The sequence below is a fragment of the Lampris incognitus genome, unplaced genomic scaffold (genome assembly GCF_029633865.1).
Source record: "Lampris incognitus isolate fLamInc1 unplaced genomic scaffold, fLamInc1.hap2 H_1, whole genome shotgun sequence".
Lineage (NCBI taxonomy): Eukaryota > Metazoa > Chordata > Actinopteri > Lampriformes > Lampridae > Lampris > Lampris incognitus.
Window position 1 is genome coordinate 1,403,731 of NW_026611076.1, and position 144,179 is coordinate 1,547,909.

Below are 144,179 nucleotides of genomic sequence, written 5' to 3' on the forward strand. Positions count from 1 at the left end.
TGTCGACATGCCAACCCCGGAAGACAAACAAAGTCTCCAACGTCTGCTGGGAATGACAAAATTCCTAGCGCAATACATACCAAACGAAGCCTCACTCAAGGCACCCCTCAGACAGCTGCTCAAGAAGGATGTAGCGTGGCAGTGGTGCCCGCACCACAGCTCAGCACTAAAGGCACTAAAGACCACCCTCACACAAGCCCCTGTGCTGAGATACTATGATCACAAGCAGCCTCTCACTCTACAAGCAGACTCCTCAAAGGATGGACTGGGAGCCTGTCTGATGCAGGACGACCGCCCAGTGTGCTATGCCTCACGAGCACTCACCGACACAGAAAAGAGGTACGCACAGATAGAGAAAGAGTTGCTCGCTATAGTGTTTGCTGCTAAGAGATTCCACCAGTATGTCTACGGCAGACCAGTAACTGTCCAGTCCGATCATAAGCCTCTGGAGGTCATCATGCGCAAGCCGCTGAGCAAAGCACCTGCGCGGCTGCAAGGTATGCTTTTACAACTGCAGAGGTATGATCTGAGTGTAACATACACACCAGGCAAGCACATGTACATTGCCGACATACTCTCACGCGCTACAGCTAGCAGAGAAGGTGACCATATTGATGAAAACCCTTGTGATGAGAGAGTTGTGTATGCCTTGGATGCCACAGATGCCTTGAGCGAGGAAACACTCAGCCAGTTAAAGAAAGCAACGGCAGCAGATAGCGTGCTGCAAGCTGTGTGTGAGAAACACAAGAAAGGCTGGCCCATGAAAAAGAAAAGTTTGGACAGAAAACTACACGCCTACTGGGCAGTAAAGGACATTATAAGCATGGAAGATGACATTGTCTTGGTCCGAGACAAAATCATCAGAGCACCCCAGAGCTTCAGGAGCACGATTTTGGAGAAGCTGCATCTTGCACACCAAGGAGTGCAGTACACAAAGGCCAGAGCAAGAAAGCCTCTCTACTGGCCTGGCATGGCACGAGATATAGAGGCAATGGTGGAAAAGTGCGTGCAATGCAGCAGCTACAGCCCAAACAGCAGGCTGAGCCACTTATGCCGCATCAGGTCCCAGAACTGCCATGGATGAAAGTCGGAGCTGACATCTTCGAGCTACACGGTCAGTCATACCTGTTGTTAGTTGATTACCTAACCAAATATCCTGAAGTGCTCAACATATCTGACAAAACAGCATACACAGTAATCCAGAAGATGAAGTCTGTGTTTGCCAGACACGGGATTCCTAGGGAGATAGTGAGTGACCATGTCCCATTTGCCAGCTATGAGATGAAGTCATTTGCAGCTTCATGGGAGTTCAAGCTCACACACTCCAGCCCAGGTTTTCCCTCTTCAAATGGCATGGCTGAGAGAGCCATAAAGACAGTGAAACATGCGCTGAAGAAGGCAATGCAGACCGGCACTGACCCACATCTGGTGCTGCTGTCACTGAGGAACACACCGGTGACAGGACTGGACGTATCACCTGCACAAATGTTGATGGGGAGAGTTCTACGAAGCACACTACCGTGCTCCAGTGCTGTGCTGACACAATCAGTCCCACAGCACATTCACAGCAAGATCCAGAACCTGCAGTTCCGCCAAAAACAACGTTACGACCAGTGTGCAAAGCCCCTGCCAGTGTTGACCCCAGGAGACACCGTACACATGCAAACGCGGCGCGGCTGGGAGCCTGCCGTTGTCATCCGACAGCGAGATGAACCACGGTCCTACACTGTGCAGACACCGGCTGGGAGGATGCAAAGAAGGAACAGGCGACATCTGAGGAAGATACATCTGAGCCTATTCAGAGACACGGACAGTGAGGAACATTTTGACCCAGAGGTACAACCCTCACCCTCACAAGCGCCTGTGCCAGTCGACTCACCACCACACGACCCTCCTCCGGTGACTACAGGCAGTACACCCACATGCTACACAAAGTGCCGCAGAGCAGTTAGGCGCCCTGCCAGATACAATGACTAACCTCAGGGTTCTTTTGTGTGATCATTCAAGTGTTTATTAAAAAAAAAAAGAAAAAAAGAAGGTGAAACAAAGAGTACAAGGTGTGTTTAACCTGAAATGTTGCAAGATTGCTGAATGTTCAAAATGTTTACATGCTAACCACCAGAATGTGAAAAGGAAATGGTTTATGTTGTTTAAGGAGAGTCATCTGTCATTTAAAAAACATGCTTTATTAATCATTTAAGTATGCAAGTAGAAAATACTTGTTCAGTGTTGATGCCATAGTGTTAATGGTTCGGTAAAGGGTCTACTGTTGAAGCAACTGATGAGTAGGCCACATCTCAGTTGGAAAAGAGGGGTGTGGTGTATTGGATCGAGCACTCGGTGCTCGATTGTGTTGGACTGTCACCACTACTGAGTTCTGTAATACACTGGTCGAGCCTAGTAGTGTGTGATGTCTCCGTCAGTAAAGTTCAGACTTGTGCCGCATCCTCGTCTCCGTGTACTTATATATATATATATTAGTGATTAAGTTAGTAACCCACGAATAGTAACACTACAATAGTGTACATAAGAGAAGTCACAACAGAGACTAAGTATGAGCTTTGGGAAACCACAATGATGGGACATTTCATTTATTAGGGCTAAAGGACACGGTCCTGGGAGAACCGAGAACTGAGGCCGAGATAGCGGCAGACGCAAAGAAAAATGCTGACGCATATGCCGAGTTGATTTTACTGTTAGATAACAAAAACCTCTCGTTAATTATGAGGGATGCAGCCAACAATGGAAGAAGAGCCCTGAAAATATTGAGAGAGTATTATGCCGGGAAGGGAAAACCCTGGATAATCAACTTGTACACCATGCTAACATCGCTTCAGAAGGCGAACGACGAAAGTGTAATGGACTACATCATCAGAGCAGAAACCGCCATCACAGCACTGCGGAACGCGGGCGAGACGTTAGGAGATGGCCTACTAGCAGCTATGGTCTTAAAGGGACTGCCTGAGGGGTTTAAGCCATTCGCAATACACGTGGCACCTATGGATGATAACATCACGTTTGCAGATTCAAGACTAAACTACGAAGTTTTGAAGAAATGGAGAAGATAAATGCAGCTGAGTCGAGCGACAGTGTGATGAAGACTCAAGGTAAAACCGGACGGCGGCCCTCCAAGACAAACGCACGTGACTGGAACAAAGAAGACACAGAGATGGTGTGCTTCAAGTGTGGCACCAAAGGCCACCGAGCAAAAAGATGTCGACAGAAGATGTGGTATAGTAATTGCAGGAGTGACACACACAAAGACGCCACCTGTAGGCGCAAGGATAGTAAGGACAAATAGGATGGCGCGAGTAAAGTCTCAGAAGACGGCGACGCTGACTTTGCCTTCAAGATGAGAGAGCAGTACCCAGCGGCAGCCGGCGCACAGCATCCAGGAGAGGGGCCTGATGGTGGACACGGGGGCCACCTTCCATATCATCACGGACATCACCAAGTTCAAGAACTTAGACAGCGCGTTCAGGCCAAAAAAGCACAGTGTGGAGTTGGCAGACGGCAGCCGGTGCAACGGGGTCGCCCAGCGAAGGGGAAATGCAGAGGTTTCCATGATCGACAGCAGAGGATAGCGACACAAAGCGACGCTGAGAGACACTTTATTCATACCGTCATACCCCCAGAACATTTTCTCAGTGAAGGAAGCGACTACCAGTGGGGCCACGGTCGTCTTCAAAGAGGGGAAAGACGGCATGATAACCAGAGACAGTACCAGATTTGACATTCATGTATATGGCAAGCTGTATTATTTGCATACTGAAGGTGAGTCTAATGACAAGTGTAACGCATGTCACGACATACAGATGTGGCATGAGATATTAGGCCACTGTAACTATGATGATCTAAAGTTGCAGAATGTGGTTGAGGGTATGCAGATCAAGGGCAAGACAGGTAGGCCCGAACAAGAGTGTGAGGTATGTATACAGGGAACGTTTGCCCAAACCAGAAGTAGAGACCCTGATACAAGAGCAAAGGCTCCCTTACAGATGGTACACACAGACCTTGCAGGTCCTGTAGCCACAGAGTCAATAGATGGTTACAAATATGTGCAGTCGTTCACTGATGAATACTCGAGAGCGGTGTTCATATATTTTCTGAAGAAGAAAAGTGACACAGTACAGGCTACGGAAAAGTTCCTAGCAGATATAGCCCCTTACGAGAAAGTGAGGTGCATCAGATCCGACAACGGAACAGAGTTTACGTGCAGTGATTTCCAAACACTGTTGAGGAAAAATAAGATCAGACATGAAATGTACAGAGAATGCTCAAGAGCCAAGTGTACGGAGTCGAAGTACACATAGTGATAGTCCAGGTGCAGTGACAAGGTCTAATGACAGAAACCAAACACAAGAGAGTGTGACAGGTGGTGAACTCGAGAGTAGGAGGTATCTAACTAGAGACAGGAGGAAACTGAGTCGCTTAGAGGACTTCGTAACTGAAGAAAGTGATAGTGATAGGGTTCATACCACGGTAGACTACTGCTACAGAGCGGTATGTGGCGTTCCACAGACGTTTGGGGAGGCTATGGGGTCAACTAACTCAAAAGTGTGGGTAAAAGCCATGGATGAGGAGATCCAGTCGTTAAACGAGAACAGAATGTTTACCCTGACAACCCTGCCAAAAGGCAAGAAAACAGTGGGGGTAGATGGGTTTACTCTACCAAGAGTGATGTAGATGGAAGAGACAAGTACAAAGCATGATTTGTGGCCAAGTGTTACAGCCAGAGAATGGGGATACACTATGGGGAAACTTTTTCACCCACGGTAAACCTGACGAGTGCATGCTCCGATAGATTATGAGATCTACATCAATCCACCAGAGGGTTATGAAGAGAAGGGTGATGGTCTAGTGTGTAAGCTAGAGAAATCGCTTTATGGTCTAAAACAATCCGGGCGAAATTGGAATAGGATTTTGCACGATTGTCTAACTGAGAATGGGTTCACACAAAACCCATCCGACCACTGTGTTTATGCCAAAGAGACAAAAGACGGAAAGGTGATAATAATCATATGGGTCGATGACTTGATCATTGCAGCCAGCAATGAGGAGAGACTGAAAGAGGTGAAAGGGATGCTCGCAGAAAAGTTTAAAATGAAAAATCTAGGTAGATTCAAACATTTTCTGGGTATCGATTTCAGTCAATCTGATGGATGTGTAAAGATGTCACAGGAAAAGTACACTAATAGGATACTAGAGCGTTTTAATATGCAAAACTGTAGAACCAGAGAAACGCCCTGTGATCTGAAGCTAGAATATACTGAAAATGCAGTGAAGATGGATGATGTCAGGCTGTACAGGGAGGCTGTAGGAAGCCTTATATACCTGACTACTTGTACCAGACCAGATTTAAGTTTTGTGGTAAGCAGGTTATCACAGTACTTTGCTGAGCCTACAGAGGAGCAGTGGGTCACTGTGAAACACGTACTAAGGTACCTCAAAGGCACTGCAGAGAAAGGGTTATGTTTCAGAAGAAACTGTTAGTTTCAAATACACTGCTCAAAAAAATAAAGGGAACACATAAGCAATGCAATGTAGCTCCAAGTCAATCATACTTTTGAGATATCAACCTGTCCAGTTGGGGAGCAACACTGATTTGTGAATCAATTTCACCTTTTGGTAAATTGTCTAATTTCCACCAGGTGGAAATTAGACAATTTGCAAGACAACCACTATAACAGGAATGGATTTGCAGGTGGTGGCCACAGACCATTTGCCTGTCCTCATCTTTTCTGGCCGATCTTTGGTTAGTTTTTCGTTTTGCTAGTGCCCACACCACTAGAGGTGGCATGAGGCGGTATCTGCAACCTACAGAAGTTGCTCAGGTAGTGCAGCTCATCCAGGATGGCACATCAATGCGTGCTGTGGCAAGAAGATTTGATGTGTCTCCCAGCACAGTGTCCAGAGCATGGAGGAGGTACCAGGAGACAGGCCAGTACACCAGGAGACGTGGAGGGGGCCGCAGGAGGACAACAACCCCGCAGCAGGACCGCTATCTGGTCCTTTGTGCAAGGAGGAACAGGAGGAGCACTGCCGGAGCCCTACAAAACGACCTTCAACAGGCCACTAATGTGCAGGTTTCTGCTCAAACAGTGAGAAACAGAATGCATGAGGATGGTATGAGGGCCCGACGTCCACAATTGGGGCCTGTGCTCACAGCCCAACACCGTGCAGCCCGATTGACCTTTGCCAGAGAACATCTTGGTTGGCAGATTCGCCATTGGCGCCCTGTGCTCTTCACAGATGAGAGCAGGTTCACACTGAACACATGTGACAGACGTGAGAGAGTCTGGAGACGCTGTGGAGAACGTTCTGCTGCCTGCAACATCCTCCAGCATGACCGGTTTGGCGGTGGGTCAGTGATGGTCTGGGGAGGCATATCCTTGGAGGGCCGCACAGACCTCTACGTGCTAGCCAGAGGTACCATGACTGACATTAGGTACCGGGATGAGATCCTCAGACCCCTTGTCAGACCATATGCTGGTGCAGTGGGCCCTGGGTTCCTGCTCATGCATGACAATGCTCGTCCTCATGTGGCCAGAGTGTGTCAGCAGTTCCTTTGTGTCGAGGGCATTGATGCTATGGACTGGCCTGCACGTTCCCCAGACCTGAATCCAATCGTGCACCTCTGGGACATCATGTCTCGTACCATCCGCCAACGCGATGTCGCACCACAGACTGTCCAGGAGTTGACCGATGCCCTGATCTAGGTCTGGGAGGAGATCCCTCAGGAGACCATCCGTCGTCTCATCAGGAGCATGCCCAGACGTTGTAGGGAGTGCATACAGGCACGTGGAGGCCACACACACTACTGAGCCTCATTTTGAATCGTCTTGAAGAATTTCCACAGAAGTTGGATCAGCCTATGTTCTCATTTTCCACTTTGATTTTGAGTATGATTCTGAATCCAGACCTTAATGGGCTAATGATTTTGATTTCCATTGATCATTCTTAGGTTATTTTGCTCTAAACACATTCTTCTGTCTAATAAAATATACAAATAAAAATATACAAATAATAAAATAGCTGAAATATTTCATTCATCGAGGTCTATATTGTGTTTTTAGGTGTTCCCTTTATTTTTTTGAGCAGTATAATACAACTGTACTTATTTAACTGAGTTTTATTTGCGCTCTAAACAGCAAGTGGCCACAGCCTACCGAACATTTCAACAAGTGCCTTTCACTAGCAGCGCGCCTTACAGGAGGGTTACCGTAAAGACTGCAGTAGAAGTGACTGATAAAACAGGCTACCGTATTAACTGTATTATATGCACCAACAAAAGTTAACTTAACAAACTTAACAATCGCCCCTCTTTTTAAAAAACAAAAACTGCAAGGATAATATTTCAGAAAAACAAAACAAATGCTCAGTTATCAACAGTCAGACTCAGTCATCTAGCTTCCATTGTCCATTATTCAGTGCCTTAAGTAATACCAGCGAAGTGGCTCCCTTTTTGGTCAGACAGTCTGCCAGCTGTTCCTTTGTAGCTGACCACAGAATACGATGAATCCTTTTGTTCCGGATAAGTTATTTGATGCCACTTATTCTAACATAGAGGTGACATGAGTAGTCTGAGGGACTCTGATGAGCATGTAGGCGAGTCCTTCTGTAGATCTTTAGTGTGTGTGTGTGTACATACACACAGGGTGTTGTGATGCGTCTAGTGCAGCAGTGTGTAGTTGGAGGGAAGGTGCATGTGTTCTTCCAACCCGCTTGTGTCCCTCCTGCCCTTAGCTTGCTGCCGCTGGCTAGCCTTTGTGGCGAATAGGGAAGCATCCTAGCGTGTAAGCCTTCCCTTGCCAGTACATAGCCTCTCCTTCACCAAGACTCCTGCCAGGCCTCCCCGTGGCCACACATGGTAACTGGGGTCTTGCGGCCCCAGGCTAACCTGGCAGGGGATCTCGGAGCAGCAGTGGGCCCCAGAGATATGGTGTGCAGGCCCACCCTGGTGGACACGCCCTGGCACCTATCAACCACTGCCCCGCTGCCTTGTGGGTGAGTCTGGAAGACATAAGGCTAAGGGAGCTTACCCCAACAGAAAAGGAAGCTGTGGCGGCACGCTTCGAGGCGGTTTCCGAAAAACTGGATTTCCGGCAGCCCCCTGCAGTTGTGTGGAGGTGCCGGTCGTCTAGGGATCCCCCTTGCCATCGGAACCATCTCCTCTACAATCAAGTGATGTGGCGTTGGGAGAAGCGCACCCCCCATGCCACTTTAAAAACCATCTCTTCGCTGGTATCTTCTGCTATCTGAGTCCCCGACCTCACAAAGTCTGGCGGCGATGGAGTATCCAATGACGGGAGCAGGTCTGAATGAGCTGGGAGCTCTTAGTTGGAACTCTGCACGCCAGCGGCACCGGGCAACGGTTGTTAGCTGGGATTGAGTGGCAGCTGTTTCCGGCAGACCCCTGTGCATCTGAGCAGCCCTATTTAGGGACCGCACTGCTCACCCCTTTCGGGGAATGGCCTAGAAAAGGTGGCCCAAAAATTGCCCAACCCAACACTGCGCCTGGGCAGGAAACCGCACCTGCTGGGCCATTCCACTATGCGGTCGAAAAACAAACATTATACCACTAAGATTTGCAGCATGGAACATAAGAACACTCCTGGACGTCAGCCATGGTACGGACAGACCTCAACGCAGAACAGCACTTATTGCCAGCGAGCTGAAGCGCTATTGTGTGGATGTGTCGGCACTCAGTGAGACCAGGCTCCTTGAAGAGGGCTCGCTCAACGAAGTCGGAGAGGGCTATACCTTCTTTTGGAAAGGATACCCCCTAGGAGGTCAACACATCCATGGAGTTGGTTTTGCAATCAAGAACAGTCTCTTACCCAAACTCGAAGAAACACCAGTGGGCATTAATGAGCGGCTTATGACTCTCCGTATACCCCTTGCAAAATGTCGATACATCACCTTGATAAGTGCCTATGCTCCAACTTTACCATATCATGATGAAGAGAAAGATCGCTTCTACCAGGCACTCGATGATATACTCATCAACATCCCAAGGAGCGACAAGGCATTTTGCGTGGTGATTTTAATGCCCAAGTTGGGAAGAATATGCAAAATTGGAATGGAGCGATTGGCGCCCACGGCATTGGAAAAGTCAACCCCAATGGCATAAGACTTCTTAGTCTGTGCTCGGAACATGACCTCACCATCACAAACACCATTTTCCAACAAAAGAATAAATACAAGGCATCCTGGATGCATCCCAGATCCAAACACTGGCACCTGCTTGATTATGCTATCATGAGGCGGGTTGATCTTAAAGACGTGCTCCTTACATGCGAGGAGCAGACTGCTGGACAGACCACCGTATGATCCTGACAAAAGTCAGAGTACATGTCCGACCCTTGAGACGCCAATCTGGGCCAAAAAAGAAACCACTCCACTGCGCCAGACTATCCAACAGCGACACCCGAAACACCTTCCGTCGTTCTCTAGCCGACAACTTAGTTGACATTGAACAGCTGATCAACTCAGAGTCTGGGATGGATGAAAAGTGGACCTCTCTGAGCACCACCCTCTTTGACAATGCAGCCCAATCCATTGGCTTCAAAACCAAGAAACATCAGGACTGGTTTGATGACAATGCCGGAACGATCTCCATCCTCCTGGACAACATGCATAAGGCACACAGAGCTGCCCTCAGCAACCCACTATCCCAACCTCTCAAGAAAAAATGTCAAGACCTCCGCTCTGAGGTCCAAGCAACTCTGCGGAAACTGCAAAATGAGTGGATTTTGAAAGCCAACGAAATCCAGGCTCATGCAGACAGGAACGACATGCATGGTTTCTATGATGCAGTTAAGGCCATCTATGGCCCCAGAAACTGCTCCCTGACACCCGTTAGGTCTGCTGATGGAACAACTCTCATCAAGGATCAGGCCCTGTTAGTGGAGCGGTGGGCCGAGCATTTTAACACCCTGCTCAACCAGCCCACCCCAGTGGACTCAACTGTACTGGCAGAACTCCCTGAACAGCCTACCTTGCAAGACCTAGACCTCCCATCATCTTTTAAAGAAATCCTACATGCAGTCAAGACCCTGAAAAACAACAAAACCCCTGGACCTGATAATATTCCAGCTGAAATCCTCAAGGAAGGAGGCTACCTCTGTACGAGGACACTGTATCTCTATATCCTTGAGGTGTGGAGTCACGAGTGTGTCCCCCAACAGTGGAAAGATGCCAACATTGTGGCCATTTATAAAAACAAAGGAGACAAATCCATCTGCTCCAACAGTAGGGGTATTTCACTGCTGGCCATTGCAGGAAAGGTTCTAGCCAAGATCATGCTCCGCAGACTAACACTCGCAGTAGCCGAACAGGTCATACCAGAGTCACAACGCGGCTTCCGAAAGGATAGAGGGACCGTTGACATGATCTTTGTGACACGCCAGCTCCAGGAGAAATGTAGAGAACAGCACAAGGATCTATACATAGCATTCATAGACCTCTCAAAGGCATTTGATACAGTTAACCGGGCCCTGCTGTGGCAAGTCCTGAAGAAATTTGGATGTCCACCCAAGTTTCTTACCATTCTTGGACAGTTTCACTCAGGAATGATGGCCCGAGTGGTAGTGGGGAACCGTAGTTCTGAGCCCTTTGGTGTGCAGACTGGAGTCAGACAAGGCTGTGTGCTAGCCCCAGTCCTGTTCAATATCTTCTTAGTCTCTGTTACAACACTGTTACGAAGGAGGCTGGAGAAGCAGGCTGGAGTGACCATTGACTTCAGGCTCGATGGAAACCTATTCAACATCAGGAGGTTTCAGGCAACCACCAAGTTGACCTCTGAGACCATTATTGAGCTACAGTATGCCGATGATTGTGCCCTGGTAGCTCACACACCAGAAGCTCTACAAAACACTCTGTCGGCAGTTGTAACTACATACAGGAGAATGGGACTGATTATTAACACTCAAAAGACAGAGGTAATCTGTCAGTTGACTGCCGGCCTCCCAAACCACCCAACAACTTTCACAGCAGAAGGGCAACAACTGGCTACTGTTCCTGCCTTCAAATATCTGGGAAGTATGCTATCCGACACCTGCAAAATAGACGATGAGATTCAGCACCGCCTCAAACAAGCCTCAACATCTTTTGGCCGTCTAAGGAGAAGGGTTTTCCAAAACAGCAACCTCAATCTCCACACTAAAGTGCTTGTTTACGGAGCAGTGTGCATCTCCATACTACTCTATGGATGTGAGGCATGGACCATCTACAGCCACCATCTCAGAAGCCAGGAGGCCTTCCATGTAAAATGTCTCCAGAGGATCCTCGGCATTACTTGGGAGGACAGAGTGCCACACACAGAGGTGTTGGAGCGGGCAGGCAGCTGCAGCGTGGAGTCTATCCTAAAACACCATCAACTCAGGTGGCTTGGGCATGTTATCCGCATGCCCAGCGAACGACTCCCACGAAAAGTCCTCTACAGCCAACTACGCCTTGGCCAACGCACTGCTGGTGGGCAGAAGAAGTGGTTCAAAGACCAAATGAAGACCACACTAAAAAGATGTCAGATCAACCCCTCTTCTTTGGAGGAACTTGCTTTCTGCCGCACAACCTGGCGCTCTCACATCTCAGAGGGAGTAAAGTACATGGAAAACCAGCGCACACAACACCGTGTAGCAAAGCATGCGAAGAGGCATGCTCACAAAGCTACCCCTACCCCCTCCAGCACCACTTTTACATTCCCGGTCTGCAACCGCAACTGTGCATCCAGGATCGGACTATTCAGCCACCAAAGGACCCACAAATAGAAGAAGATGGTCATCATCAGGCACGATGGACAACCAGCAAGCAAGCAAGATCTTTAGTGTTGAATTCTTCAAAACCCCTAGCCACAAGACGCGCTTTGGGTATTATACCATCAGGGGTTTCTTTCACAAGACACACTTTGGGTATTATACCATCAGGGGTTTCTTTCAGTGTACACACCCATCTAGTGGACACATACCTTTGACCCATATCTTTTACCTCCTCAAACACCCCATTATTTTTCCAGCTACTGATTTCATCTAGTTTAGCCTTATCAAATGAAACACCATCTGTGACTAATACATAATTTTCCTGCATATCAGAGCATACTTCTACACTACCCAGTGGATTAACCTGAAGATTGTCTACCTTAGTAAGATCAGCTGACCCCATAGTACCAGCGATGTCAGATGGTTCTAAGTACTGTAGGTTGTACCAGTTTCTGTTATTTCCTGTAGCCTTTCCTGTTCGTCCCATCACTTTAGCTCTGTGAGACGCACCTGTTACATTAGCCACAAAGCTGATTGTTTGACCTGTTTTCAGTCCTAGGGAGGCTCCTACCCTTATGCCTGTCTGTTGATTATCCTTATGATTGTTACCTTCAGTGACATCTGTATCATTGTCTGTAACACCCCCAGCCTCACCATCATTGTTCATATCAACACCTATGTCACAATCAGTACCAGGTATGTTCCCACTGTCATTGTTAACAACATCCACATCACTATCAGTAACAGGTACATTCATATTGCCCTCAGTAACATTCTCCCCAGGGTGCTCTAGACCCCCACTAGCACCTACTTCACTCTTATCAACCTTCCGCAGCCTAGAATGATGAACCCTGACATAGGTCCCACCATTGCGTACAAAGATCACCACCCCATCTTGTCCTATCACGACTCCAGGACCTTTCCACTCAACACAGTCTGTCCTTTTGTAGAACACCTTGTCCGCAGTTTCATACTTCTCATCTGTTGGACGAAGTTGCTTTCATAGAGCTCTTCTGATTTTCTCTGAGCACTCTGCCTCTGGGAAAGCTTTCCTTGCTGCATGTAATGCTGTTATGTGCTGTCCCACCCATGCACCCATAGTAGTTCCCTCCAAAGCAGGTGGCTGATCCACTAACAAAGAGGAAAGGTTCGGATTCCGTCCAAACACCAGCTGATGTGGGCTGAAGCCATGTACGTTCTGCATTGTGTTCTTTTCCATGAGTGCCCAATCCAGTGCAATTTTCCAGTCAACTCTGTTGTCAAGTTTTACCTTCAGCATTATCTCTGTGAGCGTTTGGTTATGGCGTTCCAGCAAGCCATTGCTCCATGGACTATAGCCAGCAGTCGTCTTTATCTCGATTTTGAAGTTCTCTGCCATGTCTCTTATTTCCTCATTATTGAACTCGCCGCCATTGTCGCTGAAGAGATGCTCCGGTGGACCATGGACACTGATCCAGGAATGTCCAAAGCATTTCACTATCACACTTGGTTTCTTTGAGGTCACAATGCCACCTGCACTGAAGCGTGTGAAGTGATCAATAATGTGCAGGTACCACACATTCGGTTCTAGCTCATGTTAATCTACTGCCACAGTCTCATTGTATTGGGAGGCCATGGGCAGACCAACAGCAGGCTTGGGCTTAGGCTTGCTGTACTTAAGACATATCTCACATTTCCCTACTATCTCTTCTATAATAGCAGTGCTCTCATCATCAGTGTTTCCAGCATTTATCAGCAGCTTCTTCAGTTTGTCAACTGATGCATGTCCGAATTGCTTGTGAAGTTTCAGGAAAGCTTTGTGTTTTTGTTCCTTAGTCATATTCTCTGTGATGGCCAGGATCACATTCTCATATGTATCACATGGGGACTCATTATCCATTATGTTCAGACAGTAGTGTCCTGAGGAGGTCATCTCCAGAGCTATCGGTTGCTGAAACATTATTGCTGTATCGTTCTCCAAGTTCAGCACAGGCTCCTGCTGTCTTTAGCGACGTTTTACTCAGCAGTAAAGGGATGTCAGATGGGACCACTTCTGTTTCTATACAGCATTTTGTTTCTCCTATCTTGGCTGGTATCTTGACCTTTTTTGTCGAATGTACAACTCGCCCATCCCCAAACTTGAAAGGCTTGCTACTCTCTGTGTTAACTATTTTCTGTACTTCTTTCTCATTTAGTCCCCCTACATAGTTATTCAGCCATTTTTCACCACAGACAGTCCTTGTGCACGCCGTGTCAATGACAGCTGATCCCAGAGCCTCAACCATTAATATTTCCGAATCCGATTCCTTAGAAAACAGCATTACATTACACTCATCAGGTTCTTCTGTGCATTTATTTTCTTCTGTCTTCATGTTCGTTCTTAATGTGGGCAATCTTTCACCCAGTGGAATGTGCTTTGACAAATCCCACACTTTGTTCGTCTTCCGTACTTATCAAGTGGATTTGTGCCTGCGAGTGGTCCACTAGCGGAGCGGCTCGGAGATCGTCGCAAACTGAGGTATAAACCTACTGCTGTAGCTCACTAAGCCTAGAAAACTACGCACCTCAGACACCGTCTCGGGCTCCCTGGCCTCTACTACAGCCCTGACTCTTTCAGCTGTTGGACCAATGCCCCTCTGGGGCAGCAGAATCCTCATGAATACCAGCTGGTCCATGTTAAACTGGCACTTCTCTGCGTTGAGAGTAAGACCACACCCCTGTAGCCTTTGGTGGACAGCATGCAGTCTCTCGTCATGAATCTCCTGGTTTGGGCCATGCACAATGATATCATCCGAGATATTCTCGACCCCCTCAATGCCTGACAAGGCTGTCGCAATCTCATGTTGATATTGCTCACTAGCGGAGGATACTCCGAAGATCAGTCTCTTGTACTGTAGGGGCCATTGTGGATAGCGAACGTGGTAATGTCTGTTGACTTCTGATCTAACTCCAGTTGGTGGTACCCCCATTTGAGGTCCAGTTTACTGTAGACCAGTGGCGGATCTAGAGATTTTTTCCTGGGGTGGCAAAGGGGTGGCATGAGGTTCAAGGAGGGGGGCAATGGACATTATTCTAAAAGTATTATTATTAAAACTCGGATTTCATCGAATGTATTTTGTTCTCTACATTACACGGCGTGGGAGGCAAGTCAGAGATGTAGCTGGCTTTTTGGATGGTATGGGTCTTAATTTGTGAATTGTGGACCCTTTCTCTGTGTAATCACTATCTAAAGTATGTGTAGTCTATACTTAAATTGCTTAAAAAGCAATTCTAGGGGGGGTTGGGTGTATGCTCCCCCAGAGAAAATTTTGAAAAAATTACCCCTCAGATGATGTCTTCTGGTGAGTTTTGAGGGAATATTTATAAATTTAGTCATACAAAATATGCCATCAATAGATTTAGGTTATCTGGATTGAAACAAGATTCTAATGCAGGATTGTTGCAATGATGACCATGACTGTGACTGTCAAAACATTTCCCTCTGATTCAATAAAGACTCAGTCAAGCACCTTCTTAGTCAAAACATTCTTTTTTGGATAATATTTATTGCAATACAACATTCAATTTAGCAACTCATCAAAAATTAAATTTTCTGAGGCAAGACCTCAAAATCCACAGGAACTATGGAATCCATATTAACGGTTGTATCAGCGAGCCTGGCGGATATTGCATGTGTTTTTGTTTGTGTTTATGTTCAAATTTCTTTGCAGACGTTTTTGCCCGATATAACTAATTTTATATTTTGTCTGAGGACCCAACAAGACACACACAAGAGATAACTCACCCTTACATTCAGTGTTCTTTTTTTTTTTAAATCCACGCAATGCTTTGTTATTATTGGTGGTGCTACCAACCCCAGAATGTTTGTCCGGTTTGTGGTGCCTGGGCTGCGTAAAAAGACCAGATTTTTTTTACCGCGCTTATAATGGCACGAGAGCTAGCCAACCATGAGGAAATATTAGCTGAAGATTATAAAAAGTGTTTTGTCGCTAAGCATCGCTGATACAACCTTTAACTATAGATAGTTCATCTTGGGCTGAAATGCCCATTTATGGATGCCAGGCATTTGTGAGGCTCCATACTGTACTGGTATGCAGAAAACATGAAAAACAACATTGGTTTAGTGAGATAAATTCAGGCTAGCCTTGTGCAATGTCTTCATTTTGAACAGTAAATCTTGATTTAGAAACGTACTGACACTGCTATTTCTCTGATAACACTAACTTCATAAAACTATATGAATGGTTTGATTGCATGGCAACATGGCTTGGTTTGATTGCATGGCAACATGGCTTCCAATTCTATCCAATAACTCTTTTGAGAGCTCTTCTTTTAATGGAATTCTCTTATTTGCAAGATGCTGCTATTTTATTGCACATGACTATACATTAAACTACAGTTAAATCAATTTCAGACCGTGGTTGCCATGACTTCTAGCAAAGTGTTGAATAAATTCATTCAAATCAACTGCGTTCGCACGGTCACTCTCAATACTGAGCACAGCTAAATGGCACAACCTCTCAGTTAACATAAAACAGCTGCAATCTTGCATAAACGATGCATCTCACACAACACCTCTTTAAAAGGGTCCAAATAACCTAGCAGTTCAATTAAAGATGAAGGACAATCTTTTCCATCTCTTTTACTCCTTCCAAGAAGCCTCTTAACCTGATTGAGTTCAGTTTTCAGATCCTCAATATATGAGCCATATGCCTCAGCAAACAACAAGACAACACCCTCTTTTAGGAAGTGATTGCTAACTGGGTTTAGCCCCTGTAAGCCTTTCATTATATTGCAACTGGACGTAGAAAAACGCTTCTGCATTTCCCCAATAAGGGAGTCCATTATGGGCAGGAATATGCACCTTCTAAAGGTATCCTTCCCATCAACTTGGCCTCCGTGACCAAGTGTGGATGTGACATAACTATAATTTAGTGCTTTGGGTGTGTGTCTGGCTAGTTTTAGTCTAACAGTGATGGGAATGTTGCAGATTTCACATGTGTGGATCACTGTGTTCCACAGCTCATTAAAGTCCTCATCATCATTGCGATGCTCTTCAAAGGTCTCCCTGAGGGTCTCAATTAAGTCTACAGCTCTGAGGAGATCCAAGTCTGGTGACTGTAGCAGCTCAGACAAAAATTTTGCGTCACCAAGCACCTGTCTAAATACGGCAAGTAGCCCAATGAAATTAAGGTCAATTTGACAGAGTAGCCCTCGGGCCTTCATAGATCTTTCAGGATCAACCTCATATGATATGTCATCTAACGCTTTGAGTACTGCAGGCAATCTATCAAAAAGGTTCCTACAGGCAATGCTGTGACAGGCCCATCTTGTGTCGCTGAGGATTTGAAGTTCTCTAGGGGGGGGCATTAAACATCTCCGCTTGTACTTCAATCCACTTTTGATGAACATAAGAGCCGGAAAGAAACACATACAATTGCTGGAGCAAAGAAAAAAACTCCCCAGCCTCAGGGACCTTTTTGACGCAATCAACAATGACCAAATTTAAGCAATGAGCATTGCAGTGGACGTAGAAAGCATATTTTGCCACCTGTTTAACTCTTGTCTGCACCCCTGAGCACCTGCTACTCATTACGGCAGCGCCGTCGTACCCTTGGCCCACTAAATTCTCCTTGTATTCAAGGCCATACTGCTCCAAACAAGAGATGATTTTGTTAGCTAAGGAGCAGGCATCCAAATGTTCCGCTTCCCAAAAGCCTAAGAAGCCCTCCCTTACGGCTCCATCATAGTAATACCTCAAGACTATGGACAATTGCTCCCTTTTGCTGAGATCTTTTGTTTCGTCATATGTAACAGAGAAGTACTGACTAGATTTCAATTCTTTTAGTATGTCCTCCTGGACCATCCCTGCCAGCGTTTGCAAAATTTCGTTTTGGATATTTTTGGAAGTATACATCGCATTGCGGGGACCTTCTGACAGTCTTTTTTGAATAAAAGAATCATGACCTCCTACTACGTGCAAAATCTCAAGAAAATTGCCTCTGTTCCTAGGCTCATCATTTTCATTATGTCCACGCTTAGCTATATTTTGTGTTGCAGTAAGACGCAATACTTCCCCTATAGTCTTTATGTAATGTTGATTTTCTCTTATCTGTTTGCGATTCTCGTCATTCATCATGCCTAATACAGACATGTTGCGTTTCATCCTCTTTTGATGCTCTTGCCCATGCGGTCATTGCATTCAAATGCGCCTCAGATTTGGAATGTACTCTAAAGCCACCTTCTTTGAAAGTGGCCTTGCGCCAGTTTTTGTATCCCTCAAAAGAGGTATAAACAGTTTTGCTAGATGAAAAATGGCGGCATGCAAAGCAATACGCAGCGTCCATGGTCACTGAATATTCCAACCAAGGATATTCCTCATACCACTGTCCGTGAAAGCTCCTCTTTGCCTCTCCCTGCATGGTTTTGGGAAATACCTTTAACACAGGTTGTGTCAGATCATCTGCCTTCAGCTTTGATATATCTGAGAAGAGAAAACAAAAAAAACACAATCACAGCACTGACAACATGTTACAATTTTTGTTGACTTTATATAAACAAGTTGTTTTAATTTTGCAGCCTAGAGTTGGAAAATGTCTTTATTACAGCAGTGATTCAGCGTAACATGAGGGCCAGCTTGACATTCGCTGCTCCTAGCTATCTCTCCAGCTTCACTTTCACACTCTTCACTGATTTGCCCTCTCTCTCGTCCTACATTTACCTCTTCTTCAGTGGGCTGCTCCAGCCCCGCGTGCTGCTCATGACCCTCGTATTGATCCTGCCCCTCATGCTGCTCATGACCCTCGGTCTGCTCCAGTCTCTCATGCCGCTCCTGCCCCTTGCACTGCTTCCTGCCCTTGGTCTGCTCCAGTCTCTCATGCCACTTCTGCCCCTCGCACAACTTCTGGCCCTCGATCTGCTCCAGTCTCTCATGCCGCTCCTGCCCCTCGGTTTGCTCCAGTCTCTCATGCCGCTCCTCCCCATCGGTTTGCTCCAGTCTCTCATGCCGCTCCTCCCCCTCGGTTTGCTCCAGTCTCTCATGCCGCTCCTGCCCCTCGGTTTGCTCCAGTCTCTCATGCCGCTCCTCCCCCTCTGTTTGCTCCAGTCTCTCATGCCGCTCCTGCCCCTCGGTTTGCTCCAGTCTCTCATGCCGCTCCTGCCCCTCGGTTTGCTCCAGTCTCTCATGCCGCTCCTGCCCCTTGGTTTGCTCCAGTCTCTCATGCCGCTCCTGCCCCTCGCACTGCTTCTCGCCCTCGGTCTGCTCCAGTCTCTTGTGCTGCTCCTGAACCTTGTGCCGCTTCTGGCCCTCGGTCTGCTTCTGGCCCTCGGTCTGCTCTAGTCTCTTGTGCTGCTCATCTTTGTCTAACTTGCCTGTCCTTTTCTCCTTCTGTTTCTCTAGCTTCTCTCCAGTCTCCTGGTTTCTCTCCCTGTCTTCTCCACCTGTGTCCAGTTCCCCCCTTTTTTTCTTTGGTTGGAAAAACTTAGCTATGCCAAACCTTTTCATTTCTCATCCTAATCTGACCTGCAGTTTGTCAAACATAAAAATAGCATGTTGGTTAAAATCATGTCATACAATTTTAATTCATCTATCGATGTCAATTGAATCTTAATCCTCAGTAAAATGTAAATACTTTGACTAGATAGATAGACTACCTATTGTGTATTCCCATGAGATGTTTTTTTAAACTAACAATGCTGCAGAGCCATTAACAGCTGTTATCAACAATGTTACTGTTTATGTTCTCTAGTTGATCATGACACATTAGATTGTGTGACACTCACAATTGTGTTGTCACAATTTAAGTTATTGCATTTGATATATTGTTAGTAGGAGCCAGATTTATTTCATTGTTATGTAGACTAAGTATTTCTAATGTATTGCAGCTGCAATATGTCTCCACGCCACAGGGGGCGCGCTGGTCTGGCAGAGTATTGCGTTTCTATGGGTGTGTTGCAGTGGGGTCGTGCCTTCAGACGTCACCAGCCTGCTCAACAAGTCAACCACGTCTGCTGTTTTATACTTTCTTTCTGTTTAAAACAGTTATGTACTGTCACCAAGCATGATTGAATGATATAGGAACCAAATGTATACATGTTTGACTTACAAACTACGAAGTTCTGGGTCTTTATGTCCAGTAAAAAGTTTATTTTGTCGACCTAGAAAAGTTCGCTAGCTACTTAGTTAGCCAGTTAGCTGCGTGCCGGTTTGTGTTGAGGAATAAGATGGGGATTCTTGGCATTATTGAGTGTTGTTTTGTTTAGTTTTTGGCTCCTGGGCTCATTTGGTTTCTTTTGTGGTTTAACTGAATGTAGAAACATGTAAAAACGTTATATTGTCTTTAATGAACGGTTTTATGAGCTACGGTGAAAACAAGCGTAGCCAGTTACCATGGTAACATGTGGTCAGTTCATGAGCCAGTTAAGGTGGCTTCTGTGTAATGTTAGTTGTACACAGGTTATTCTAAGTCTTATTTGTGTTTTTTATATAAAGATGTAATTTGTTTGTTGACATATAGGCTGATCTATCTTTTTGGAATATATGTAGAATACAGATAATCTGTAAAGCAGCAATGAAACTATTGAACTGTATCAGAAACAGTATTATTGTAACATCTAGTGTTACTAGGGGACCTATAGCATACTGTAGCTATTGTAGCTTCTATTGGTCAATTCAGTTAGTTGATTTATTGCATTAGTGCAAGTAGAATGTTTGTGTCACAATGTGTGTATATGTCAGATAATTGAGATATTGATGTAAGAGATTATTGTTGATATAAAAAAGAAAATAAATAAGATGAGATGAATAAAGAAAAGATTAGTTTATGATTTTATGAGTAAATAAAGACGTCACCAGCCTGCTCAACAAGTCAACCACGTCTCCTGTTTTATACTTTCTTTCTATTTAAAACAGACCCACTTCCCTGTTACTGGCCCCGCCCCCTTACCTGGGACCTGTAACAGTTACAGGTTAGCATCTCTATTGGCTATCTGTTGCATCTGTAGTTCATTCTTTTTCTCATTCTCTTATCCTATATTTAAATTCTCAACTTTCCTCATCATTGCCTGATCCTCCTCTATTGTCTTTCTTGCTCCAACACATTATAATGATGCAGCCTTTTACCGCTATACTATCTTTGCTCCGATGCAGTCATGTAAATTTACCGCTCTAAAAATAGACCCTCAAGGCCCAAACATACTCGGGCGGAACGTAAGTGGACTAAAACCGGACGTCCGCAAGCCCTGTGCGCGCAAAACTCAGATTTTACGACCGCGTGCGCGGCGCGGACTCATCGCGGTCGTAAAATCTGAGTTTTGCGCGCACAGGGCTTGCGGACGTCCGGTTTTAGTCCGGCGGAGTCCGCTCCGCGTACGTTCCGCCCGAGTATGTTTGGGCCTTTGGTCACGTCGCGACCGTGTTTACTGTCGGTTTAACGAATCAGATGGAGCTGCTGTGTCTCGTGAAACCACGTTGAAGCCATGATAATTAGGTCGGCTTTATGTCTTTGTTTGTATGCCTTTAAGTCTACATTTTCACTTGCTGACACTGAAGGGGAAAAAATGAAATGAAACTTGAGGAAAAAATACCGAGGACATGTCCTAATCAACGTTATGCTACGCACAAGCATGGTCCTTATCTGACCTGACCATCATCGAAAAATTCGATGAGACCAAGTTTTGCGGATGTAAATAACGTAACAATGAGGTCGTTGAAGGGTTAACTGTCTGATTATGGACTTTTTCGACGTGGTGGTCAAACTTACCTCCAAACTGCTCAGGAAAATCAGCCTCTCTTCTCCGAACCACTTTATTGTTGCATGCATAGTGCAGCCTGCTGCCAATGGTGAAATTTCGCGGGGTCGCTGCGCTGATGGTGATGGGTGAAACCATTGCGAGACGGAGGGGGATACTAAATTGGCAACTTCTGTTTGAGATGAGTTTGGTGCGGGTCTCATTGACCTTCACCATGCATGTACATAAAATATACTTTAAAAATATATTATCTGATTTATAAATGGGGTGGCAACAGGGGTGGCAAGACTGTGTCCCAGAGGTGGCAGCTGCCACCCGTTGCCACCCCGTAGATGCGCCCTTGCTGTAGACCACTGACCGGTTTAGTCCTTGCAGTAGCTCGTCGACTGTGGGGATTGTGTACCTACCCCGTATTATTACGGTGTTCGCTTGTCTCATGTCCAGGCAGAGCCTGATGTCGTTGTTCGCTTTTGGTACTATGACTACTGGGTTGACCCATGGTGTGGCACCGTCCACCCTCTCTATAATGTCCATGTCTAGAAGCTCCTTAATTTTCGCTTCCACTGGTGCTCTCAGATTGAACGGCACCCGTCTGAGGGGTTGGGCAATGGGCTTGACTGTCTCATCTACATATAAACTAACCTGCTTGGTATTTAGTTTACCTACTCCTTCAAACAGCCCTTTGTATTGCTGTTTCAGCATAACCTGCGTGTTCCTCACTGCTGCTATGTTTGCTCCTATTTTCAACACCCTTAGCTTCATTGCTGTCTCTTTCCCCAACAGCGGCTCACCTTGGCCCTTTATCACTATAAACTCAGCCTGCGTAGTACGCTCATCTATCCCCACCTAGCATGTAAAAATGCCCTTCACAGGTAATGGCTCACTGGATGAATAGGCATACAGTTTCCGTTCCGTCTGTGGTATTCTGGACTCACAGACTATCTTATTTGCCTTTAGCATTTCCCATGTTTTCTCATCTACAATGTTGCTAGATGCTCCTGAGTCTAAAAGCATGTTCAGATTTACATTACCTACAGAGAATGTAATTCTCTCTGTGCAACTGTCATTTCTTACTGTGAAAGCATAACCTTGCTGCTCTTCTACACAATTCACTGTCTTCTTTTGGTTACCCCCCTTGCTTTTACACATTTTAGTGTAATGATCTTTCCCTTCACATTTTCTACAGGTCTGACCTCGGGCCGGACAATTAGAATCTTTAGCAAAATGGTCACCATGTCCACATCTGTAACACACTTTGTCTGATTTGCCTTCTTTATCATCATTTCTGCTCTTCCGGCCCTGTTTTCTCCCTTTTTCTGAAACACGATGCACAATCCCCGCCTCCTTGTTGTCTGGCGCACTTGTTGCATTCATGGCGGACATTTGCAGCTCTATCCGTTCACATTTACTTGCTATTTCTTGCGGCTTCTGCAATGTGAGCACTTCACCCTCCTCTAGGAGTTTTCTTCGTACGTAATCGGACGTAAATTTACTGAGAATGACGTCTCTTATCTGATTGTCTTTGTCGTTGGCGAACGCACAGTCCTTACCCGCATGCCTCAATTTCGTGGCAAATTGCTGCGCTGTCTCGCCGGTGTTCTGCGTCAGCTTGTAGAATGTCTGCCTCGCAAATGCTGTGTTGACTTGTGGGACGAAGTAATCGTTAAGCACTTTCACCGCTGTGGCGTAGTCGGTAGCATCTCCCGTGTCGTTGAGCGTGCAGAAAATATCCTGGACATCTGTACCAGCGTGATGAAGTAGCATCGCTCTTCTCCGTTGTTTGTTGAAGTCTGTCGTATCTTCGTCTATAATCAAACCTTTCCCGTCCGCGAATAACTCGAACGCGGTCAGCCATCTTGACCATCGTGGACCTAGCGTCCCAGGGTCACTGTAGCAGTCAAACTTGGGAACCGAGGAATGGAAATTGTTCTCCATATCTCCGCGAATTCTCTAACTCACTCACAGATTTAACTAATTACTGTTGTCCTCGTCGCCATTGTTGAGTCTAAGGCTAATCATAAACATGTATTAGCACCTGAATTAAATCAGACTCCGAATTGAATCAATGATGAACTTTACTTGTCACCTTGCAGTTCCATACATGACAGGTTCTTCTACCCATAACTCCCGGTACATTCCAGTCTAGACAATTACGTCACAGCTCTTAAGGGAACAGTACATAAATCAAATACATAACAAAGTGGGGGTGTTAAGAGACATGTTAATGTGTCTTCAGTTGATATACAAGTAGGCTAATACTGTTTTATATGTTAAGTGAATATGTGCAGTATTATAATTGTGCCACTGTGAGGCGATAAGGCGCTGGGTATAGAGGACGCATGCTTGCGTCATTACGTTCCTTATATAGGAGGCGCGCCATGTGATGAATCAGTTCAGATGTCGTTGAGAGATAGCTGTCACCGCGAGACTGATGTGTGTACAGCTCGCTAATAAATACGCCAGGCTTGACAAAATGTTTCCTCATCTCCACCGTTCATCGTTTCTCCGAATGCAACGTTAGCTGCAACAGTATTATTGTAGTGGTTATGGGGCTACATAATTCCCCTTATTGAGCTAGTAGGAACGTTAGTTTACAGCTGCTGTTTCCTCAGTTCGGGTTTACAGTGACACACTTCCGCTGCGCGGGTTTTTTGTTGTTGTTGTAATGGTGGAAGGAATAAATGGTGCACGTCGTGTAGCCGAAAGAGAAAGTTGTCACGACTCCTGCTTGAGCTCCTCTACACTGGTGATCCCGACGTTTGTCTCTTGGTAGTTATCAGAGACAATCTTTCGAATGAACATGGTTGACGAAATCAACGCGGTTTCTCTCAAATTGCCAGAGTTCTGGGAGTCATCGGCAACGACATGGTTCGCCCAGGCGGAAGCGCAGTATGCTATCCGCAAAATAACGGATGATGCTACTAAATATTACTACGTGGTATTGGCGCTCGGATGTTCGACTGCAACTAGAGTGGTGAGTCTCCTTACAAATCCTCCGGCGGCAGACAAATACAAGGGGCTCAAAGACCACCTCATGAAGATTTTTGAACTTTCCGACGCCGAGAGGGCCCACCGTCTCTTTTCTCTGCAAGGCTTGGGTGACAGCAAGCCATCCGAGCTCATGGACAAAATGCTGAATCTGCTGGGACCGGCGCACACACCTGATTTCCTCTTTGTACAACTGTTTCTGCGACAACTGCCTGCTCAGGTGCGGACCGCTTTGGCTAACACCAACATTACCGATTGCCGCAAGCTAGCTGAAGAAGCTGACAAGTTCTTCTTGGCCAGCCAACAGCAGCACTGCGCGTCCGCGCTCACCCCTGCCCAGCCCCACACGCCACCACCTGGTGACTCCATGGTGGTCGCCGCGGCAACCCCCGGTCGGCGACACGAGCCCGGCATGTGCTTTTACCATGCAAAGTTCGGGGCCAAGGCGAAAAAGTGCACCTCCCCGTGCAATTTCAGCTCGTCGGGAAACGCCAAGGCCGGCGCTCACTAGTGGCTATGGGCGTCGGCGTGGAGGACAACAGGCTACTTTTCCTGCGAGACTCCATCTCGGGGCGGCGTTTCCTATGCGACACTGGGGTGCAGAGGAGTGTCGTACCTGCATCGAGTGTGGACGCCCTGTCGGGCGCTCACGGCCCTCCCATGGAAGCTGCTAACGGCAGCTCTATCCGTACGTACGGCACGAGGCACATTGACATGAGTTTTAACGGACAGCGGTTCAGCTGGGATTTTGTCACCGCCGACGTGGCATTTCCCCTCCTCGGTGCAGATTTTCTTTGTGCTCATGGGCTGCTGGTGGACGTCAGGAATCGACGCCTGATTGGCGCCGTCACCTTCGCTTCACACGCGTGTGCACTCAGCGATACAGGCTCCGTCAGGCTGTCCAGCATGCTCTCCAACGAGGACGTGTTTCTCCATCTTCTCTCCGAGTTTCCTGACCTCACTCAGCCCACATTCTGGTCATCTACGACCAAACATGGGGTTGAGCACCACATCGTCACCACCGGCCCGCCGGTGCACGCCCGAGCTCGGCGCCTCGACCCGACCAAGCTCTCTGTCGCCAAGGCGGAGTTTGAGAACATGGAGCGCCTCGGCATCATCCGTCGCTCCAGCAGCCCGTGGGCTTCACCCCTCCACATAGTGCCTAAGCCTGGCGGTGGGTGGCGTCCATGTGGTGACTACCGTCGGCTCAATGACGCAACAACACCGGACCGCTACCCGGTCCCTCACATCCAAGATTTCTCCGCCCACCTGGCTGGGAAAGTGATCTTTTCCAAGGTGGACCTCGTCCGTGGATACCACCAGGTGCCGTCCATCCCGCTGATGTCCCCAAAACGGCTGTGGCAACTCCGTTCGGACTGTTCGAGTTCCTGCGCATGCCATCTGGGCTTAAGAACGCCGCGCAGTCCTTCCAACGCCTCATGGACTCAGTGTTGCGGGACCTGCCTTTCCTCTTTGTGTACCTGGATGACATCCTGGTCGCTAGCACCTCCGTGTCCGAGCACTCGTCCCACCTCAGAGCCCTTTTCGAGAGACTCAGTCTGCACGGGTTGATAGTTAACCCGGCCAAATGCCAGTTTGGTCTGAGCACCATCGACTTCCTGGGCCACCGGTGTAACAATAGGAACTATTGTTAGGAACCATTGTTTAGTTCCTTGTTTACACAGGGGTCGTTTAGGTTGTTGCACCTGGAATAACAGACCGAGCATGATGCATAACCTTACGTGCCGAAGTTATTATTAAAGTTTATAGCCCAGTGGGGTTGAAACGAGTTGTAACGTCTCATTTGTAGAAAGAAACAACACACTTTAACATGGTGGCAGCGGCGGACGACTCGGTTTGAAGTTTGGTGCGGAAAAGTTTCTAGGAGCGGGAGAGCGGTTAGTGTTCCTAAGCAACGTTCAGTATATGTTAGCATTAGCTGCTAGCGTGAGACTGCCGTGTGACATGGATGGGCTAAAACCACCGCAAACGTTATGTCTGGACTCAAGCAACCTTTCGAAGACATGGAAGGCCTGGAGGGACGAGTTTGCTCTGTATGTGGATTTAGCCATGGCTGACGCCGATGACAAACAGAGGGTGAAACTGTTCAGCTATCTTGTCGGGGAGAGCGGTAGGGAACTTATGGACACGTTGCTGGGCGACACACCGAAGGATGCATGGAAGTTAGATGACGTTATCAAGAAGTTTGATGATCACTGCAACCCCAGCATTAACGAGACTGTGGAACGTTATCGTTTTTTTACAAGAAACCAGGGCACCAGTGAAAATATAGACCATTATGTCATGGAACTGAGAGTGTTGGCAAGAACATGCAACTTTGGGACAGTGAGAGACTCGCTCATTCGGGATCGGATTGTGTGTGGAGGTAACAACACAATCGTAAGAGAAAGACTGCTCCGAGAGAAAAACTTGACACTGGACACATGTTTGCAGCTGTGCAGAGCCGCTGAGCTCTCAAAGGACAATGTGAAAACCATCTCGGGATCGATGGTGGAAGAGGTACATGCAGTGCAAGGAGCACAGTATCGGAAACAGACGAGCAACACTGTGGAGTGCAGATATTGTGGAAAAACGCATGAGAAAAGTAAACAAAAGTGCCCAGCGTTTGGGAAGAAGTGCACAAAGTGTGGAAGAGAGAACCACTTTGCAGCAAAATGCAGAGTAAAACCGGAACTAAGGAAAAAGGAATGTGTGAGAGTTCAGCCTCTCGCACCCCACACTGGCTGGAGAGTGGGCAAGGTGCTGAGGCCGGTCGATAGGAGATCCTATGAGGTCCAGCTGCACACGGGTGGTGTCATCAGGAGAAATCGCAGACACCTCAGGCATGCACAAGGGGCAATCTTCACTGACACTATGGACATGGAGATCAGCAGCCCCAGTCAGCCAGAGAGTGTTGAACCCGGACATTCAGAGAGTGTTCCTTCTCGCAGTGTCTTAGCAGGAAACAAAACCAAGGACACTGGTGACAGGGCCAACCCTGTTACCACCAGATCAGGCCGCTCTGTTGTGCATCCGCAGCGATACAAAGACTTTGTGACCTCACACAGATGAATGGATCTGTAGCACTAATGGACTTTGGGGGGGTATGAATGAAAAAAAAAAATGAAAAAAAAGTGAATCACAAATGTTTTGCAAATGTATTAAAGATTCTAAAAAAAAGAAGAAACTGAAAAGAGAAAGGATGTAACAATAGGAACTATTGTTAGGAACCATTGTTTAGTTCCTTGTTTACACAGGGGTCGTTTAGGTTGTTGCACCTGGAATAACAGACCGAGCATGATGCATAACCTTACGTGCCGAAGTTATTATTAAAGTTTATAGCCCAGTGGGGTTGAAACGAGTTGTAACGTCTCATTTGTAGAAGGAAACAACACACTTTAACAACCGGGTCACCAAGGACGGGGCGGCCCCCCTTCCATCTAAGGTGGAGGCCGTCGCAGACTTTCCACGCCTACACACGGCCCAGTCCCTCCGGGAGTTCATTGGCATGGTGTCTTTCTACCACCGGTTTATCCCCCGGGCTGCCGATCTCCTCCGCCCCCTATATGAGGCTCTGAAGGGCACAGCCCCCAAACACGCTGTGGACTGGTCTGCAGAGAGGGACACGGCTTTTAAGGATGTGAAGGCCGCCCTGGCTGACGCGGCGATGCTGGCACACCCTGTGTCTGGAGCGCCCATTACCATCACGACGGATGCTTCGGACTACGCTGTCGGCGCGGTTTACGAGCAGTGGGTGAGCGGTGCGTGGCAGCCGCTTGCCTTCTTCAGCCGGCAGTTGAACCTGAGGGAGCGCAAATACAGCACCTTTGATCGTGAGCTGCTTGGCCTTTTCCTCGCTGTTAGGCACTTTCGTTTCCTACTGGAGGGCCGTCAGTTCACGGCTTTCGTCGATCACAAACCGCTGGTGTTCGCGATGGCCAAGGTGGCAGAGCCGTGGTCAGCCCGCCAGCAGCGACAATTGGCCTACATCTCAGAGTTTACCACCAACGTGAGGCATGTCGCTGGAAAGTCCAACCCGGTCGCTGACTGTCTCTCCCGGGCCATCGCTGGTGCCGCCCATTTGGGACTCGACTACAGCCAGATGGCGGCTGACCAGGCCGCCGACCCAGGAGTGCAGGCATGCAGGACCGCCGACACAGGGCTGCAGTTGGAGGATGTGGCTTTCGACGACGCCGGCGCCATGCGCCTGTGCGTCGTCTCTACGGGTCAGCCCCGACCAGTCATTCCGACTGCTTGGAGGCGACGGGTCTTCGACGCAGTCCATGGGCTGTCTCACCCTGGCAGAAAGCTTTCACAGAGGTTGGTGGCGGCAAAGTTTGTCTGGCATGGACTCAAAAAGGATGTGAGGGACTGGGCTGACACCTGTGTGGAGTGCCAGCACTCCAAAGTGCTCCGGCACGTCAAAGCGCCCATGATCTTTCACGGTACCTGAGAGGAGGTTCGACCACGTGAATGTGGACCTGGTAGGCCCCCTACCCCGCTCCCGTGGTTTCACATACCTGCTCACCATGGTCGACAGGACCACGCGATGGTCAGAGGCCGTCCCGCTTTTGCCCACGACAGCGCCTGAGGTTGCCCGAGCGTTCATCGGAACCTGGGTCGCCCGCTTTGGCACCCCATCTGACCTCTCCTCGGACAGAGGACCGCAATTCACGTCAGCGCTCTGGGAGGAGAACGCCGCGGGTTTAGGGGTGAGGCTCCATCGCACCACAGCATATCACCCTCAGGCGAATGGATTGGTCGAGAGGTTCCATCGCTCGATGAAGGCCGGATTGCGGGCTACCCTCAAGGACGACCGCTGGGTCGACAAACTGCCTTGGGTTATGCTTGGGCTCAGGACGGCTCCCAAGGAGGACCTCCAGTCCTCATCCGCCGAACTGGTCTACGGACAGCCACTTCGGGTCCCGGGGGATTTCCTTCCCACCGCCACAGCTCCCTGGTCCGCCAGATGCTAACGGACTGCGCTGCAGGAGGAAGCCAGGGCTTTTGCACCAGTCCCCACTTCTCAGCATGGCGGCTCTCAGTCCTATGTCCCCACGGAGCTGCGGTCGGCGGAGTATGTTTTCATCCGTCACGACGCGCACCGCGGTCCCCTGCAGCCACCCTACGACGGCCCATTTCGGGTACGGGACACTGGAGATAAGCACTTTGTGGTGGAGGTTGGCAGCAGGCTTGAGCGGGTTTCTGTGGACCGCCTCAAGCCTGCTCACCTGGACTTAGATCGCCCTGTTGGTCTTGCCCTGCCCCCACGGCGGGGGCGCCCCCCGGCTCTGCCCCCCTCCCCCGGCGAGCCGCCCCCTGCTTCCCCAGCCCCTCCCTTTCCCCGGTCCAGCTGTGAGGACTCTGCTGCTTTGCCTGCGGTTAACCAGCCCCCAGCTCCTGTTCAGCGGAGCCGTTGGGGCAGAGAGATCCGCCCCCCTCGCCACACTGACTTTTCGTATTAAGGCGAATTCTGGGGGGACGTGTGTAGTGGTTATGGGGCTACATAATTCCCCTTATTGAGCTAGTAGGAACGTTAGTTTACAGCTGCTGTTTCCTCGGTTCGGGTTTACAGTGACACACTTCCGCTGCGCGGGTTTTTTGTTGTTGTAATGGTGGAAGGAATAAATGGTGCACGTTGTGTAGCCGAAAGAGAAAAGTTGTCACGACTCCTGCTTGAGCTCCTCTACATTATAACGTAACACTCATGACCACTGAATAATGAAGTCGAAACTAACGCGCCCAACGACCGTCGCTGCTAAACAAATGCAAATCAATAGCTCCGATGGCGATGGACGCGGCTGGACATCGGAGCACAGGAGAGCCACTCATATCTATGGCTCTGTTAGCGACGGGCGTTGGTAAACATCGGATCACAAAGAGCCATGGACATCTATAGCTCTGACAACGATTCCAAGAGGATAAATTCGGAGTCTCATCACCAGCCAGTCAGACTAGCTTGGTCTAGCCAGAAAGGCACGAACTGAGGAAACCTCTTGGATGAGAGGCGAAACGTCTCCACGGATATATACCAAGTCCAGTTGCACTTGATTCAACTCCTTTGGATACTTATTCGTGGTCGTTACACTACTCCCCTCCTTCGGGAAGCGCATCCGATCGAGGGGATCGCCACTTCCGCAGCTCGGCCTGACGTCACAGCCAGGACGCAAACTCGGATTTCCCGCACCGCGGGCGACAGCGTTAACCAGTCGACTAAAGGGTCCGACCCGTTAGCCAAGGGCTGCTGAACCTATTCATCCGTGATCGTTACAGTATTCTGATACTAAGTTGTCTGGTTAAACAATATTAGGTTATGGTTTACATTTCAAGGACTCTGACAAAACTTTAACCGGAGCCTGCAAGGGCACTGCTACTCGCTCCGCCATCTCGAATCCTCCCGTGGACTAGTTATGCACAGAGCCTGGAGGAAAAAAAAAATGGGGGGGGGGGGGACTTCCCCTTTTCGGGTCTAGCGTCACAATATTGGTCACAGGGGTTTACCCAAATTGAGACAGTGCCATCTGCTGGCGTTAACAATTAGTCATTCTCCCACCCGGCTATGTCACACTGTTTTTGACAGGAGTGTCACAAATAGATACAATTGAACAATCTTTGACAGATAGGAGTTCACATTTATTAATATTAAAGTTAAGTCCTGAAGCTTTGGGGAAGGACTGAATTAGGTCAAGGGCATAAGATATTTGACTGCTGTCTGTCAGAAAAAATAGTAGCGTCATCTGGTATCTGGCTAATTAGGATCTCACTTTCTGCAGCAGAGATTCCTTTTAAATTATTCACAGTGATGTGATCAGCAAGGATCTGAATAGTTAAAAGAAACAAAATAAGGCGAGATCGGACAACCTTGTTGCACATACAACTACGGCTGTCATCACAAGCTGGTGTTGGTGACGCAGTTTGATGACGTTTAAAGCCCTTCGCCCCAGCAGTTCGCCAATGATTTCCTCTCCCGTCCATTGTTTGAGATTTTCAAGAAGAGATTTCCCAGCGTCCGCATGTACCATCACTGTTGTGCATTGCGTCAAGGGATATAAGAAAAGGGTAAGCTTCGCGATACCTATAACTATTTTCAGCCTATAACGCACTGGACGTGTGGATAGAAGTCACAGACGACGTTTTAACCTAGGTAAACCAAGTGCTAGCCACTTTTGAGCTAACGAAGTTAGCCTTTCCTGTTAGCCGAGCGACAATCATCTTCTGGCGTGTCACTCGAGGTAGAAAACATGTGTACTTTGCAGTACTATTTCCAAGATTTATTTCAACTAAGCTTGTCTGAGGGACATAATTTGTCTTACCGGCCTGGATTTACTTTGTTTCTCCGTAACGTCGAGCTGGAAGTTGCTGTTGTTTCTATCACGTTATGTTAGCTGTCGTTTTTTTCGGGTCAATCACAAGTTCGAAAATGTGGGTATTACCTTTATTTCTAGCTTGAAATTACGACCAGCGTTCATATGATTATACAAGAAATATTATATGATTTGGGGATGCTGTTGTTAATGTAGCAGCTTGACAACGCACCGACTGCTTAAAGTAATTTGGTGTGATTGTGAGGATGTTCATGGATAAGCAGTCTCCAGCATGTTTTCCTTGGCAGTAATCAATTCGTTTCTGGAATATGCACTAATGATCCCGTTTGAGACTGATGCTGGAGTCAGTCCTGCATGCGAGGTCTGGTGTGACGTGTTGCTTCCTTCCCTTTTTGACGTGCTGATCAGAGATATCCTGGCGAGAAGACTGACACAGATATGAGAAAGACTGTCTCTTATTTCATATTCCCAAGTGTTTTTTTTAACTTCTGATGATACCATAACATATACTTGCCCACTTGATTTAAGTTGCAGAATGGGGAAATGGCAATCATTTCAGTTCAATTCCACCTCAGTCCAGCCTGTATTCAACCCAATGGGGTTTAGTGATAAGCTCATGGAGTGTCCCTCCATCTAATTCACTCCCTATTTGGTTTGTCACTGGGGCCTGTATTCCGTTCTCTATTTTGGAATTGACTATAAATAGACTCTTAATTGGCTCTTCTCCTAAAACATCTAAGTTAACCCACTTCTACAGTGGACAGGGGGACACTTGCTAGAATGGGTGACGAAAAGCCCTGGTATGCCCCACAAATGGCCACGAATAAAACAAAAGGCTGAAAATTAAAATGCCAATTTAAAAGAAGAAGATAAATAAATAAATGGAGAGGTCTAAAAAAGTAGGCCTAACGCTAAAAGGACAAGAAAACCTACTTCCCGATGGCTGCCAATCTTCTCAACAGGTAAGCAAAGTTTACTCTATGGGGTCATGTTAGTGTTGTACTTTATAAGTCATGTTAGTGTTGTACTTTATAAGTCATGTTAGTTTTGTACTTTATAGGCCATGTTAGTGTTGTACTTTATAAGTCATGTTAGTGTTGTACTTTATAGCTCATGTTAGTGTTGTACTTTATAGGTCATGTTAGTGTTGTACTTTATAGGTCATGTTAGTGTTGTACTTTATAAGTCATGTTAGTGTACTTTATAGGTAATGTTAGTGTTGTACTTTATAGGTTATGTTAGTGTTGTACTTTATAAGTCATGTCAGTGTTGTACTTTACAGGTCGTGTTAGTGTTGTACTTTACAGGTCATGTTAGTGTTGTACTTTATAAGTCATGTTAGTGTTGTACTTTATAGGTTATGTTAGTGTTGTACTTTATAAGTCATGTTAGTGTTGTACTTCACAGGTCGTGTTAGTGTTGTACTTTATAGGTCCTGTTAGTGTTGTACTTTATAGGTCATGTTAGTGTTGTACTTTATAAGTCATGTTAGTGTTGTACTTTATAGGTCGTGTTAGTGTTGTACTTTATAAGTCGTGTTAGTGTTGTACTTTATAGGTCGTGTTAGTGTTGTACTTAATAGGTCATGTTAGTGTAGTTTATAGGTCATGTTAGTGTTGTACTTTATAAGTCATGTTAGTGTTGTACTTTATAGGTAATGTTAGTGTTTTACTTTATAGGTCATGTTAGTGTTGTACTTTATAGGTCATGTTAGTGTTGTACTTTATATGTCATGTTAGTGTTGTACGTTATAGGTCATGTTAGTTTTGTACTTTATAAGTTATGTTAGTGTTGTACTTTATAGGTCGTTTTAGTGTTGTACTTTATAAGTCATGTTAGTGTTGTACTTTATATGTCATGTTAGTGTTGTACTTAATAGGTCATGTTAGTGTTATACTTTATAAGTCATGCTAGTGTTGTACTTTATAGGTCGTTTTACTGTTGTACTTTATAAGTCATGTTAGTGTTGAACTTTATAAGTCGTGTTAGTGTTGTACTTTATATGTCGTGTTAGTGTTGTACTTTATAAGTCGTGTTAGTGTTGTACTTTATAGGTCGTGTTAGTGTTGTACTTAATAGGTCATGTTAGTGTACTTTATAGGTCATGTTAGTGTTGTACTTAATAAGTCATGTTAGTGTTGTACTTTATAGGTAATGTTAGTATTGTACTTTATAGGTCATGTTAGTGTTGTACTTTATAAGTCATGTTAGTGTTATACTTTATAGGTCATGTTAGTATTGTACTTTATAGGTCATGTTAGTGTTGTACTTTATAAGTCATGTTGTACTTTATAGGTTGTGTTAGTGTTATTGAGACTGTCTTGCAACAAAGTCAACCCAGAAGGATTTTTTTTTATTTTTGACATAATTTATCCATTTACTCTAAACCAAGCGGTACATGAATAAATCTGGGAAGTGCTAATGTATTTATGATTAGCTACCAATATCTTTATGGTAGCTATTTTAGCTCAAATGCCTTAACACAGTTCATTGTAGTAACTTTGAAGAGTTGATCCAAAAAAGTATTGCTATTTATTCGTCTTTTGCCATTTTTTTCAAATGGTCTGTATGGTTTATAGATATAGATTTGCCTATTTTGACCTAGCCGTTCGAGCATATAGTTTATAAGCTGTATAGCATGATTAGCTCTGCCGTTACCTTTTCCTCCACTTTAGCTGTGTTGAACATTGCTCCCGGTGATATAGAACTTATGTCACTCGGCAATAATTGACACGTCTTATCAATATCACAGACATCTAATTTAATTTTGTTATAAGAAGAAATCACTTTTCTTGTTGGACTGAATAAACTTATGTCAAGATATAAAAGGCATATTTGGATGTAACAGATTTGCAATTTATCACCTTACTTGAACATTCTATTTTAAAGCTATGAAAAGGATCCGGTGTTCTTGACACTATGCAAGTCCCCCACTTGAAGCTATCTGGATCCGCACTTTCCAGCGCTGCAGTGCTGGAGCTACGGGAGAGGTAATACAATGCCTACTCAATACATTGTTTTGGTGCACAAAATGTTATTATGAAAGGCCATGTCCTCTTCATCCATGGCATACTCGTATGCAGGGGGAAATGGCTTATAATGACCTGGAGATGACCAAAGTCCTGACAGTGTTCAAGCTCGCACCCTGTGCATATTTGCTAGATTTCTACATGATACTTGTAAACAAGATTGACATTTCAATTAGAATTTTTTTGTTTTACATAACCAGGTGGCAAAATCACAAGCAAAGTACTACTACCGTGAGTGAGGAAAAGTATGTTAATGACCTACAGATTGGTACTGAAGCATGGAGCATTACTTTTAATGCTCTGCGCAGTTGCTTGAATTATTCTTATATAACTTTATTTCCCAGTAGCACTAGTGGTGCCTTGGCATTAGTGCCAAACGTGGAGAGGTTGCCCACTATTGGTGTGAAATTGCACAGTGTGTCATGGGATGGCGCTCTGTAGCCCCTTTTGAAATGTGGAATGTGAGCGGAGCATTTCATGTTTGTTGTTAATACATTGTCAGGGAACAATTAAACCAAACAGGCTCGCTCTCGATTTTTAATGAACACAGAGTTGTCTGTCCAGAAACTTTCTTTGGTATTGGCATGGCAACCCCTACTGTTGAGACTATAAAACAATTTTGAATGGAAAAGAGGGCTGAGTTTACTGACATAGGGGAAATATATTTTGTTAATGGATTTTACAGTATTTTCTCACAATTTGGTTTGTGAAACAATAGAGTCCAAAAAACAAATCATATACACCGAAGGATGGCGCCTGTTCAGGGGGAGGGGAAACTGGGGGGAATAGCGTGATCCTCCCATGCACTACGTCCCTCTGGTGAAACTCCTCACTGTCAGGTGAAAAGAAGTGGCTGGTGACTCCACATGTATGGGAGGAGACATGTGGTAGTCTGCAGCCATCCCCAGATCGGCAGAGGGGATGGAGCAGAGACCGGGATGGCTCGGAAGAGTGGGGTAATTGGCTGGGTACAATTGGGGAGAAAAGGGGGGGAGAAAAATGCTCCTTCACCTGTTATGCTTATGATGCCCACGCCACCTTTGTTTCTAGGGGTCGACAGTTCACCAGACGCAGTAAAAGTCGCCGATTCTGGTGCAGAGTCACAGGCACAGCCAGCAGAGCTGTCAGCAAAGGAAACCGAGCTTCTACTTCCAACAAAAAAGCCCAAGAAGAGTTACACCTTTTGCTCCGAGTGGCTGAAAGAATTTTGCCTGGCAGGGTTTATTACGTATTTGTAAACACTGCAGACCAGTTGTTACAGGCACCTCAAAACTTGGATCTGTAGTTCCAAAGTTAAAGCATGGGACCCTGTAAGTTCATGGAAAAAGCCACGAGTTCATGTAATGCCGCGAGCTGCCAGCAGTGTTTCAACGCCAAGAAGTGGCCAACACATTTCATGACGAGGCAGAGATGATGATTAAGGTTAGCATGGTGTGCAATATCACCGAAGAAGAAATGCCATACACAAAACTGGAAACACATACACTACTAGAGAACATTGGGTCGACTGTAAATCCAACCTACAGTGACGATATGGCATGTGCACAATTCATTGGGGTGACTGGGGGGAAAAGTTAGAAATGCAAGCTCAGAGGTGCTTTCACTCAGTATTGACAACTTTTTTTTAAAATTCCCCACCCCCTTTTCTCCCAGTTGTATCCGGCCAATTACCCCTCTCTTCCGAGCCATCCCGGTCGCTGCTCCACCCCCTCTGCCGATCCGGGGAGAGCTGCAGACTACCACATGCCTCCTCCGATCAGAGGTGGACAACCTGGCTTCAGAAAGTAAAAGTCCTGCCACATATTTGTTCCATCCATACATGGTAGGACTTCTATGTTCTGAAGCCGGGGTGTCCACCTCTGCCTCCGATACACATGGAGTCACCAGCCGCTTCTTTTCACCAGGGGGGTGTAGCACGTGGGAGGACCATGCTATGATCCTCCCCCGTGTCTGTGGGTGGGAAGACCACCCACCCACAGACACGGCCAATTGTGTCTGTAGGGGCGCACGACCAAGCCGGAGGCAACACGGGGATTCAAACTGGCAATCCCGGTGTTGGTGGGCAACGGAATAGACCGCCATGCCACCTGGTCAAGTATTGACAAATTCTGGCTGTGACCAGATTCTTTGCTAATGCCACCAACTGAAAGACTCGGTGGCACCGCTGCCACCATTGTGAAACATTAGTTCAGAACCCTGATCCTTCTGTACTGGCTCAACGACTCTGCAAACTGCTTTTTATGGTGTTGCAAGAAGACACACAGTTACGAAACACTTCATATCTGTAATTTAAGTGAAGTTATCTTATATGAACTGTGTGTCTTGTTTTGTAAAAAAGTTAACTGTGCTTTTCTTTCATATGAAGGCATCATGGATGGGCATCCTTCATCACTGTGATAAGCACAGCTAAAGTGGTTTTGGTGAGTAAATAAACTTTTTTATATCTCATACGTCCGTGTGATGGGTAAAACGTTAGTTTTCAACATGGCCGACCAACTAGCCAAGCGGCTGCATACCTTTCTGAGTAGCTGAGTTCCTTTTTAGAAACTTGTCAGAGACTTGGTAAGAAATGGTGCCGTGAGGTTTTTGGTGAGCTGTGGAAGGTTAGATGATACAGAAGGCAGAAGAGAACATCATGGGTGTTCAGGTGGCGTGGCGGTCTATTCTGTTCCCTACCAACACGGGGATCACCGGAGCGGGTCGCGGTGTTACCTCCGGCTTGGTTGGGCATCCCTACAGACACAATTGACCGTGTCTGTGGGTGGGAAGCCGGATGTGGGTATGTGTCCTGGTCGCTGCACTAGCACCTCCTTTGGTCGGTTGGGGTGCCTGTTCAGGGGGGAGGGGGAACTGGGGGGAGTAGCTTGATCCTCCCATGCACAACATCTCCCTGGTGAAACTCCTCACTGTCAGGTGAAAAGAAGCGGCTGGCGACTCCACATGTATGGGAGGAGGCATGTGGTAGTCTGCAGCCCTCCCCGGATCAGCAGAGGGGGTGGAGCAGAGACCGGGACGGCTCGGAAGAGTGGGGTGATTGGCCAAGTACAACTGGAAAAAAAAAAGGGGGGGGATGATATCATCATACTGTGTGTGAAGTGTGGTATTTATACATCCCACATCATCAGCCAGTGTGGTATGACAGCTGCCCCAGCTGAAGTGACTGTTACAGAGAAAGGGAACGTTTTCCCTTTCTCTGTAATAACTGACACTGGCAGTTTCCAACTTGTGTTATAACAATGCAGTCTTTGTTTTATAACAATGCATTCTTTGCCTGTTTTTCCACTTGTAATGTAGCGCCAGTGTATTTTAAAAGAAGTGATCTGCTGTGCTTTTCCAGCTGCTGTCCTCCAAGAAGCGTGGTCCGCGGTTGACCTGGCAAGCACAGCCGAATGACCACCTGTTCAACAGCGACGCATTTCCCATGTTGCATTTCTTGCTTTTTGCTGTGAATAAAGTTCCACTTGTTTTATATCTACATTCAAGTGTCTCATGTTGTGTACTTTCCCAGTTCCTCATACTGTTCTGATCCTGTGTCTAACACGCTGCAGGACATGCTGTATACCTGTATGTCCACCTAACACGATGACCAAGAAAGTTTAATAACTTTGTGTAAAAAAAGACACAGACCTGCCGCTCCCTGAGTTTTTCTATAACTGCATGTATTTGCATTAAAATTAGATTTAGATCAATTGCACAAAAAAGTTATGATCAGGTCTACCTGAAACCACCATGAGCCGTCAACATGACCGCTCGTAATTTGCGTGTGATGGTGTGCGTCATGTCAGTACTTATGAGGTGTGTTGGTCGCGTCATTTCCTTAGTGAAGTTCGTTGCTGTGTCCTAGAAACACACTAGCGCCCTCCAGTGCAGACAAATAGTCTAAACTTGATGTTTGATTATGTCCAACATGTCTGGTTACAGACGCCGTTACAGACGCACCATGACTACCACCGAGGCCTTGCAGTATTTAAAGGCGTTTGACAGCGGCCATTTTAACTTGTTTAAAAATAGTATTAAAGTTGTTAAATGTTAATGTTGGTGTCAGTTAGTTTAATAACAGACACACTGACATATGTAATGCATTAATATCTCAACTGGGTATTTATCTTGACACAATCTAGAGTTTAAACACGTTCTAGTAGTTTTTAAGTTCTGGTCGTTGTTTGGGACTGTTTCAATATTTATTTTCAGTTCTTTTTTTACATTTCACGTTTTGTAGGCCTTGTTACGTTTGTTAGATTAGCAATGTGTGTTTTCTGTTTTGTTTTTCAGGTAATATTTTCGCTTTTTCTATCATGCTGTTAAAGTGCGACCATGGGGTGGCACAGTGGTGCAGTCGTTACCGGGGTCGCCTTACAGCAAGAAGGTCCTGGTTTTGAGCCCTGGGGTAGTCCAACCTCGGGGGTCGTCCCGGGTCGTCCTCTGTGTGGAGTTTGCATGTTCTCCCCATGTCTGCGTGGGTTTCCTCCGGGGGCTCCGGTTTCCTCCCACAGTACAAAGACATGTAGGTCAGGTGACTCACATGTAGGTCAGGTGACTCACTCCCTAGGGGTGTGTGTGTGTGTGTGTGTGTATGTGTGTGTGTGCATGCATGCGTGCGTGCGTGCGTGCGTGTGGGCCCTGTGATGGCCTGGTAGCCTGTCCAGGGTGTCTCCCCGCCTGCTGACCAATGACTGCTGGGATGGGCTCCGGCATCCCCGCGACCCTGAGACCAGGATAAGCGGTTCGGATGATGGATGGGTGGATGGATGGATGAATATAGTTTAAAAACCGTGGTCATGTGATGGCTCATGGTCATTTTAGGTGGGAGTGAAATCCCGGTCGTTCCAGTGTTAAATTAGATTCCTGTCTAGCAAAAGTCGAAGGTCTATAAAAACAAGAACCTCGTGCCACAAGAACTGTTTCTTCCCTATAGCAGTAGGTTTCTCCAACAAGCCCCCAGATACCCACAGATACTGACACTGCCCCCCACCCCCATTGCCCCATCACCACGACATGACATACACCTACATACATGCACATACACTCGCATGCACTAACACAGTGCAATATATCTGTCTGCCCTACTGTGCCCAGTGTACATGGACACTTTACAGTACCGCAGTACCCTGCAAGTAAACACTTACTCTACAAATAACTTCTTATTTAAAATTCTCATTTAACATTTTGGAAATGGAGTACTTGTCATATTCCCAGCATTTCCCTATATTGTGTCTATTTTTATTTTATTTTATATTGTATAGATGTTATTATTAACTTTTATCTTTGATATTTACTGTTAATTTTTCTCTCTTGCACGAACATACCAAGACAAATTCCTTGGACGTTCTTGAAATAATTGGCAAAAATAAATATGATTCTGATTATTCTAGTGCTTGTAAATAAAATATGAGAAATTCAACAGAATCAGAACCATCTTTGTTGGGCTTGACTCTGGTTTTGTGGCTCTTGGTGTATTTTACATAAAATAGAAAAACTAAAACACAACAATCTTCAGCTATATACACAATATTTACACAAGCTATATATACACTCACCGGCCACTTTATTAGGCACACCTGTCCAACTGCTCGTTAACGCAAATTTCTAATCAGCCAATCACATGGCAGCAACTCAATGCATTTAGGCATGTAGACATGGTCAAGACGATCTGCTGCAGTTCAAACCGAGCATCAGAATGGGGAAGAAAGGTGATTTAAGTGACTTTGAACGTGGCATGGTTGTTGGTGCCAGACGGGCTGGTCTGAGCATTTCAGAAACTGCTGATCTACTGGGATTTTCACACACAACCATCTCTAGGGTTTACAGAGAATGGTCTGAAAAAGAGAAAATATCCAGTGAGCGGCAGTTCTGTGGGCGAAAATGCCTTGTTGATGCCAGAGGTCAGAGGAGAATGGCCAGACTGATTCGAGCTGATAGAAAGGCAACAGTAACTCAAATAACCACTCATTACAACCGAGGTATGCAGAAGAGCATCTCTGAACGCACAACACGTCGAACCTTGAGGCAGATGGGCTACAGCAGCAGAAGACCACACCGGGTGCCACTCCTGTCAGCTAAGAACAGGAAACTGAGGCTACAATTCGCACAGGCTCACCAAAATTGGACAATAGAAGATTGGAAAAACGTTGCCTGGTCTGATGAGTCTCGATTTCTGCTGCGACATTCGGATGGTAGGGTCAGAATTTGGCGTCAACAACATGAAAGCATGGATCCATCCTGCCTTGTATCAACGGTTCAGGCTGGTGGTGGTGGTGTAATGGTGTGGGGGATATTTACTTGGCACACTTTGGGCCCCTTAGTACCAATTGAGCATCGTGTCAAAGCCACAGCCTACCTGAGTATTGTTGCTGACCATGTCCATCCCTTTATGACCACAGTGTTCCCATCTTCTGATGGCTACTTCCAGCAGGATAACGCGCCATGTCATAAATCTCGAATCATCTCAGACTGGTTTCTTGAACATGACAATGAGTTCACTGTACTCAAATGGCCTCCACAGTCACCAGATCTCAATCCAATAGAGCACCTTTGGGATGTGGTGGACCGGGAGATTCACATCATGGATGTGCAGCCGACAAACCTGCAGCAACTGCGTGATGCTATCATGTCAATATGGACCAAACTCTCTGAGGAATGTTTCCAGTACCTTGTTGAATCTATGCCACGAAGGATTAAGGCAGTTCTGAAGGCAAAAGGGGGTCCAACCCGGTACTAGCAAGGTGTACCTAATAAAGTGGCCAGTGAGTGTAGGTCATTCAATCATGATAAAGATATACACTACCGTTCAAAAGTTTGGGATCACCCAAACAATTTTGTGTTTTCCATGAAAAGTCACACTTATTCACCACCATATGTTGTGAAATGAATAGAAAATAGAGTCAAGACATTGACAAGGTTAGAAATAATGATTTGTATTTGAAATAAGATTTTTTTTACATCAAACTTTGCTTTCGTCAAAGAATCCTCCATTTGCAACAATTACAGCATTGCAGACCTTTGGCATTCTAGCTGTTAATTTGTTGAGGTAATCTGGAGAAATTGCACCCCACGCTTCCAGAAGCAGCTCCCACAAGTTGGATTGGTTGGATGGGCACTTCTTTGAGCAGATTGAGTTTCTGGAGCATCACATTTGTGGGGTCAATTAAACGCTCAAAATGGCCAGAAAAAGAGAACTTTCATCTGAAACTCGACAGTCTATTCTTGTTCTTAGAAATGAAGGCTATTCCATGCGAGAAATTGCTAAGAAATTGAAGATTTCCTACACCGGTGTGTACTACTCCCTTCAGAGGACAGCACAAACAGGCTCTAACCAGAGTAGAAAAAGAAGTGGGAGGCCGCGTTGCACAACTGAGCAAGAAGATAAGTACATTAGAGTCTCTAGTTTGAGAAACAGACGCCTCACAGGTCCCCAACTGGCATCTTCATTAAATAGTACCTGTTAGAGCCTGTTTGTGCTGTCCTCTGAAGGGAGTAGTACACACCGGTGTAGGAAATCTTCAATTTCTTAGCAATTTCTCGCATGGAATAGCCTTCATTTCTAAGAACAAGAATAGACTGTCGAGTTTCAGATGAAAGTTCTCTTTTTCTGGCCATTTTGAGCGTTTAATTGACCCCACAAATGTGATGCTCCAGAAACTCAATCTGCTCAAAGAAGTGCCCATCCAACCAATCCAACTTGTGGGAGCTGCTTCTGGAAGCGTGGGGTGCAATTTCTCCAGATTACCTCAACAAATTAACAGCTAGAATGCCAAAGGTCTGCAATGCTGTAATTGCTGCAAATGGAGGATTCTTTGACGAAAGCAAAGTTTGATGTAAAAAAAATCTTATTTCAAATACAAATCATTATTTCTAACCTTGTCAATGTCTTGACTCTATTTTCTATTCATTTCACAACATATGGTGGTGAATAAGTGTGACTTTTCATGGAAAACACGAAATTGTTTGGGTGATCCCAAACTTTTGAACGGTAGTGTATATACATAGGTACTTAGTCATATTTGATTTTATTTAGCACCTTTGTGCAAATTTACCTTGTTTTTCCTCTTAAAAAAATCCTGGTTTTGTCCTGGCTGGTCAGAGTCCTTCTGTTGGGAATTACCCCGTTCTGTGTTATGTTCACTGTCCTCCATGTTTGTTTGTATTGCCTTCATGCAAATTTCCTGCGTATGTGCATGCTGTGCAGAGCAGAAAGGGTCGTCCAAATGACGTAAAACATTGTCGTAAAGAGTGATTTGTGGCACAATGAAATAATGATAGAGCTTGATATGAAACGATAGACATTTTCTATCATCACATATGTATCGTTATATCGCACAGCCCTACTTTTGAACACACAGTGCATCACACGTGCCTATACTGGGTTTAACAGCAGATGACCGCACAGCGTTATCCATAGTGAACCGCCATCCCTGGTGTGTGTATGTTTAATCACATGCATGGACACACTATGGCACCTTTGATTCTGTCTGTGGTCACTTGTTCTTTGTTTCAACATAGTGTGTAATGCAGTGCAGTTATTGTCGGTGACATACAGTGCATCTGGAAAGTATTCACACCCCTTCACTTTCCCCACATTTTGTTATGTTACAGCATTATTCCAAAATGGATTAAATCCCTTTTTTCCCCCTCACCAATCTACATACAATACCCCATAATGATAAAGTGAAAAAGGTTTTTTAGAAATTTTTGCGAATCTATTAAAAATAAAAAACTGAAATATTGCATGTACATAAGTATTCACACCCTTTACTCAGTACTTGGTTGAGGGACCCGTGGCAGTGATTACAGCCTCAAGTCTTCTTGGGTATGAAGCTACAAGCTTGGCACACCTATATTTGGGGTATTTCTCCCATTCTTCTCTGCAGATCCTCTCGAGCTCTGTAAGGTTAGATGGGGAGCGTTGCTGCACAGCTGGGCCACTCAAGGACATTCACAGACTTGTCCCGAAGCCACTCCTTCATTGTCTTGGCTGTGTGCTGAGGGTCGTTGTTGTGTTGAAAGGTAAACGTTCACCCCAGTCTGAGGTCCTGAGTGCTCTGGAGCAGGTTTTCATCAAGGATCTCTCTGTACTTTGCTCCATTCATCTTTCCCTCGATCCTGACTAGTCTCCCAGTTCCTGCCGCTGAAGAACATCCCCACAGCATGATGCTGTCACCACCGTGCTTCACTGTAGGGATGGTATTAGCAAGGTGATGAGAGGTGCCTGGTTTCCTCCAGACGTGCCGTTTGGCATTCAGGCCAAAGAGTTCAACCTTGGTTTCATCAGACCAGAGAATCTTGTTTCTCATGGTCTGAGAGTCCTTTATTTTCTTTCTGGCAAACTCCAAGTGGGCTGTCATGTGCCTTTTACTGAGCAGAGGCTTCCGTCTGGCCACTCTACCATAAAGGCCTGATTGGTGGAGTGCTGCAGAGATGGTTGTCCTTCTGGAATGTTCTCCCATCTCCACAGAGGAATGCTGGAGCTCTGTCAGAGTGACCATCGGGTTCTTGGTAACCTCCCTGATCAAGGCCCTTCTCCTCCGATTCCTCAGTTTGGCTGGGCGGCCAGCTATAGGAAGAGTCCTGGTGGATCCAAACTTCTTCCATTTATGAATGATGGAGACCACTGTGCTCTTCGGGACCTTCAAAGCTGTAGAATTTTTTTTGTACCCTTCCCCAGATCTGTCTCAGAGGTCCACAGACAATTCCTTTGACTTCATGGCTTGGTTTCTGCTCTGACATGCACTGTCAACAGTGGGACCTTATATAGACAGGTGCGTGCCTTTCCAAACCATGTCCAATCAATTGAATTTACTACAGGTGGACTCCAATCAAGATGTAGAAACATCTCAAGGATGATCAGTGGAAACGGGATGAACCTGAGCTCAATTTTGAGTGTCATAGCAAAGGGTGTGAATACTTATGTACATGCAATATTTCAGTTTTTTATTTTTAATAAATTTCCCAAAATTCCTACAAAACCCTTTTCACTTTGTCATTATGGGGTATTGTATGTAGATTGATGAGAAAAAAAAGGAATTTAATCCATTTTGGAATAAGGCTGTAACATAACAAAATGTGGGGAAAGTGAAGAGGTGTGAGTACATTCCAGATGCACTGTAACTTTGTGTCTGTTGTTAGATGACTGCATGGCTGTAAAACGGTCACAGTGATGACGCCCTGAAATACCGTTAGCCTCACTTAGTCAGTTACACTTTTATAGTCATGTACTGTCTGACAACAGAACAATAAAGATATGTCTGGCAGAATCTGTATTGTGTTGTGTTATGTTGAAACACAACGTAAGGTATCGCAGGTGACAGGAAGTTGGCTCTTTAACATCGCGGGTAAAGGGAGAATCGATCCCTGCTAAGACGACACACATGTACATGAGCTGTGTCTATGATTAAGCCTCATTATCTAAGTTGCCTTGAGTTTAATAACACCTCACCTCACGTATGTCGTCCGTCAGGATTCCCCCTATAGGGTTTTGGTTGCACATGTTTGTTTAAAGCATGGGGGCGCTACTCCACATGCAGTTTTGTGGTTCTCCGCTAACTGGAGATTTTGTGCCTTTCCATTGTCAAGACACGTTGATCTTCTGCAAAGCCACGATGTCCCCCAGTCCATAACACCAGTCTATGGATGAATGCACCCAGGATTACTGCTACCCACAGGAGTAGCAGGATTTATTATGGAGGTTTACTCCTCTAGATCCGCCGTGTTCTGCTCTGTTGTCTCCTGACAACTTTAATAGGAGTACCATCAGGAGGGTGTGCCTCTTCACCACGCCTGCATGGTCATTCATCATGGAGAGGCGATATGTTGCACTTCACATGATGCTGGGGTGTATGCAGACACGTCTAGGAAAGGTACTACTCCTGTACTTAACCCCTTAACCCCATCACTGTTTAATAACAGTGGTTACTTTAGTTCAGTTAACATCAACTCACACAAGTACGTGTCATCATGTGTCAGCCCATGTGTCGTCAAAATAGTAATTAACTAATTTCATCAGGGGTTTACTGATACCAGTATCATATATGGGTTTGACAGCGGGCTAAGACAGATTATTAGTATTTGAGATATTACCTGAGGTTAAAATATGATACCAAAAGCTGTAAGTACATGGCATGAATAAAAGCAAAATGGCATCATTTACTGCATTCGTGGCACATGGAAGCCTTGGGGTCTGTTATTTTGCACACTGACCCCAAACTAATGGTCTAAGACCGCACTGTTCCTGGAAATGAATGAATATCTGTATTTGCTATTGCACAGCTACTACTACTACTTTCGGCTGCTCCCGTTAGGGGTCGCCACAGCAGATCATCCGTTTCCATTTCTTCCTGTCTTCTGCATCTTCCTCTGTCACACCAGCCACCTGCATGTCCTCCCTCACCACATCCATAAACCTCCTCTTTGGCCTTCCTCTTCTCCTCTTCCCTGGCAGCTCCATATTCAGCATCCTTCTCCCAATATACTCAGCATCTCTCCTCCACACATGTCCAAGCCATCTCAATCTTGCCTCTCTTGCTTTGTCTCCAAACCGTCCAACCTGAGCGGTCCCTCTAATATAATCGTTCCTAATCCTGTCCTTCTTCGTTACTCCCAGTGAAAATCTTAGCATCTTCAACTCTGCCACCTCCAGCTCCGCCTCCTGTCTTTTCATCAGTGCCACTGTCTCCAAACCATATAACATAGCTGGTCTCACAACCATCCTGTAAACGTTCCCTTTAACTCTTGCTGGTACCCTTCTGTCGCAAATCACTCCTGACACTCTTCTCCACCCACTCCACCCTGCCTGCACTCTCTTTTTCACCTCTCTACTGCACTCCCCGTTACTTTGGACAGTTGACCCCAAGTATTTAAACTCAAATGCCTTTGTCACCTCCACTCATGCATCCTGACCATTCCACTGTCCTCTCTCTCATTCACGCATAGGTATTCCGTCTTGCTCCTACTGACTTTCATTCCTCTTCTCTCCAGTGCATACCTCCACCTCTCCAGGCTCTCCTCAACCTGCACCCTACTCTCGCTACAGATCACAATGTCATCCGCGAACATTATCGTCCATGGAGACTCCTGCCTGATCTTGTCCGTTAACCTGTCCATCACCATTGCAAACAAGAAAGGGCTCAGAGCCGATCCTTGATGTAATCCCACCTCCACCTTGAACCCATCTGTCATTCCAACCACACACCTCACCACTGTCACACCTCCCTCATACATATCCTGCACCACTCTTACATACTTCTCTGCAACTCCTGACTTCCTCATACAATACTACACCTCCTCTCTCGGCACTCTGTCATAAGCTTTCTCTAAATCTACAAAGACACAATGTAACTCTTTCTGGCCTTCTCTATAATTCTCAATCAACATTCTCAAAGCAAACATCACATCTGTGGTGCTCTTTCGTGGCATGAAACCATACTGCTGCTCGCTGATCATCACCTCTCCTCTTAACCTAGCTTCTATTACTCTTTCCCAAATCTTCATGCTGTGGCTGATCAACTTTATACCTCTGTAGTTGTTACAGTTCTGCACATCGCCCTTGTTCTTGAAAATTGGTACCAGTATGCTTCTTCTCCACTCCTCAGGCATCCTCTCATTTTCCAGGATTGTGTTAAACAATCTAGTTAAAAACTCCACTGCCATCTCTCCTAAACATCTCCATGCCTCCACAGGTACTATGTCATCAGGACCAACTGCCTTTCCACTCTTCATCCTCTTCATAGCTGCCCTCACTTCCTCCTTGTTAATCCACTGAACTTCCTGATTCACTATCCCTACATCATCCAACCTTCTCTCTCTCTCATTTTCCTCATTCATCAGCCCCTCAAAGTATTCCTTCCACCTTCTTAGCGCACTCTCCTCACTTGTCAGCACATTTCCATCTCTATCCTTAATCGCCCTAACTTGCTGCACATCCTTTGCAGCTTGGTCCCACTGTCTAGCCAGTCACTACAAGTCCTTTTCTCCTTCCTTAGTGTCTAACCTGTCATACAACTCACCATACGCCTTTTCCTTTGCCTTTGCCACCTCTCTCTTTGCTTTACGCTGCATCTCCTTGTACTCCTGTGTACTTTCTTCATCTCTCTTACTATCCCACTTCTTCTTTGCCAACCTTTTCCTCTGTATAATTTGCTGTACTTCCTCATTCCACCACCAAGTCTCCTTGTCTTCCTTCCTCTGTCCTGATGACACACCATGTACCTTCCTAGCTGTCTCCCTCACTATTTCTGCAGTGGTTGTCCAGCCATCTGGCAACTCTTCACTACCACCCAGTGTCTGTCTTAACTCCTGTCTGAACTCCACACAACAGTCTTCCTTCTTCAACTTCCACCATTTGATCTTCGGCTGTGTCTTCACTCGCTTCCTCTTCTTGGTCTCCAAAGTCATCCTACAGACCACCATCCGATGCTGCCTAGCTACGTTCTCCCCTGTCACCACCTTGCAGTCTCCAATCCCTTTTAGATGGCGCCTTCTACATAAGATATAGTCCACCTGTGTGCACTTTCCTCCACTCTTGTACGTCACCCTGTGTTCCTCCCTCTTCTTGAAATATGTATTCACCACAGCCATTTCCATCATTTTCGCAAAATCAACCACCATCTGTCCTTCCACATTTCTCTTCTTGACTCCATACCTTCCCATCACCTCCTCATCACCTCTGTTCCCTTCACCAACATGTCCATTGACGTCGGCTCCAATCACCACTCTCTCCTCCTTGGGTACCCTCTCCACCATGTCGTCCAACTCACTCCAGAATTCTTCTTTTTCATCCATCTCACACCCAACTTGCGGGGCATATGCGCTGATAACATTCAGCAATAAACCTTCAATTTCCAGCTTCATACTCATCACTCTGTGTGACACTCTCTTCACCTCCAGCACGCTCTTGACATACTCTTCCTTCAGAATTACCCCTACCCCATTACTCCTCCCATTCACACCATGGTAGAAGAGTTTGAACCCACCTCCGATACTCCTGGCCTTACTCCCCTTCCACCTGGTCTCTTGCACACACAGTATGCCTACCTTTCTTCTTTCCATCATGTCAGCCAGCTCTCTCCCTTTACCAGTCATAGTGCCAACATTCAAAGTTCCAACTCTCACCTCCACATGCCTACCCTTCCTCCTCTCTAGCTGCCTCTGGACATGCTTTCCCCCTCTCCTTCTCCTTCGCCCAACAGTAGCATAGTTTCCACTGGCACCCTGCTGGGTAACAGTACCGGTGGCGGTCGTTGGTAACCCGGGCCTCGACCGATCCGGTATGTAAGTCTTATTTATGATCCGCATATTTGATTTGGCAAATATTTTACGCCGGATGCCCTTCCTGACGCAACCCTCCCCATTTGTCTGGGCTTGGGACCGTCACTAAGGATGCACTGGCTTGTGCATCCTCAGTGGCTGGGTTTTTTGCTATTGCACAGCAGTAAAACAAAATTAAGTGCAACTCCCCAGTGGTACAAACAAGATTTAATATATATATATATATATATATATATATATATATATATATATATATATATATATATATATATATATATATATATATACACTACCGTTCAAAAGTTTGGGATCACCCAAACAATTTTGTGTTTTCCATGAAAAGTCACACTTATTCACCACCATATGTTGTGAAATGAATAGAAAATAGAGTCAAGACATTGACAAGGTTAGAAATAATGATTTGTATTTGAAATAAGATTTTTTTTACATCAAACTTTGCTTTCGTCAAAGAATCCTCCATTTGCAGCAATTACAGCATTGCAGACCTTTGGCATTCTAGCTGTTAATTTGTTGAGGTAATCCGGAGAAATTGCACCCCACACTTCCAGAAGCAGCTCCCACAAGTTGGATTGGTTGGATGGGCACTTCTTTGAGCAGATTGAGTTTCTGGAGCATCACATTTGTGGGGTCAATTAAACGCTCAAAATGGCCAGAAAAAGAGAACTTTCATCTGAAACTCGACAGTCTATTCTTGTTCTTAGAAATGAAGGTTATTCCATGCGAGAAATTGCTAAGAAATTGAAGATTTCCTACACCGGTGTGTACTACTCCCTTCAGAGGACAGCACAAACAGGCTCTAACCAGAGTAGAAAAAGAAGTGGGAGGCCGCGTTGCACAACTGAGCAAGAAGATAAGTACATTAGAGTCTCTAGTTTGAGAAACAGACGCCTCACAGGTCCCCAACTGGCATCTTCATTAAATAGTACCTGTTAGAGCCTGTTTGTGCTGTCCTCTGAAGGGAGTAGTACACACCGGTGTAGGAAATCTTCAATTTCTTAGCAATTTCTCGCATGGAATAGCCTTCATTTCTAAGAACAAGAATAGACTGTCGAGTTTCAGATGAAAGTTCTCTTTTTCTGGCCATTTTGAGCGTTTAATTGACCCCACAAATGTGATGCTCCAGAAACTCAATCTGCTCAAAGAAGTGCCCATCCAACCAATCCAACTTGTGGGAGCTGCTTCTGGAAGCGTGGGGTGCAATTTCTCCAGATTACCTCAACAAATTAACAGCTAGAATGCCAAAGGTCTGCAATGCTGTAATTGCTGCAAATGGAGGATTCTTTGACAAAAGCAAAGTTTGATGTAAAAAAAATCTTATTTCAAATACAAATCATTATTTCTAACCTTGTCAATGTCTTGACTCTATTTTCTATTCATTTCACAACATATGGTGGTGAATAAGTGTGACTTTTCATGGAAAACACGAAATTGTTTGGGTGATCCCAAACTTTTGAACGGTAGTGTATATATATAGTACATACATACAAATAGACACATTTGCAGCACAATCAACATGTAGATAATGTATGCATAGGTGTAAAAACAAGTGTAATCTCTGTTACACTAGATAAATAGTCTGTGTATCGCACTAACCTGAGTCAGCATATTTTACTGCACATGCCAAATGTACAGGTGTTACTGCACAGTTTCAGCATATTATTGCAACCTTTGAGCTGGTTAACAGAGTTCAGTTCTCTAATGACACTTGGGTAGAAACTGGAAGTACGGGTCTTGAAAGACCTATAGCGCCTCCCGGAGGGCAGCAGTGTGAAAAGGAAGCTGCCTGGGTGAGACGAGTCCTTGATTATGTTTGTGGCCTGACGTAGGCAGCGGGGTCTGTGTATGTCTTCAAGTGAAGGTAGTTGTGTGCCAGTGGTTTCTGTGCTTACATCATCACTCTGCAGAGCTTTCTTATTAGCCACAGTGCAGCTTGCACACCACACTGAGATGCCATAAGTGAGGATGCCCTCTATAGAGCAGTGATGGAAGGACACCAGCAGCGGCTGGGACAAATTAGTTCTCCTCAGTGTCCTTAGAAAGTAAAGCCACTGCTGTGCCTTCTTCACCAGGGAAATTGTATTGGCAGTCCATGTTGAGGTCCTGGGAGACGTGTGAAGCTGGTCACCCTCTCCACCATGTCTCCGCTGATGTATAAGAAAAAAGAAAAATACCCTGTAGAGAATTCATGAAGTATAGACTAATGAGGCAGAAAAGAAATATAAAAAATATAAAAAAGTTAACTGATATGATGAGGCTATTTAACAAGGAATACTACAGTACAGTATTAGATAATAATAAAAACAAAAGTAAAGGAATATGGACTGTATTAAACGGCATTATTAGAAATGCATCTAGAGACTCAAGTTAACCCTCAGTATTTTATCAGTAACGGTAAGGCCATGAATAATATGGATGATGTGGTTGGTAGGTTTTGATAACTTCCTTGTTTGTGCGGGACCAAATTTGGCAGAAAAAAAATCAATGACCCAGAAACAACCAAAGAGGGGACTGATGATGACCATAGTGCTACAAATCCAAGTTCAGTTTTTCTCAGAGCAGTAGAAGAAAAGGAAATCACTGCTGTTGTAAGAAAATGTAAGAAAAAAAAACTTCTCCTAACTGGAATGAAATGGATATGACAATAGTCAATAAATTCATCAATGGTATTGCAAAACCACCACAAACACATCTGTAACCTGTCATTTAAAACTGGTAAATTTCCAAGCAAAATAAAATTGCGAAAGTTACACGGGGATAGACAGCACTTCACAAATTACAGGCCTGTTTCTTTACTTTCCCAATTCTCCAAGATATTGGAAAGGTTCTTTACTGACAGACTAGACCAGTGTTTTCCAACCAGGTCCTCAAGGACCCCCTATCCTGCAGATTTTCTTTGCAACCCTGAATAGGTACCTGTTTGTAGTTATTCAACCAATCAGCAATGAATTATGTCAGCTGTTGCACACCTTGCATAATTAAGTGCTGGGAGATGATTGGTTGAGTATGTACAAGCAGGGCTACCTATGCAGGGTTACAATGAAAATCTGCAGGATAGGGGTTCTTTGAGGACTGGGTTGGGAAATGCTGGACTAGACAACTTCATTGAGAAGCACAAGTTGTTGACTGACAGCCAGCATAGACTCAGAACAAACAGACAACATCCCTAGAAAGAATAGGTCTATACTTTGTGGAATTTTTGTTGTGTGTGTGTGTGTGTGTGTGTGTGTGTGTGTGTGTGTGTGTGTGTGTGTGTGTGAATTAATTAATTGTAAAGTGCTTTGAGTGGCTGCTGCAACTAGAAAATCACTATATAAAACGCAACTTGATTGACTTGATTGATTGAACATCAATGGCACCAATTCAATTAATAGAAGAACTTACTAATTGCATAGACAAAAAACGTATGCAGTAGAAATATTTATAGTTTTAAAAAAAAAGCTTTTGATGCCATTGATCACTTTATATTACTTGGTAAATTGGAAAATAGTATCAGAGGATTTGTGCTTAATTGGTTGAGAAGCTGTTTAAGAAAGAGGCAGCAGTTTGTTAAGGTAGGTGAGCAGAAGTCAACATGCATGGATATTAATTGTGGAGTCCCTCAGGAGTCAATATTCGGCCTGAAATTGTTTATTCTGTACTTAAATGATGTGTGCACAGTATAGAAATATTGAAATTTGTAATTTTGCAGACAACACCAATATTTTCTGTTCTGGGGAGAATTTACAGCAGCATTTGGAGGTTATCATAATGGAAATGAGAAAATTGAAAATATGGTTTGATATAAACATATTATCATTAAATTTGAACAAAACAAATATAGTTATTTGGAAATTATAAAATAAACACTCAAGTGCAAATGATGATAGACAATGTCAACATAGAGTATATAAAGATACATTTCTGCGTGTGATGATAGACCACAAGATCTGTTGGCAATCTCATATAAAATATGTGTGAGCAAAGCTGGCAAGAAGCGTCACAGTCCTGGGAAAAACAAGGACCATTCTGGATCATAAAGCATTGTACACTCCATATTGTTCACTTGTATTGCCATATATGAATTACTGTTTGTAGGTATGGTGTAACACCCACAATAGCAACCTACATCCATTATGCATACTGCAAAAAAAGGTCATAAGGATAATTAACAATTTAGGATTTCGCGAACAGACTAACATGCTGTTTCTAAAGTCACATGCCTTGAAGTTCATGGATCTCATGGAATTTAACACATGACAAATAATGTATACAATTGTATGAAATTGTAAATTGTATAAACCAAGAAATAATTAACTCCGGGATAATATACGAAAAAAAATGTTGACAAAGAGGGGGGTTATAATTTGCGATAAAAGTTTAAAGAAAATTGTTCGTACAACTATGAAGCGTATGTGTATTTGATCTGTTGGGTGAACTTGTGGAATTGTTTGGATGTGGAATTCAAACGAAGTACAAACATTATTCAGTTCAAAAAGATGCACATACAATTATTTTTAAGAGGTATATGGATGAGGAAGAGCTTTGATAAATAACTGTTTAAGTTTTATATTATCGACACTGGGTGATATTTGGGTTGTACATATAATTGGGATAATTGTTTTAAATTGTATGTAATTCTGTTATTTCTATTCTTTTTGAACAGGTAATATTGCGTTTATGACAATTTGTTTATTGAGTTTGTTGTGTAGGTTTATTGTTGATTTTAATTTAATCATATTGATTCGTTTTTATCTGTTTTTTGTTGTTGTTTTACATGGTCGAAATAAAAATAATAAATAAAAAATAATCAATTAAAATTATGATAGCCTGTCATTTCATATTAGACTTGGTCACATTTGCGGGAGGGTCTGTCTAGGAGGCTGCACATCCACAGACTGACAGGCAAAATGTTTTTGTTAGGTAGATTTTTTATTTCAGTGCTGCATATTGAAACTTTTTATTTTTTTGTTTCCTGTGTAATCGACTTAGGCGCGGCGCAAAAGTCTTATAATGGCAGGAAAAACACTGTTTTTTCTGTCCGCGGTTTGTCGCCAAGTTCTAACACTGGGAAGGGGAGATATGTGCCCCTGGCAGACATCTGCACTCTACTGAGTGCATTCTCTAGTTTATAATTGGATTTTTTTGGGGGATCCAGTGTGCCTAGCCACATACTGGGTCACGATTCTAGGTCCTGGTTGCTGTGCAGGCACGAACAGAAATACATTAGCGACTGTATGCTCCTTCAGTTCTTTACGGTATTGCCTCTTCCATTGTAGACAATTGAAATGAGCTGGTTGATGAACAACATTACCACCCCCAAACATAGGAGACGCACAAACTTCTTGACTTACGTTTGTGCACCCAAATTGGGTAACGACTAATTCGTATTTGTGAAAAAACTGAGAGAGGTCAGGCAGATTCATGAAAATGTTGCTTTTAGCTTACCTTGAGTATGAAATGACTAGGGTTCAGGTTTCATTTCTGCCGTTTCTACTACTACTACCTTCGGCTGCTCCCGTTAGGGGTCGCCACAGCGGATCATCCGTTTTCATTTCTTCCTGTCTTCTGCGTCTTCCTCTGTCACACCAGCCACCTGCATGTCTTCCCTCATCACATCCATAAAGCTCCTCTTTGGCATTCCTCTTCTCCTCTTCCCTGGCAGCTCCATATTCAGCATCCTTCTCCCAATATACTCAGCATCTCTCCTCCACACATGTCCAAGCCATCTCAATCTTGCCTCTCTTGCTTTGTCTCCAAACCGTCCAACCTGAGCGGTCCCTCTAATATAATCGTTCCTAATCCTGTCCTTCTTCGTTACTCCCAGTGAAAATCTTAGCATCTTCAACTCTGCCACCTCCAGCTCCGCCTCCTGTCTTTTTGTCAGTGCCACTGTCTCCAAACCATATAACATAGCTGGTCTCACAACTATCTTGTAAACTTTCCCTGTAACTCTTGCTGATACCCTTCTGTCGCAAATCACTCCTGACACACTTCTCTACCCACTCCAACCTGCCTGCACTCTCTTTTTCACCTCTCTACTGCACTCCCCGTTACTTTGGACAGTTGACCCCAAGTATTTAAACTCAAATGCCTTTGTCACCTCCACTTCTTGCATCCTGACCATTCCACTGTCCTCTCTCTCATTCACGCATAGGTATTCCGTCTTGCTCCTACTAACTTTCATTCCTCTTCTCTCCAGTGCATACCTCCACCTCTCCAGGCTCTCCTCAACCTGCACCCTACTCTCGCTACAGATCACAATGTCATCCGTGAACATCATCGTCCATGGAGACTCCTGCCTGATCTTGTCCGTCAACCTGTCCATCACCATTGCAAACAAGAAAGGGCTAAGAGCCGATCCTGGGTGTAATCCCACCTCCACCTTGAACCCATCTGTCATTCCAACCGCACACCTCACCATTGTCATACTTCCCTCATACGTATCCTGCACAACTCCTACATACTTCTCTGCAACTCCTGACTTCCTCATACAATACCACACCTCCTCTCTCGGCACTCTGTCATAAGCTTTCTCTAAATCTACAAAGACACAATGCAACTCTTTCTGGCCTTCTCTATACTTCTCAATCAACATTCTCAAAGCAAACATCGCATCTGTGGTGCTCTTTCGTGGCATGAAACCATACTGCTGCTCGCTGATCGTCACCTCTCCTCTTAACCTAGCTTCTATTACTCTTTCCCAAATCATCATGCTGTGGCTGATCAACTTTATACCTGTGTAGTTGTTACAGTTCTGCACATCGCCCTTGTTCTTGAAAATCGGTACCAGTATGCTTCTTCTCCACTCCTCAGGCATCCTCTCACTTTCCAGGATTGTGTTAAACAATCTAGTTAAAAACTTCACTGCCATCTCTCCTAAACATCTCCATGCCTCCACAGGTATGTCATCAGGACCAACTGCCTTTCCACTCTTCATCCTCTTCATAGCTGCCCTCACTTCCTCCTTGCTAATCCGCTGAACTTCCTGATTCACTATCCCTACATCATCCAACCTTCTCTCTCTCTCATTTTCTTCATTCATCAGCCCCTCAAAGTATTCCTTCCACCTTCTTAGCGCACTCTCCTCGCTTGTCAGCACATTTCCATCTCTATCCTTAATCGCCCTAACTTGCTGCACATCCTTTGCAGCTTGGTCCCACTGTCTAGCCAGTCACTACAAGTCCTTTTCTCCTTCCTTAGTGTCTAACCTGTCATACAACTCACCATACGCCTTTTCCTTTGCCTTTGCCACCTCTCTCTTTGCTTTACGCTGCATCTCCTTGTACTCCTGTGTACTTTCTTCATCTCTCTTACTATCCCACTTCTTCTTTGCCAACCTTTTCCTCTGTATAGTTTGCTGTACTTCCTCATTCCACCACCAAGTCTCCTTGTCTTCCTTCCTCTGTCCTGATGACACACCATGTACCTTCCTAGCTGTCTCCCTCACTATTTCTGCAGTGGTTGTCCAGCCATCTGGCAACTCTTCACTACCACCCAGTGTCTGTCTTAACTCCTGTCTGAACTCCACACAACAGTCTTCCTTCTTCAACTTCCACCATTTGATCTTCGGCTGTGTCTTCACTCGCTTCCTCTTCTTGGTCTCCAAAGTCATCCTACAGACCACCATCCGATGCTGCCTAGCTACGTTCTCCCCTGTCACCACCTTGCAGTCTCCAATCCCTTTTAGATGGCGCCTTCTACATAAGATATAGTCCACCTGTGTGCACTTTCCTCCACTCTTGTACGTCACCCTGTGTTCCTCCCTCTTCTTGAAATATGTATTCACCACAGCCATTTCCATCCTTTTCGCAAAATCAACCACCATCTGTCCTTCCACATTTCTCTTCTTGACTCCATACCTTCCCATCACCTCCTCATCACCTCTGTTCTCTTCACCAACATGTCCATTGACGTCGGCTCCAATCACCACTCTCTCCTCCTTGGGTACCCTCTCCACCATGTCGTCCAACTCACTCCAGAATTCTTCTTTTTCATCCATCTCACACCCAACTTGCGGGGCATATGCGCTGATAACATTCAGCAATAAACCTTCAATTTCCAGCTTCATACTCATCACTCTGTGTGACACTCTCTTCACCTCCAGCACGCTCTTGACATACTCTTCCTTCAGAATTACCCCTACCCCATTACTCCTCCCATTCACACCATGGTAGAAGAGTTTGAACCCACCTCCGATACTCCTGGCCTTACTCCCCTTCCACCTGGTCTCTTGCACACACAGTATGCCTACCTTTCTTCTTTCCATCATGTCAGCCAGCTCTCTCCCTTTACCAGTCATAGTGCCAACATTCAAAGTTCCAACTCTCACCTCCACATGCCTACCCTTCCTCCTCTCTAGCTGCCTCTGGACATGCTTTCCCCCTCTCCTTCTCCTTCGCCCAACAGTAGCATAGTTTCCACCGACACCCTGCTGGTTAACAGTACCGGTGGCGGTCGTTGGTAACCCGGGCCTCGACCTATCCGGTATGTAAGTCTTATTTATGATCCGCATATTTGATTTGGCAAAGATTTTACGCCGGATGCCCTTCCTGACGCAACCCTCCCCATTTGTCTGGGCTTGGGACCGGCACTAAGGATGCACTAGCTTGTGCATCTTCAGTGGTTGGGTTCATTTCTGCCGTTTCATCATATCATATTGTGATATGAACCACCATAAAGGAAGTTTATAGACAGCCAGTACATAAAATGTCCAGCAGCAAGCTGCATTGGTGAATTTTTTTCTCCTTTAAATATTCAAAGAAATGTTGGGGAGGGAAATAATGAATACTGTCAGAAGCCTAGAGTGTGAAAATGTTGAGTGAGAAAATTACACTTTTTGAAGTCCTTTTCATCTTGACCTCTACCTAAGTCCATTTAGCTGACCTTTACTTATGTGAAGCTTTCATTTGTTCATACTATTCACATAAGAGGGTTCCAATTTATGTTTTACTTAGTGATTCTTGTGATTCTTGTTTTGCCAATGTTAACTATGTTATCCTGTAATAATTGACATTTAATATAGAAATTAATTCTGTTCCCTCTGTTACAGATTATTTGGGAGTATTTTTCCAGGGCAGTGACATTGTGCCTACCCTTAGTAGAGGTGCAAAATGTGACGGCTCAGAAGCAGCAACTCTATTTTCCTGTCCACCAGTGTGTTTGAGTGGGGACCTCCACTCGCTGTCTGGACAGGACATGTTTGAAGTCAAACCTCGGACAATTGAGAAGAAAGAGTCGAGCACTGAGACAGGTAGGAATTGTGGTTTTACAAGTGGTGCGTGTATGTGCATGCTATATATGTATGTTTATGTATCACACTCATATTGACCTTACAGTTTTAAGATAGCCACTATTTTTATCTCCGATGTCATAAAATGGCCAGTTTTTAAACATTTAAAAAAAAATCTTTACAAACCAATTAATGAGTGATGTTTTGAGAATAAAAAGCATCTAGCAGAAAGGCTTTCCTTTATTCAGTGTTGCAGACCACATTAAAAGATAATATAGACAACCAGACAATCAATGTCTCTATCACAGTAATCTGATATTTTGTCTATAACATACTTGTCTGTGTTATTGGATGTCAATCTTTATGGCCATGTATTTGGGCCGAATGCTGCAGCTACCCCAGTCTGTCTCAGCAAACCACACATCTGCTTAACTAGAATGATGCTGGCTTGTACAGCGACTAAGCCAATGGAATGCACAAGGGCTGATGCACAAATGAGACATCAGCCCTCAATTCACTCTCAGGATCTTTCAAACAAAGAAAAGCAATTCTGTATAGTGGGTTAGGATATGACGTCAGGCATTCATACTCCTACAACATTCTGTGCAACAATTGTTTAAATATAGCCGCAAGTGGCGATTAACGGGGTCCAAGCAGTATTGCAGCTGCCTACCAACCGGTTTTTGAGATATTGACATGTGTCAGTTGTAGCGCCCCCTATAGACGAAATTTCACAAAATTTTGTGTGCTTCCAAAGACTGTTGTGTTGATTGTGCTTAACAAGTTTCGTTAAGTTTGGACAATAATATCACATAATATAGGCAATAGAATCACTATGGACCAAACCTTAAATTTTGATTGACATGTAACTTCAAAATGGAAAGGCACATCAAAATTCTTTCAACAACTTTCTATCAGCATTGTCTGGAGATGATGCAGACCAAATTTAATGAGAATAGGATGAACAGCCTCAGACTAGTTCTGGAAATTGGCGGGAATGGGTGCGTTAGATTCGAGAGCTTTCAAGGAATCACAGGAGAAAGGAATTTCTCAAAAATGCCATACAGAGCCCGAGATATGACCCAAAACGTAAATGTGCTTATTGTAGCGCCCCCATGTGTCCGATCTGTTTCATATTTGGTACATGGCTTCTATGTGCCACAAAGAATAAGCATGTCAATTTCCATGAAGATCAGCCATTCACACTAGCAAGTATTAGCTACTGAATTTTCATTGGCTGTTTGGTGGCCATTTTGGTAATCCAGCTAATTTACATTTTAGGCAATGTAGTCAAATGGGTCCAAGTATAACTATACCAAATTAAAGAGTTTTAGCTCAAGCTGTTTTTGAGATATTGACATGTGTCAGTTGTAGCGCCCCCTATAGACGAAATCTCACAAAATTTGGCATGCTTACAAATACTGTTGTCGCGATTCTGCGTGACAAGTTTCGTTAAATTTGGGCAATCACATCACTAGATATAGGCAATAGAGGCGGTATGGACCACACGTAAAAATTTGATTGACAGGTAACTTCGAAATGGAATGACATCAAAATTCTTTTAACAACTTTGTATCAGCATTGTGTGGAGATGACGTACACCAAATGTCATAGGAATCGGAGGAACAGCCTCAGACTAGTTCATTGTACTTTCACTTTTGATTTTTGAAAATGGCGGGAAAATATGGCAGGTAGAAATGGGAATGGGTGCATTAGATTCGGGAGCTTCCAATGCATTAGAGGAAAAAATAATTTCTAAAAAATTCCATACAGAGCCTGAGATATGACCCAAAACATAAATGTGCTTATTGTAGCGTTTTACAGAAACAACATCAACAACATCAACAATAATGATAATAATAATAATAATAATAATAACAATAATCCTTAGAAAAACAATAGGGTTCCGCAGCTGTTGCTGCTTGGACACCTAATTACCTTATTGTGGAGGCATTGGTGGTAAGTTCTGCTGCACCACAGCACAGGTTAAATACCAGCCATTTTGTGTGACGTGTGCATGTCCTCCCAGTGCCTTAGTTGGTTTGCTCTGCATGCTCATGTTACCTCCAAGCTTCATCTGGGACTCTGGATTGAATAAATGGGAATGTAGCTATGGTGTATCTATCGGTGCTGTGATACTAAAAAGGCACAAACCACATGTGAGCATGAACGTAAGCGGGTGAAGAACACGGCTCTTAAAGAAAATGGATGGATATTGTAACGTAACTTTTTGTCTTTCCTCAGATGAGGGGCTCGGCAGTAGTAGTAAGCAATGCGGTTCAGGGTCAGTCGGCTCTGGTTCTGTCTACCTGTCAGACAGCCAGGACTGGGTGGTCTCTCCAAGCTGCTCTCCAGACAAGGCCCCCAGCCAGCACAGCGCTATCTCCCCCATGTTAGCTGATGAGACCTTCCGCTATATGAGTAAGTGTGAGTGTGTGCAACTCAATTCATAAATATAAATATTTACAGTCCCTTCAGGAAGTATCCATCCCCTTTTGAGCTTTTCCTGATTTTGTTCTTGGTACAGAAGTACATTTTAATGCATTGAAGCGTTCCAGTCCCTCCTACTGAAAAGCTACCCAATAGCACGATGCTGCCAACACCATGCCTGACAGTAGGGATGGTGTTTCATGGGTGTTGAGCTGTGTTTGGTTGGTGCTAAGGCCAGAGGGCTAACTTTAGTCTTATCTGCCCACAAAGTCTTCTTCCAGGAGCTCTCACATGTTGTCACTTAGCTTATATCTCAGAAGTGGCTTCCTTCTATCCACTCATACAATGAGGCTGGATCTACGACGTACTGAAGAGATTGTTGTCCCTGGACATTTTTCTTTCAGTTCAGCTGATGCAGCTGTGGGTGTAGCTGGTCTCCGTCAGTTTTCTGACAATTGCACTTTTGCTGTTGCTGTTTTGTAAGAGTTTAATAGTTTCTGTGTTGTGCCATTCTTTTTTTGTTCAGCTGTAGTGGACTTGACGGTGCTCTTAGAAAGGTCAAAACATTGACAACAGTTCTCTTCAGCTTTTAGTTTCCAAATAACGTCATCTCAAAGTTTCATTGGCTGTTCCTTCGTCATCATGGCAGCAGGACCGATCTGAGCTGCTGCTCCATTTGTCAGACCTAACAATGTCTGCAACCATGCAACTGAACACAAGTGGATTTAAACTCAACATAGGTGGACGTTTAAATATTGTAAATACCAGGACTGAACACCCATTAACTAAGTAATATACTTAATGATGATGTCATAGCACTTTGCTGTTTCTCTAACTGGTGGTGCTGTGCAATTTTGGCACCTACTAAGTCTTAGCGCTTAGCTTAGCCTTAGCCGTGCAGGTGCTCTATGATGACGTTTGCTCAGCAGTCAGTCTGCAGTATGTGGCCAACTCGGGGGCTCCAAGCCATGTAACCTTCTAAGCAGGAGACTCACTCTTAATGCAAAGCTCTTGAGGAATCTGACAGCACCGCCTTTGATATCAAGAGCAGTAGGGAAGGCAGCTATCTTGTTTAGAGCGAGCTCATTTGGTTGTCGATTCTGCCTATGTAGAGCTTGTATGACAGCACAGTAGGGTTTTGGGTGCTGGCAACAAGCTTGAGCTTTTAAACGGGCATTATCCAACTCCAAATAACTCCATCAACACCCGATAGTTATATTGCTCAGACAGCTATGTGTATATGAGGATCAAAAAGGAAGTGCTGATTTATTTCAGGGTCAGAAGCAGGCACGGCGTCATGGGTGGGCCTGACGGTCCTAGGCCCGCCCACTTTTCACCAGGCCCACCCTACAATTTTCCTACCCAAAAAAATATATTTTATATATTATTTTTTACAAATTTTCATTTAGTCATAAATGATTCGAAATCAGCCAATAATCACATGATTTTGTGCTAAAAATAGTTTTTATAAACATAATTTTATATGTTGATGTTCATGCGTAAGCAAGTTCAAGAGACACATGATGTGATGTTCGACGCCGGCGGGATAGGCTAGGCTAGGTCCAACTGCCATACCATGAAATGCCTTTGCAATGCAACCGACTTTGTTGCTAGATGGTCTGAGGCTGAGCCATGTAAAAAAGAAAGGCCGATGTTCATTACTACAGGATGTCTACTCTGTGACGACAATAAATTGTTTAATGCATCTTCTCTATGTGCCTTTATGAAATCGAAAAAAAACCCGGTGTTAATGAAATCATCTAGCATAGCCCATTGTCTTGTGATCATAGAGATTTGTAGACTGTGATTGATGGTGATTGATAATGAACTCTAGTAGCATGTCTTTACATGACAGATAATGTTATGAGCGAGTTCTGAATACTGGCTCGCTGCTCTGCTCGCGTTACTCAGGCGTCCCAATTCAATTCATTCAAACCTCCTTCCCAAAGGGGACTTTGCATGCCCTACACAACGTTGTAATACCAAACTGCACCACTCTAGGTAGCGCGTAGGGTGGGTATTGGGACAGGGCCTTTGATTGGGCTGTGGTTGCTTGTTCACAGACCTTTTGCGCCCTCTATTGGTCGGTCAGTGATAGAATTATAGTTCAAAATGGCCACTCACTGGCTTTCAACGTTGGCAAGTGATGGTACTGCTGCTGTTTAAGCAATATATATTTTGCACTGAGTAATTTTTAACATTTTGGCTCATTTTGTCAATGTTGCATGAATTATGAGGGTTTTTTTGTGATTACATTTGTTATTCTATCTAGCTCGATTTTGGTCTCAAAATGCACCAAATTGATGCATTTAAATTATCAATATTGACAAATTTTCTTCCGGGGGAGCATGCCCCCGGACCCTGCTAGGGAATTCCAGGCCCATCCATAGTTGGCCTGGCCCACCCAAAACTGAAATCCTGGAGCCATGCCTGGTCAGAAGACTCATCATTGTCGTTGACGGAGCATGCAGGCAATGTGGGTGAGGATCTGTGGCACATGGAACATGGGTTATATTGGGGTATTTACATGAGATACGGTGACACTGGCAGCGATGGCGTTGGAAGAACCTGTGTGACATGGGCTAATGGGGGGTGGGGGGGGCTATTTGCTGCTGTCACATTGGAAAAAGTCTTCCGGAAGTGAATATAACATTCCACAGTAGCTGATCTAGCACATACTTGTAGTTCAAAGGCACATACCTGCAGTTCAGAGGCACATACCTGCAGTTCAAAGGCACATACCAGTAGTTCAGAGGCATATACCAGTAGTTCAGAGGCACATACCTGTAGTTAGCATAGAGACCAGACTCATTTCAAACCATACCCTGTTTGACTTGAGCCAGCTGGTGGGTTGTGTAAGTGTAAATAATGTCGCAGGGGTGTCCGGGTGGTGTAGCAGTCTATTCTATTGCCTCCCAACACAGGGATCGCCAGTTCAAATCCCTGTGTTACTGACGGCTTGGTTGGGCATTCCTACAGACACAATTGACCATGTGTGCCAGTGGGAAGCTGGATGTGGGTATGTGTCCTGGTCACTGCACTAGCGCCTCCTCTGGTCGGTTGGGGCACCTGTTCAGGGGGAGGGGGAACTGGGGGGAATAGCGTGATCTTCCCACGTGCTACGTCCCCCTGTTGAAATTCCTCACTGTCAGGCTGGTGACTCCATATGTATGGGAGGAGGCATGTGGTAGTCTGCAGCCCTCCCCAGATCTGCAGAGGGGGTGGAGCAGTGACCGGGACAGCTCAGAGAGCGGGGTGATTGGCCAAGTACAAGTGGGGAGAAAAAGGGGGAAGAAATTTTAAAAAAGTGAACAATGTTGCAGCAGTAAGCAGGACATATAGCGTTACCATCTGATTTTTAGCTGCTGAAGAAGTCTGGAGGCTAGAGCAGCGACCAGCGTTTCCATGCGAGGCAGACAAATGAGGACTGCAGTCATGCTCATAGAAAATGACTGGACTTCCTGTGACTTGTTTTGCAAGTGATTTGTCATCACAAAACTGGAATGCAGCATAAAGTCATAGATAAAGCTGGTATGTCGCAAGTGGCGGCACGGTGGCACAGTGGTTAGTGCTGTCGCCTCACATCAACAAGGTCCTGGGTTCGAGCCCTGGGGTAGTCAACCTTGGGGGTCGTCCCGGGTTGTCCTCTGTGTGGAGTTTGCATGTTCTCCCGGTGTCTGCGTGGGTTTCCTCCGGGTGCTCCGGTTTCCTCCCACAGTCCAAAGACGTGTAGGTCAGGTGACTTGGCTGTACTAAATTGCCCTTGGTGTGTGTGTGTGTGTGTGTGTGTGTGTGTGTGTGTGTGTGTGTGTGTGTGTGTGTGTGTGTGTGTGTGTGTGGGCCCTGTGTGATGGCGTGGCGGCCTGTCCAGGGTGTCTCCCCGCCTGCCGCCCAATGACTGCTGGGATAGGCTCCAGCATCCCTGCGACCCTGAGAGCAGGACAAGCGGCTCTAATGGATGGATGGGTGGATGGATGGATGGATTCTGCTAGTGTATGTACGTTACTGACTACGTGTGATGGGTGGACGGATGGATGAGTGGATGGATGGATGGATGGATGCTGCTAGTGTATGTGCGTTATTGACTACATGTGTGACGGATGAATGGTTGGATGGATGGATGCTGCTAGTGTATATGCGTTATTGACTACATGTTTTTTAATCACATGTGTTTGTCGTACGTTTTGTGTCCCTAAGTGAAGCTGTGTTTGCTTAGCCTGAAGTGTGTGCTGATGTGTGTGTGACTGGTTTCTCCTTGTGGCCAGTTCTCGGTGCAGATCGTCTGGAGCAGATGACCAGGACCCACAATGACATTGACGTGGTCACACATCTTCTGGCCGAGGTACCCGACCCCCAGCCGCTCAGCGACCTGCCATTGTTGGAAGGTGTAGTTTCTTTTATGTGAATGAAGAACAGCATGTGATGTGCTGACTGTCCGTTGTCCCGTGCTCTGTTTGGACAGAGGGACAGGGACTTGGAGCTGGCCGCTCGCATCGGTCAGTCACTGCTGCAGAGAAACAACCTGCTGCAGGAACGCAATGAGGCCATCGAGGAGCAGCTGGCACAGGCATTGGATCAGGTAGCCAACACAAAAACTAACGGCGCGTTTGCTTTGACAAAATGCTGCAAAACTTTGTGTTTATGTTTTGAACGGGGACAGGTGATGACTTTAGCCCCAGAACAGCATTTTAAACGGGGACAGGTGATAACTTTAGCCCCAGCACAGCATTTTAAACGGGGACAGGTGATAACTTTAGCCCCAGCACAGCATTTTAAACGGGGACAGGTGATAACCTTTGCCCCAGCATAGCATTTTAAATGGGGACAGGTGATAACTTTAGCCCCAGCACAGCATTTTAAACAGGGACAGGTGATAAATTTAGCCCCAGCCCAGCATTTTAAATGAAGCGTGCTGGTTTGAAGCAGGGGGTTACCCAGGGTTTTCATGCCGTGGCCGCCTGGGGAGATACTTCATGGCCTGGAGCCCACCACTTACTTTGTGCAATAAGATAAATCAATTCTCAGAATCAGATACACTTTGTTTGTCGTTTCATGTCATTCACTTCTGCACATGAAATGAGAAGAAACATGGTTTCCTGCAGCCCACAGGCTAAGCTAACTGCTAGCCCATGGAGATCGGCAGTTGCAGCAGTCATCCTGGCTGCTGTTGGTTCTCCTGGACAATGACTTTTTGTTGTTGTTTAGTTTAGTTACATGTGTTAGTTTGGATATATGTGTTCTTGTAGTTTTTGGATCTGTGTTTTTCTCTTTGTGTCTTTGCAACACAAATAGATACGAACTGGTATGACCGCTGCAGTAGAAACCGGAAGTCAGTGGACTACAATTGTGCACAGAATGGATTGTGGGTCGCAACCCAGTTTGAAACCTGATGCTCACACTTACACATGGTGTTGGCACCCTTGCATAGAAACTGTTCATTCTGTCACTGCAACAAATCAAATGCTCATATTCACTTGTGCACAAACACGAATAAAAAGCCCCCCCCCCCCCAGGTGCATCAGCTGCAGCATGAACTGAGTAAGAAGGATGAGCTGCTGCGGATAGTGGCAAGTGCTTCGGAGGAGTGTGAGACCGACTCCAGCTGCTCCACTCCATATGGCCAGCCTCAGTCAATGGGGACAGCCACTGCAGCCGCTGCCCTCAGCCAGCTGGAGGCGCTGCAGAGCAAGCTACAGGAGGTGGAGGAGGAGAACCTGGCACTGAGGTCCGAGGTATGGTGATAATCACAAAATACAGAACACGCTTCGTGTGAAGGCTACATGAGATTTGGTCTGTCGTGGTATGTAAATGTGTGCCAACATCTTATGACCTTGGATGTGGACGTTCTGTCAAGGGTCAAACAGGCGTGTTTAAGTAGGAGAAAGACCCACTTTTCTGCATTCTTTTTTTTTTGAACCACGCCCCCCCCCGTTTTCTCCCCAATTGCATCTGGCCTGCCTGAGCCGTCCCGGTTGCTGCTCCACCCCCTCTGCTGATCCGGGGAGGGCTGCAGACTACCACATGCCTCCTCCCATACATGTGGAGTGACTAGCCCCCTCTTTTCACCTGACAGTGAGGAGTTTCACCAGGGGGACATAGCACGTGGGAGGATCACACTATCCCCCCCCAGTTCCCACTCCCCCCTGAACAGGTGCCCCAACCGACCAGAGGAGGCGCTAGTACAGTGACCAGGACACATACCCATATCCGGCTTCCCACCCGCAGACATGGCCAACTGTGTCTGTAGGGACGTCCGGCCAAGCTGGAAGTAACACGGGGACTCGAACCAGCGATTCCCGTGTTGGTAGGCAATAGAATAGACCACTACGCTACCCGCACGCCCCTAAGTCTGCATTCATTGTCCTGACTTAATTCGACAAAAAAGTGACCAAGCAGAACTGCTCAGGATGGTTGAAGGACTGGACGGATGGAATTGGTTGTGATTAAATAAGGGTCACCTTGCTCGTGACAGCAGTTTTTTTTTCTAAACCCAGGCTCGCCATCTGAAGAGGGAGACCATCACCTATGAGGAGAAGGAGCAGCAGCTGGTCAGTGACTGTGTCAAGGAGCTGCGTGAGTCATAAACACACACACAAATCCCCACATGGCATCATGAGGACTGGCAAAGTGATTTTTATAGTGTATCTTGTGTGTTTGTTTTGCATGGCTGTGTGTGTGTGTGTGTGGGGTGTGTGTGGGGGGGGGTGCAGGTGAGTCCAACAGTCAGATGGTCTCTCTGACGGACGAGCTGGCTCAGAAAAATGAGGAACTGCTCAGGCACCAGGAGGAGATCGCCCAGCTTCTGTCCCAGATAGTGGAGCTCCAGCACAGGGTGAAGGAGGTGAGAGGACAACCACGGTGCAGGAGAGGAGAGAGAAGAACCGAGTGTGCCGGGGCTAATGACAGAGGGCTGAAAAGAAGGGGCAGAACAGTGTTTAACATGGGTGTGAAACAGTGTTGGGTGTACGTCTGTGATCACATCATCACGTTGTGTGCTCTCTTCACAGTTGGCTTTAGAGAAGGAGGAGCTGAGGATTCATCTGCAGGCCTCCAAAGACGCCCAGAGAGAGCTCACGGTGGAGGTAAGTCCTGAAATAAATACATTCTACATCGGGGGCGTCCGGGTAGCGGTCTGTTCCATTGCCTACCAACATGGGGATCGCTGGTTTGAATCCCCGTGTTACCTCCGGCTTGGTCGGGCATCCCTACAGACACAATTGGCTGTGTCTGCGGGTGGCAAGCCAGATGTGGGTGTGTGTGCTGGTCGCTGCACTAGCGCCTCCTCTGGGGCGCCTTTTCGGGGGGAGGGGGAACTGGGGGGGGGTAGCGTGATCCTCCCACGTGCTACGTCCCCCTGGTGAAACTCTTCACTGTCAGGTGGAAAGAGGCGGCTGGTGATTCCACATGTATCGGAGGAGACGTGGTAGTCTGCAGCTCTCCCCGGATCGGCAGAGGCGGTGGAGCAGAGACTGGGACGGCTGGGGAAAGTGGGGTAATTGGCCAAGTACAATTGGGGAGGAAAAAAAAAGCCAAAAAAAAAGTTTTTGCATTTGCTCATTTGGCATGTGCTTGTATTCAAAGGGACTTATGAGGGAGTCAGTAAATTACAGAAGGAAACAAGTGTAGGCAGCTGGCATAGTAGAGTGATACATGGTATTACATGATAATACACAGTAATACATGGTAATACACGGTAAAACAAGTGTAGGCAGCTGGCATAGTAGAGCGATACATGGTAATACACGGTAATACACGGTAATACATGGCAATACACAGTAATACATGGTAATACACGGTAATACATGATGAAACAAGTGAGGCAACTAGCATAGTAGAGCGATACATTGTAATTTGTAATAAATGGTGTTACACAGTAATACACGGTTATACATGGTAATACACAGTAATACATGGTAATACACGGTAATACATGGTAATACACAGTAATACATGGTAATAGACAGTAGTAAAGTGTAATACACAGTAATACATGTAATACATGGTAATACACGGCAATGCACAGCAATACATGGTAATACACAGTAATACACAGTAATATGTTAGGGCTCGGTCTGTTGACCAACCTGGCAACCAGCAATGAGAGCGGGGGAGGGGCGCGTCTGAAACACCTGCAGCCTACCTACTCGTTAACCACTCTAGTATAAGTTTGTTTGCTTTCCAGAACTCGTCGCGAGTTCGTCCTGAACAGTCCCGTGAGTAAATTCTTCGTCTCGAGTTTTGTGACATTTCTGTGTCTCCCGGTGGAGTACAGATTGTAGTATTCTCCGTGTTTTTGCTTGTTTAATTATTCCCTTGTGTCAGTTCTCCTTGAGAGCTTGTTCGGAGAAGAACTCTCTTTGTGTTTTCCCCATTGGATTTTCCCATCGTGATTTTCTAGTTGAGATCAAGTTTTTGATATTCTAATTTCTCCTCTCTCACTGTGGATCTTATTACTCGGTTGGACTTCTACCTTAAAGGAGCAGTTTGTGTTTTTTTCCCTTTCGGACTTTAAAGGAGCAGTTTACGTTTTTTCCCTTTCGGACTTTAAAGGAGCAGTTTACGTTTTTTTCCTTTTCGGATTAAGGGGGCAGTTTACGTTTTCCCATTTTTAAGAAGCTATTCTCAAGTTCCGCCTGAAGCGCCTCCCCCTTCTGTCCAGGCCCGGCCGGCTCTCCTCTACGAGTCCTGCCAGGTTGGTGCTTTACTTTGTCTTGTGTTGTCGCTATTGGGTTCGTTCTACAAACCTTAACAGTACGAACTCGCCCTCACTATGAACCCAGACAACCCAGACGCCAATCCTGTCCAGGCTGCTCTCTATAAGCAGATTCAACTTACAGCCTCCCACGGCCAGCAACTACAAGAGGCCGCTGTTGCCATGCAGGGCCTCCGGGCTCAGGTGCAACCCCTCCAGGCTTCGGTGGATTCTCTTTCGGCCCAGCAAGTGGCGCTCGCGAGCCAACAAGAGGAGGTTCTTAAGCAGTTGCAAACTCTCACAGCGGCTATCACCATCCAGCCAGCTGTCCCACCAGTTCCGGCCGCCCCTCCTCCAGCAGTGCCCGCAGCCGTTGCCTTAGACAATCCTACCGTTTATGTTTCGGATTTCCGGGAGCCCAGTATCTCCAATCCCAAGCCTTTTGATGGCAACTTTGAGACCTGTGCCACGTTCATCATGCAGTGTGAGCTTGTCTTCGCCCACCATTCCAGGGGGTTCACCACAGATGCTGCAAAAGTTGCTTACGTGACTAACCTGCTGACTGGCCGCGCTGCTCAGTGGGCCACTGCTTCCTGGTCCATGGGGGCCAGTTTCTGCTCTTCCTACGATGACTTTGTGGCTGAGCTTCGGAAGGTATTCCATCATCCAGTGTACGGTCAGGATCCGGGTGTCCGATTGAGCAGGATCCAGCAGGGCAGTGGCAGTGTCACTGACTACTCAGTCGAGTTCAGGCTGGCTGCGGCTGAGAGTGGCTGGAACGACCAGTCACTTCGGGTAACCTTCCGTAGGGGCCTCAGCGATGCCGTCAAGGATCAGCTAGCCACCCGGGAGGATCCTACCTCTCTCGACGACCTTATCAGCCTTGCCATCCGCATCGATGGACGTCTCCGCGAGAGAAGGCGCGAGCGAGGTCTACGGGGAACCGTTTCTACCTCTCAGCCATCCAGAGCTTCCGAAGGGGGCTCTTCTTCGTCGCACTCCACTTCCCCTGTGGCAAGCCTCTCCTCCTCCCAGACAGTGACAGAGGAGGAACCTATGCAGCTTGGGCGTACACGACTGACTCCCGCTGAACGGGAGGCCCGGTTCAAGGCAGGTCTCTGTCTTTACTGCGGTCTTAAGGGACACCGGATCAGCGAGTGTCCTACGCGGCCAAAAGATTAGGCTCACTGGGACCCCGGGAGATCCTAGTGAGCCGTCTTTCCTGTTCCCGCCATCCTGCTCCGGCTAACCATCTTGTGAGCGTTACCCTGGCTTGGGCAGACCAGCGGCTCACTGTAGGCGCACTCATCGATTCGGGAGCTGATGGGTGTTTCTTGGACTCTACGTTTGCTGCTCAAGCTAACATTCCATGTGAGGAATTGGAGAGGCCAATAGAGGCCTTTGCTCTGGATGAGCGCCGCCTGGCCAGTGTTACCCGACAGTCCTGTCCCGTGTCTCTCACTATTGCTGGAAACCATGTGGAGAGCCTTCAGTTCTTCGTCATCCAGTCTCCCTTAGTTCCTGTGATCTTGGGGCGTCCCTGGTTGGCTCAGCATGAGCCACACATTGCTTGGTCGTCTGGTAACATTTTGGAGTGGAGCTCCTCCTGTCACGCCCGGTGTCTTCAGGCCGCACCTGGTCCAGCAGTCCAGACTGTTCCGATTGCCCCTCCTCCCGATCTTTCCTCTGTTCCTCCCGAGTATCATGATCTCGGGGAGGTCTTCAGCAAGACGCGAGCTCAGTCTCTCCCTCCGCATCGGCCATATGATTGTGCTATCAACCTCCGTCCTGGGGCCTCTCTCCCTAGCAGTCGTCTTTACAGCCTTTCCATCCCCGAGAAGGCTGCTATGGACGATTACATTTCAGAATCGTTGGCGGCAGGGCTCATCCGACCCTCATCCTCCCAGGTGGCAGCTGGTTTCTTTTTCGTTAAGAAGAAGGATGGTGGTCTCCGACCCTGCATTGATTATCGCCAACTCAACGACATCACCATCAAGAATAAATACCCCCTGCCTCTGATGAGCTCCACCCTCGAACCCCTGACCCAGGCGACTGTCTTCACTAAGCTGGATCTCCGGAACGCCTACCATCTCGTTCGGATCCGGAGAGGGGACGAGTGGAAGACAGCCTTTAAGACTCCCCGTGGTCATTATGAGTACCTGGTAATGCCGTTCGGCCTCACCAACGCCCCGGCGGTGTTCCAGGCACTCATGAATGACATCCTTCGCGACATGCTCGACCAATTCGTTGTCGTCTACCTTGATGACATCCTCATCTTCTCCAGGTCCCTCGAGGAGCATGTCCAGCACGTGCGGCAGGTTCTCGAACGCCTCCTTCGTAACCGGCTGTTCGTCAAGGCTGAGAAATGCCTGTTCCATTCTGAGTCAGTGGACTACTTAGGTTTTATCGTGGAGGGAGGCAAGACTCGAGCTGATCCTCGCAAGATCAAAGCGGTGGTGGAATGGCCGGATCCTAAGTCACGTAAGGAACTGCAGAGCTTCCTCGGGTTCGCGAACTTTTACAGGAGGTTCGTCCGAAACTACAGCTCTGTAGCAGAACCCCTCACCCTTCTAACCTCCCCCTCTCAGCCGTTCGTCTGGTCCCCAGCTGCTCGCTCTGCATTTCTGTCGCTCAAGGAGAGGTTCACCAGTGCCCCCGTCCTACTCCATCCCGATCCCAAGAGGCAGTTCATAGTTGAGGTGGACGCTTCGGACACCGGATTGGGGGCTGTGCTCTCCCAACGATCAGAGGCCGACCAGAAGGTTCATCCTTGCGCGTTCTTCTCCCGCCGGTTCCTTCCCGCCGAGGAGAACTACGATGTTGGTAATCGGGAGCTTCTCGCTGTAGTGGCTGCACTTGAGGAATGGCGCCATTGGCTGGAGGGGGCAGAGCATCCATTTACCATCTGGACTGATCATAAGAACCTGACGTTCATCCGGGCAACCAAACGTCTCAATGGTCGGCAGGCACGGTGGGCCAGCTTCCTCAGTCGGTTCGACTTCACACTGACTTATCGTCCTGGCTCCCGCAACACCAAGGCAGATGCTCTGTCTCGTCAACACCTTAAGGAACCTGTAACGGTGGAGCCAAGTCCCGTCCTCCCTGAGACCAAGGTCGTTGGCGTGGTGACCTGGGGCCTTGAAACGGTGGTCAAGCGCGCCTTGCGCTCCAGTCCAGCCCCGAGCAACGTGCCGCCTCGCCGACTGTTTGTTCCGGACTCAGTGAGGTCTCGGGTCCTCAAATGGGGCCACACCAGTCAGCTCGCTTGCCACCCTGGAGTCCACCACACTTTCACTTTCATAGCTCGACGGTTCTGGTGGCCCACTATGAGGAGGGACGTCAAGGAGTTCGTCATGGCCTGCACCATCTGTGCCCGCAGCAAGGCCTCTCACCAGGCACCGGCTGGTCTGCTGCAGCCCCTTCCTATTCCCAGTCGGCCCTGGTCCCATGTGGCGTTGGATTTTGTCTCTGGACTTCCTCCGTCTCAGGGCATCACAGTGATCCTGACGGTAGTGGATTGCTTCAGCAAGGGTGTTCACCTGGTGGCTTTGCCTAAGCTTCCTTCTGCTTCAGAAACCGCTGACCTCCTGATGAGCCACGTCTTCCGTTTGCATGGACTTCCCAAGGACATTGTGTCAGACAGAGGGCCCCAGTTTGTTTCCCGTGTGTGGCGTGCTTTCTGCAAGGGGTTGGGCGCCTCGGTCAGCCTTTCGTCGGGATATCATCCGCAGACTAACGGACAGACTGAGAGGATGAACCAGAGTGTGGAATCTGCTCTCCGTTGCGTCGCTGCCAAGAAGCCAACCTCCTGGAGTCAGTTTCTCCCCTGGGTCGAGTATGCGGTCAACTCCCTGGTCAGCTCCGCCACCGGCCTCTCGCCCTTTGAGGCATCCCTGGGTTACCAGCCGCCCGTCTTCTCTGCACAGGAGTCCGAAGTGGAGGTTCCCTCCGTGCAGACTCATCTGGACCGCTGTCGTCGTGTCTGGGAGATCACCAGGGCTGCGCTGCTCCGTGCTACGGAACGTGCCAGACGAGGAGCTAACCGTCGCCGATCCACAGCACCAGCTTACCAACCCGGACAGAGAGTCTGGCTGTCCACCAAGGATCTCCCCCTTCAGTCCTCTGCCAAGAAGCTGAATCCCCGGTTCGTTGGACCCTTCGAGATCCAGGAAGTACCCAGTCCTGCAGTTGTGCGTCTTAAGCTCCCGGCCTCCATGAAGATCCATCCGGTTTTTCATGTGTCCCGAGTAAAGCCTGTCTCCGAGAGCCCCCTTATGCCTCCGGCCCCAGCTCCGCCTCCCCCTGAGATTGTGGATGGGCATCCACAGTGGAAGGTCCGTCGGCTGATGGACGTCCGACGCAGGGGACGGGGGTTCCAGTATTTGGTTGACTGGGAGGGCTATGGGGTGGAGGAACGAAGCTGGGTATCCCGCCAGCTCATCATGGACCCTGGTCTGCTCGCTGAGTTCTATCGCCGTCACCCTGACAAGCCTGGCAGGTCACCTGGTGGCTCCCGTAGAGGGGGGGGTACTGTTAGGGCTCGGTCTGTTGACCAACCTGGCAACCAGCAATGAGAGCGGGGGAGGGGCGCGTCTGAAACACCTGCAGCCTACCTACTCGTTAACCACTCTAGTATAAGTTTGTTTGCTTTCCAGAACTCGTCGCGAGTTCGTCCTGAACAGTCCCGTGAGTAAATTCTTCGTCTCGAGTTTTGTGACATTTCTGTGTCTCCCGGTGGAGTACAGATTGTAGTATTCTCCGTGTTTTTGCTTGTTTGATTATTCCCTTGTGTCAGTTCTCCTTGAGAGCTTGTTCGGAGAAGAACTCTCTTTGTGTTTTCCCCATTGGATTTTCCCATCGTGATTTTCTAGTTGAGATCAAGTTTTTGATATTCTAATTTCTCCTCTCTCACTGTGGATCTTATTACTCGGTTGGACTTCTACCTTAAAGGAGCAGTTTGTGTTTTTTTCCCTTTCGGACTTTAAAGGAGCAGTTTACGTTTTTTCCCTTTCGGACTTTAAAGGAGCAGTTTACGTTTTTTTCCTTTTCGGATTAAGGGGGCAGTTTACGTTTTCCCATTTTTAAGAAGCTATTCTCAAGTTCCGCCTGAAGCGCCTCCCCCTTCTGTCCAGGCCCGGCCGGCTCTCCTCTACGAGTCCTGCCAGGTTGGTGCTTTACTTTGTCTTGTGTTGTCGCTATTGGGTTCGTTCTACAAACCTTAACATAATACATGGTAATACACGGTAACACATGATAATACATGGTAAAGCCGAGAGTGTGTACGAAATCAAGACATTAAGTCTAGGTGTGAGGTAGATTAGGAGGCGATAGTACAAAAAGAAAAACCAAGAAGGGTTTAAAAAATCAAGTGCACACACTGAAAAACGGTGAGGCAAGCAGCTGCAGGTAGAAGGTACTGTGGAGTAGACAGCAGAAAATCGTGCATAATGTGGCACAGCAGCGGCTCATAGTCCCACCCATTGACAGCTGCCACTGTACCGAGATAATCAGTGTTATTCCCTTTAAGTGGTTTTTATGTTTTGGCTGCTCGGTGTGTGTGTATAGTAGATCCTCCTCATGCTGCCAAAACACCTCTGACCTGTCAATTCATGGACTCCACAAGATCTCTGAGGCTCCTGAAGCACCTCCCAGAGTGTAGGGGGGAGAACAGTCCATGGTTGAGGTGGGTGGGATCTCTGCTGATGCTGAGACCCCTTCAAAGGCAGCATTTGTGATAAATGTCTTTATGGGTGGGAGCTGGGTACCGGTGATGTGCTGGGACGCCTTGATGACCCGCTGCAGAGCTTTCTGGACTACTGATGTGCAGTTGCCGTACCACACTGAGATGCAGCTGGTCAGGATGCTCGCTATGGTGCAGCGGTAGCAGTTGGTCAGGATGCTCTTTATGGTGCAGTGGTAGAAGTTGGCCAGGATGCTCTCTATGGTGCAGCGGTAGATGTTGGTCAGGATGCTCTATGGCGCAATGGTAGAAGTTGGTCAGGATGGTCTCTATGGTGCAGCGGTAGAAGTTGGTCAGGATGCTCTCCGTGGTGCAGCGGTAGAAGTTGGTCAGGATGCTCTCCATGGTGCAGCGGTAGAAGTTGGTCAGGATGCTCTCCATGGTGCAGTGGTAGAGGTTGATCAGGATGCTCTCCATGGTGCAGCGGTAGAAGTTGTTCAGGATGCTCTCTATGGTGCAGCGGTAGAAGTTAGTCAGGATGCTTTCCATGGTGCAGTGGTAGAGGTTGATCAGGATGCTCTCCATGGTGCAGCGGTAGAAGTTGGTCAGGATGCTCTCTATGGTGCAGCGGTAGAGGTTGGTCAGGATGGTCTCTATGGTGCAGCGGTAGAAGTTGGTCAGGATGCTCTCTATGGCGCAGCGGTAGAAGTCGGTCAGGATGCTCTCTATGGTGCAGTGGACACTACCTGGACATGGTTGCAGACCAGGTACACCCCTTCATGGCATTTGTATTCCCTGATGGCAGTGGCCTCTTTCAGCAGGATAATGTGCCCTGCCAACCTCCAAAAATGATTGAGGAACAGTTTGAGGAACATAATAATTTAAGTTGTTGCCCTGGTCTCCAAATTCTTCTGATCTTAGTCTGATCAAGCATCTGTGGAATGTGCTGGAAAAACAAGTCCACTCCATGGAGGCCCCATCTCGCTACTTACAGGACTTAAAGGCTCAGCTGCTAATCATTTATTTCTAGATACCAGAGGGCACCTTCAGAGGTCTTGTGGAGTCCATGGCTCGACGTGTCAGAGCTGTTTTGGGGGCGTGAGGGGGACCTACACAGTATTAGGCAGGTGGTGTTCATGTTTTGGCTGATGGCTGTGTATGAGCGAGCAGAATTATGTAAATGCAAACTGAACCTAACGCCAGACACTACAACCTCTGTAGATGGGGGTTGTTTGAGACAAAGGGAAAATACATGACGGGCTTATAGGTTGCAGGCCAGGTAAGCTAATGTGTGTGTTTGTGTGTGCGCGTGTGTGTGTGTTGCAGCTGAACGAACTAACGGAGCGGAATGCAGAGTGTGTTGGGATGCTTCATGAGTCCCAGGAGGAGATCAAGGAGCTGCGCAGTAAGAACACGCCCTCTGCTGGAATGCACAGACACCTGTCATATGGCCTCTACCCCATGGTCAGCAGCAGCTTCATCTCTACGTTTTACTTGCTTTTAAAAGCACAGGACTTGTGCATGCTAGGCTGTCATGTTTGTTTTTGTTTTTTTTGCTTGCAGAAAAATAAGAATCTAATATAAAAAAAGGTGATATTTAACACCATTTTATCCCTTTACATATAGCTTTACATTTGCATATACTCGCCACGCTTCATTTATGTCATAATGTGTGTATAGTTTCTTGCACATATATTCAGACTTGACAGAATGGTCGGGACACAGATTTAATTTTATTCTCAAGTATTCAAAAGTGATTACTGTAAAGTAATAACCAAAAAAAAAGAAAGAAAAAAGGAAGGAAGGCTCCTGGGGCCGTATTCATGAAGGATTTTATTTTAGGATTTTATGTGATTCAGGATTATATTATATTTTTATTTTATTTTAGGATTCTATTTTATTTGGGATTTTATTTTTATATTTTATTTTAGGATTCTATTTTATTTGATTTGTTTTTATTGTATTGTATTTTATTTTAATATCTTATTTTTTATTTTATTTTATTTTATTTACACTAACGGGAGCAGCCAAATGTAGTAGTAGTAGATTTTATTTTATATTATTATTATATCATATTATTATTATTATTATGAGTATATGTTAATAATTAAGAGTATTCTTAAAATTGTACCAGGTGTTCCTCGCTAAACATTCTTTAAAAGTGGTTTCATGAAGCTGCTGAGACAAAGTTTTGCTGAGAAACTGGATGAGCTCTAAGAGAATAGAGTGGGGTTGAGTGGGCGGGGTGATATTCTGCCAACAGCGCTGGTTGATCGGGGTCCGGTCTGTGTCAGTGAATTCTTATTAACAAAACTGCCCGACGTTTGGAGCGGATGGGTTCCTGAAAGTATGAATCACGTTGCTATAGCCAAGTAAAGATTTACTTTTAAAGAAAATGCAAATGATTACACACATGAAACCACAAATAAAATACTGACTTAACCACGTAAGCTACATGTTCGGGTTTCGTGCAGCCTCTTACACAAGGCTCTGTGAAGTAATGATCAGATAGGCTAAACAGGCTTTACCATGCAGCCCTCTCATAGATGATGTTGAACGAGCATGGCTGACAGTAACAAGCCCCACACAACTTGTGCATGACAGGAAAGAAGTAATAACACAAATTGTGCATGATGGGAAAGAAGTAATAACACAACTTGTGCATGATGGGAAAGAAGTACTAACACAACTTGTGCATGGCAGGAAAGAAGTAATAACACAAATTGTGCATGACAGGAAAGAAGTACTAACACAACTTGTGCATGATAGGAAAAAAGTAATAACACAACGTGTGCATGATGGGAAAGAAGTAATAACACAACTTGTGTATGAAGGGAAAGAAGTAATAACACAACTTGTGCGTGACGGGAAAGAAGTAATAACGCAACTTGTGCATGAAGAGAAAGAAGTAGTCAAAGGTCAGTTTGGACCTGGGATTTGCAGTTAGCAGCAGCAGCCCTTTCTGGGACCATTAAGATTTGGTCTTGTGACTTAGGGTTATCCAGTAGTTGGTCGGTAGTTATTACAATATTCTTCTGTTTATGCATGCTTTGCTGACTATTTGTGGATTGAAGTATTTATTTGTATAGATGTTGCTGTACACAGGCCTATTATGAGCAGATAACTTGAAAATTTGGGATGATTTATCATGTTCGTGGAATAAGCCGTCTTAACCAGTGAGACATTTTGTGTCATGATGAAATAATCAGTCTCATTATTTTAAGAGATTGATATCAACACTTTGTGTATGTGTGTTTTAGGATTCTCTAGCAGCTGAGATTGAGGGCACCATGAGGAGAGAGCTGAGTGTTGAAGAAGAAAAAACCTTTCAAGACCAAAGGTTAGCCTGCAGACTTTCCACATTGGGTTCCATTCATCCATGTCTTCATTTGTTAGGGACATAGATCAGTCAAAAGGAACCTTTTATTAAAACCTTAAGAGACATGGGAGAGAAGGCTTTTATTAAAACATTGAGAGACATGGGAGAGAAGGCTTTTATTAAAACCTTAAGAGACATGGGAGAGAAGGATTTATAAAACCTTGAGAGACATGGGAGAGAAGGCTCTTATTAAGACCTTAAGAGACATGGGAGAGAAGGCTTTTATTAAAACCTTAAGAGACATGGGAGAGAAGGCTTTTATTAAGACCTTAAGAGACATGGGAAAGAAGGCTTTTATTGAAACCTTGAGAGACATGGGAGAGAAGGCTTTTATTAAGACCTTAAGAGACATGGGAGAGAAGGCTTCTATTAAGACCTTAAGAGACATGGGAAAGAAGGCTTTTATTAGAACCTTGAGAGACATGGGAGAGAAGGCTTTTATTAAGACCCTAAGAGACATGGGAAAGAAGGCTTTTATTAGAACCCTGAGAAACATGGGAGAGAATGTTTTTATTAAAACCTTAAGAGACATGGGAGAGAAGGCTTTTATTAAGACCTTAAGAGACATGGGAGAGAAGGCTTTTATTAAGACCTTAAGAGACATGGGAGAGAAGGCTCTGGTAAAATGTTCTCCCTGGCCAAACATCAGGACTCAGAAATCATGAACATTTATTTGTCGTTTTATTTTATGCACTTTCGTACATGAAAAGAAACAAAACATCATTTCCCCCAGCTCACAGCAGTGTAACACGAAGACAAAAACACACATATCCAAACTACAAGAACACACATGTCCAAACTACAAGAACACACATATCCAAACTACAAGAACACACATATCCAAACTACAAGAACACACATATCCAAACTACAGGAACACACATATCCAAACTACAAGAACATACGCCCAAACTACAAGAACACACATCTCCAAACTACAAGAACACACATGTCCAAAGTACAAGAACACACATCTCCAAACTACAAGAACACACATGTCCAAAGTACAGGAACACACATATCCAAACTACAAGAACATACGCCCAAACTACAAGAACACACATATCCAAACTACAAGAACACACATATCCAAACTATAAGAACACACATCTCCAAACTACAAGAACACACATGTCCAAAGTACAAGAACACACTATCCATACTACAAGAACACACATATCCATACTACAAGAACACATATATCCAAACTACAAGAACACACATATCCATACTACAAGAACACACATAGCCAAACTACAAGAACACGCATATCCGAACTACAAGAACACATACATCCAAACTACAAAAACACACATATCCAAACTACAAGAGCACACATCCAAACTACGAGAACACGCATATCCAAATTACAAGAACACACATATCCATACTACAAGAACACACATATCCAAAGTACAAGAACACATGTCCAAACTACAAGAATATACATATCCAAAGTACTAGAACACACATATCCAAACTACAAGTACACACATGTCCAACGTACAAGAACACAAATATCCAAACTAACAGAACACACATATCCAAACTACAAGAAAACACATATTCAAACTACAAGAACACACATATCCAAATTACAAGAACACACATATCCATACTACAAGAACACACATATCCAAACTACAAGAACATACATATCCAAACTATAAGAACACACATGTCCAACGTACAAGAACACAAATATCCAAACTAACAGAACACACATATCCAAACTAACAGAACACACATATCCAAACTACAAGAACACACTTATCCAATGTACAAGAACACATATATCCAAACTACAAGAACACATGTCCAAACTACAAGAAAACACATATCCAAACTACAAGAACAAACATGTCCGGACTACAAGAACACACATGTCGAAAGTACAAGGACACACATATCCATACTATAAGAACACATGTCCAAACTACAAGAACATACATATCAAAAGTACAAGAACACACATATCCAAACTATAAGAACACACGTGTCCAACGTAAAAGAACACAAATATCCAAACGAACAGAACACACATATCCAAACTACAAGAACACACATATCCAAACTACAAGAACAGATAAATCCAAACTACAAGAGTACACATATCCATACTACAAGAACACACATATCCATACTACAAGAACACACACATCCAAACTACAAGAACACACATATCCATACTACAAGAACACACATATCCATACTACAAGAACACATTAATCCAAACTACACGAACACACATATACCTACTACAAGAACACACATAGCCAAACTACAAGAACATACATATACCTACTACAAGAACACACATTTCCAAACTACAAGAACCCACATATCCATACTACAAGAACACACATATCCAAACTACAAGAACACATATATCCAACCTACAAGAACACACATATCCATACTACAAGAACACACATATCCGTACTACAAGAACACATATATCCAAACTACAAGAACACACTTATCTATATCCAAACTAAAGGAACACATATATCCAAACTACAAGAACACACATATCCGTACTACAAGAACACATATATCCAAACTACAAGAACACACATATCCAAACTACAAGAACACACATATCCATACTACAAGAACACATATATCCAAACTACAAGAACACATATATCCAAACTACAAGAACACACATATCCATACTACAAGTGACTGTGGGAAAGGTGAATTGGCCATACTAAATTGTTCCTAGGTGTGTGTGTGTGTGTGTGTGTGTGTGTGTGTGTGTGTGTGTGTGTGTGTGTGTGTGTGTGTGTGTGTGTGTGTGTGTGTGTGTGTGCGGGCGGGCCCTGTGTCATGGCCTGTTGGGCTGTCCAGGGTGTCTCCCCGCCTGCCGCCCAGTGACTGCTAGGATAGGCTCCAGCATCCCCGCAAGCCTGTGAGCAGGATAAGCGGTTTGGATAATGGGTGGGTGGATGGGTGGGTGGGTGGGTGGATGGATTAGGCGTGTTGTTTCGGCTGCAGGGTAAGGCCTGGAAAGTGACAGGATTCCATGTTCTGCAGTGTTGCTTTGGATGTGTTAATACAGTTGCAGTGATGGTGTACTGCTCGACACAATGATGCTGTACTGCTCGACACAGTGATGTTGCACTGCTCGACACATTGATAGTGTACTGCTCAACACAGTGATGGTGTACTGTGCGACACAGTGATGGTGTACTGCTCGACACAGTGATGGTGCACTGCTCGACACAGTGATGGTGTACTGCTCAACACACTGCGGGGCGAGCTGACGGCCGTGTCTACCAGTGCCGCGCCTGACTCAACTCATGTGGGACGAAAATGTCAGGCCGGTATTGACTAATGCACTGACCAATTTGTGTCCCGCCATCTAGCGCCGCCGCCATTACTGCGGTGGCAAGTAGCAGTGTTTGCCACAGCTTGCTAAGTCGGCAGTGACAGCAGCATGGGTAGTTGGATTGACGACGTTAAGACAGTGGCCCCCAGTTACTGATGAAGGTACCTTATGGATGGCGATCTTAACGTTATTCAAATTGTACATATTAGTTAGACATCGGTTATGTCAATGGCCAGATAGAGAGAAAAAAATGACCACTTAACCATCCGCCGCATTTCAAGTGATGAAGTAACTAACCTTTGTGTAGCTAGCTAATATGCTAACGTGACTGTACTAGATAGCTAGTAAACATTCAAGGGTTGCATTTAATCACAGACCAGTTATATTACTAAAACGTTTTAAACATATGAATGTGTTTTTGTAGGTATTCAAGATTATTTTATTATCACCTGGCTTTTGATGAGCAACTAAATACCAACTACAGGTTTCTAATAGAGGGTCAAAATTACCTGAGCTCCGGATGGGTTCGCCAAATATTGCACACTCTGCCAGATAATGAACACATCATTCTAAAAGGACCTGTCCAATACTCACAGTCCATTAACAGCATTCATAATGTTGAATTAACTCTGCAGAGAAATTCCACACATCTTGAGAGTGGTAAGAATAATGAGGATGAGTAACAAATACCACAATAACACAACAATACTACCTGAAATATTGTCCTTTACATTACACTGTGTTTCATGTCATAGGAATGGCTTTTGTTAAGCATATTTGATAATATGTGCAGGAGCAAAGTCATGTTAAATAGCATATGTTACGTACAGTGATGTCATTATTATGCGCGTACATGTTAGGATGCTTTTGTGAGCATGCGCAAAAATAAACGGTCGGTGTGAGTTCCCGGACCAAAAGAGACGATGCCGGTGTGTCATTTTTCTCCCGGGAATGAACCACATTAAGACAGAGAAATGTCTACTGCTACAGGTTATGGGCCCATTCATGCAGGCCAAAAGTGGTTCGGATTATTATTCGACGGTGATGAGAAAAATTACGAACTCTGGGAAACGAGGTTTCTGGTGCACCTTGAGCTGCGTGGCCTCAGAGAAGTGATTGTGGGAGTCCCAGAGGGACCGTGCCTATAGTCCCCGGGTCCTATAGTCCCCGGGTCCTATATTCCCCGGATCGGGGAACATAGGACCCTTTCGAGAAAAAAAAGGGTCCCATATTCCCCGTTTTCCCCTAAAAAGGTCCTATAATCCTGGTTGCAATAGACACCGGGGAACGTAGAACCCTCTTTTGGAAAAAGGGTCCTATATTCCCCGCTGTTTCCAGGGGAACATAGGACCTTTTTCCAAATAAAGGGTCCTGTATTCCCCGCTATTTCCAATCGAGGAAAAACCGGGGAACTTAGAAACCTTTTTGCAAATTATTTCCTTAACGGGTCCAAAATAATAAAAACTGGGGTCATGGCTGAGTTGTAGGCTGCGACAATCTATTCCTCCGCTGATTAAATTAGGCCGTATTACCATTGTTGGCTGTTGTATATCACAGGCCACCTTGAGTGCGTATCCAAATTCGGCCTAGAGGAGGCTGTAATTTGCTTTATTGTTATTTCTTACCAATGTTTACTGCAGTAGGCCTAGTTAGTTGGCTCTCCGGCTCAGCATGGACAGTCGGCAATCAACGCAAGTTTGTCTTGCAGTAGGCCCGCCTACCAGTATAACCTAGCCATTTCCACCTTCGCTCAAAGTTCAATTTGCACAGCACTGGACACTTCAGCCACTTTCTTGTTACTTTGCAGTTCGTTTTCCATATTAAATCACTTGGCAGACTTTCTTTCAAAAAGACTTTAATGATGAACTTTTTAGGCAGAGAACTTAGACCAGGACTTGGAATTTAGGACCAGCACAAAGTATCCATCAACGGGGGCCGCCTACCTTACACAATAGGCTAATTGCCTAATAATAATAATATGTGCTTCTCAAAAAACTAAAGGCTTGTGGAGGTGCTAAACCAAAAACATGAATCAAAGACGAACATCAAAGGATGTAAGGTAACACTCACCAAATGGTAAAAAAATAACAGAGGCAGTCCTCTATTTCACCATTTTATTGTTTGGCATCAGTCATTAAGGTTTCTGAAGAAGACCACCCGGCCAAGTTAATGACTGATGCCAAACAATGAAATGGTAAAATAGAGAATTGTCTTTTTTTTCATTTGATGAGTGCTACCTTACATCCTTTGATGTTCTTTAATAATAATAATAATAATAATAATAATAGTAATAGTAATAATATCAATAATAATAATAATAATGATAAATAAATAATGATAATAATAATAATAATAATGAATAATAATAATAATAATAACAACAGCCTAATAATAATAATAATAATAATAATAATAATAATAATAGCCTAATTATAAAAGAGGCCTAATAACAAATAACAATTACAGGCATAATACTATCAATAGTAACACTGATAATAGGCTATTAATAACAAAATGCTTGTAGTAAAAGCTTGGCTGAAAAAGGGTTGGTCTATGGCAGAAGCCCCCCAGAAAAGGCATGGTCTAAAACAAAAATCACTCAGTGATGTAAAAGAAATGTTGAAGAGAAGGTTTAAGATGAAAGATATGGGTCCACTTAAACACTTCCTGGGTATCGATTTTACACAGAGTGAGGGAGAGATCAAAATGACCCAAAAGAGACAAATAGAGAAGTTGCTAAAGAAATTTGGAATGTCTGAATGCAAACCGAGATCCACCCCATGTGAGCAAAAGTAAAATTTTGACAGTGAGGGTGAAGTTATTAACTCAACAGGATACAGAGAAATAGTAGGTAGCCTGATATACATTATGACATGTACAAGACCTGACCTGAGCTGGGTGGTGAGTAAACTGTCACAGTACCTAGCGGAACCAAAGCAACAACATTGGACTGCAGCAAAACACCTACTGAGGTATTTAAAAGGTACTGTAAACCAAGAACTACACTTCCAAAAATGTGAGAAAAACCCACAGCTTGAGGGATACAGTGATGCTGATTGGGCAGCTGACCAAAGTGATAGGAGGAGCACAACTGGATACTACTTCAGCCTAGTTGAGAATGGTCCAGTTATATCATGGAAGAGTAGAAAACAGCCAACCGTGGCACTATCGACCTGTGAGGCTGAGTATATGGCACTAGCAGCCACAACTCAGGAGAGTATGTACCTTGTACAGTTACTAAAGGGAATAGATAGTGGTAACAAGCATGTACCAGTGAAGATATATGAGGACAACCAGGGAGCGATAGCTTTGACTAAGAACCCGGTGTGTAGACAGAGGAGCAAACATGTTGATATAAAGTATCACTTTGTACAGTCTGCACACACAGAAGGGAAAATATCTATAGAATATTGTCCCACTGCAGACATGGTAGCTGATGTCCTTACCAAGCCAGTGACAAAGACCAAGTTTGAGAGGTTCAAAGGATATTTGTTTGGACAATAAATTGAATTGGCAGATGTAAATATTCTTAACACTGACAGCATGCCAAAAAAATTTTTTTTGAGCTCTGTATTGTTGTTATTATTTTTGTATACCACTGTAGAGAGCTATGAACATGCCTTTGAGTGGGTGTTTTGATAATATGTGCAGGAGCAAAGTCATGTTGTTTTTTTTTTATTGAACAAAACATATAAACAAGAAAATATTACATCACAATAGGACAAAAAGTAGTTACAAAAATATAAATTATTTCACAATTAAAATTTACATATCCATAAAAAAAAAGAAAAAAAGAAAGAAAAAGACAAAATAAAAAAGCTCAAGATACAGGATTTAAGTTAAATTATATTATTCACATAGTCTTCTGGTTTTGCTGGCTTTAGGATTCATACATTCTTTTAAAGATTCTAAATAGGATGAAAGAAGTGCTTTGAATACACTAATGTTTGGACGCTGGTGTGCAAATTTGGTACAATGAATATGAAATTTAGCAAATATTAATAGAAGGTTGATAATATACATTTTTTCTGAACTTATTTCCTCATTTTGTGACAGACCAAATAAAACATGTTGGCTGTTCAGTTTACAAGAACAGTCAATTTTGTTATTTATGAGATTATTTAGATCAATCCAAAAAACATGAGAGTAGGTACAATCCCAAAATAAATGGCATATGGTTTCATCCACATTGCCACAAAAGGAACAGAGTGTGTCAATATTAATCTTGTATTTTACAAGAAGGGACTTGACTGGATAACATCTGTGAAGCAGTTTAAATGTAACTTCTCGTACCTTATTTGTAATACAATATTTTCGTGATAAAATCCAAGTATTCCTCCAGTCTATGTCATTATGAATATTATTCCAGTAGAAAACGGCTGCAGGTTTAGAAACAATGTCTCTCTGAATAATATTTCCAACGCACTGATTAGTGGCTTTATCACTTAATAAAGGACACAAGTTACCAATATATATGTCATCAGGAGTTAAACCTGGAATAGTACAACTTTTACCTTTAGGAGCAGACAACAATAACCTTCTAACTCCATCTGGTATTGCATCAAATACAATAGAATATTATCTTGGTGTAACAGGGAAACCATATACAGAAATAAATTCTTCATAAGTGAAAAGCTGACCATTGTCATTCAGTAATTGACTGACGAGTAAAATTTTATTAACAACCCATCTCTTAATATATAAAGATTTGTTTTTAAACCTAATATCTTGATTGTTCCAAATGAAATATTTATGGGGAGGAAAATTGTGTGAGTACATCATTGACCAGGATAACAAAAGTTGACTATGAAAGTTGGACAGTTTTATCGGTAATTTATAAATATTGTAATTGCACCTTAGGAGAAAATGCATTCCTCCAAGTGAATTACATATATGGGCAGTAATAAAATTCCAGACTGAGTTGGGATTTTTTAAGAAAAGTTTGATCCATTTGACTTTAAAAGAAGAGTTTAAGGAGGTGAAGTCTAAAGAATTAATCCCACCAGAACATAACTTATTTATCATGACATTCTTCTTAATATAATGTATTCTTTTTTTCCAGATAAATTCAAATAATATTCTGTCAATTTTAGTGCAAATGTCTTTTGAGACATCAAGTGCCATAGTTGCATATATAAGTCTGGAGAGGCCTTCAACTTTAGCTACCAAGGATCTTCCAGTAATAGACAAATCTCTTTGAAGCCAAAGGTTAAACCTCTGTTGGACTGAAGCTATAAGTGGATTAAAATTTTCAGATAGTCTAGAGCTTTGGTCTTTTTCAATTATAATACCAAGATATTTATCCTTATGCTTCACAGGGATCCCAGAAATAATAGTATCTGTGCAACTATTAACAGGAAGAAGCTCACATTTTGAAATGTTCAGTTTAAGGCCGGAGGCCATTGAGAAAGAGTTAATGACTTTGATTGCTTTATTAACTTGAAATGTATCCTTTAAAAAAAGTGTTGTATCATCTGCAAGTTGAGTGATAGACAGTGTTCTGCCAACAATAGAGAGACCCAATACATCACTGTTTTTGAAATGAATGGAGAGTAATTGCATAGGAAGAAGGAAGAGATATGCCGAGATCGGACAACCTTGACGGATTCCACGATTTAAGTTAAATCTTTTAGTAGTGCCATATGGGAGTTTGATTGAACTATTTGCACCTGCATATAACGTTTTGACAGATTTCTTAAACATATTCCCAAAACCAAAAATGTCAAGTGCTTTAAATATGAATTTGTGTTCAATGGAATCAAAAGCTTTATAAAAATCTAAAAAAAGAATGAAGCTGTTATCTGTAATTAATTCTGAATGATCCAAGATATCAATCACCAGTCTTATGTTGTTTGTTATGTGTCTACCAGTCATGAAACCAGACTGTTTCATCAATAGTGTTATAAGTGTACTTTTCAATTTTTTAGCCAAACACATAGCAATTATCTTGTAGTCATTGTTCAAGAGTGAAATAGGTCTCCAATTATCTAACAACAAATAGTCTTTTTGCGGTTTGGGAATCAAAGTGATCAACCCCTGAGACAATGAAGGAGGGAGCTTTTCATTAGCAATGCTTTCTATATATACTTTATGTAAAAAGCGTGATAAGTCCTTGGAGAAACATTTATATAACTCTGAGGTTAATCCGTCATTCCCGGGACTCTTATTGAGTTTCATTTTTTTAATAGCATCCTCAACATCCAATGTTGTGATGGGGGCATCACACAAATCTTTATTAGCATTGCTGATGCTCTCAATATTACCTAAAGAGTTGAAGAAACTTTCCATGTCATTTGTCGACAGTTTAGACTTATATAAGTCTTTATAAAATAGTTCACATGTCTCAGAAATCTTTTTAGGGTCTTGTGTGATGACACCATCTGAACAGAGTTTGGTCATGCTGCAAAGTGTATTATGTTGTTTCTCTAATTTGAAGAAATAGCTGGAGTTTTGCTCTCCTCCTCAAGCCATCTCCTCCTAGAGCGCACAAAGGCTCCTTTTGCCTTGTGAATATATAGATTATCTAATTTTAATTGTAGAATTTGAAGTCTGTTCTTGTTATCCTCTGATAAATTTTCAAGTGTCTGTGATGATAAAGCAATAATTTCAGAGATCATTTCTGATTCTTCTTTTTTTCTGTTTTTACCTATTTCAGCTCCTCTTTTCATTATAAGGGACCTTAATTCAAATTTCATGAACTCCCAATTTTTGCCATACATATTTTCAGCACATGCCTTATCCCAGCATTCATCTATTTTTATTTTAATCTCCTTTACCAAAGATTCATTCAATAAAAGAGAATTATTTAATTTCCGATATGAGTTGACTCTTTTAGTTTGATGACTAGTAGACATATACAGCTCCAAAAAGAGAGTTTTATGATCCGTCAAGGGTGTTGGTAACATTTTAACTGAAGAGACATGTTCAGATAATGGATCAGAAATCAACCAATAGTCAATAGGAGACTGTAATGACCCTGACCTGTTCTTCCACGTACATTATTTAACTGTAGGATTCTTATACCTCCAAATATCAATCAGATCTCTTTCATTTATAAAATCTAACAAATAACTATTATTTGTATTACTTTTATTTGGCCATCTATCTAACATATCATTTATTGAATGATTCCAGTCTCCTCCGAATATGATCTTTAGATCTGCAAATTTACTTATTATAGAATCAATTTTTGCATTTACTGAATGCATTAAGGTAATATTCTCCTGTTTGTTGTTATAACCATAAACGTTTCCCAATAAAAATACCTTGTCATTAAATGAAATAACCAACAAAATAAAGTGACCATTTGGATCTGTCTGTGAAGAGATAACTTTCCCTTTAAACTTGTGTTTCAAAGTCAAAGTTCCTGCTGAGTGGTTTGTGCCATGAGACATCCACAAGTCCTCTCCCCATTGGGATTTCCAGAATCTAATGTCATTAGGTTCAGAATGAGATTCTTGTATAAAACAAAAATCAGTGTTCAGGCTTTCAGCATATAATAGCAGTGCTTTTCTTTTGGTATTGTCCCTTAATCCTCGAGCATTAAAAGAAACAAAAGATAAAGATGAAATTTTGAGTGTAACTAACTTTTCACCCTGAGAAAAAGTGTGTAAATTACAGAGAGAACAGAACTACTCTGTCATTACATAACAAGTGTTTTTATCAACAACAGCATATTGTATATTTATAAAACGAATAAGGAAAAATAAATCCTGAGTCATATTAGCTTACATGATGAAAGGCACTTCAGTGAATCTCCTTTCTGTTCACAAACGCACGTGCTCCCACGAAGTATGCAATCTTCCCCTCCTTTCGTGCTTTCTCAACCTGTGGCCACAATAGGTTGCGCCTCTCTCGGTCCCTGGGAGAAAGGTCTTCCTTAAAGCGCAGCTTCCTGGTCGTCAAATAGTCGGATCGTTTCGCCGTCTTCCAGATAATGTCTTGAAAATGCCTCATAGTGAATTGAATGATTACTACACGGGGCAGTGGTGCCGCTGAAGACTCACGTCTTTGCCCCAGCCTGTGCACTGAGTCGAGTACCTCCGGGAATGTCTCTCGGTGGTCAGGAGCCATGTTTTGGCAGATTTAAATTACCTTTCTGCGGACGTCTTCTCCGTCTTCCTCAGTTAGCCCATGAAGTCGCAGATTCCATCTTCGTTTGTATCGTGGCAGCTCCAGCACCTTGCTTTCCACATTTTGGATTTTTTCCTCTGCTTTACTCACTCTCGCTTCGGTGTGCGTCAACTTTCCCTTCAGCTCCTTGAGATCTTCAGAAATAAAGTTAACAGTAATCTGCAGGTCACTGATACTTTTCCCAATGCTACTAGCTCCTTGCTCTTTGATAGCCATCTTGAGCGTAGCAATGATGTTTTCTGCGGCGTCGGTTGCCATGTTTTGTCTCTTGCCAAAACGTTTGGATGGAGAAGAACTGGGAGTCGTAATTTTTCTCTTATCTGATCCCAGATTTTTTGCTATCACATGTGGCTTCAATTTTTTATCCTGAAAGTTCGTTTTGTTGCTTTTAAAAAGTTTTCAAGACAGAGCGGGTTCTGCAGTAGACCGAACACTACGCCGCCATCTTGGCTCCCTCAGGAGCAAAGACATGTTAAATAGCATATGTTACGTACAGTGATGCCATTATTATGCGCGTACATGTTAGGATGCTTTTGTGAGCATGCGCAGAAAATAAACGGTCGGTGTGAGTTTCCAGACCAAAAGAGACGATGCCGGTGTGTCATTTTTCTCCCGGGAATGAACCACATTAAGACAGAGAAATGTCTACTGCTACAGCTTTGCACCTATCAAAATCAACTTAAAACCCACCCTTGAATGTGCCACCCAAATCTCCTCGATATCACACAGCAATGAGATGGAAAAACAACGCTCTGAGTGAAGAAATGTACGCTTTTGCAGAGATTGTTGATTTTCTAAATCAATTCAGCTAACGTTAATTTATGGCAAAGTTTGACATAAAATGTAGCTAGACTTATTGACTGTCTATCAAGTTTTCCATGGTTAAAAAAATCACTTCCACTATTAAACGTAGGGGTGCCAGTTAACGTTAGAGCAATTAACGTTATATATTTTCACGATAACGCCAGTTAGCTGGTTAATTTATTATGTGCGACCACCGCAGCCCACTAACATTAGCTAACTTAACATAAGCTAAGATGACCAGTTATGACAGAGTCATCAGCATATAATGTGTTCATAGCATGTCTTCTACTCAGCACAGCACAGGCTGCTGTTAAGCACAGCATCAGATCATCAGACAAGAAGCAGCTGTTTGTATAATGTCGGCCACAAGTTTACTTTGAGGTTGTTGGGTCACAGTTTTGTTTCCTCAGTGCAGTGGTGGATTGCAGAACTATGTGTTTAGGTTTGTCTGGTCGGCTTAGGATTGTGAAACAGTCTTGTATGTAAGTTTGCATACCAAACCAACACCATATCAGTGATGTCACTATTTTGCACCTCTAACCAGACCCAAGAGGACTAGTTAGTGAAATAAGGTCATTTGGTGCTGGGTCAGAATGAAAACCCTCCTACATACATGACAACCCATAGCACAGTCTATTTGTCTCGTCTATTTAATCACTTCAAGCTCAGTTGTAGCAATTAATTTTCTGTCTTCCCCTTTCAGAACTTTCCAGAAGAAAGTCTTCCATACAGTGCGTGCCGTCAATGCTTCAGCAACTCGTGCATCTTCAGCCACGCCCCCTATCCCGGGTTCAGGGCACAGCTCTCTGGTGATGACTGCACAGCCCTTCCAGTCAGCTCAGGAGTATGTGGAACTTTTCCCTCATGTCTTTTCAGCTAACAGCAACATTTGCTTCACGATCAGGTTTACTGGCCATGTATGTTTGCACACGTGGAGTTTGACTACGGTGTCGTGGTTCACAGTATACTTAACATAGAATAACAACACAACAATCTTCAGATATACAACAACAACAATAACTTAGTTTTGTACAGCGCCTTTAAAGGAACACAAGGACACTTTACACTGGATAAACACAAAAGACCACAGACCATAGGCCTTAGTAAAATGACTACAGACCATAGGCCTTAGTAAAAAGTCTACAGACCATAGGCCTTAGTAAAAAGTCTACAGACTATAGGCCTTAGTAAAAAGAGTACAGACCATAGGCCTTAGTAAAAAGTCTACAGACCGTAGGCCTTAGTAAAAAGTCTACAGACCATAGGCCTTAGTAAAAAGGTCGGTTTTCAGTAGTCTTTTAAAATTGTCTAAAGAAGCAGTGTTGCGGCTCTGTGCTGGAATACTTACAGGTCACTTCCATACATGGCTGAGGTAGAGGACATGACAGAGTGAGTGCTTCCTCTAACTCACTTCAACACAGTGCAAGGAGGTAGATTTACTGATAAATGTTTTATTTCAGAACATGCCATATTGAATTGTGATCATATTTGAATTAAAAGTGAAATGAAATAAAAGTGATATGACCCCAAAACTTCTCGGGGAATATGTGTGTATGAGCAACGTGCTGTTATAACTATCTTCTGTCTTCTCTGTGTCCAGAGAAGAAGTACAACTTGGTCAGCCGGGCTCCCCGGGGAGGAACGACCTCAGCAGGGCCCTCCATCGCTTGTCGTTGCGGCGGCAGAACGTCCTGTGTGAACGTCAGTTTTTCCGGGCGGAGCGTGAGAGGCAGACACAGACCTCGGCTGGGGTAGAAGCAGAGGGGGTGAGCAGCCACTACAGCTCACCAGCGGAGAGTGCGCACTCCTCTTTCTCTAACCTGTCAGAGCTGTCCATCTCCTCCAGTGTGTTCAAGACCTTCCTGCCTGAGAAGCTGCAGATAGTCAAGCCCATGGAAGGTGAATGTCTCATTTAAAACCTCGACTGATCCAGAAAACGTCAGCTCAGTACCACATACTCCTCAGAGCGGACCAGCTTTACATCCCTACTGTCACAAGTATGTATGCAAATATGTATGCAAATATATAGGCACCTGCTTCGAAGCACAACCTCAGAGTCGTCTGCAGTTGGCTGCCTGCAGCTCCACTTGAGGCGCTGTCAGAGGCAGTTTGACATGTGGGTCAGAGACTAGTGGGCCACTGAATACCGAAACATGACAGTATTTTTTAACATCCCTAAGATCTATAACCGAAATAAACTATTATCTAAAAATGTTTTACTGCAAAAGTGATCAAGATGTCTCAGACCCCATGAAATACCAGATGAAGTGCCAGATGCATAGATGGAAGAAAATAAAAGGTTTATGATCAGTAGAGAGACTATGATGTTACACTCCCTGTACCTTGCTGCTCAAAAGTGAGCATTAATAATAATAATAATAATAATAATAATAACAATAATAATAATTGTTTTGTTATTCGTCCGTCACAGCGATGAGGACCATAGTCCTGCTGTGATGGATGACTGATGACTTGCGCGATGATTAAAGTGAGGAAGAGTTGTGCATTGTCAGCCCCACTGTCTCATCCGAGACCACCTACTACCAGTGGCGAGACTAGCGAGACGACTGGCAATGGAGATGGATGCATTTTTTCTCAAGGTTTCTTCCTGAAGCCTTTCCCCTAGATGAGTATACCCGCAAGGCAGCAGAGGTTATAAATCAGTTGTCCTTCTCCTAGATGAACTGCCTGACAAGGCTAACGAGTCCAATCGACCCACCTGATAATAATAATTATAATATTAATAATAATAATAATAATAATGGCCTGGTGTCCTGTCCAAGCTGTCTCCCCACCTGCCACCCAATGACTGCTGGAATAGGCTCCGGCATCCCCTTGACCCTGAGAGCAGGATAAGTGGTTAAGATAATGGATGGCTGGATAATAATAATAATAATAATGATAATAATCCTCATTTCTGGGGATTGTACCTCCCCAGAAACGAGGGTGGCAGGGGTCTAATCCAACTAGAAACTGCCTACAAAACAACAACAATAGGCCGAGATACTTACCTTAATACCAAAAATGACCCACTTCCCATGATTGCTGGGGAGCATGAAAAACAAAAACAAAAAGTACTCCGTAGCTAACCAAGCAGCAATGTTCAGAAGAGAGCTCAACCTCCCTGAAACACCGCAACCTGAAAATGAAGCTCCAACCATCCACACCTGAAAAGTCAAACAAAAAGCAAAGTGTCACGCCCAAGAACAAATGAAACAAAAATGGGGAGGGAAACAAATGCACGGGCAATACCCAAAAAGAGTAGGTGAGAACGATGTAGACCAACATACACTCACTGGCCACTTTATTAGGCACACCTGTCCAACTGCTCGTTAACGCAAATTTCTAATCAGCCAATCACATGGCAGCAACTCAATGCATTTAGGCATGTAGACATGGTCAAGACGATCTTCTGCAGTTCAAACCGAGCATCAGAATGGGGTAGAAAGGTGATTTAAGTGACTTTGAACGTGGCATTGTTGTTGGTGCCAGACGGGCTGGTCTGAGTATTTCAGAAACTGCTGATCTACTGGGATTTTCACGCACAACCATCTCTAGGGTTTACAGAGAATGGTCCGAAAAAGAGAAAATATCCAGTGAGTGGCAGTTCTGTGGGCGAAAATGCCTTGTTGATGCCAGAGGTCAGAGGAGAATGGCCAGACTGGTTCGAGCTGATAGAAAGGCAACAGTAACTCAAATAACCACTCATTACAACCGAGGTATGCAGAAGAGCATCTCTGAACGCACAACACGTCGAACCTTGAGGCAGATGGGCTACAGCAGCAGAAGACCACACCGGGTGCCACTCTTGTCAGCTAAGAACAGGAAACTGAGGCTACAATTCGCACAGGCTCACCAAAATTGGACAATAGAAGATTGGAAAAAAGTTGCCTGGTCTGATGAGTCTCGATTTCCGCTGCGACATTCGGATGGTAGGGTCAGAATTTGGCGTCAACAACATGAAAGCATGGATCCATCCTGCCTTGTATCAACGGTTCAGGCTGGTGGTGGTGGGGGGATATTTTCTTGGCACACTTTGGGCCCCTTGGTACCAATTGAGCATCGTGTCAACGCCACAGCCTACCTGAGTATTGTTGCTGACCATGTCCATCCCTTTATGACCACAGTGTTCCCATCTTCTGATGGCTACTTCCAGCAGGATAACGCGCCATGTCATAAAGCTCGAATCATCTCAGACTGGTTTCTTGAACATGACAATGAGTTCACTGTACTCAAATGGCCTCCACATTCACCAGATCTCAATCCAATAGAGCACCTTTGGGATGTGGTGGACCGGGAGATTCACATCATGGATGTGCAGCCAACAAATCTGCAGCAACTGCGTGATGCTATCATGTCAATATGAACCAAACTCTCTGAGGAATGTTTCCAGTACCTTGTTGAATCTATGCCACGAAGGATTAAGGCAGTTCTGAAGGCAAAAGGGGGTCCAACCCGGTACTAGCAAGGTGTACCTAATAAAGTGGCCAGTGAGTGTATATGACCAACCAATGGCTCAAAACAGCTGGGCTGAAATCCCAAACAGAGGGCTTTATCATCGCTGCCCAAGACCAGGCCATCAAGACCAATTACTACCTGAGCAAAATCCTCAAAGATGGCACAGACCCAGCGTGCAGGATATGTGGTCAATTCCAGGAAACCATTGACCATATGGTGGCAGGGTGCCCTGAGCTGGCCAAAACTGAATACCTACAAGACACAACAAGGCCGCCACATACCTGCACTGGAACATCTGCAAAGAAATCAACATCAATACAAAAGAAAAATGGTACCACCACGAGCCCCAAACAGTAACAGAAAAAGACGACGTCACAATCTTATGGGACATGTCAATACAGACAGATCGTGAGATAAAGGCCAACAGACCAGACAACATCATCGTGAACAAATAGAAAAAAGCTGCCTACTCATCAACACGTCCATCCCGACTGAAAGGAACACCTCAGTAAAAGTAACCGAAAAACGGTGCAAATATGAAGACCTTGAAATCCAGACTGAACGAATGTGGGGAATGAAAACCACAACAATACCAGTAGTGATAGGAGCCCTAGGACTTGTAAAAAAAAGGGATGGAAAAATACACCCAACGGATCCTGGGTAACATCAGAATACAAGAACTACAGAAGATCGCACTACTTGGAACATCTCATATCCTAAGAAAGGCACTGTCCATCAAATAGACTTCTACCTCATTCTAACCTAGACCCAAGGAATGGACCCGCCCGGTTATTATGTTGTATTATTGCATGAAGTTAAAGCACATATGTATGATAATAATAATAATAATGACAATAATAAAATTAATAATAATATGAATAATAAATACTAATAATGATAGTAATAATAATAACAATATTAATAATAATATTAACAATGATAATAATAACAACAACATCAACAACAACAATGATAATAATATTAATAATACTAATAATACAATAATGTTGATTATAATATTAATAATAACAATGAAAATAACAATAATCAGCAGAAGGGTCTACTCACCATCATCAAGACCTTCAGCGATGACATCAAGATGGAATTTGGAATCAACAAGTGTGCCAAAGCCACTTTCAAAAAAGGACGACTTACCAAGACTGCAGACTTAGACCTTGACACTGACACCGTAATCAAAGAGCTAGACCAAGATAGCACATACAAGTACCTAGGAGTGAACGAAGGAGATGGCATACAACACTCAACCATGAAGGAGAAGATCCAGAAAGAGTACCACAGGGGAGTACGTATGGTGCTGAAGAGTTAACTCAATGCGGCTAACAGAATTGAAGCTATCAACTCCCTAGCGATACCTGTAATGACGTACAGCTTCAGCATCATCAATTGGAAACTGAACGACATCAAGAGACTAGACACCAAGACAAGAAAGATGCTGACCATAGAGAAGATGCACCATCCGAAAGCAGACATCGACAGGCTGTACCTACCAAGAGCTTCAGGAGGACAAGGCCTAGTCCAACTCGAACTGACCTTCAAGACTACCACTATCGGGCTGGATGCATACCTGACAAAAGTAGATGACCCACTCCTCCGAATAGTAAAACATCAGATCTACTCCATCAATAAAGAAGCTGCACAATTCAAGAAAGAGCATGATGTCCCAGAAACCCCACCAACAGAAAATGAGGCAACTACCATCTATGCCAAATGAGTGAAGCAGAAGGCAAAACATCATGGCCAGCGGCAACTGCAAAAAACCTGGGAGGACAAAGCAATGCACGGGAAGTACCCAAAAAGAATGAAAGATGCAGACGTGGACCAACAAAAGACACACCAGTGGCTGAGGAGCACCAGGCTGAACGCAGAGACAGAGGGCCTGATAATCGCTGCACAAGACCAGAGCCTGGCAACCAGATCCTATCACCATCGCATCATCAAAGATGGAACAGACCCAAAATGCAGAATATATGGAACGTACGAAGAAACCATTGACCACATTGTCTCAGGCTGCCCGGAACTGGCAAAGACCGAGTACATGTACAGGCACAACAAGGCAGCAGCATAGCTGCACTGGAAGGTCTGTAGGAGTTACAAGATCAAGACCACTCAGAAGTGGCACGAACACCAGCCAAAAACGGTCATTGAAAACAATGATGTCACCATCCTCCGGGACATGCCCATCCACACTGACAGAGAGATAAAAGCCAACAAGCCTGACATCGTTATCAAGGACAGGAAGCAAAAGAGGTGCATGCTCAACGACATGGCAATGACATCTGAAAAAACACCTCAGTGAAAGTCACAGAGAAGCTGACCAAGTACAAATACCTGGAGACTGAAATCCAACAGGATGTGGGGAAGACCGAAACAACACCAGTGGTAATCGGAGCTCTAGGACTCACGAAGAAAGGAATGGAAAAGTTCACCAACCATATCCCAGGAAACATCAACATTTGAGTAGTCCAGAAGATCGCTCTACTCGAAACAGCCCACATATTACAACGAGTACTGTCAATCAAGTGACATCTGCCCTATAGTGCCTCAGGTCCATAGTTTAGACCTGGCTCTACAGGACGTAAAACAGGAAACATGAAATAAATAATAATAATAATAATAATGATAATAATTTTAATAATAGCAACAACAACAACAATAATAAGTATGATAATAATAACAATCATAATAATATTAACAATGATGATAATAACAACAACAACAACAATAATAATAATAATATTAATAATAATAATGGTAATAATAATTACATTGATATAGCACTATTCAAGACACCCAGAGTGCATCACATTAAAGGTGGGGGTAAGCGCTGCTTTGAAGGTGGGGGTAAGCAGTGCATTGGAGTTGGGGGTAACCACTGCATTGTGGATGACACAGTTGGCTCTTGTGAGCCCGAGAGGCCTGATAGCATTCATAGAAAAGACCATTGTTGACAGCAAGGCAGATTTATATGTAAGCATTTCATACACACAGACTACTATAGTGCTTTACATAAAGACAGATAACATGGAGAGCATGAGAATGAAAAGATTAATAAAGAACAGCTGCAGTGTACAACCTTATGTCAAGTAATTCAACAAAAAACAAAGATCCTGTATACACAGCTGCGTGGAGGAACATGACCATTACCCCTAGAGACCGGCAGGTTTATTACCCCTCCAGGGGAGGACTGACTTTGTTTGTTTGTTTGTTGGTTTGGTGGTTTGTTTGTTGTGTGAGCGAGGTGAATTTGAGAACGAGGTTCATTGTTTGCTGTCCTGTCTACCAGAACGTAAGGGAGGCACTTTTTACTGAAGTGTCCTTCATTTGTGTTGATTTCTCTTGGCTGGATGAAACACATGATTTGTGCTTCAGGAAGGGACGATCAGGAAGGGAAGATCAGGAAGAGACGATCAGGAAGGGATGATCAGGAAGGGAAGATCAAGAAGGAACGATCAGGAAGGGAACATCAGGAAGGGACGATCAGAAAGGGAAGATCCTCTGCAGCAGGTTTTATTTGCCAAGCTGGGGAGAGAAGGCAGAATATTTTAACCAACTTTCTTTGTACCTCCACCAGAACAACCTCCTGGACCCCAACCAGTCTGGGTTCAGGGTGGGTCACTCGACAGAGACGGCCCTCCTTGCAGTGACAGAATCGCTGCACTCTGCGAGAGCAAACTCTCTCTCCTCTGTCCTGATACTCCTGGACCTGTCAGCTGTGTTCGACACAGTGAACCACCAGATCATCCTCTCTACCCTCGAGGGGCTGGGTGTCACAGGCTCTGCACTCTCAATGTTTGCAACCTACCTGACTGGTCACTCCTACCAGGTGACACAGAGGGGATCTGTGTCGGAGCCTCACAGACTGACTACAGGCGTTCCACAGGGTTCGGTTCTGGGTCCTCTCCTTTTCTCCCTGTACATGACATCCCTGGGTTCTGTTATTTGCTCGCATGACTTCTCTTACCATTGTTATGCCGATGACACCCAGCTGATCTTGTCCTTTCCTCCCTCTGACACACAAGTAGAGACACGCATTGCTGCGTGCTTGACTGACATCTTGGAGTGGATGGCGACACACCACCTGAAGCTCAATCTGGACAAGACAGAACTGATGTTCCTCCCGGGGAAAGGTTGCTCGCACCGAGACCTGGCCATCACCATTGACAACACCGTGGTGACGCCAGCTGGGACTGTGAGAAATCTGGGTGTGATCCTGGATGACCAACTGTCGTTTGCTGAAAACGTTGCATCGGTTGCTCACTCCTGTAGATTTCTCCTCTATAACATCAGGAGGATTCGCCCATTCCTCACTGACGAGATGGCACAGGTGCTCATCCAGGCTCTGGTCATCTCCCGGCTGGACTACGACAACTCACTCCTTGCTGGCACCCCGGCATCAGCCATCAGACCTTTGGAGCTTGTTCAGAAAGCTGCAGCTCATCTGGTGTTCAACCGCCCTACGTTCTCCCACACAACTTCCCTTCTCATGTCCCTACACTGGCTCCCAGTAGCTGCTCGCATCCAGTTTAAGACTGGTGCTAGCCTACAGGGCAGTGAAAGGAACAGCTTCTTCCTATCTCCAGGCCATGGTCAAACCCTATACCCCCGCCCGACCACTTCGCTCTGCTGCCTCGGGACGCCTGGTTGCCCCGTCGCTCAGAGGCCCTTGCTGCCGATCGACCCGGTCACGGCTCTTTTCTGTCCTGGCCCCACAGGGGTGGAATGAACTCCCCACTGATGTCAGGACAGCGGAGCCGCTGCCCATCTTTCGGCGCAGGTTGAAAACTCACCTCTTTAAGAACTACTACCCTGTTACTTGTTCTTAACACTTATTGTATTCACTCATTTAAAAAAAAGAAAAAACTCTTTCTTGCACTTTTACTTTAGCACTGGTTTTGCTCTTATAGATGCTTATTTAGATGCACTTATGACCTCTGATGACTAGTAGTTCTCCCGATTTCCTACGTTAAATGCACTTATTGTAAGTCGCTTTGGATAAAAGTGTCGGCTAAATGACTGTAATGTAATATAATGTAATGTAATATTTAGTTTAAGACCAAGCTGTAAAATGACCTGTCATGTTTAATGAGATGAATATGTTTAAGCATGGCAGCTGTACTTCTGGTATCTGGTTCAACCCATGAGGGTTGTGTACTTTGTGTGCATGACACGAAAATCACACGAGTAGCACATATGTAGCTAGCTTGATATAGGCAGGGATGTGCCATGTTTATAATGTGCAGAGCAAGGATATAAGGGAGACTGAGGGAGACATAATTCCTTCCTGCCAAAGGGATCGTGAGTTAGAATCCCCCTAACTAGTGGACAGTAAATAGTATTTCAGGTCATGAACACAACCATTCATTATAGACCTTAAAAACTGGGCTAGGGGTGTCCGGGTAGTGTAGTGGTCTATTCCGTTGCCTACCAACACGGGATTGCTGGTTTGAATCCCTGTGTTACCTCCGGCATGGCCGGGTGTCCCTACAGACACAATTGGCCGTGTTTGTGGGTGGGAAGCCAGATGTGGGTATGTGTCCTGGTTGCTGCACTAGCGCCTCTTCTGGTCGGTCGGGCGCCTGTTCGAGGGGGAACTGGGGGAAATAGCGTGATCCTCCCACGTGCTACCCCCCCCCCCCCCGGTGAGGTAGCAGGTCTGGTGAAACTCCTCACTGTCAGGTGAAAAGAAGCGGCTGGCAACTCCACAATTATCGGAGGAGCCATGTGGTAGTCTGCAGCCCTCCCTGGATTGGCAGAGAGGGCGGAGCAGTGACTGGGATGGCTCAGAAAATAGGATAACTGGCCCCAGTATAACACATTTTCCACCCTGGACAACCAGCAGTCAGCAACACAAAGCCTGACAAGTAACTAGAAGTTTTTGCCTCGAGTCTTTTCTAGCCCCCCCCCTTTTTTTTATGGCTTTTTCCCCTCTTTTTCTCCCCAACTGTACAAACCCCAATTCCAATGAAGCTGGGACGTTGTGTAAAACGTGAATAAAAACAGAGTATAATGATTTGCAAATACTTTTCGACCTCTATTAAATTGAATACACTACAAAGACCAGATATTTAATGTTCAAACTGATAAATGTTATTGTTTTTTGCAAATATTCACTCATTTTGAATTTGATGCCTGCAACACGTTCCAAAAAAGCTGGGACGGGGGCATGTTCACCACTGTGTTACATCACCTTTCCTTTTAACAGCACTCACTAAGCGTTTGGGAACTGAGGACACTAATTGTTGAATCTTTGTAGGTGGGCTTCTTTCCCATTCTTGCTTGATGTACGACTTCAGTTGCTCAACAGTCCGGGGTCTCCATTGTCGTATTTTGCGCATCATAATGCGCCAAACATTTTCAATGGGAGACAGGTCTGGACTGCAGGCAGGCCAGTCTAGTACCCGCACTCTTTTACTATGAAGCCACGCTGTTGTAACACGTGCAGAATGTGGCTTGGCATTGTCTTGCTGAAATAAGCAGGGATCGTGCCTGAAAAAGACATCGCTTGGATGGCAGCATATGTTGCTCCAAAACCTGTATGTACCTTTCAGCATTAATGTTGCCTTCACAGATGTGCAAGTTACCCATGCCATGGGCACTAACACACCCCCATACCATCACAGATGCTGGCTTTGGAACTTTGCGCTGATAACAATCTGGATGGTTCTTTTCCTCTTTAGCCCGGAGGTCACAACGTCCATGATTTCAAAAAACAATTTGAAATGTGGACTCGTCAGACCACAGCACACTTGTCCACTTTGCGTCAGTCCATCTCAGATGAGCTCGGGCCCAGAGAAGCTGGCGGTGTTTCTGGGTGTTGTTGATATATGGCTTTGGCTTTGCATGGTAGAGTTTTAACTTGCACTTGTAGATGTAGTGATGAACTGTGTTAACTGACAATGGTTTTCTGAAGTGTTCCTGAGCCCACGTGGTGAGATCCTTTACAGAATTATGTCAGTTTTTAATGCAGTGCCGCCTGAGGGATCGAATGTCACGGGCATTCAATGTTGGTTTTCGGCCTTGCCACTTACGTGCAGAGATTTCTGTGGATTCTCTGAATCTTTTGATGATATCATGGACTGTAGATGATGAAATCCCTAAATTCCTTGCAATTGTATGTTCAGAAACGTTGTTCTTAAACTGTTGGACTATTTGCTCACGCAGTTGTTCACAAAGTGGTGAACCTCACCCCATTCTTGCTTGTGAACGACTGAGCCTTTCGGGAATGCTCCTTTTATACCCAATCATGACACTCACCTGTTTTCCAATTAACCTGTTCACCTGTGGAATATTCCAAACAGGTGTTTTTTTAGCATTCCTCAACTTTCCCAGTCTTTTGTTGCCCCTGTCCCAGCTTCTTCGGAACGTGTTGCAGGCATCAAATTCAAAATGAGTGAATATTTGCAAAAAACTAAAGTTTATCAGTTTGAACATTAAATATTTTGTCTTTGTAGTGTATTCAATTTAATAGAGGTCGAAAAGGATTTGCGAATCATTATACTCTGTTTTTATTCACGTTTTACACAACGTCCCAACTTCATTGGAATTGGGGTTTGTACAATTGGGGAGAAAAAGGGAAAAAGCCACAAAAAAGGGGGGGGGCTAGAAAATACTCGAGGCAAAAACTTCTAGTTGCTTGTCAGGCTTTGTGTTGCAGACTGCTGGTTGTCCCGGGTGGAAAATGTGTTATACTGGGGGCCCATTAGATCACTCCTGCTGTTCAGTAGAAGTGAATGGACATATCAGCTAACTATTATGTTTTTCTCTTTTGCCTTGTTAGGCTCACTGACCCTCCACCACTGGCAGCAGCTAGCGAAGCCCCATTTGGGCACCATTCTGGACCCCCACCCTGGAGTGGTGACCAAGGGTTTCCGCCCACTGCCCCAGGATGCCATATACCGCCTTACAGACCTGGAGGAGGATGAGGAGGATGAAGAGCACAGAGGGAGGATGGACAGGGCTTTGGGGAAGGGTGCAGCAGGAGAGGACATGGAAGAGGAGGATGAAGGAGGTATTACCTTCAAGGTGTATTGTTCATCCACACCGGAAGAGAAGAATCAAAGAAAGCCTGTGGGGTCACCGTTCCTCCTCCCACCCCTCTCTCCCAACCTGTGGACTCAGCCAGTTGTCATCACCTCCTCTGCCATATCTGACCTTTCCTTTACCTCTGGACCTTGTCATGTCAGCAAGACACCCAGTTTATCAGTGCAGCCTACCCCTGTGGCCTCTCCAGCTCCCAGTCAACCAGAGAGCCAAAATAGCTTCTCCACAGCATCATCCTTATTATCATCCTCCGGTAAACTCTTATTGAAATATTACCCAAAATGTTTAGATTTGGTGAGATTGAAATGGGACATGCCAGCGTGTAGTGTTGCAAAGATGTGCATTCTCTAGATGGGTAAGACTTTTTGTGTGTGCATGTGTTTTGTGCCCAGTCCAAATCCCAGGGAAGTGTCAGAGCTCTACGTTCTCCACCTATACCTTCACCACCTGCCGCATTCTGCACCCCAGTGACATCACACAGGTCATCTCCAGGTAACCTCCCCTCTTCCACACCAGAAGGAATCCCTTTTCCGGATTCCTGAAGGATCCAGTCCAAAGAGAACTTAATGGCATGCCTTTGTATTACAGAAGAGAACAACAGGGTAGACAGGGTAGCACAGGGAGTAGGGGTAGATAGTTTACACCTCACCTTGCTGACAAGGCAGAACACAAAAAACGCGTTGTTTTGTGGCGTTATTAACCATTTCTGTTGGGACTCTGTTATATTGTGCTTGGCTAACACTAGCAGAGACTTTCTTTTTCAACATGCGGGAAAGTAGTTATCTCTGTTGGGTGTGAGAATGGCATTGGAATATTACTGTCAAAATAACAAACTAAAACCTACCCATTGTGCCACGTGATCCCCATGTCAGCCATATCAGACAAGTGTGAACAGATTTCTGCCATATTTTTATTCTGATATTTCAGGGTAGAAATGCTAGCAAAAATGACAGCAGTGCCATGCTTGAGAAAAAATTTGTCTGACTTTATATATATTGATGGTGCTACTAGACCAGTGGTCTCAAACCTTCTGGAGAGCTACCTGCTGGTTTTCACTCCAATGGTTCGAAACGATCTCGTTTGAATATTTGCTATATTCAAAGTTCTTGTTTGAATATTTGCTACTACCACCAACATCTGCACCCATGGCAGTTCCACCCACGCCCACACCCTAGGCTTCCGTGCGCACCGCGGCAGCCCTCCTACTCATCATGGCCTAGCCCTCGAGGCTCCTGATGCCGGTGATGGCCGGGTATAGGCCTGATGCTGGGGCACCATCCGTTTTCAGGGCTAGTTGATTCGGCAGGTGAGTTGTTACACACTCCTTAGCGGAGTCCGACTTCCATGGCCACCGTCCTGCTGTCTATATAAACCAACACCTTTTCTTGGGTCTGATGAGTGTCGGCATCGGGCGCCTTAACCCGGCGTTTGGTTCATCCCACAGTACCAGTTCTGCTTACCAAAAGTGGCACACTGGGCGCTCGCATTCCACGCCCGGCTCCAAGCTAGCGAGCTGGGCTTCTTACCCATTTAAAGTTTGAGAATAGGTTGAGATCGTTTCGGATTGTTTGATCGTGTCGTAATTTAACACATCCTATTCAGTTAATCAAAGTAGGTAATTAGTTGATTCAAGTGTGTTAAATTGGGGTTGGAGGGAAAACTGGCAGGATGGTAGCTCTCTGTGAGCAGGGTTGGAGACCATTGCACTTGATTATTCCCATTAAACAAGACAGAATTTTGCCTTACTTGTGCAGTTGTGACTGTAAGTAGTTGTGGAGCTGAGAACATTTTGTTGTGATTCAGCTTAGCTATCTAGGCCAGTTGTGTTATACAAATGTGCAAATTCTCATCCATGATATCTGTGTGTTAAAATTAGAGATGTTGGAATCTCAATGTAGAAAATGTAATTTCCTGTTGACACATTAGACCTTAAAGAGATGACACAAAGGTTTCAGATGCTATCTCCGTCCGTCTCAGGCAAACATTTATAATAAGACGTTATAGTCTATGTGCTGAATGTCTGTACCTTAGAACAAATTATCATTAGATTTGCTCTTCAATCAGGTTGAAAGTTCAGTCTGGTAAGGTTAATTTAAATCCTTTTCAAGAGTTAATGCAAAGCGCTTGAAATAAACGTTTACTAATCCTGTTGATGGATGACTAAACTCTCTATAACTGTAGTCACTGTTAGAAAATTCATATGCTAACTTGTGCCTCATTTCGCACTTTTCTTTTCTCTCTCTTGATTGAAGTTCTTACTCCCAGTACCCACTCTTGACCAACACCCCCAGCTCCATGAGGTCAGGCCCCAGCACACCGGTGACTCCCTGCAGACTGAGTCTGGGTGACTCTTTCCCTCCACGCCGCTCCACCTTGCCCCCAAGTGGACTGGCCAAGCTGGTCCTTGAGAAGGGCATTTCTGCACAGGTCTCTACAGACAAACTCCCTACGCCACCCAAACTGGCTGCCAGGCAGCCCCTCTGCCATCTCCTCCCAAGCACACCTCCCAACTCCCCTTCCAGGTCACATGCCCCCTCCCTTGTGCCCATTGAGTCAGGCTCGGTCCCAGCTGACAACTTCCTGGCCTCACGGCCAACTGAGCTCTTCCTCCAGGATGTGTATGGGCTGAATTTAGGACGTGCGCCACGTCCAGACCTGCCAAGTCCCTCCCAAAAAAATACAGCCCTTGACTCATCCCCCACTGAGAAATCTGCCCAAAGCCAGCATGACACAGTCAGTGTTGGCCTGGTGGAGAGGCTCTGTAGGCTGGGATTTGCCACTGTCTTACAGAGTGGCGAGTCTAAGGCTCCACCCCTGCGCCAAGATTCATCCACTCTTGTGGCGGCAAGCGGAGGGAGCCTATTGGGCGGGCTAAGACGAAACCAGAGTCTCCCTGCCATGATTGGTGCATGGGCAGATGTGTCATCTGCTAATCCCTCCCAAACCATCTTCCCCCCAAATCATCCTCCTCCTCACCCCACTTCCCTAGCCCTCCCTTTAGCCCCATGGGGAGACCGTAAAGAATGATGCAAACAACCCACAACCCTGTCACATACCCCCTCCTAGCTCAGTCCGACACTGAGGGAAGGAGGTGGGTGAACTGGGAGTGGGAAAGATGCACCCAGTCCTCTGCTTCCTCTTTCCTTTGTTTCTCCCTCCGTTTGTGCTCCCTGAAACTGGGCATCCTTTTTATGAAATGATTTTAAAGCACAATGGAATTGACTATTTTACTGATAATATTGTGTGTGTGTGTGTGTGTGTGTGTGTGTGTGTGTGTGTGTGTGTGTGTGTGTGTGTGTGTGTGTGTGTGTAGATGTATGCCATGAGGCTGATAATGAAGGCATTAACTTTCCTGTAAATTAGTTAAATGGCTGATCCCAACTCTGCCAGCACCTTCCCAGGGTTGTGTGCAGTTCTCAGCTCAGTTGTGTGTCTCTTCTGTAAGGCTCTGGATGCACACTTGGGTAGAAGAGAAGATGTGAGAGAAGAAAGGGTGGCATGTAAGTGGATGAGAGTCTTTGGATTTTGTAAACATAGAAGTTTTGTCTCGTAACGGGAAGCTGGAAAGAAGAAAATGGTTTGCCGTATGTTTATTGTTGTAGAGGAAATGAGGGTGGGGGTTGTAGAGGTAAAGACAGACTGAGCATCCAGAGCCTTCCTGTTAAAAGGGCTTGTCCTGTGTTGTAGTGGGTTAGAAAAAGCTTTATTTATTCGACAGTAACCACAATATTAGTACATCTTGCTTGCCAGGTCTGTAGAGCAGGACCAACTGAATATGCTCATAAGAGGACTGGCGGGTTTTTTGTCTTTTTTTCCAACATTTGCCTCAGCAAATAAAAACCTGGACAAGACAAGAAGGAAATACTCCTCCTCAAAGTTTTGGAGTGTGCTAACTGGCTTGTTCTGGAAAGACAAATAGGCTATTGGGAATTTATACCCTGGTTGGAGCAAGCAAGTTGTACATGCACCTTACCAGCAGGCCACAGCGGGTCCAGTACACAGCTTCCCCGGTGTAGTGGTCATGATTTGACAGCCATCCTTTGTTCTACCATTATCTGTTGACTCTACAGTTTACAATACACCACTGGGTGTCTGCATAGCATGACAAAATCCACTTTGGGTGGACGGGATGAGGTCAAACAACAAGAGCGCAGGGTTGAAACTTGCACTGTCCTGAATACTTTTCCTGTTAAGCCATGTTTGTATATATTAGAGACTGTTCTTTGTCCCACGCCGCAGCAGTAACCAAGGCATGCGGGAGAGGGGTACGCTTCCAAATAAACTCTGGAGTAGTTCCTTTCCAGTGAGACAACAATATGACCAATTCATGAAAACACTTTGTGTGCAATGTTAGTTGTTAGGCTGTGCTCCTGCAGGCGCTCAGTAGAGCCTTCAGAGAAGAACTTCTGCACAGAAGTCTGGAGATGATGCGTCCCCCGTCTGTTGACATGCAGCTGCGCATTTTCGAGTTTTGATGCTTCACACTGACAGATGACAGCCAAATTCCCCCGCTTAAAAATTCTGACCAATGAGGCTATTGTTTGCTGTGCAATGCACTATGGTTAACTGCAGCGATGTATTTATCTGCATTTATCTTCATGAAGGCTCCTTTAACAAATGTGTATCAAACGCTGGATAACCACAATAAATGCAAAGACCTCTGATTCTTGGTTCTGTTCTTGGTGTGGATAGGTTTTCTATTTTCCTCTCTGTTAAATTCCAGACCAATCATCAAGATACTAGCATAGCATTAGCAAGATATTAGCATAGCATTAGATATTAGCATAGCATTAGCAAGATATTAGCATAGCACATCATTAGATATTAGCATTAGCCAGATCTTAGCATAGCATTAGATATTAGCATTAGCCAGATATTAGCTCTGGTTGGGATAATGTGGTTCATTTGATTTTAACCATGTGAAAGCAAACTGGACCGAATGAAAAGAGAATGATTTTTCATAACCACTAATGATTCGAATGGATTATTTTGGTGTGAAAGTGTCCCAAGATTTTTCAAAGATTGTGTTGGTGTCTCAGCAAGACTGTCCGTCAGCCCTGTTCAGAAGACACAGCTGCTGAATACACTGATCTGACCTTAACTCAGCCTTCGCATGTCATATACAAGTAAATGATGTCCAGTTTGAAAAACCCGTCTTACTTCCTCAGCTTGCAAGCCTCAGTCATGCGGGCTCACCTGAGAGAGACGGGAATATTTACCACATGTGTCATCTGGATGCGGAGCTTTGCATTTCTAACTGCTGGTTGCTTGTAAGGTTGCTGATATAGGAAGTGAAAGGGGGGCCTGACAGCTCTTCAGCAGGGCACGTTGGAACTGCCACAGTATGAGTACGAGACATGACTGTTTGGCAGCCAGCTTATGAAACCAAGGTTTTTGAGAGTAATAATGGAAGTAACGGGGCGTTACACAGCCAACCAATATCAGTAACAAGTAGCTTTAGAATGTCGCATGCAAAGTTCATCCGTCCACCCATCCATTATCCAAGCTACCTATCTGAATTCAAGTCAAAAGGATGCTGGAGCCTATCCCAGCAGTCATTGGGCAGCAGGCCAATGACATTGCTTATGCTTTGAACCAAATCAGTTTTTACAATGTAACTGTGTGTTTGGATACAGGGTAGAGACCCACCAAACTGGTAACAACAACTGGTAACAAACACTGGCGGATTTGAAATTAAAGAGAAAAAAAATGAAAAACAAGGTTTAAAGCTTCTGCTAATCTTAACTACTGATCAGTAAATAGTGAATGTATGTCCATTTGGGGGGGGGGGGGGGGTTCCCACCTTTTTATCCCCAGTTGTATCCAGCCCACGTTTCCGAGCCGTCCTGGTCTCTGCTCCACCCCCTCTGCCAATCCGGGGAGGGCTGCAGACTACCACGTCTCCTCTGATACATGTGGAGTCACCAGCCGCTTCTTTTCACCTGACAGTGAGGAGTTTCACCAGGGGACATAGCGCGTGGGAGGATCACGCTATTCCCCACAGCGCCCCCCCCCCAAACAGGCACCCCGACCGACCAGAGGAGGCGCTAGTGCAGCAACCAGGACACATACCCACATCCGGCTTCCCACCCGCAGACACGGCCCTACACATGTGTCTGTAGGGACGCCTGACCTAGCTAGAGGTAACACAGATTCGAACCGGCGATCCCTGTATTGGTAGGCAATGGAATAGACCGCTACGCTACCCGGGCGCCCTTGTATGTCAATTTTTGCATTCTTTTCACACCCATATTAGTAAGAGGCGGATGGGAGGATAAGGTCAGGTCTTACATGGGTTTCCTCCTCTGGACTGAGTGTTGGTGGCTTGTGTGGCTTGGGCAGTGGCATGGCGAAGAGAGCGGAAGATGCTGCTGATAGAGCCCATTCGGCTGAAACCTGATCGAACAGTGACCAAGAAACAACAGAAGCAAAAGAAGATGAGTGGAAAAAAGGCACCATTTCACCACTTTTTTCACAAGAACATTTATGTGTTGCAGATAATACCACGAATCTCAGATCATTTTAGGGACTAGATAAAGTACACTCAAACACTAGATGTGAGAACAGCCAGTATTCAAAGGTTTCTTACGTCCAGTTGATGCCGGGGCTGGAGTTGGGTTTGGAGTTTGAGTATGGGCTTGAGCTGGGATTGGGGCTGGAGTTGGCATTGGAACTGGGACCGAGGCTAGTGTTGTGTCAGGGGTTGAAGAGAAAGTCATATCTATGAGAGTCTGGTTTTTATTGGGCCGGTTCCAAAGAGAAGTCGACTCACTCTGACTGCCAGTAGTGCTTGATCTGGGACTAGGTCTAGGGCTGGGTCTGGAGTTAGTTTCACTTGCTGTTTGAGAGACATGAGAGAGAAGAGATAACGTTGTGAGTATGGCTCAGTGTGAGTATCAATTAGATGGTGGCGCGAATTCACCTTTGCAGCTGCCTCACCCAGCACCATCCATGCAGTCTTTGTCTACGTCTGCGTCTAAGTTTGTGTCTTCGTTTGATGGTTGGGAGAGCTTGGTGGTGCGTCCTGTGGGTCCAGGGACCACGACCCTGCCTGGAGCTGAAAGAGGAAACACCAAGAGTGGTCTGACAGGATGCAGACGCAGAGCAGGCTAAGCTAACTGCTAGCCTATGCAGACCGGCAGTTCCAACAGTCATCCTGGCTGGCGTTCGTTCTGCTGGACAGTGATTTTTTTTAATTTAGTTTAGATATGTGTGTTAGTTTGGATACATGTGTTCTTGTAGTTTTTGTAGGGTTTGGACGTGTCTTTGTGTTGCCCTGCTGTGAGCTGAGGGAACCGTGTTTCATTTCATGTGTGCAAATGCATGAAATGAAATGACAAAATTATTCTGATTCCTGAATGACTGTTTGGGTGAAAGTGGGATTGTGGACGTTGTTACAGGATAAATTCACTTTTCGAAAACATTGTCAGGCATCATTTAGAATCATACAGATAAAAACCTCTCGGGGGAAAAGTACCACTTTGTCAAATCTTCTTGCAGGACTTTAACAGCCCAAAGGGGAATCGTTTAAACCTTCAGAAAACATGCTCCCCTTTTCCAAAACTGGAAACTCATCCTGCAGTCAGATGTATCTTATAGTTGTAAAATAGTTGTAAACCACACTCGCCATCATGTTACTGCAAAGAGATTTGTTTTGCAAAGCTATGGGACCACCGGGCTACGGGACCACCGGACTAGGGGACCACCGGGCTACGGGACCACCAGACTAGGGGACCACCGGGCTATGGGACCACTGGGCTACTGGACCACCGGGCTACGGGAACACCAGGATATGGGACCACTGGGCTATGGGACTTCCTGCTCGCGAGTGCAGAATTTTACAGGTGATTGTCATGCACTGTGTCCACTGTAAATAGTGGAGCCAAATTAAACAATATGTTGCTGTTATTCAAAATAAACTCTGAAAAACAAAAAAACAAAACAAAGTAAATCAAGATACGTTTGACTGCACTGTGAGCTTCCTGCCCTCAAAAACGAGATCGCTCACAGTTTTCGAGGGGTTAAGTGACGTCCTGGGAATTAAATGACTTCACGGGACTGAAGCCCAATGACAAATGTCCATCTAGTGGTAGGCTTCCTGGGAAGGGCAGTAGACTCGGTTTGTGTGACCACCAACGTTGTTAAAAATGTTGGTGCAACTATCTCAACAATTTTAAGCCACCATCTTTATCTCAGGTTCATGATATTTTCATCTTCAAGCAAAATTGTCCATGAAGGGGAAACCTTCTGGCACACAGTTTGGTTGCACATCACGTCTGGGTGTGTTATGATTTTTTATTTGTTTATTTGTTTTTGGTTTTGAGATACTTTATTGATCCCTGTGGGGAAATTCTCTGCATGTAACCCATTCTAGCTGTGTAGCTAGGCCTTGCTCAGGGGCACAGGCAGGAGTATCAACCCTAACATGCATGTCTTTTCGACCCTTTATGAATTGTTCTTTCCTGTGGTGATACCCTTCTTGAAGGTTATAACAAAGAAATGTGATTTCCATAATTGCCAGTAAACTGATGTCATTGCTTTATATGTTTCTTTTGTACCCATGTGGTAAAAATCAGAATATTCATTCTACTTACTACTTATTAACTAGTATACTATGCAAATACACAAATGGTAACTGACAGAGCTTAACCATACTTGTATAATTTGCTACAAAATGCAACGAATTGCACACATTGTGTGCCGTCAGACGTGAGGACAGTTTGGGCGTTGGGCTTGACCTCAGTTTACAGCCTAACACACGACCCCTGAATTACCAACTTTATTATCATTTATTTATTACAACAATCAGCCAACAACTTTATTGTCATCAACTTTGTCATCATTTATTTACGACAGCAGTGTCAGCTAACAACTCCTCATTAGGGAGGCATTCACTTTCACCACGCTGAAGCTTATATTTACTCTCCGGATTGTGAGATCCAGCAAAGAGAATATCAAAATCACATTTTCTTTAAACTGATATAAAACCAAAAATGAACCAAAGGTGTTTGTGAAGTAATGCCGTACTCTGAGTTGTGTGTTTTGTGATGCATTTTGCCATGATGAGCTCTTAGTTTTTAGCAATGCAGGAAGAAGTTTGCTTTAACATTTGGGTTTTGACAGAAGTGGAAAAGAGAGGGGAGGTGGCACACAGTATTATCAGTGTTGATGATGATGATTATTATTATTATTATTATGATTAAGTATTAGTATAGGTGTGCTGCTGCTGAATCCAGTTAACATGTTCAGTCTGTGTGGTGAGCTCTGCCATGTGGATGTGAGCTCTTCATCTGGAGGTGAGTTCATGTGGATGTAACTTCTTCATGTGGATGTGAGTTATTCACGTGGATGTGAGTTCTTCATGTGGATGTGAGTTATTCATGTGGACGTGAGTCATTCATGTGGATGCGAGTTCTTCATGTGGATGTGAGTTCTTCATATGGATGCAAGTTCTTCATGTTGATGTGAGTTCTTCAGAAAGGTGTCTGGAGGTTTGTTGGTGTGATGAAAGTACGAGTTGTCCTGTGAATGCACTGTATTCTAACAAATAAATATAAAAGTTGGATACACCAGTGGTTTGAGAGCTTTTGTATTGAGTATGATTACTGCATTTATGCTGACATGTACCGAACAGAAAGAACAGGTTCAGCATTCACACAGCTGACCTGCCTACATCAACAAACCTGCTGCAGACAGCACTGCTCACACAGCTGACCTGCCTACATCACAAACCTGCTGCAGACAGAACTGTTCACACAGCTGACCTGCCTACATCACAAACCTGCTGCAGACAGCACTGTTCACACAGCTGACCTGCCTACATCACAAACCTGCTGCAGACAGCACTTTTCACACAGCTGACCTTCCTACATCACAAACCTGCTGCAGACAGCACTGTTCACACAGCTGACCTGCCTACATCACAAACCTGCTGCAGACAGCACTGTTCACACAGCTGACCTGCCTACATCACAAACCTGCTGCAGACAGCACTGTTCACACAGCTGACCTGCCTACATCAACAAACCTGCTGCAGACAGAACTGTTCACACAGCTGACCTTCCTACATCACAAACCTGCTGCAGACAGCACTGTTCACACAGCTGACCTGCCTACATCACAATCCTGCTGCAGACAGCACTGTTCACACAGCTGACCTGCCTACATCACAAACCTGCTGCAGACAGCACTGTTCACACAGCTGACCTGCCTACATCACAAACCTGCTGCAGACAGCACTGCTCACACAGCTGACCTGCCTACATCAACAAACCTGCTGCAGACAGAACTGTTCACACAGCCGACCTTCCTACATCACAAACCTGCTGCAGACAGCACTGTTCACACAGCTGACCTGCCTACATCACAAACCTGCTGCAGACAGCACTGTTCACACAGCTGACCTGCCTACATCACAAACCTGCTGCAGACAGCACTGTTCACACAGCTGACCTGCCTACATCACAAACCTGCTGCAGACAGCACTGTTCACACAGCTGACCTGCCTACATCAACAAACCTGCTGCAGACAGAACTGTTCACACAGCTGACCTTCCTACATCAACAAACCTGCTGCAGACAGCACTGTTCACACAGCTGACTTGCCTACATCACAAACCTGCTGCAGACAGCACTGTTCACACAGCTGACCTGCCTACATCACAAACCTGCTGCAGACAGCACTGTTCACACAGCTGACCTGCCTACATCAACAAACCTGCTGCAGACAGCACTGTTCACACAGCTGACCTGCCTACATCACAAACCTGCTGCAGACAGCACTGTTCACACAGCTGACCTGCCTACATCAACAAACCTGCTGCAGACAGCACTGCTCACACAGCTGACCTGCCTACATCACAAACCTTCTGCAGACAGCACTGCTCACACAGCTGACCTGCCTACATCAACAAACCTGCTGCAGACAGCACTGCTCACACAGCTGACCTGCCTACATCAACAAACCTGCTGTAGACAGCACTGTTCACACAGCTGACCTGCCTACATCACAAACCTGCTGCAGACAGCACTGTTCACACAGCTGACCTGCCTACATCAACAAACCTGCTGTAGACAGCACTGTTCACACAGCTGACCTGCCTACATCACAAACCTGCTGTAGACAGCACTGTTCACACAGCTGACCTGCCTACATCAACAAACCTGCTGCAGACAGCACTGCTCACACAGCTGACCTGCCTACATCAACAAACCTGCTGTAGACAGCACTGTTCACACAGCTGACCTGCCTACATCACAAACCTGCTGCAGACAGCACTGTTCACACAGCTGACCTGCCTACATCAACAAACCTGCTGCAGACAGCACTGTTCACACAGCTGACCTGCCTACATCACAAACCTGCTGCAGACAGCACTGCTCACACAGCTGACCTGCCTACATCACAAACCTGCTGCAGACAGCACTGCTCACACAGCTGACCTGCCTACATCAACAAACCTGCTGTAGACAGCACTGTTCACACAGCTGACCTGCCTACATCACAAACCTGCTGCAGACAGCACTGTTCACACAGCTGACCTGCCTACATCACAAACCTGCTGCAGCACTGTTGATCTTCATCAACAGTGCTGTCTAGAGTCGCTCTTTATCAAATAAAGCATGGAAACACTTTGACTGACTATATACAGAAATATGTGTAAAGTTTTCAGCAGAATACCATCAATCAGTTTGCAAAATCTTACACGCACCCCAAGTTGTCACTTTTCATTTTCTGAATAATAATAATAATGATTGGACAATAAGTGGTCAAATGTATCGATCAGATTGGCGCTGCAGTATTTCAGCTTAAACAAACTCAATGTCCCAACTGAGCTGAAAGGATGTTTTCCAATCATCCATCCATCCATCCATCCATCCATCATCCAAACCGCTTATCCTCCTGTCAGGGTCGCGGGGATGCTGGAGCCTATCCCAGCAGGCGGGGAGACACCCTGGATAAGCCGCCAGGCCATCACATCGCCGACACACGCACGCGCGCGCGCACGCAACACAGCATGTTTACGTGCACACTAATAAACCGACCATTATCGGATTTACGGAGTTACCAGATTATTCAAGTGGTCATGTAAACAGCATAACACGACATACTTTATCGGATAAAGGCCGTTATCGGATTATGAAAAATCCGATAAACACACCTAGCAGCTTTCTGACCAATATTCCGTTTTATTCGGCGCATGTATACCGTTAATCTGGTTTATTTCATTCTTTTACATCTGCGCATGTATAAAAATGTAAAAAAAAAACAAACCCGGATGTTGTCAAAACGCGAGCGGATGCAGTTAATCAAACATGACGTCCTTCATCAGATCACAGTTTCGCAAGTGCTCTCCGAGACGTTCTGAAACTCTCTCTCCACTCCTGATCTGAGAAGTCCTCTCCCACCACCCTCTCCCACCGCACCACCTTCTCCCACCACCCTGTCCCACCACCCTGTCCCACCAGCCTGTCCCACCACCCTGTCCCAACAGCCTCTCCCACCACCCTGTCCCACCACCCTATCCCACCAGCCTCTCCCACCAGCCCTCACTCCTCACGCGTATCCAGCAAGCACGAGCTTTAGGTAGGAGTGGAGGAAGACCTGTGCTGCTTAGACCAGTGGCAGATGCTTGTTGTATAAATCCGGGTTGCCAGGTCTTTGTGATAAAACCAGCCCAATGGCCAATCAAAACTAGCCCAATGGCAACTAAACTAGCCCAAAAACAGCCCAATACCAGAACTCGAATGTGTTTCTCCGTTTTGCTGTGGGTTTGGAGATCACCATGGTGCGCTCGAATCTGCAGTACCGACAGAAAGCTTTGGTTTCATCCCCTGCCACACCTTCTATCCAATCCTTCAGGCCATGTTCACTTTCCCACTCCTTGTTGTATCTCTTTCCATGTTCTGCCCACTTACCGGGTGTCATCTCGTCATCTCTTTCTCCCCGGATTGATCGCTATGTAGCATAGCTTCCGTGAGCTCAACAAGTCACTGTAAAGCAGGAGCTGCGCTCCTGCCTGACTCCAAGTGAGGGGCGTGTCCCATGGCCATGTGTGTAAGTGCTGATCCTGAGTCAGTTTGGCTTGTTACTCACTAATGGTTGAGTAGCATTTTGAGTACGATCGTGTCAGTGCCATAGTTGTGTAAATTGCTAAATTAGAAATGTGTTTAAATTAAAATATAGCCCATTTTCCAATTATTTTATTTAAATATACAATTAATGTAATTTGCATGTAGAACGTCAACCCGCGGGCAAAAAACAACAAAACAAAACAAACAAAAAAACAACCCGCTAAACATCTTGAAAGTAGCCCAATTCCGCGGGAAAACCGCGACCTGGCAACACCGGTATAAACGCTTCTCGTGGTTTTCTACTCGTGTGCAGAACGCGAAGAAGGAGAGCAGTATTTTGTATGTTTTGCAACAAATTCCACATAGGGACAGCCCTGACCGGCGGAGACGCCATGGAAAGCGACGCCATGTTGACCGGAAGTTTTGAAAGTAACGGTTTCACGTCAGGTACTTGGAAAGAAATCCAACTATTGACGGAATCATGCGAACCCGTTTTCTTTGATTATCGCGTTACTAAAGTGCATGTAAACACGTCAAATCGGATGATTACCATGACCTGATTATTGCCAGTTATCGGTTTATTGTGGTCATGTAAACCTGCTAGGGGCAATTCAGTAAGGTGAGTACCTGACCTGCATGTCTTTGAGTCACCTGACCTACATGTCTTTGATTCACCTGACCTACATGTCTTTGATTCACCTGACCTGCATGTCTTTGAGTCACCTGACCTACATGTCTTTGAGTCACCTGACCTACATGTCTTTGAGTCACCTGACCTACATGTCTTTGGACTGTGGGAGGAAACCGGAGCCCCCGGAGGAAACCCACGCAGACAAGGGGAGAACATGCAAACTCCACACAGAGGACGACCCGGGACGACCCCCAAGGTTGGACTACCCCGGGGCTCGAACCCAGGACCTTCTTGCTGTGAGGCGACCGTGCTAACCACTGCGCCACCGTGTTTCCATCCAAATGTTCTGAAATTTTTAATCAAATTTCCAGAAAGTCGGCAAAAAGAAAATGCAAATCACTGTTTCCATCAACTGCTATGGTGTGATATTCTGAAGAAGGCAAAACAAGATCACATAACCGGAAGAGCATCAGCCAAACCGTGTCGTCATGTAGAACGACTTACTGCTGTAAGAGGGGTCATAACATCTCTGTCATCCTTCCATACCCGCATGTGTCCTGGAGGACAGCGTCACCCAGCACATGGTCTGCTCTTCTGCCCCCCTCAGGGTGACGCCTCCAGAGCATCAGCGCTCCAACCAGACACCTCACAGTCTTTACCTCCACGAGGTCGGAATGAGGGACAGAAGGCACCTTACATAACTCTCAAACCTTCATTTATTATTATTTTGTTTGGTTCCTTAATTATTGTTTTGTTATTAATCATCTCCTTGTATATCGTCTTCAGGGCTGACAGCCAGGACACGTGCATTTCGTTGCAGTTGAAGGTACTTTTTGTATGTAGATGACAATAAAAATTAACTTGACTTGACAACCCAGAGGCAGTGAAGAGGACGTGCAATGGCTCATTTAATGAGGGCTAACGTGACTATTCCCCTATAACCGAGTCCACCACAGTCTTGGAAGCAGATCTAAGAGGCGTTTCAGTAACCAGCTGCGGGAAGCGCGACGCTCCGTGTCACTTATTTCAAAGATGTTTCAACCAATCAATTAATGGTTTCTCAACGCCAACTTTTTCACCTCAGCTAATCATTAAAACTTATTTGCGATTTTTTTTTTTTTGGAAGTTTTTTTTTTTTTTGAATTTTCAACATTAGCATAGAGGTTTTCTTTTTGTGTGCAAATTCAAATTGCACATTAAAACCAGTGGATGGAAACCTATGCACATGTCTCACAGCCTGTCTTCACATTGGACAGATCTTGATACTGTCAGAAGTTGAACTGAACTGGCCGAGGGCGAAGTCCAGGCCCACTCCGACCCCACAGCCCACCCCAAACGCAGCGTAAAGCGGCTGGGTGAAGTTGGCGTGGAAGGTGTGCAGGTGCGTCATGCTCTCTGCCACGCTGTAGAAAGCCAGCATGCCCGCTGGCATATCCAGAAAGATGCCCAGGCGAGGGGTGTAGGTGACCGGGATGTCCTTCTTCTCATTGTCATGCATGGCCGAGCAGCAGGTGTCCGACAGCTCCAGGCTCCAGGACTGGGCGTTGTAGCCGAGCCCTGCGTTTGCGTCTGAGCCCTTCCTCTTCAGAGACCCGTAGGTGACGGCCACAGATGAGCCCCTGCCTCTCCACTCCACCTCCCAGTAACAATGCTGGGCCTGTAGGGGACTCTGGCACAGCACCTGGGTCCACCCGTCGAAGCGCTGTGGAGTGTCGGGGTAGGGCTGTGCTGCGCCCTGCAGAGTGGCCTTCGTGTTGCCTTCAGAGACAGCCAGCCGTCGGTGGGCTGTGTCAGGGTCAAGGGTCAAGGTCACGGAGTCTAGCAGCAGGATAGAGAAGAGGGTTTAAGATGGTTATTTAGCTTGGAAGATGCAGTGAACGTGATGAAACATAACCCACGGGACATTATTTACTAGAAATTGCAACCTGATTTTTTAGGATTACAGAAGTAGAGATCTAGATGGTTCATAATGTTAATGATTGACTCTTCACAGACCAAACAGATACAAGTGGCAACTAATACAACATTGAACTGTTGAAAAGAAAACTGTGTGCATGGAAATGTTCTCCTGAGCCGTTTAACCAACAGTTTGTTTAAATGCAGTAAGGCATGAGTGACATGCTTGCAACACTTACATTGTAGGAAGTCATCTCTGGTCCTGGGCTCTGGGGCCTGGATGCAGTCGATGCTGATCTCCCTCACTGTTCAAACCAAGCACATGGTCAGTTCCCTGGAGGAAGCTAAATTATACAATACTCTATAAATCCAGACTGATATGAGCTCTGTAATATCTGCTCATCTGCTCACTGGTATCCAGTTTACTTTGGTTGTCCGAGGCAGACAGATGCAGGACTGGGGCTGGGTTGTCAGAGCAGACTCATCATCATGTGTGATGGTGTTCCAGTGTTGCCATAAAACACTGGCCTCATAATGGTCAACATGATCCGCCACTTGGCACTGGCTTTGCAGCAATAGTATTTCAAGAAGGTGAACCCTAGGGGCGTCCGGGTGGCGTAGCGGGCTATTCTGTTGCCTACCAACACAGGGATCGCGGGTTCAAATCCCCGTGTTACCTCCAGCTTGGTCGGGCGTCCCTACAGACACAATTGGACGTGTCTGCGGGTGGGAATCTGGATGTCGGTTTGTGTCCTGGTTGCACCCCTGTTGGGGGTGGGGGGAATAGCGTGATCTTCCACGCAGGCACGTAGCCAGGTAGGTGGTTTTCGTGTCTGAACCCCCCCCCCCCGAAACCCCACGGCCCGTCTGAAATGGCACCAATAATTATTAAGTTATCGTTTTGATTATTTGTCACCGCCCCTCTAGCCTACTCATACACTGCATCTATCGTGACTGACAGGCGTTAAACCTGTCAGTTAATTTGTTTCCAAACATGATGTATCTTATTGGTCTGTTTTGTAAAACAAATAAAATCACACGCTTTTGATTGGCTCAGGGGTCTGACGAGTCAGCTAAGCAACCTGCCACTGGTTATGCTAGCTAAATGGTCGATCTATAGTTTGCTTTTCAAAAGCAACGGAGCCGCCGAAAGCTACCTGTAAATCAGGCAAGAGCAGTAAAGTTAATGTTCGTAAAATCAGTGATTTTTTTGTTTCAACGTGTCCCGACTCAAAAAAGAGAACATTACAGACGATCTGGTCACTAACGTTACCGATTTTCCGGAGCAAGCGTTAGCAGACCCACTGCCCCCCCCCCCTCGGAAACGGAGCCAGAGTTAGCAGACCCGCCGCCGTCCTCTACCTCGGGAACGTTTTCACACGACTTTGTGGATTATATTGGTGGGAAAATATCAGACGAACAGAGAAGAGAAATATACTCACTGGACTGGACGGCCAATATCGGACAAACATTCCCTACAAAACTAGGAGGTAAACTACGTTTCCAACGTCATTGGATTGACCAGTTTAGCTGGCTAGTATACTCAACAAGGTCCGACGGTTGTTTTTGTAAGCACTGTGTTGCATTTGCAGTCGAGCATGTGGGCAAGGGAGGGCACAGAAAAGCTGGCAAGCTAATTAATGTCCACTTCTCAGACTGGAAACATGCTTTAGAGACGTCCAAAGACCATGCACAAAAGGCATATCACAAGGATGCATGTTTGAAAGCGGACAATTTCCAAATGGTTCTCAACAATAAAATGGATGCAATTTCACTGAGGCTAGATTCTGAGAGAAAAAAGCGAGTCCAAGAAAACAGAGAAAAACTCAAAAGCATCATTGCAACGTTGATTTTTTGCGGTCGCCAAGAACTCGCCCTGAGAGGTGATATTGATTCAGGACCAGTGACATTGAATGAGCCAACTCACAATGACGGAAATTTCAGGGCTTTACTCAGGTTTAGGGCTACATCTGGCGACACAGTACTGTTACAACACTTGAGTAAATGTGCAGCAAACGCTAGCTACTGCAGTCCTGATGTAAAAAATGAAATAATCAGCATAATTGGAGATGTGATAACAAACAAACTGGTGCAGAAGGTAAACTCCGCGCAGTGTTTCGCTGTGTTGGCAGATGAAATGAAAGATGTTTCAGGGCGGGAGCAGCTTTCTGTCTGTGTCAGATACGTGAACCAGCATGACAGCCAATATAGCATCAGAGAGGAGTTTTTGTCCTTTGTTGATATCGAGAAGTTAACCGGGGAGGCAATCGCCAATTCAATCGAGAGTCAGTTGACAAATGCAGGCGTTGATTTACAGTTTTTACGTGGCCAGGGATACGACGGTGCATCTGCCATGAGTGGCCGTTTAAATGGTGCCCAAGCTAAAATCAAGAGAAGCACAAGCAAGCGGTTTATGTGCACTGTGCCAGCCACAGTTTGAATGTGGTCCTAAACAAATGCTGCGCTGTACAAATGGTGCGAAATTGCTTTGGAATTGTCTCGGAAATCTGCACTTTTTTCCATGATTCGGCTTTGCGGTCTGCCAGTCTGCGACACGAGACGGAGCGTCTTTTACCCGACTGCAAGAAAACGCGACTGACGAAGTTGTCTGGAACGAGATGTGTCGAACGCCACGACGCAATATTTACATTCAACGAGCTTTTAGACCCTGTGCGATCCAGCCTGCAGAAAATCGGTGAAACCTTCACAGGAGACACATCTGTCAAAGCCACTCAGCTCTTTAATTCAATTGACAATGCAGAATTCATGCTGTCCATGAATGTGAGTGAGAAGATGCTTGCAAAAACCTACCACCTGTCCACCTTCCTTGAGAAGGAAAATTGTGACTTGGTGAGTTGCGTTTCAGCTGCTGATGCTGTTATTAAGCAGGTAGATGAGATGAGGGCTAACTCTGAGATGGAGTTCAGGCAGATTTTCCAAAAGACCTCTTCCCAAGCAGCCAAGTATGGGGTTGAATTTCGACCACGAAGAGGCATGGACTGCAATGAGGATCCATTGAAGGCCTGTGAAAATCACTACCGGCAAAAGCTTTTCATAGTCATGCTTGACTTTTATTCATCACAGATGAAGGAACGCTTCAGCAAACACAGAAATGTGATCTCCAACCTCTGCTCCTTACTGCCATCTAAGGTCAGCATGCTGAACGACAGCTCAGCTCAAGCGCTCTCCAACCTGTATCCTGATGAAGTGTCACCGCATCTGGAAGTTGTAAAGTCAGAAATTGACACCTGGCGGGATAAATGGAAAGATGCAACTTATGTTCCACAAAATGCCATTGAGTCATTAAATGCCCGTAACAGTGAGTTGTTTCCAAGCATCTTCAAGCTTCTCCGCGTTTTGACCACGCTTCCTGTCACCAGTGCCCATGTCGAGAGAAGTTTTTCCCGTCTGGGAAGGATCAAGGACAAAATGCGCAGTACAATGACGGAAAGACGGCTTAATGGACTGACATTGCTCTCGGAGCACAGAGACATTGTGGTGACGCCGGAAGAGGTACTAGACATCTTTTGCAGACAAAAAAGACGATTGGACCTGCTTTTATAAGGTAAGATCCACTTTTATTTATTAATGCATTGATGATGATCTATGGGCCATTAATACGTTGACATTTACCGTACGGTTGGGTATTAGGCTATAGTATACAGTGTGGGAATTTTATTTACCGGTAGCTTTCGGCAGTGTTGCCCGACCCCCCCCAAAAAAATATGTTTCTGGCTACGGGCCTGCTCCCACGCGCTACTTTCCCCTAGTGAAACTCCTCACTGTCAGGTGAAAGGAAGTGGCTGGCGACTCCACGTATATTGGAGGAGGCATGTAGTAGTCTACAGCCCTCTCCGGATCGGCAGAGGGGGTGGAGCAGCGACCGGGACGGCTCGGAAGAGTGGGGTAATTGACCGGATAAAATTGGGGGGAAAAAAGTGAATCCTTTTCTATGTTGCAGAGCAGGAACTTTGCAGCCATTTTTGCAGCAGTTCCAGAAAGTTTGCAGCAGTTCCAGCAAGAGCAGCAACTTTGCAGCAGTTGACAATTATTTGCTTTGCATCAACACTATTTCAAGAAAGTGCACTGAACTTCTGAGAGATTCTGAGTCTGAACGCTGTTCTCTGCTGCGGAGCAGGAAGTTATTGTTGCAAGGTACAAAAAGACACCTGAACATTATACAAGTCAGAGACTCAAGTGAACCAGCAGCACTAAGACATTCCAGATAGACTATATCACACGAGGGGTGTAAAGTTATGTCTCGCCTCAAGTGATGCTGAAGCCAATTTTGGTTTTCTTTCCTTTGTGGAATCTCAATATATGAAGCTTGTTTATGCACAAAGCACAGAAGAAGAACAAAGTTTGGAGGAAGCATGGAGGGGTGTGTACACACACAGGCCATCAGTAGACCTGAGGCCGGCTCTGCTCAGCTCAGCAAGCAGCACATCTGCTTTCCTTCTTCAGCAAAGCAGTGGTTTACATCATGTATGCATGTACATACACATGTGTTGCAGGAAACAGCTGGCACGCTGCAGGCTCTAACCCGCTCCTGCTCCAGGTGCTAGAATCCACAGCACGTGGTTCCAGGAAATGCTGCAGATTGATGATCCTTCCCTGCCAAACTAGTTTCTTACAGAATCATCTGAAGTAGTTTTGGTAATCCATCAACGCTTGACTGCCTCTGCACATGAAATGGGTTCTTGATGTGTGAGCACACAGAGGGGGGTGGTAGGAAGAAATCTGACTGTTTCTCTGATCACTGCTGGTGCCGGCGCTGCTGCTGCTGTTGCTGCTGCTGCTGGTGGTGGTTATAGTCACACCAATTCTGCATGTGCGACACATCAGTGGACAAAAGTACTGCAGCAGCATCCAACCAGCAGCCATGCAACGTTGCCCCGATGTATTAAGGGACTATGGGTTCCATGTTTTCACTCAGATGTTGCAGTTTTATCCAGGACTAATGGAGATAAAACTACATACATTTATATATATATATATATATATATATATATATGTCAGTTTTTTATTTAAATGTTTTTAAGTATAAAGTAACTTTATTCCAAATTTAAACTTTTATTTTTTTTCCAAAACCAAACTACTCAGTTGAATTTCAAAACATCAAATTCAACCCCAGTGGAGGCCTTTAAGCATCTGAGCAGAGAACCCTGAACCACCACGGATGGTGAGAAACACTTATGTGTGAGTGCAAGTACCACACACATGCATATTGGCAAATGGCATGCCGAGGTGAGTTAATTATAATAATTAAACTTTAAAGTTATGTTAGTATGGCTTCTTAATGTCGTCCCTGGGTGTGGTTGGTGCAGGAAAACAGGTTCACTTGCTCCTGTCCACCAGTCAGTACTTTTCAACCAACTTCAACAGGTTTTGCCAATGTACATAAAAATGAAGTGAGGTATCCTTCATATATGAGAACTTTAAACTCAGGCAGTTGTTTAGCATGTAGACGTGTGTAGAGGAGAGATGCTGGGTATACTGGGAGAAGGATGCTGAATATGGAGCTGTCAGGGAAGAGGAGAAGAGGAAGGCCAAAGAGGAGGTTTATGGATGTGATGAGGGAGGACATGCAGGTGGCTCGTGTGACAGAGGAAGATGCAGAGGACAGGAAGAGATGGAAATGGATGACCCGCTGTGGCGCCCCCTAATGGGGGCTTCCAAAAGTAGTAGTAGTAGTAGCAGCAGCAGTAGTAGCAGTAGCAGTAGCAGTAGTAGTAGCAGCAGTAGTAGCAGTAGTAGTAGCAGTAGCAAAAGTAGCAGTAGTAGTAGTAGTAGTAGCAGCAGTAGTAGCAGCAGTAACAGTAGTAGTAGTAGCAGTAGTAGTAGTAGCAGTAGTGGTAGTAGTAGTAGTCGTAGCAGCAGCAGCAGCAGTAGTAGTAGTAGCAGCAGTAGTAGCAGTAGCAGAAGTAGCAGTGGTAGTAGTAGTAGCAGCAGTAGTAGCAGCAGTAGTAGTAGTAGTAGCAGTAGTAGTAGTACTAGTAGTAGCATTATTAGTAGTAGTAGTAGAAGTAGCAGTAGTAGTAGTAGCAGTAGCAGAAGTAGCAGTAGTAGCAGTAGTGGTAGCAGTAGTAGTAGTAGCAGTAGTAGTAGCAGCAGTAGTAGCAGTAGTAGTAGTACTAGTAGTAGCAGTATTAGCAGTAGTAGTAGAAGTAGCAGTAGTAGTAGTAGCAGTAGCAGAAGTAGCAGTAGTGGTAGCAGGAGTAGTAGTAGCAGTAGTAGTAGCAGCAGCAGTAGTAGTAGTAGCAGCAGTAGTAGTAATAGCAGAAGTAGTAGCAGTAGCAGTAGTAGTAGTAGCAGCAGCAGTAGTAATAGCAGTAGCAGTAGAAGTAATAGCAGTAGTAGTAGCAGTAGTAGTAGTACTAGTAGTAGCAGTATTAGTAGTAGTAGTAGAAGTAGCAGTAGTAGTAGTAGCAGTAGCAGAAGTAGCAGTAGTAGCAGCAGTGGTAGCAGTAGTAGTAGTAGCAGTAGTAGTAGCAGCAGTAGTAGCAGTAGTAGTAGTAGTACTAGTAGTAGCAGTATTAGTAGTAGTAGTAGAAGTAGCAGTAGTAGTAGTAGCAGTAGCAGTAGTAGCAGTAGTGGTAGCAGGAGTAGTAGTAGCAGTAGTAGTAGCAGCAGCAGTAGTAGTAGTAGCAGCAGTAGTAGTAATAGCAGTAGTAGTAGCAGTAGTAGTAGTAGTAGAAGTAGTAGTAGTAGCAGCCGCAGTAGTAGTAGTAGTAGTAGTAGTAGTAGTAGTAGCAGCAGCAGTAGTAGCAGTAGCAGTAGCGGTAGTAGCAGTAGCAGTAGCGGTAGTAATAGTAATTCTTTAGCAGACTGGCACAGGATGCTCATGTAGACTGCATGTGACTGCATGTAGGCTGCATGTAGACTCATGTAGACTGACTGCATGTGGACTGCATGTAGACTCATGTAGACTGCACTTACACTCATGTAGCATGCATGTAGACTGCATGTGGACTTCATGTAGACTGCACGTAGACTGCATGTAGACTCGTAAACTGCATGTAGACTTCATGTAGACTGCATGTCAACTCATATAGACTGCATTTAGACTCATGTAGTGTGCATTTAGACTCGTGTAGACTGCATGTGGACTTCATCTAGACTGCATGTGGACTGCATGTAGACTGCATGTGGACTGCATGAGAGGAAACAGCAGTTCAGAAGCACACGTTGTGTTTGTGATAGTAGGCAGGATCTGTAGGAGGTGGAGGAACCTACGTGCTGGGAAAGCTGCTGTGTGATTATGCAGGGAGTCTTGCTGATCCAAGAAGAGACTGGGCTGAACTGTAAGATTAAAACATGACGTCAGACACATTCTAACACCTCCCAGTACTCCAAATTCTAACACCTCCCAGTATGTCAAATTCTAACACCTCCTAGTACTTCAAATCCTAACACCTCCCAGTATGTCAAATTCTGACACCTCCCAGTACTCCAAATTCTAAAACCTTCCGGTACTCCAAATTCTAACACCTTCCAGTATGCCAAATTCTAACACCTCCCAGTACTCCAAATTCTAACACCTCCAAGTACTCCAAATTCAACAAGTAGGAATTGACTTAGGACACATTTAGGCCTAGTTCAGTCTAAGCTCGCATTTCACAGCCTGTGGCATTTCCTGCATACATTTGTTGTTTTGAGTGTATGGGAGGACAACTGTTGAGCTTTTCTTTCTCGGTGCAAACTAATTGGCCATTTGTTGGCCTTTTGATTAGTTCTCTGACCTACGAAACCAGAAGGCACGTCTGCATGACAAACACTGCTAATGTCCCAAGATTTTTCACAGATTGTGATCTTACCTTGTGTTGGTATCTCAGCAAGACTGTCCATCAGCCCTGTTCAGAAGACACAGCTGCTGAATACACTGATCTGACCTTAACTCAGCCTTCACATGTCATATACAACTAAATGATGACCAGTTTGAAAAACCCGTCTTACTTCCTCAGCTTGCAAGCCTCTGTCATGCGGGCTTACCTGAGAGACATGGGACTATTTACCACATGTATCATCTGGATGCGGAGCTTTGCATTTCTAACTGCTGGTTGCTTGTAAGGTTGCTGATGTAGGAAGTTAAAGGGGGGCCTGATGGCTGTTCAGCAGGGCACGTTGGACCTGCCACAGTATGAATATGAAACACGACTGTTTGGCAGCCAGCTTATGAAAACAAGGTTTTTCTTTTTTTCTTTTTTTTATATTTCCCCCCCTTTTTTCTCCGCAATTGTACCCGTCCAATTATCCCACTTTTCTGAGCCGTCCCTGTTGCTGCTGCACCCCCTCTGCTGATCCGGGGAGGGCTGCAGACTACCACATCCCTCCTCCGATACATGTGGAGTCACCAGCAGCTTCTTTTCAACTGACAGTGAGGAGTTTCACCAGGGGACGTAGCGTGTGGGAGGATCATGCTATTCCCCCCCAGTTCCCCCTCCCACCCAACAGGTGCCCTGACCGACCAGAGGAGGCGCCAATGCAGCGACCAGGACACATACCCACATCCAGCTTCTCACCCACAGACACGGCCAATTGTGTCTGCAGGGATGCCCTACCAAGCTGGAGGTAACACGGGGATTTGAGCCGGTGATCTCTGTGTTGGTAGGCAACTTAATAGACCGCTACGCTACCCGGACGCCCTTGTGTGTCCATTTTTGCATTCTTTTCACACCCATATTAGTAAGAGGCAGATGGGAGGATAAGGTCAGGTCTTACATGGGTTTCCTCCTCTGGACTGAGTGTTGGTGGCTTGTGTGGCTTGGGCAGTGGCATGGCGAAGAGAGCGGAAGATGCTGCTGATAGAGCCCATTCGGCTGAAACCTGATTGAACAGTGAACAAGAAACAACAGAAGCAAAAGAAGATGAGTGGAAAAAAGGCACCATTTCACCACTCTTTTCACAAGAACATTTATGTGTTGCAGATGATACCACGAATCTCAGATCATAGCAGATTTTTGGGACTAGATAAAGTACACTCAAATAATAGATATCAGAACAATCATACTTGCACAGCAAGGATTCAAAGGTTTCTTACGTCCAGTTGATGCCGGGGATGGAGTTTGGTTTGGAGTTTGAATATGGGCTTGAGCTGGGATGGAGGCTGGAGTTGGCATTGGAGCTGGGACCGAGGCCAGTGTTGTGTCAGGGGTTGAAGAGGGAGTCATATCTATGAGAGTCTGGTTTTGATTGGGCCGGTTCCAAAGAGAAGTCGACTCACTCTGACTGCCAGTAGAGCTTGATCTGGGACTAGGTCTAGGGCTGGGCCTGGAGTTAGTTTCACTTGCTGTTTGAGAGACATGAGAGAGAAGAGATAACTTTGTGAGTATGGCTCAGTGTGAGTATCAATGACTACTACTACTACTTCTACTTCTCCTGGATCACGACCTTGCCATGGTTGAGAATGCCATTCGGAGCTTGGCTCCTGGTAGGGTCACCCAAGGCGGACAGGTCAAGGGGGAGGTTCCAGACGAAGCGCGATCTAACAAAGACCTCAACGGTGGAACTGGTGTAAGATGTCTTCAGGTCACAACAACAGTGAAGGTGGATGAAGGCTGCAATAGAGGGTGGTCCCCACTTGTCTTGGTTCTCCATGCCATTGGACTCTGGCCATCCCGTGCCAAGGACCATGTGGTGGCTGCAGGAGCATCAGCCACTCCATGTAAAAAGCTATCATGTGCAGGTGTACTCCCATTATGTGGCTCCAGGATCAAATTCTACACCCACCTGAAGACCCAGAGGGAGGACGCTCGACTCCGAGTGACCGCCAACAATGATGTCTACTAATACTACTACAACTTTTGGCTTCTCCCGTTAGGGGTCGCCACAGCAGATCAGCTGTTTCCATCTCTTCATGTCCTCTGCATCTTCCTCTGTCACATCAGCTCCCTGCATGTCCTTCCTCACCACATCCATAAACCTCCTCTTCAGCCTTTCTCTTTGCCTCTTCCCTGGCAGCTCCATAGTCTGCATCCTTCTCCCAATATACCCAGCATCTCTCCTCAACACATGTCCACACCATCTCAATCTTGCCTCTCTTGGTTTGTCTCCAAACCGTCCAACCTGAGCTGTCCCTCTAAAGTACTAGTTCCTAATCCTGTCCTTCTTCATCACTCCCAATGAAAATCTTATCATCTTCAACTCTGCCACCTCCAGCTCCACCTCTGTCTTTTCATCAGTGCCACTGTCTCCAAACCATACGACATAGCTGGTCTCACAACCATCTTGTAAACCTTCCCTTTAACTCTTGCTGGTACCCTTCTGTCACAAATCACTCCTGACACTCTTCTCCATCCAATCCACCCTGCCTGCACTCTCTTCTTCACCTCTCTTCTGCACTCCCCGTTACTTTGGACAGTTGACCCCAAGTATTTAAACTCATATGCCTTCGTCACCTCTACTCCCTGCATCCTCAGCATTCCACTGTCTTCCCTCTCATTCACGCATAGGTATTCCGTCTTGCTCCTACCGACTTTCATTCCTCTTCTCTCCAGTGACCACTTGGGGTGAAAGTCTGATTGCGGATGTTGTTACATGATAGATTCACTTTTCAAAAACATTGCCAGGCATCATTTAGAATCATACAGATAAAAATCTCTCTGGGAAAAGTACCACAACAAATCTTCTTGCAGGACTTTAACAGTCGTTTAAACCTTCAGAAAACATGCTCTCCTTTTCCAAAACTGGGAGCTCATCCTGCAGTCAGATGTATCTTATCGTGTCCTATTAAAAATAGTTGTAAACCACACTCTCCAACACGTTACTTCAAAGATATCCAAAGGAGTTGAATCAAGTGCAACTGGATTTGGTATATATTCGTGAAGACGTTTCGCCTCTCATCCAAGAGGCTTCCTCAGTTCGTGCCTTTCTGACTAGACGAAGCTAGTCTGACTGGCTGGTGATGAGACTCAGAATTTATCCTCTAGGAGTCGTTGTCAGAGCTATAGATGTCCATGGCTCTTTGTGTCCCGATGTTTACCAACGCCCGTCGCTAACAGAGCCATAGATATGAGTGGCTCTTTTGTGTACTGATGTTTGGCCGCGCGAGGATAAATTCTGAGTCTCATCACCAGCCAGTCAGACTAGCCTGGTCTAGTCAGAAAGGCACGAACTGAGGAAGCCTCTTGGATGAGAGGCGAAACGTCTTCACGGATATATACCAAGTCCAGTTGCACTTGATTCAACACCTTTGGATAACCATGACCTGGATGAATGAGAGCATTCACAGACATGTTACTTTAAAGATTTATTTTGCAAAGCTACAGGACCACCGAACTACGGGACCACCGGGCTACTGGACCACCGGGCTACGGGACTTCCTGCTCTCGAGTGCAGAAGTTTACAGATGATTTTCATGCACTTTGTCCACTGTAAAAAGTGGAGCCAAATTAAAAAACATTTTGCTCTCATTCAAACTGAATTCTGAAAAAAAAAAACCAAAATAAATCACGATACATTTGACTGCACTGTGAGCTTCCTGTCCTCACAAACAAGATATACGTACGTATCACCTGTCTTGATGCATGTTCAATAACCCAGGTAAGAAAATCACAGGAAGGTGAATCAGCTCATCTGGGCACAACGTTTATCAGAGACACGTTTCATCATCATCTAAGTGAGCTCTTCAGTCACAACTGACTGCAGGTACCCCCACCCTTATAAACATACCACAGTTTTTGGAGGGGTTAAATGATGTCCGGGAATTAAACGACTACACGGGACTGAAGTCCAGTTTGAAATGTCCATCTAGTGGTACGTTTCTTAAGACTGAGGCAATCAGCAGCTTCTTGTCTGCATGATTCTACATGACGCCTAATAATATTTTAATTAGGTTTGAGTTCCAAAATAGTGGACCCAGTGGTCCTTTAAGACTACACTAAACTGGTGCATTACCAGACCAGGCTTTACTAAACAGTTTTATACTATGGTAACGGAGAATGCTGGCTTCTGATTGGCTGGATGGTGTGCATTAAAACCAATGCTGGCCTAATACCCTATGTAACCATAGCAACAGTCTGACTTGGTACAAATTAAGCATTCAAAGTTAGCTTAACGGCTAAATTTTGCTTCATAACAGTTTAATTCTGAGTCAAAAACGTCCAATAAAAAAGTGAAAGGTTGTATTTTAATTGTTTGGTCGTTGACCATAGGGTAAACACTATAATCCACCCCAAAGCGACTGTTAAAGGAGTTCACCACACCACCTCGCGTCGGAGCCACATTTAGCTCCGCCGCTGCACTAGTCATCTGCCACTTTTAATTTTTTGACCCCCCCCCCAATTTTCTCCCCAAATGTACTTGGCCCACTCTTCTGAGCCGTCCCGCTCTCTGCTCCACCCCCTCTGCTGATCCGGGGAGAGCTGCAGACTACCACATGCCTCCTCCCATACATGTGGCGTCACCAGCCGCTTCTTTTCACCTGACAGTGAGGAGTTTCACCAGGGGGACGTAGCGCGTGGGAGGATCACGCTATTCCCCCCAGTCCCCCCCCCCCCCGAACAGGCACCCCGACCGACCAGAGGAGGCGCTAGTGCTGCGACCAGGACACATACCCACATCCGGCTTCCCACCCGCAGACACGGCTAATTGTGTCTGTAGGACGCCCGACCAAGCCAGAGGTATCACGGGGATTCGAACTGGCGATCCCCGTGGTGGTAGATAACGGAATAGACGGCCCGGATGCCCCTTCACTTTTAATTTAAAAAAAAATCTCATTGTTACTTTTATTGCCAACTGCTATAAACACTGTACAGGACACCCTGGACTGTTAAATGTTAACCAATTTTTGACTTTTGTTGAGTTTTAATTTAAAAAAAAAACCTGGTCTGTAAATACAGCTACATTTTAGATTACAGGTTTTAGTTTAACTTTAACTTTAAATTAAAAGGTTATATTTTCTAGCGTTTTTTTTTTTTGGAGGTGAGCCTGATGCCTAAGCGTTTCATTGCCAGCAGTGTGTGCAACATTACGTATGGTTATGTATGTAACATTATGTATGATTATGTGTGGTCATGTATGTAACATTATGTATGGTTACATATGTTTATGTATGTAACATTATGTATGGTTATGCATGGTTGTGTATGTAACATTATGTATGGTTATGTATGATTACGTATGTAACTATGTATGTTTATGTATGTAACATTATGTATGGTTATGTATGTAACATTATGTATGGTTATGTATGTAACATTATGTATGGTTATGTATGTAATATCATGTATGTAATATTGCATACATATGCCCGCACTGAATTGGGTAAAAAGGCTTTTGTTCATTCTGCACCTTTAACCTGGAATATGTTGCAGAATGACTGGAAATTTACAGAGTTAATCTCACTGAGTCGTTTTAAATCCAAATTGAGAGCACTTGAAGCTGATTTCACAACATGTACTTGTTTTTTATAATCTGCTTGTAATTTACTTTTTTTTCTAAATATTTTTGTCTTTTGTTTATGTTTTCAAATGTGTAATTTTGCAACTGTGATTTTGTATCTGTGCTTTCTAATTGCTGCTGCCTGTCTTGGTCAGGTCTCCCTTGAAAAAGAGGTTTGTAATCTCAACGAGATCCTCCTGGTTAAATAAAGGTAAAATAAAATAAAATAAATAAATAAAAATGTATGGTTATGTATGTAACATTATGTATGGTTATGTATGGTTATGTATGTAACATTATGTATGGTTATTCATGTAACATTTGTATGGTTATGCATTTGACACATAAGCAAAGTGGAACTTGAGCGGGTGGTTCTCGGTCCTGGATTATCCTCACGTGTGCTGTTTTAGTGAACGTCACTAGAATCCAGTGAAGACACGCTGAGAAGGAGGTGACACGCCCAGTGGTGACGTTTGCCTTGTGAGGGAGCAGAGCGGCCAGTGTGCCATGGCAGGTGGAGGTCATGGCAGGTGGATGCCGCCTGACGCTCCTCACCGGCTTCTCTCTGCACCACCTGCCAGTCTGCTTTCTACTGACAGCACAGAGTGAAACACGAGGTCTCATTTAACACTGACTAATACCAGGGATAGAACACTGACTAATACTAGGGATAGAGGAGCGCGACCAAGACGACCATCACGGCCGTTTTGGATTTTCAAAGTTTGATAACTTTGTTTGGGGGGGGGGGGGTGATACAGTCCTGCTGCTCCCTGAATTCCCCTAAAATTGTACGTATTTGCATTAAAATGAAACGAGTTTTAGATTAATTGCACACAAAAAAGTTATGATAAGATCTACCTATAACGACCATGAGCGGTCAACGTGACCGCTCGTAATTTGCACATGATCGTGCGCGTCATGTCAGTATTTATGACGTGTGTTGTCACGTTATTTCCTTCGTGAAGTTCATTGCTGTGTCCTAGAAACACACTAGCGCCCTCCAGTGCAGACAAATAGTCTAAACTTGATGTGTGATTATGCCCAACATGTCTGGTTACAGACGCACCATGACTACCACCAAGGCCTTGCAGTATTTACAAGCGTTGAGCAGTGGGCATTTTAAATTGTTTAAAATAGTATTAAAGTTGTTAAAATGTTAATTTTGGTGTCAGTTAGTTTCATAACAGACACACTAAAATATGTAATGCATTAATATCTGGGTATTTATCTCGACACAATATAGAGTTTAAACACCGTGGCGGTCAAAATGATCACCCACTGTCGTTTTAGGTAGGAGTGAAATCCTGGTCGGTCTAGTGTTTCTTTTCCTCCTGAAAATTCAACACCTGGATTTTTTTTTTGTTGCCCCACACCAAGCATGAAGGCTGTTATGTTGTCAGCAGCACTCATTTAAGCAACGCAGGAGTTGTTGTCCCATTCTGTGCCAGAAAAAATGACCATCTGAGTCGAGATGCAAAACTTTACATCCAACTAGAACCTCATCAAAAGAACCATTTAAGATAAAACTCTCAGAATTTGGACCAAACAACGCAGTAGACAGATGAACGAGTGAAGAGACAACTCTGACAAAACACCTTCAGTTTATTTCACTGCCTCCCTCGTTCTACCAGTTTCTACGATACCTGGCAAAACAAACAAAAAAAAACAAAAAACAAAAAATCCCTAAAATTCACCCGTCTTCCACACCATCTCTGACACCTTTCCATCCATCTCTGCAAGCTCACCATAACAGCCATGGTAAACTAATAATGTCTGAAATGTCTCATCTTTGCACCAATTATAATGTTGTGCCTGGACCCTATTTATTACTGCATGTGCCTTTATTGACCTTTGATTCAATTGTAATCAAACTGCCCCCCCCACACACACACACCTCACCTCGTGGTATAGCCCTGCTTCTTACATCTGGAGTTGTGAGGCCCAAGCCTATAAAAAGAAGTTGTAAATAAAATATGCATGTCAGGTGTTTTCGGGTGAGGTTATGAACACGCTCGTTATAAAGAAGTATAAAGTTGACACCAGCATGTAATACCTCTGCTCTCCGGGCCCCGCACCCTCTGGATCCTTGGTGTTGAAGCTGCAGGACATTAAACAAAGTGTGTTTGCTCCATGTGTGTGTACTGAAAGATGCATGAGGTGATGTGAACAGGCTGCAGAGGTACTCACCCTGCTCCCCATGTGTTGTGTTGCGAGAGCCCAGACCAGAAAACACTATGACAGGAAGACAGATTAATAATCCATATTATACAGCAGACTATTCATATACACACACCACCAGTTAGATACAAGCAAGAGTCTTGAGAATTGGATGAATCGTTCACTATCAAGCAAAATAAAATTTTCCATTACACATTTATTTCCCTTAGTCCCTTTCTTCATTCATTCACATTCATTTTCAAAGTCGATGAGAACGTGATTCTCTGACATCATCAGACTCTCTGACATCATCAGACTTTATATTTGGAAACAATGTGCTGAAACGGAGAATAGGAAACTCACGTTTTAAAATGCCCGCCTTCTGTCCTCCACTCCTGTTACCTAGCAACAGATTAGAGTGACAGTGTGTCTGAAAAAAAGGCTCAGCAACTCAGAAAAAAACAGGAAATCGTAAAAAAGAAAACAAAAAACCAAACCAAACCAAACCAAAACAGGATTAAAAGCATGCAGTACTGCATAATCTGATTGTGACTGTATCTATAAAGAATAGAATCTGTTCTCACCACTGCTGTCTCCCAAAACAAACCAAGTTGTGTCATTTACTGAAAAAGAAAAGACATAATTAAACGTGACGCAGCACCACGTCACGTGTTGCAGCAGTCATCACAATGCCCTGCTGACAAACCCTTTGTGTCTGCATATATGCAGAGGATACGCATGTTTTTTTTTTAAATGGATGTGCTTCTTTCGACAGACCTTGTTTGGTGATTTTGCCGAGCTCTTGGTTGCAAATGTCTTCTATGCGCTCTCTGAGATCCAGGATGGCGTCTCGCACTGGTTCATATGATGCCTGTTGGATCGTCTGCACACGAGGAAGGTCTTCTGTCTCCAGAGGAGAGCAGATGTCTTCACACGTCTGTGGGGATATAGGTCCTGCACTTACACATATCTACAGGGGATCATTACTTGATGTTGTAATCAAATTATTTTGCCCCCCCCCCTTTTTTTTCTCGCCAACTGTACTTGTATCCGGCCAATTACCCCACTCTTCCGAGCCATCTCAATCGCTGCTCCACCCACCCCCTCTGCTAATCAGGGGATGGCTGCAGACTACCACATGCCTCCTCCGATACATGTGGAGTCACCAGCCGCTTATTTTCACCTGACAGCGAGGAGTTTCACCAGGGGGGACGTAGCGCGTGGGAGGATCACGCTATTCCCCCAGTTACCCCTCCCCCCTGGACAGGTGCCCCAACCGACCAGAGGAGACGATAGTGCAGCGCCCAACACACATACCCACATCCGGCCTCCCAACCGCAGACACTGCCAGTTGTGTCTGTAGGGACGCCTGACCAAGCCGGAGGCAACACACACACACACACACACACACACACACACACACACACACACACACACACACACACACACACACACACACACACACCCACGTCATAACCCTGTGTAGCATTGCATTCTTGGCTTCCTCCCTGCCCACCTGGAGGTAGTGGATGTGATCCTCACAGCGGGCCAGCTCTTTCATCTGTCTGTCCCTCATCCTCAGCTCTTTGATCTTGGCCTCCAGGCTTTCAGTCACCTCCTGGGCCTGGGCCATCTTCTCCTGGCCTGCCTGGTCCAGCATCTCTTCCACCAGCTCCTGCAGGCGTTCCACCGAGCGCTGAAGCTCCAAGAGCACCAACTGCGTATCACTGTGCACCAGGTCTGCTGAGCGCTGGGGGAGGGGGGGGTCACATGCAGGGATGCAGATTTTAGCATCCTCTAGACCACAACAAGTGTTTTTTCTCTTCATGCAGGTGCAATATGGTGCTAAATAACTAGAATGGGAATAGGGGTTAAAAGAACGTTGGCATTTTCTCACCAGTCCCTGTTATACAAGGAAAATAATAATTATCCATATATATATATATATATATTATATGTGTCCACGGGATGTTGCAATGAAACCTTGGATGCAGAAAAAAGAGCTCAACAATTATATTTATCCACACACACACACACACACACACACACACATATATATATATATATATATATATATATATATATATATATACAACCAAATGTATGCATGTAAAAGTTAATTAATTAAATTAATTTAAATTTTATTTTGAATGTCTAAATGTATCTTTCACGCATTAAAATGCTTTCCATGAGGTAGACAAATGATGAAGGACTTCTCCCTCTCTCACAGATGCAGGTGATGAACAGGACTCGTGTGTGTGCGTATTCAAATATAAGTCTGCAACAATTTTAAATTCTGCTTGTTCCAACAAACAAATCCAAAATAAGTAAAAAACAGTGATTGCCTCAGCAGTATCAGTATCAGGGAGTTGCCTGGCTAGATGATGTATTTATAATTATCATTTATTCTCAGTGTGATACCCCATCACTCCACACCAGCAGGTAGCGTCTCATAATGTCATGGCAGTAAAGGCAGGTACACATTATGTTTGACTAAGATCAGCTGTTCACCGACCTTCATAGTATCCATCACCTTCTTCATCTCTTTCAGCTCTTTCTCTCTTTCCTTCAGTCTCTCATGGTTGTCTGTCTGCATCTCTGACAGCACTTTCTGCAGGAGATACAGAGCAGCAGTCACACAGAGCAGCAGCCACACAGAGCAGCAGTCACACAGAACAGCAGCCACATAGAGCAGCAGCCACACAGCGCAGCAGCCACACAGAGCAGCAGCGACATGGAGCAGCAGCCACACAGATCAGCAGTCACACAGAGCAGCTTCACATGCATTCATCATGTAGCTCAACAGGCTGCTGTGTCAGCTGCTGCTACATCACATCTCATCACATGTCTCTCAGACAGCCATATGGAGACTGCTGGACACAGATGCAAACACCAGGACGGGTTGGTGCATTACAAATAGAATGGAATGTAGCTGGGGCTGTTTTCACCTTCCCCACAACAAGTGACAAAAGGAGCAACCATTTCCATGTGACGAGAAGGCCCCACCCTGAACAGAAACACCATGAACCCCATGAACACTCTGAACAGAAACACCGTGAAAACCTTGAACAGCAACACCATGAACACCCTGAACAGAAACACCTTGAACAGAACCAACGTTGAAACCCCGAACAGAAACACCATGAACACCCTAAAAAGAGACACCTTGAACAGAAACAACCTTAACACCCTGAACAGAAACACCCTGAACACCCTGAACAGAAACACCCTGAACAGAAACACCCTGAAAACCCTGAACATAAACACCCTGAAAACCCTGAACACCCTGAACACCTTGACCAAAAATACCCTGAAAACCCTGAACAGAAACACACTGAAAACCTGAAAAACACCGAACAGAAACACCCTGGAAATCCTGAAAATAAACACCCTGAAAACCCTGAGCAGGAACACCCTGAAAACCCTGAACATAAACCCACTGAAAACCCTGAACACTTTGAACAGAAACACCCTGAAAACCCTGAACAAAAACACGCTGAACACCCTGAACAGAAACACCTTGAACACCCTGAACAGAAACACCTTGAACAGAACCAACGTTGAAACCCCGAACAGAAACACCTTGAACACCCTAAACAGAAACACTCTGAACAGAAACACCCCGAAAACCCTGAATAGAAACACACTGAACACTCTAAACAGAAACACCTTGAACACCCTGAACAGAAACACCCTGAAAACCCTGAACAGCAACAGCCTGAAAACCCTGAACTGAAACAGCCTGAAAACCCTGAACAGAAACACCCTGAAAACCCTGAACAGAAACACACTGTACACCCTGAACAGAAACACCCTGGAAACCCTGAACAGAAACACCCTGAACACCCTGAATAGAAACACCTTGAAAACCCTGAACAGAAGCACCCTGAAAACCCTGAACAGAAACACCCTGTACACCCTGAACAGAAACATCCTGAACACCCTAAACAGAAACACCCTGAAAACGCTGAACATAAACCCCCTGAAAACCCTGAACACTTTGAACAGAAACATCCTGAACACCCTGAAAACCCTGAACAGAAACACCCTGAAAACCCTGAACAGAAACACCCGGAAAACCCTGCACAGAAAAACCTTGAGCAGAAACAACATTAACACCCTGAACAACCTGAAACCCCTGAACAGAAACACCCGGAAAACCCTGAATAGAAAAACCTTGAGCAGAAACAACATTAACACCCTGAACAGAAACATCCTGAACACCCTGAACAGAAACACCCTGAAAACCCTGAACAGAAACATCCTGTACACCTTGAACAGAAACACCCTGAACACCCTGAACAGAAAAACCCTGAACAGAAACAGTCTTAACACCCTGAACACTCTGAACGGAAAGACCTTGAATACCATAAACAGAAACACCCTGAACAGAAAAACCCTGAACAGAAACGCCCTGAACACTCTGAACAGAAAGACCTTGAACACCCTAAACAGAAACACCCTGAACAGTAACACCCTGAAAACCCTGAACAGAAACACCCTGTACACCCTGAACAGAAACACCCTGAACACCCTGAACACCCTGAAAACCCTGAACAGAAACACCCTGAAAACCCTGAACAGAAACACCCTGAAAACCCTGAACACCCTGAACACCCTGAACAGAATACCCTGAAAACCCTGAACAAAAACACACTGAAACCCTGAAAACCCTGAACAGAAACACCCTGAAAGCCCTGAACAGAAACACCCTGAACACCCTGAACAGAAACACCTTGAACACCCTGAACAGAAATACCCTGAACACCCTGAACAGAAACACCTTGAAAACCCCGAACACAAATACCCTGAACACCCTGAACAGAAAGCCACAAGTGGGAACAAAAGCAAGCAGGAAGGGAGACAGGTTCATATTAATGGCGAAACAATAGACCATCAGCTCTCAGTGTCTCAATGTGTGTGTGTGTGTGTGTGTGTGTGTGTGTGTGTGTGTGTGTGTGTGTGTGTGTGTGTGTGTGTGTGTGTGTGTGTGTGTGTGTTGGGTTTCCTTCCTGTATCCATTGGCTAATTGATGATAGAAGTGAACTTGTGTGTGTATTTCTTGCGTGTGTTTGTAGGTGGGGTTTAGGCTAGCAGCGAGATGCATAGTTTTCGGAGGGAATCCTGGGAGTTTGAGGTTCTGTCTGGGACAAATACATGTTGGGGTTGTAGTTTAGTTGAATGTAATACAAATATACAGGGTATATCTCACTGAGACATATCTAAGAGTACGTGCCACTCAGCACAACAGAATATGCCCACGTCAGCCCAACTTCCACTGACCACTACAGGATGGTACATACACATGACCGCTATAGGATGGTATATAGGATGGTATATACAGGTACCCCCATGCAGTATACAGACCTCCTCAACTAGTGCTTCACTATTACTCAAGGCTATCACCCTCTGGTTACCTAAACTTTACCCAGTCCATGGTGAGACAACAGAATGAAGGGCCTTGATGTACATGGTACACATTATTACATGAAAGGCATAATCCACTCTGAGGTGAAGTTCCTCACCTCCACCAAGGTCAGTCCATTTCAACAGAAGACCACCTGACTGGGTTATTCAGCTTATCACATGGCTTTAACTTACGAAAGAAGTCAATAAACTGACAGAAAATAATCAATGAAAGCTACTTTGACCAGATTTCTTTCTTTTTAGCTTGCTTGCAAACATTAGCCTACAAAGGCTTCTTTAAGCACTCATTTGGGACAGAACAGGAATGATGATGAGGCTGCAGCTTCACAAAAGTCTGCTATTCTGAAATAACGAATGTAAATAACCGACCGCAAAGGCTTTAACTGACCAACCAGGATCAATAGTGAGTCAAAAGAGACTACTCCCGGTGCTCTTGGTCAGATTATACATCTTTTGTTTTTGCTTATTAGGTGTCTCTGAATACTGATCAATTTAGATTCCAAGTTTGTCATCAGTCAATGAAAGTGGAGCGAAATAATGCACACAGGAGGAACTCATCAGTAACATAGCTGAGTAATAAATTAAATATAAAGAACTGACTTGAGGAACTGCTGCACAATTCAAACATCGACATGTTAAGCGGGGAGCCCTTATGGACCACCTCATCTTTAGGGCCCCTAGGCAGGCTTGTGCAGTAGTCCAGCGCTGCCTTACCTGCTTCTCTATGCGCTCAGCCTTGGTGGAGACACTCTCGTGGCCTTTGTGCTCGTTGCTGGTGCAGAGCCAACAGACAAATATCTTACACTGCCGGCAGTAGAACTCATGCAGATACTTGTGCTGGGTGCAGATCTTCTGAGCTAGCTGGCCCGTGGGCACTATAAGCTCATGCTGCTTCAGGGCCGGCTGGGTTTGGTGGGGTTTCAGGTGGGCTTCACAGTAGGAGCTCATACACACCAGGCAGCTCTTAACTGCCACCCTCTGCTTTCCATGGCACATGTTGCACGGCACTACCGAGGAGAGCGGCTGCCTCGAACCCTTCGATCGAGATGAGGGGGCTGTACTGGAGGTACTTCGAACGGAGTCACGCAAGTCCAATTTGAGAGCTCCTTTCCGGAGCTGCTCCACAGCTTCAGCCAGCATTGTGTTCCGGGATAAGGAAGGCTTGGGACAGAAGGTCTGCCGGCACTGCGGGCAGCTGTAGACCCCTTTGGATTCATCCTTGCTCCAGTAGTCCTTGATGCAAGCCATGCAATAGCTGTGTCCACAGGGGATTGTTGCCGGGTCATTGGGAAGGTCAAGACACACGGGGCAGTTGAACTGCTCCTCTGTCCAAAGCTTACCACTCATACTGCTGCTGCGTGAAAGGCAAAGAGGATTAAAAGCAGGTGGATTGCTCCAGAGATACAAGGAGAGGCAGCTATAGCTACCAACTATTAAGAGATATGAAGCAGTTTAAAAAGTGACAGGTGAGAACAAGTAGACCTTCACGATAGCAGAGGAAAGAGCCTTTTCTCTGCAACCAGAGAAGGAAGGAGAATAGGATGGGCAGGGCCAGAGCCAGCAAGCAGGTTTAGCAGGAAAACCTGTTAAAAAAATGCTGCTCACCAGACAAGTAACACCGCACAGCTTAACACAAGCAGCCAAACTTTCATCTACACCATGTGGCAGGACCATCGCTTGGTTTTCACTTTTTTTCCCTCTAAGGTCCCCAAGCGCTCAAGAGAATAGTCCCCCAAGCCCCCACTCCCAACACACACACACACACACAGGCCAGGGTATTTTCCCTTTGGAACCTTTGCTGTAATGATGATAAAAATGCTTGTTTTCAAAGATTTGTTTATGAACAGAAAACATATTGGTACCTACAGCTATTACACTGCCTACGTTGTTGTTTTTTTTCTCACTCAGCATAAAATTAATCAGCAATTCATAAAACAGCCTTCATGTCCATTCAGATAAATGCTTTTGTGAGTGCCTACATTACAGTCACATATAAGCACGAGCATTTCTGAAGCAGGAATAAGTAAACGTGATTTCTAAGATACACAATTTGTCAATGCAGATATTCTTCATAACAAAAGCTGCCCTCTCATGCAGATTTACTACTTAAAAGTAGTAAAGCTGCCCTCTCATTCAGCTTTACTACTTTAAAGTAATAAAGCTGTCCTCTCATGCAGCTTTAAAGTAGTAAAGCTGCCCTCTCAAGCAGCTTTACTACTTTAAAGAGGAAACATAAAACTATGTAGTTTGAGTCTTTGGTTGCTCTGGATCAGCTGACATTTATTTCGGTAGATGAATTAAAAAAAGTTTTTGTGCTGCAGTGAAAAGTGTGGACGGGATGAAGAGGTCTGCAAGTCATGTAATGTTGCTATTTCTTCATCAGAGGAAGACTGTGATGGATCCATCAGGCAACATGTTGTCTAAAAAGTGTTATTGTACACAGGTATGAACTTATACATAGTTTTGTTCAGTCTAATACTATTGATTGATGTTTGACAATTTAATCATTATGTTGTTATTCTTCAATTATTTTCTTTCAGTTCAGTCCTCGGAGGTCTCCGAGGCCCTCTAGTGGGCTTTGGCTCCCCGTTGAGAACCACTTGATAGGACAAAGTACATTGTACAAACGTTTTGCTTCCTGAAAAAAATAATTAGAGATTATGATAGACAGTTTCCCTCTCAGCCCACAAGCCCCTCCACTGATGCTTTATCACCACCCCCTACGTCAGCAGGGGATCGTCTCATGAGAGGATCTTCTCTCTTCAGAGCTCCACATTGTTCCCTGTCAAAACATCTTGGCAGCAGGATGTAGGCCAAGAAATTAACAATGACTTCTCTGGGTCCACTCTTCATCTATATGTGCCAAACATGGTCTAACCCAATATACAATTATACCCCGCGGTCACTGGACAAAACTCAGACTTTCTCAAATGTACCCTGATTTTAACCCCGTCAGCCATCAGAATCCATGAAATACACGCAAGTGTTCAGGAAGCAAAATCTTCATTGTCCAGTGTTGTATGACCCACACACAACCTGCTAAGCTTTCTCCTCAGCCAATCAGATTTCAGCAAACAAAGACCTCCATGTAAAATCTGCAGATAAATCAATTATTAAATAGGTTAACTTTTCCAGTTACTTCTGCTTCGTTGGAATTGAGTGCCAGGTGCTGGTGTATCATGTAACGTTTTGCAGACCTCAGTTAAACATTAGCTGGCCCTAAGCATGACCGTGAAACTGACTTGCAGCCTTGTCCAGCTAACGTGTCATGTGAAGTCCCTATTATGTGCAGCAGTACTGATGATGTAAATATTGCACACTTACACTAATTGCACTTAACAGTATACTCATTCCTGGCTATGATACATTACTATTTCATGCTGTTGGTCATGGTCGTTCTTCTTCTTCTTCTTCTTCTTCTTCTTCTTCTTCTTCTTCTTCTTCTTCTTCTTCTTCTTCTTCAGGGCCTCCTCGTTAGCGAGGGTTGCCAGCACCATCAGGATGACATGCTTGCCAAACAAGTCTCCTCCAGTTCTCTCTGCCCTGAGCTGATCTAGTTGCCTCCAATATTTTCAGACGAAGCCATTCTCTGACGTCATCATGATACTGCCCTTCTGGTCGGCCTCTCTTGCACTTTGCTGGCATAGTTCCCAAAACCGCTGTCTTGGTTAATTTACTTCCATCTGGACGACAGGTATGCCCAAAGAATGTTAACTTTCTTTTCATTATATGTGCCATTAGTCTTATTTTTGTTCCTAATTCATTAAGGATGCTCACATTCGTTCGTATCTCTGTCCAACTTATTGGAAGCATCCTACGATAAAGCCACATCTCTGCAGCCTCAACCCTGTTTACGATCGTTGTCTTCAATGTCAAACTTTCAGTTCTGTATGACAACACTGACCAGATGAGTGCTTTGAGTAGATTGACTTTCACTTCTTTTCTTATTCCCTTATTTCTCCATACTGGTACCATCTCTATCATTCTTTTCTTTGTGAGGGTGATTTTGATTTTTATGTCATCTGTACGATCACTGTCATTTTTTCTTAACTCAACCCAAGTATGTGGAGCTCTCTAGGTGTTCTACATCTGGTCCATCTATTGAGATGCAATATCTGATTCACCCACTTTCATGCACGCTGTCTTTTTCACTTTCAAACTGAGCAAATGTTTTTTCCCTGCCGCATTGACTCCACTCAACATTTCCTTTGGGGTTTCCGGTTTGGCCAGCGAGCGGAATGCCACGTTTGCTGTGAGCTCCGGAGGCCCGTGACTTTATTTCATATTTCTATCGAGCAAAATCCTGTATTCTTGACATTCGTATT

The 144,179-nt window shown here is 45.1% G+C and overlaps 3 protein-coding genes across 4 annotated transcripts; 1 reads left to right on the forward strand and 2 right to left on the reverse strand.

The window, feature by feature from the left end:
- The first annotated feature begins 31,428 nt into the window (after positions 1-31,428).
- LOC130131962 (trafficking kinesin-binding protein 2-like) lies at positions 31,429-107,953 on the forward strand. Of its 2 annotated transcripts, XM_056301687.1 has the most exons (16): positions 31,429-31,535; positions 58,139-58,339; positions 60,563-60,739; positions 65,014-65,090; positions 65,211-65,327; positions 66,262-66,480; positions 67,243-67,321; positions 67,459-67,589; positions 67,756-67,830; positions 76,447-76,584; positions 78,381-78,460; positions 91,474-91,614; positions 92,371-92,669; positions 103,027-103,542; positions 103,682-103,781; positions 105,542-107,953. In XM_056301687.1, the coding sequence occupies exons 2-16, from the start codon at positions 58,285-58,287 to the stop codon at positions 106,314-106,316; spliced, it is 2,979 nt and encodes a 992-aa protein (XP_056157662.1). In that variant the 5' UTR covers positions 31,429-31,535; positions 58,139-58,284; the 3' UTR covers positions 106,317-107,953. The 2 variants fall into 2 exon arrangements, with proteins under 2 accessions (XP_056157662.1, XP_056157663.1); XM_056301688.1 differs by lacking the exons at positions 31,429-31,535; positions 58,139-58,339; positions 60,563-60,739 and adding an exon at positions 63,095-63,228.
- On the reverse strand, positions 106,699-112,847 carry LOC130131964 (putative uncharacterized protein DDB_G0290521). The gene is made up of 4 exons (XM_056301689.1): positions 110,229-112,847; positions 109,879-110,127; positions 109,581-109,685; positions 106,699-106,748 (listed from the first exon to the last, which is right to left on the reverse strand). Exons 1-4 carry the CDS (start codon positions 110,236-110,238, stop codon positions 106,711-106,713), a joined length of 402 nt encoding a protein of 133 aa, XP_056157664.1. The 5' UTR covers positions 110,239-112,847; the 3' UTR covers positions 106,699-106,710.
- A 5,348-nt stretch (positions 112,848-118,195) lies between these two features.
- LOC130131958 (tripartite motif-containing protein 16-like) lies at positions 118,196-141,201 on the reverse strand. Its single transcript, XM_056301682.1, has 11 exons — positions 140,569-141,201; positions 136,943-137,038; positions 135,944-136,177; positions 135,205-135,364; positions 135,012-135,050; positions 128,114-128,179; positions 127,612-127,716; positions 126,708-126,743; positions 126,127-126,192; positions 119,130-119,195; positions 118,196-118,812 (listed from the first exon to the last, which is right to left on the reverse strand). The coding sequence occupies exons 1-11, from the start codon at positions 141,199-141,201 to the stop codon at positions 118,238-118,240; spliced, it is 2,076 nt and encodes a 691-aa protein (XP_056157657.1). The 3' UTR covers positions 118,196-118,237.
- Between the last annotated feature and the right edge of the window lie 2,978 nt (positions 141,202-144,179).

Excerpts from the sequence above, each read along its gene's own strand:
- LOC130131962 (XM_056301687.1), top strand. The coding sequence starts at position 58,285 with ATGTTTGAAGTCAAACCTCGGACAATTGAGAAGAAAGAGTCGAGCACT. Across the intron at positions 66,481-67,242 it reads ACCTGGCACTGAGGTCCGAG|GCTCGCCATCTGAAGAGGGA; the intron begins GTATGGTGATAA and ends TTCTAAACCCAG. Across the intron at positions 67,322-67,458 it reads TGACTGTGTCAAGGAGCTGC|GTGAGTCCAACAGTCAGATG; the intron begins GTGAGTCATAAA and ends GGGGGGGTGCAG.
- LOC130131964 (XM_056301689.1), bottom strand. Across the intron at positions 109,686-109,878 it reads AGCCCCGGCATCAACTGGAC|GTTTCAGCCGAATGGGCTCT; the intron begins GTAAGAAACCTT and ends CTGTTCGATCAG. Across the intron at positions 106,749-109,580 it reads GTCCAGAGGAGGAAACCCAT|TGTGCATCCAGAGCCTTACA; the intron begins GTAAGACCTGAC and ends CTTCTACCCAAG.
- LOC130131958 (XM_056301682.1), bottom strand. The coding sequence starts at position 141,201 with ATGAGTGGTAAGCTTTGGACAGAGGAGCAGTTCAACTGCCCCGTGTGT. Across the intron at positions 137,039-140,568 it reads CTGAGCGCATAGAGAAGCAG|AAAGTGCTGTCAGAGATGCA; the intron begins GTAAGGCAGCGC and ends TATCTCCTGCAG. Across the intron at positions 126,193-126,707 it reads TGCTGAGATACCAACACAAG|TTCAGCCCAGTCTCTTCTTG; the intron begins GTAAGATCACAA and ends TTAATCTTACAG.